The sequence below is a fragment of the Oncorhynchus masou genome, chromosome 12, assembly GCF_036934945.1.
Source record: "Oncorhynchus masou masou isolate Uvic2021 chromosome 12, UVic_Omas_1.1, whole genome shotgun sequence".
NCBI lineage: Eukaryota > Metazoa > Chordata > Actinopteri > Salmoniformes > Salmonidae > Oncorhynchus > Oncorhynchus masou.
This window is the reverse complement of record NC_088223.1, coordinates 80,511,554-80,655,732: the sequence shown is the minus strand read 5'-3', so window position 1 is coordinate 80,655,732 and position 144,179 is coordinate 80,511,554. Positions and strand designations below refer to the sequence as shown.

The following is a 144,179-nucleotide window of genomic DNA, read 5'->3' as shown; positions in this document are numbered from 1 at the left end:
AATGCTGCAGACACCTTGGGGAAACGACAGAAAGGGTTGACTCACTCCTCTTGCATTCACAGCCATATAAGGAGACAATGGAAAACAGAGCCTCAAAAATCCTGCTCATTTCCTGGATGCCGCCTCATCTTGGTTTTGCCTGAAGCTCACGTTCTAGGGCACGCACAGAAAATATCTTGGTAGTTCTGGACACGTCAGAGTGTTTTCTTTCGAAAGCTATCAATTATATGCATAGTCGAGCATCTTTTTGTGACAAAATATCTTGTTTAAAACGGGAACGTTTTTCATCCAAAAATGAAATAGCGCCCCCAGAGCATCAACAGGTTAACTGACTTGCCTAGTTAAATAAAAGGTTACATTTCCCAAACTGCCTCCTGTAATTCTTATTTTTTTCCCCCAATGAATTGACAGTTATGATGGAAGCCTGGAGTTTTTTTTCTATACTTCAGAAGTGAGGTAAACAGTGCACTTGGGATGCGTTTTCAGGCCATGCTTGCGAAAGTGAACTTATAATTTCCAAACGTTTAGGTCAGTTGTATGCTGTTTGCGATCTAGTACACAGGAAGGGTTAAGTTAAATAGGCGAAAAAAATACTAACAAAAAGGAAACCCAGCCACAAGCTGCCTAGTGACTCGAGCCACCCAGATGAGATAAATGCCTTTTGTGCTCGCTTTGAGGGAAGCAACACTGAAGCATGTATGAGAGCACCACCTGTTCCAGGCGCCTGTGTGATCACACTCTCCGTAGCCGATGTGAGCAAGACCTTTAAACAGATTAACATTCACAAGGCCGCGGGGCCTGACGGATTACCAGGATGTGTACTCAGAGCATGTGTGGACCAACTGGCAAGTGTCTTCACTGACATTTTCCACCTCTCTGTGACCAAGTCTGTAATACATACAAGTTTCAAGCAGACCACCATAGTCCCTGTGCCCAAGAATGCGAAGGTAACCTGCCTAAATGACTGCCACCCCGAAGCACTCATGTCAGTAGCCATGAAGTGCTTTGAAAGGCTAGTTATGGCTCAAATCACTATCATCCCATAAATGCTAGACCCACTCCAATTTGCATACCGCCCCAGCAGATCCACAGATGACGCAATCTCAATCACACTGACCTTTCCCACTTGGACAAAAGGAACACCTATGTGAGAATGCTGTTCATTGACTACAGCTTAGTGTTCAAAGCCATAGTGCCCACAAAGCTCATCACTAAGTTAAGGACCCTGGGACTAAACACCTCCCTCCTACAACTGGATCCTGGACTTCATGACGGGCCACATCCAGGTGTTAAGGGTAGGCAAAGCTACATCTGCCACGCTGATCCTCAACACGGTGGCCACTCAGGGGTGCATGCTTAGTTCCCTCTTGTAAGCACGACACCAACACCAGCGTTAGGTTTGCTGACGACACAACAGTGGTAGGCCTGATCAACAACAACAACGAGACAGCCTACGGGGAGGTCAGAGACCGTGTGGTGCAAGGACAACAACCTCTCCCTTAATGTGATCAAGACAAAGGAGATGATTGTGGACTACAGGAAAAAGGAGGACTGACTGAGTACACCCCCATTCTCACTGACGGGGCTGTAGTGGAGCAGGTTGAGAGCTTTAAGTTCCTTGGCGTCCACAACCCCAACAAACTAACATGGTCCAAGCACACCAAGACAGTCGTGAAGAGGGCACGACAAAACCTATTCCCCCTCAGGAGACTGAAAAGATTTTGCATGGGTCCTCAGATCCTCAAAAGGTTTTACAGCTGCACCATCGAGAGCATCCTGACAGGTTACATCACTGCCTGGTATGGCAACTGCTCGGCCTCCGACCACAAAGCACTACATAGGGTAGTGCGTACAGCCCAGTAAATCACCCGGGCCAAGCTTCCTGCCATCCAGGACCTCTATACCAGGCGGTGTCAGAGGAAGTCCCTAAAAATTGTCAAAGACTCCAGCCACCCTGGTTATAGACTGTTCTCTCTGCTACTGCACGGAAAGTGCTACCAATGCGTCAAGTCTAGGTCCAAGAGGCTTCGAAACAGCTTCTACCCCCAGACTATTTGCATTTGCGCCCCCCCACCCACCCATCTTCTACGCTGCTGCTACTCTATTTATGCATAGTCACTTTAAGAACTCTACCTACATGTACATATTACCTCAATTACCTTGACACCGGTACCCCCTGTATATATCCCTGCTATAGTTATTTTACTGCACTCTAATTATTTGACATTTCTCTCTTTTTTTAAAGTATTTTCTTAGCTGCATTGTTGGTTAAGGGCTTGTAAATTAATCATTTCAATTGTATATCTACACCTGTTGTATTCGGCGCATGTAACATAACAGATTTTAATAAGATATCAAATGTTCATATACATCCCCAGGAATATTGACACATTTTTTACATTTTCTGACAAGCGAGCACTTAGATATGGTCATTTTCACATTCATATGTTTGAGAATTACTTACAGTAAGGATTTGTGAAAACACTATAGCAATATAGAGTGGGAAAGCGGCCGTGCATTTGGACAATTAATAGACACTGCAGTAAATACGACATAATACATTTGTCATGTCCAGGCCCGGATTCTACACAGACCAGTGAGCCATAGCCAATCATAGGTACAGTAGGACCTATATGCAAATAAGCTCCCTCTCAAGGGAATCACAAATTTTCATATCATAACTGTTCATGTCATTTTGAAACAGATCTAGCCTATGTATCCTAGGGCATACCATTCAAATGAGCAGGGGGTTGGAGTTGATACGTGCTGTAGATATCATTTCTCATGTCCAACTTCAGTCTGGAGCCATTGAAAATCTCCAACAGGGTGTCTTCCCTGATAGGGGTCTTCTCCAGAATGATGACCGCATCCTGGTCGTTCAACTGATAGGGTATCAAGGAAATAATACATTGTTGTTTGAGATTCAATGGACTGTACACCTTGTTAACTAGCTACCTAGACAATCGAACGTTAACAAGGTTAAGTATTTAACTACATGTATATTGTTGTCATATAGTTGGACAGGACATGAATGATACAAATAAACAATTTTATTCAAACGACACCTCGCGGCCCTAGGCAGCCATCGCTAAATTGGTTCGTACACTGACGACTGGTCACTTTGACAACAGGCAAGCAAGACGAATTATGCGAATAGGAGCTTCTACCAAGCTACTAACATTTGCAGTTTAAGTGGCCGCAACCACAGATTTCCAACCTATAAAATATAACTATTTAACGTCACCACTTACAAACATCTATAAGCTTTTTGGTTTTAGTTTAGCTAGCTATTAGCATTGACTAACTAGCTAGATACCTAGATAGCAGTAACGTTAGCCACCTTTCCGTGTATGAAGATATTTTTCTCCCGTGCAGAGTCCCGCAGAACCGTTGTTGTTTTAAATCCGAACAAAGGATTTGCAGATGCTGATTCATTGTGATTATCTTGGTCACTATTCGGGTCATTCTTTAGTCGTTTGGCCTTAGCAGTATCAGTTTCATTTCTGTCCGCAAAATCAACTTCACGTTTACCAGTCTCCGCCATTTTTATTCTGAGGCACTTCTTCGGTGGGGGTTTACGGCTGACTGACTACATGCTTATTGCCTCGACCTACTGGTTGGGGTGAAAACTGAGAAACTTTAACATAGGAAATAAACGAAGGGTGAAAAAACACTCACATTACCCCAAAGTAATATATATTATAATATAAATAATAACCTCCTTCTTATTCATGTCTACTCAGGGGGGGATTTATTTGGACAATATTCCTTGCAATATTTCAGCTGATAAGTCATGTAGATCCAAAAGCCTTTTAGACCCTTTCACAATGATTTCCAATTTCTGCTAGTTTGGCCAGTACAATTTATCACCTGCTCAATGAATGTAACAAAATACACTTTCTTCACGATCATTAAGGCCTATATCAAGAACGCAACTGTTGAACAACATTCTCAGCACACTGTGGGGCATACACTGCCATGTCTTCCTCATCTTCATTTGGTCTAACTATGTCCACTGCCTCCTGATATTTGCTACTTCAATCCAGTAGCTGTGTGTGGGTAAAATCACTGAGGAAGCCAAGCCAGTAAAAAAGCCAAATTGCAACCTGTTGTGATAATTGCATTGTTTGCTCTATAACCCATTTGTTCATAAGCCATCATGATATACAATAAGGTTGTGACAACAAAAAGACGACAGCCACACAGTAGGGGAATAAATTAAACTACACATACATTTGTTTCATCACAAAATCAGAGAGCAACATCTGTCCAATAGCAAATATTGCATGTAATAAACAGGTATATCACCTGCAGCATGGTCAAACAAGTTCATGTTTTCGGCAGTTTACTAAACAGTGTCATGTCTTTGGCTATGCCGGATTAAGTGATATGACATGCTATTCTATAAAATAATTTCTCTGTCATTAATATCACCTGATTGAGCTAATCATGTAAATGTAATTAACTAGAGAGTCGGGCAACACAAAATAATATTTATAGAGCTGTTATCTTCCAAATAAACTCTTAAAGACCTAGTAATATTTTACATCAATAGCAGTCAATATTAATCGTCATCTTAATTCAGTCTCATCTGAAAGTTGTGAATTCTTAGTTATCTGCACAAACCCTGGCTCACAAGTTGAATCAGCAATACAAAATTGGGTTTAATTATATATTTACTAAATACCTAACTAATCACACAGAATTACACATACACATAATTAAATCATAACATGATTACAAATGATGTCATAAAGGAAAACGTCCCTAGCGGGCGGAACCGATGTGACAGCTTGTTACAGAAAAGAAAAGGGGCTGGGTTTGAGTGAAAGAGCGGGAGACTGGGGAACAAAGGGAAGAAGCTGTGCTATCGTAAATACAGTATCTTATGCATTCTAAATTACCGCCCATTTGGAAAAGGAAAATGCAATAAATATTTACTCTGAGCTGCGCTTCGGGTAGGTTGGTGGTAGATGGCAGGCCGTGTTGCCCAACCGAGTCCTTTGAAGAATGTCTCTGCTGGTAAATTGGATACGTTGTAGTAACGTCGTTATGTGGTAGACAGGAAACTCTGTCTGTTCCTTCCTAACCTGCGTTTGCAGCTGCGGTTGCTAACTCAACTGCTAAGAGGTATCACTTCTGTAGTGAATATGAGTTCAAAGTTCATACCATTCGCAACCAAAGCTCACGCTGATGTTGGCTTCGTTCTGTAGTTATTATCTGAACCATTCTGACATAGGACCGTCGTCCTCATGTCCTCGGAACAGCTATTATCTGAACCCTTCTGACATCGGACCGTCATCCTAATGTACCCGGAACAGGAGGTTACATTTGCGTCAAGGGCTTATATAGTGGAGGGAGAAGGGTGTAGTTTACAGCCCATGTCTCTTCACAGGGGCGGGCCACTAATTGAACAGAGCCCTAACCTCCATCCATGGCGTAGAAAGGGCCGATTTAGCAAGCTAGCTACTGCAGGACAATAACACAAGTAGACCAGAAACAGAAGTTTTTCTGGAAATGACATTTTGCTTAGGAAGTGATTTGATTGGTTTGAAGCTAAATCCAAACTGGTCTCCCTTGCTGGGTGTTTTGCTGCACCAGGACAACCCTAAGTTGAGCTCACCTGAATGCTTATTGGCTAATTATTTATATATTTTTTTTATCAAGGGAGGCCAAATGCTTGCTGGCATCAATCAATCAAATGCTACGACACCTACATGTTATGTACTGTACTCTTTTGGTCAGACAGCATCAGATACCTGGGCTACACATACTGAGACAGAAGAGGGGCGCTGTTTCCCTCATACAGATAATTTTCCTGAATCTCACCGGAGAAATCAAGAAAACAAAGAGAAAGAAGGTAAATTATTTTATTGGTAAAAAAATATGGGCAAGCCTGGCTTCCCTTGGCATCCATGAATACACGCCACTACTTCAATCTCCTTCATCCTAACCGGACACTCCTGGAACAATGATACTTTTGTAACATTGTTGATCCTTAGACTCTACTTAAGTGATAATGCCCGCGAAGCCAGTGTTTGTAGGATATATTGGCATGGGTGTTGTTAGGCTCGAGACAAAGTCGAGGGACGGTAAACCGTGCCACTATATCCTCCAAACACCGGCTTTGCGGGCATTATCACTTATTTTGATTAATTTATTCATACTATTTCATCCATCCACAAAATATAGTCCCGACACAAATTTAGGGTTTCTACCCACGCCGGCCGGTCATTTGTTCTATTGGTTCGGTTGTCAGAGATGCAAGCCAGTCGTTCAGTCTTTTTGTTCTGTATCTATAGACGCTATCCAGTCGTTCATTCTACATGTTCCATTGTCATACTGGCTGGCAACATTCTTATCCCTTGCTTGCTAGCTCGCCAACTACGGCTAACTTACAGTCACGTCAAACAGTGCAGCCAGAATAACAGCAAAGTAAACACTTGCCAGGAATCCAAACTTCCTACACTTGCAACATTGTAGTGGCTTTTGTACATATGCTCTCACCACATATTTTATAAATGAGCCATGACATGGAACTCTATTCCACAACAGGTAACTGATGCAAGCAGTAGAATCAGATTTTAAATAAAATAAATAAAAAAAAAATATATATATATATACACACACACACACCTTTTGGAACAGTGGGGACTGTGAAGCAACAAACATAGGCACAGACACATGCATACACAAACATGATAACATACGCACTATACACACACGTACACAGATTTTGTGTTGTAGATATGTGGTAGTGGAGTAGGGGCCTGAGGGTACACAGTGTGAGGGTACACAGTGTTCCGGTTGGAGCGAGCGGTCGCATCTACACTTCGGTCCGCAGGTAGTATAACTTTTCATTACATTTCGTTATAGTACAACGGTTTGATTTGTCTAATCTTAGCAATTTCTTCTTAGCCAGCTACATAGCCGTCTTTGTATCAACGACAATTGCATAATTATCGTATTTCGTCGTCCTAACGTATCTGCCCAGCAGCTAGCTAAGCAGCTAGCTAACATCCACTGTCCACTAGCACTGTAGAAACTATTACACTCAACTGAACGACTCGATTAGCGTAGTGTCAGCTAGCTACATAGTTGTCTTCGTATCCAAGATAATTGTGCAGTTTAGAGTGTGTAGACTTAGAGTGATTATCTTAATTTACCGAGGTTAGCTAGCCAGCTATTTGTCGTCCTTAACGTAGGAAATGCTGCTAGCTAGCTAGCCAACAGCTAGCCAACCTCTACCGAATTGAACTCCAACTACCCGGTCAACATTCCGCGTCGCTCCACAGGTAGTATCACATTTTCATTTCACTTCATTACAGTACAACGGTTTGATTTGTTTGATCGTAGCTAGCCAGCTACATAGCCGTCTTTGTATCTAAGACAATTGTGTAGTCTAGAGCGATTTTCTAGGTTAGCTGGCCAGCTATTGTCGTTCTTCTAACGTAGCTAGCCAGCTAGCCCCGAATAGCAGCACTGTAGTAACTATTACAGTACAACGGTTTGTTTTGTTTGATCGTAGCTAGCTAGCTACATAGCCGTCTTTGTATCTAAGACAATTGTGTAGCCTAGAGCGATTTTCTAGGTTAGCTGGCCAGCTATTGTCGTTCTTCTAACGTAGCTAGCCAGCTAGCCCCGAATAGCAGCACTGTAGTAACTATTACAGTACAACGGTTTGTTTTGTTTGATCGTAGCTAGCTAGCTACATAGCCGTCTTTGTATCTAAGACAATTGTGTAGCCTAGAGCGATTTTCTAGGTTAGCCAGCCAGCTATTGTCGTTCTTTTAAAGTAACGGAACGCAATCAACCTTGCTAGCTAGCCAGCTAGCCCCGAATAGCAGCACTGTAGAAACTATTACACTCGACGGAACGACTTGATTAGTGTAGTGTCAACATCGCACCCACTACCAGCTAGCCTACTCCAGCAGTACTGTATCATTTCAATCATTTTAGTCAATAAGATTCTTGCTACGTAAGCTTAACTTTCTGAACATTCGAGACGTGTAGTCCACTTGTCATTCCAATCTCCTTTGCATTAGCGTAGCCTCTTCTGTACCCTGTTAACTATGTGTCTATCTATCCCTGTTCTCTCCTCTCTGCACAGACCATACAAACGCTCCACACCGCGTGGCCGCGGCCACCCTAATCTGGTGGTCCCAGCGCGCACGACCCACGTGGAGTTCCTGGTCTCCGGTAGCCTCTGGAACTGCCGATCTGCGGCCAACAAGGCAGAGTTCATCTCAGCCTATGCCTCCCTCCAGTCCCTCGACTTCCTGGCACTGACGGAAACATGGATCACCACAGATAACACTGCTACTCCTACTGCTCTCTCTTCGTCCGCCCACGTGTTCTCGCACACCCCGAGAGCTTCTGGTCAGCGGGGTGGTGGCACCGGGATCCTCATCTCTCCCAAGTGGTCATTCTCTCTCTCTCCCCTTACCCATCTATCTATCGCCTCCTTTGAATTCCATGCTGTCACAGTTACCAGCCCTTTCAAGCTTAACATTCTTATCATTTATCGCCCTCCAGGTTCCCTCGGAGAGTTCATCAATGAGCTTGATGCCTTGATAAGCTCCTTTCCTGAGGACGGCTCACCTCTCACAGTCCTGGGCGACTTTAACCTCCCCACGTCTACCTTTGACTCATTCCTCTCTGCCTCCTTCTTTCCACTCCTCTCCTCTTTTGACCTCACCCTCTCACCTTCCCCCCCTACTCACAAGGCAGGCAATACGCTCGACCTCATCTTTACTAGATGCTGTTCTTCCACTAACCTCACTGCAACTCCCCTCCAAGTCTCCGACCTTGTATCCTTTTCCCTCTCGCTCTCATCCAACACTTCCCACACTGCCCCTACTCGGATGGTATCGCGCCGTCCCAACCTTCGCTCTCTCTCCCCCGCTACTCTTTCCTCTTCCATCCTATCATCTCTTCCCTCTGCTCATACCTTCTCCAACCTTTCTCCTGACTCTGCCTCCTCAACCCTCCTCTCTTCCCTTTCTGCATCCTTTGACTCTCTATGTCCCCTATCCTCCAGGCCGGCTCGGTCCTCCCCTCCCGCTCTGTGGCTCGATGACTCATTGCGAGCTCACAGAACAGAGCTCCGGGCAGCCGAGCGGAAATGGAGGAAAACTCGCCTCCCTGCGGACCTGGCATCCTTTCACTCCCTCCTCTCTACATTTTCCTCCTCTGTCTCTGCTGCTAAAGCCACTTTCTACCACTCTAAATTCCAAGCATCTGCCTCTAACCCTAGGAAGCTCTTTGCCACCTTCTCCTCCCTCCTGAATCCTCCTCTCCCCCCCCCCCCCCTCCTCCCTCTCTGCAGATGACTTCGTCAACCATTTTGAAAAGAAGGTCGACGACATCCGATCCTCGTTTGCTAAGTCAAACGACACCGCTGGTTCTGCTCACACTGCCCTACCCTGTGCTCTGACCTCTTTCTCCCTCTCTCTCCAGATGAAATCTCGCTTCTTGTGACGGCCGGCCGCCCAACAACCTGCCCGCTCGACCCTATCCCCTCCTCTCTCCTCCAGACCATTTCCGGGGACCTTCTCCCTTACCTCACCTCGCTCATCAACTCATCCCTGACCGCTGGCTACGTCCCTTCCGTCTTCAAGAGAGCGAGAGTTGCACCCCTTCTGAAAAAACCTACACTCGATCCCTCCGATGTCAACAACTACAGACCAGTATCCCTTCTTTCTTTTCTCTCCAAAACTCTTGAACGTGCCGTCCTTGGCCAGCTCTCCCGCTATCTCTCTCAGAATGACCTTCTTGATCCAAATCAGTCAGGTTTCAAGACTAGTCATTCAACTGAGACTGCTCTTCTCTGCATCACGGAGGCGCTCCGCACTGCTAAAGCTAACTCTCTCTCCTCTGCTCTCATCCTTCTAGACCTATCGGCTGCCTTCGATACTGTGAACCATCAGATCCTCCTCTCCACCCTCTCCGAGTTGGGCATCTCCGGCGCGGCCCACGCTTGGATTGCGTCCTACCTGACAGGTCGCTCCTACCAGGTGGCGTGGCGAGAATCTGTCTCCTCGCCACGCGCTCTCACCACTGGTGTCCCCCAGGGCTCTGTTCTAGGCCCTCTCCTATTCTCGCTATACACCAAGTCACTTGGCTCTGTCATAACCTCACATGGTCTCTCCTATCATTGCTATGCAGACGACACACAATTAATCTTCTCCTTTCCCCCTTCTGATGACCAGGTGGCGAATCGCATCTCTGCATGTCTGGCAGACATATCAGTGTGGATGACGGATCACCACCTCAAGCTGAACCTCGGCAAGACGGAGCTGCTCTTCCTCCCGGGGAAGGACTGCCCGTTCCATGATCTCGCCATCACGGTTGACAACTCCATTGTGTCCTCCTCCCAGAGCGCTAAGAACCTTGGCGTGATCCTGGACAACACCCTGTCGTTCTCAACCAACATCATGGCGGTGGCCCGTTCCTGTAGGTTCATGCTCTACAACATCCGCAGAGTACGACCCTGCCTCACACAGGAAGCGGCGCAGGTCCTAATCCAGGCACTTGTCATCTCCCGTCTGGATTACTGCAACTCGCTGTTGGCTGGGCTCCCTGCCTGTGCCATTAAACCCCTACAACTCATCCAGAACGCCGCAGCCCGTCTGGTGTTCAACCTTCCCAAGTTCTCTCACGTCACCCCGCTCCTCCGCTCTCTCCACTGGCTTCCAGTTGAAGCTCGCATCCGCTACAAGACCATGGTGCTTGCCTACGGAGCTGTGAGGGGAACGGCACCGCAGTACCTCCAGGCTCTGATCAGGCCCTACACCCAAGCAAGGGCACTGCGTTCATCCACCTCTGGCCTGCTCGCCTCCCTACCATTGAGGAAGTACAGTTCCCGCTCAGCCCAGTCAAAACTGTTCGCTGCTCTGGCCCCCAATGGTGGAACAAACTCCCTCACGACGCCAGGACAGCGGAGTCAATCACCACCTTCCGGAGACACCTGAAACCCCACCTCTTCAAGGAATACCTAGGATAGGATAAGTAATCCTTCTCACCACCCCCCCTTAATGATTTAGATGCACTATTGTAAAGTGGCTGTTCCACTGGATGTCAGAAGGTGAATTCACCAATTTGTAAGTCGCTCTGGATAAGAGCGTCTGCTAAATGACTTAAATGTAAATGTTGTGAAATCTGTTATGAACATATTGTAATGTTTTTACAATTGTATAACTGCCTTAATTTTGCCAAACCCCAGGAAGAGTAGCTGCTGCCTTGGCAGCAACTAATGGGGATCCATAATAACTACAAATATCTCCCGAAAACCCTTCTCTGTAGGGTTTTTGCTTGCCAAACATTTTTTTAGAAACATATGCCGATATGCCCCTTATCTTTCATATCAGCAAGAAATAACATTTTAAATAAAAATATACACTTACTGAAGCAGTTCTGCACAGATTAATACATTATGTGTGCCTCCAGTTGAAGAAACTACACTTCCTTCCTAGTTATGCTAACACACAGCCATGTGTCCAGAGAACTCTAGATCGCTAATCAGCACAAGTTGGCACCTTTGCCTTCCGTCTGTCTTCCATAAACAAACACTGTAACATGGAGATATGGCCGTGTGGGAACACTAATCCTAACCCTAGTTAGCTGGGTTAATATACCCCAGCATTACATCAGCAGGGAGAATGTCATCAAACATCACTAGACCCCTGGTCCTTGGAACCTTAGTGCCTTCTTCTTCTGCTCTTTGGGTAGCCAATCACTCGATTTCAAAAGCAGTACCTCTTATGGCAAAACTGCAGATTCTGCATTTTGTAATGCATTGCTAAGCTATTGTATTTTTTAATGGTGGCTGAACTTCCTGACTTTAAATTTAAAAAAATGTATCATCGACATTTGGAACTATGGACATTTTACAATATTGTCCCATTGTGTCATTTACTGATGGTCCATAACTAGCCCCATAGGGATTACAATTGGATCAAGTGCAGCTGCACTCTGAATTGATGATTACTTGGGTGTCTCCAGCTGTGGAAATGTGGCCAGAATTGAAATAAACCCAACCTAAAGAAAACTGTTACAGTACCTTTCATTCCGTAACAGATTTTTTTTGTCCTATCATTGCACAAATCTCAGTTTTTGGACGAGACTAACTTTATGACCAACGTTAACCTATTTCAGCTGAGTAGTCAATTTTTACACAATAATAAAGGTTTCTGGTTGATATTGATGACATATAGGTCATTTTCAAAATGAGAAGTTGTTTTTTTACGGGCAATCACTCATTAAATGCATAGCTGAGTGTTCTAAAATAAAATGTCATTTGTCAAATGCTTTGAAAACAATGTGTAGACTAACAGTGAAATACTTACTTACAGGCCCTTCCTAACAATGCTGAGAAAAAAATAATAGAAAGACAATAACACAAGGAATAAATATACAATGAGTTTCTACATTGTAGAATAATAGTGAAGACATCAAACCTATCAAATAACACATGGAATCATGTAGTAACCAAAAAAAGTGTTAAACAAATCAACATATATTTTATATTCTTCAAAGTAGACACCCTTTGCCTTGATGACAGCTTTGCACACTCTTGGCATTCTCTCAACCAGCTTCAACTGGAATGCTTTTTCAACCGTCTTGAAGGTTTTCCCACATACACCTTAGCCAAATACATATAAACTCAGTTTTTCACAATTCCTGACATTTAATCCTCATAAAAAAATTCCCTGCTTAGGTCAGATAGGATCAGCACTTTATTTTAAGAATGTGAAATGTCCGAATAATAGTAGAGAGAATGATTTATTTCAGCTTTTATTTCTTTCATCACACTCCCAGTAGGTCAGAGGTTTACATACACTCAATTAGTATTTGGTAGCATTGCCTTTAAATTGTATAACTTGGGTCAAACATTTCAGGTAGCCTTCCACAGGCTTCCCACAATAAGTTGGGTGAATTTTGGCCCATTCCTCCTGACAGAGCTGTTGTGACTGAGTCAGGTTTGTAGGCCTCCTTGCTCACACACACCTTTTCAGTTCTGCCCACAAATTTTCTATAGGATTGAGGTCAGGGCTTTGTGATGGCCACTCCAATACCTTGACTTTGTTGTCCTTAAGCCATTTTGCCACACCTTTGGAAGTATGCTTGTGGTCATTGTCCATTTGGAAGACCCATTTGCGACCAAGCTTTAACTTCCTGATTGATGTCTTGAGATGTTGCTTCACTATATCCACATCATTTTCCATTCTCATGATGCCATCTATTTTGTGAAGTGCACCAGTCCCTCCTGCAGCAAAGCACTCCAACAACATGATGCTGCCACCCCTGTCCTTCACAGTTGGGATGGTGTTCTTTGGCTTAACAAGCCTCCCCCTTTTTCTTCCAAACATAACGATGGTCATTATGGTCAAACAGTTCAATTTTTTTTCATCAGACCAGAGGACATTTCTCCAAAAAGTATGATCTTTTTGGAGAAATGTGTGCTTTTGCAAAACATAGTCTGTCTTTTTTCATGGTGGTTTTGGAGTACATAAGTGTATGTAAACTTCACACTTCAACGGTACAAATCATCCCAAACCATCTCAATTGGGTTGAGGTCGGGTGATTGTGGAGGACAGGTCATCTGATGCAGCACTCATCACTCTCCTTCTTGGTCAAATAGCCCTTACACAGCCTGGAGGTGTGTTTGGGTCATTGTCCTGTTGAAAAACAAATGATAGTCCCAACTAAGCGCAAAACAGACCATAATGACAAATTTCCACCGTTCTAATGCCCATTGCTTGTGTTTCTCGGCCCAGGCAAGTCTCTTCTTATGATTGGTGTCCTTTAGAAGTGGTTTCTTTGCAGCAATTTGACCATGAATGCCTGATTCACGCAGTCTCCTCTGAACAGTTGATGTTGAGATGTGTCTGTTACTTGAACTCCGTGAAGCATTTATTTGGGCTGCAATTTCTGAGTGGCAGTTAACTCTAATGAACTTATCCTCTGCAGCAGAGGTAATTATGGGTCTTCCTTTACCAGATTGACTGAACTTCATGTCTTAAAGTAATGGTGGACTGTCATTTCTCTTTGCTAATTTGAGCTGTTCTTGCCATAATATGGACTTGGTATTTTACCAAATAGGGTTATCTTCTGTATACCACCCCTACCTTGTCACACACAACTGATTGACTCAAACGCATTATGAAGGAAAGAAATTCCACAAATTAACTTAACAAAGCACACTGGTTCATTTAAATGCATCCCAGCTGACTACCTCATGAAGTTGGTTGAGAATATGCCAAGAATATGTTTTTATTTGTTTAACACTTTTCTGGTTATTCCATATGTGTTATTTCATAGTTTTGATGTCTTGATGTTTTCACTATTATTCTACAATGTAGAAAATAGTAAAAATAAAGAAAAACCCTGGAATGAGTAGGTGTGTCCAAACTTTTGACTGGTACTGTAGATATAGGTAGAGGTAAAGTTACTCGGCAACAGGATAGATAATAAGCAGTAGCAGCAGCGTATGTGATGAATCAAAAGAGTTACACCATGCCCAAACTGGATGCGCGTGTGCAAATTGATCTTGTCCCCCGACACCAAACGTGATCACGACACACAGGTAGAGATATCAAAACAAACTCTGAACAAATTATATTATTTTGGGGACAGGTCAGAAAGCATTAAACTTACATGGCAAATTAGCTAGCTTGCTGTTGCTAGCTAATTTGTTCTGGGATATGTACATTGAGTTGTTATTTTACCTGAAATGCACAAGGTCCTCTACTACGACAATTAATCCACACATAAAAAGGTACCCCGAAAAGTTTCTCGTCATTTCTCCTCCTTCCATGCTTTTTCTTCTTTGGACTTTATATGGCGATTGGCATCTAACATTCATAGTTACCACAACAACCGACCGAACTCAGTTCATCTTTCAATCACCCACGTGGGTATAACCAATGAGGAGATGGCACGTGAACATATGCTTCTAAAAGCCAAATGAGGAGATGGGAGAGGCAAGATTTGCAGCGCGTTCTACGTCCCAAGTTGAAGCAACTTCTATTTTAGTGCCTGGCAACGCAGACGTTTGTGTGCTCGAGCAGTGTGGGTGCGATGACTAAATAACATGTATGTGTAAATTTATTTTGCATCGTTCGCGCATGAGATGTGGCCGGTGTGGTCAGCATGTTAGTGCAAGGGGTAGTCAATGCAGATAGTCTGGTTAACTATTTAGGCTTGGGGTAGAAGGGGAGTAGAAGCTGTTCAGGGTCCTGTTGGTTCCAGACCTGGTGCATCGGAACCACTTGCCATGCGGTTGCAGAGAGCAAAGGCTATGACTTGGGTGACAGGAGTTTTTTTTAACCATTTTTAGGGCCTTCCTCTGACACCGCCTGGTATTGAGGTCCTGGCTGGCAGGGAGCTTGGCCTCAGTGATGTACACACGACCCTTTGTTGCACCTTGCGGTTGAATGCCAAGCAGTTGTCATACCATGCGTTGCTGCATGCAGTCAATATGCTGTCAATGGTGCATCAGTCAAACCTTTTGAGGATTCAAGGGCTAAATTATTTTCAGCTTCCTGAGGGGGAAGAGGTGTTGCTGTGCCTTCTTCCCGACTGTGTTGGTGTGTGTGGACCATGTTTATGACGTGGACACATAGAAACTTGAAGCTCTCGACACCACTACAGCCCTGTCTATTGTGGACACCAGGTTTTGTACTGTGTGTTGATCAGTGGTGGTCAGTTGAAAAAAAATGTTTTATGAGCATAGCCTAATATCTTTTACAGCATACTGGATGACCGTCATTCATATTCCATTCACCAAGTTCAATGTAACATCGATAGGTTTAGGCTACTACATGATACTCACATTTTCCCTATACCTATTATGAGGTTGCTACAACCTACACTATGAATTAAAGTTTACAACGTAGGTGCACACAGGCCGAGAGAACATTTTAGGGTGACAGTGACACATTGACAGACACAACATTTCTTAAACGGTCTAACACAAATCGGCGAAATAAATAAACCCCTGATCACACGTAAACACAGTTCACTTTCATAGCAGCCATGTTGTATTCCTTCTCGCATCAATGCTCTCTCCTCCTCTCCCCTTTTACCTTCGCTTATGGACTTCAATGGACAACACATCAGCTGTTTGTGACCAGGCGAAAAAAACTTTCCAAGCAGTGACGTTACAGCGTTCAGTTAGTAAGCAGTTTAGCAGTTACACCGGCGGGCCCCGGTGGCAAAAAATTGTAAAACCTAAAGCTTACCTTGACTTGGAAGAGTTCCAGTGTTGTGTTGGATAGTCATAGTCAGCTAGCTAGAAAGCATCCCTCTGTTTGAGCCAGATGTTTGAGTAGGTTAAACTTGCGAGCTGCATTTGCTAGCTAAGTAAGCGAAAGCAAAAAAAATGACAAAATATATCTCACTTCTCCTTCATTTTTGAAGAAATGAATTGCTTAAAATCTGTTCAACTATCATCTTTCTCTCTCTTTGAATCAACTACTCACCACATTTTATGCACTGTGCAGTGCTAGCTAGCTGTAGCTTATGCTTTCAGTACTAGATTCATTCTCTGAACATTTGATTGGATGGACAACATGTCAGTTCATGCTGCAAGAGCTCTGATAGGTTGGAAGACGTCCTCTGGAAGTTGTCATAATTAAATCACATACTGTTAAGTTTAAGGAAGGGGATGAGAACCATGAACATTCTAGGCTTTGTACTGAAGTTAATGAAGCTAGCTGTCCTCCGGCTACACTATGGTGCTACATTATAGAGTGCTGTTGAGGCTACGGTAGACTGTCATTGCAAAACAGTGTGTTTTAATCAATTATTTGGTGATAAGTGAATATATTTAGTATAGTTTTATCTAAAAAGGATACATTTGAAATGTTTGACTATTTTTATGAAATTCAATGAGGATGGTCCTCCCCTTCCTCCTCTAAGGAGCCTCCACTGGTGTTGATGTGTGCAAAGAAATACACAATATACACAGAAATGTGTTGTGTGAAGGTTTCTTGTTTAAATTGAATGGTAGAAAGTTCATTCTTGCACTAATAACTTTAGTGTAGGTTATTGTGAAACGAAATTAGGACCAGAAGATTAAATTGGGATCTGGGAAACAGAGTGTAAACAAAGTACATTTTTATAAAAAAAATTATAAAATGTTTGTTTTACAATTTACACAGTAATGTCTATCAGTAATGTTTGTCCCAGAACAGACTGTGAGATTGGAGATTCCCTAAAAACACGCCACTTCGATACATCTACGATGGCAAGTGAGTATTTCGTAGCAGGGTAGGAGAACTTACGCAGCAGGTTAGGAGAATTAACGTAGCAGGTTAAGAAAATTAGGTTAAGAAAAGGGTTAGGTAAAATGCTCTCCTAAACTGCTATGAAAAGTCCCTTCTGCTCGTAGCTGTATCGAAGTGGCATGTTTTTAGGCAATCCTGTGTGATTATTGGATACTGAACATAACATCCGCCTCACAACTTATAATGAATGGAGTTTGCATGAAGGAAACAGACACAAACTTATGATCAATTTTGATGGGAATTACTGGGACAGTGATTATCCCCAGATTTAAAATGGCAGATTCAATGGTAATTTTAACACACAGCAAAATATAATGTTCCCCAAATGCCATATTCTAGAATTCCGCGGTGGGGTAATGTATTTGACCGACACATTTCATTTCTCAATACAAATTACAACTTTGTCTACAAATTAAATTTAATGTAGAAAGTTGCTGGAGACTGCTTAGAAATCCTTAATATATCTTATAAACAACAAATGAGGCCTTCAGAAAATGTACATTCGTCACATAATACAGATTTGAACAATGGGCCGGAGACTAGAGTGGTATGTCCTTCCTATTCTCTGACATATTTCTCACAAATCACATTGTCATGCTTCCTCCCTCTGGACCAAAAAAGGGCTGAGCAATATGCTAAATTTAGTGTGCATGGAAAGGGTGAATGGGAAAATAAGTTTGAAGTTTCCTCAGCTGTCTGTGTCTTATGTAAAATAAAATAGAAATTCCATAACTTGAAAGCCCCCATTGCTAAAAATAATTTTGGGATGGCAAGCTTTAATATCAGTTTAGCCATCTTGGCACAGTGACTCACTACCCAAACCAGATGCAACTAGTTTCACGTAGCCATGAGAAGTCATGTGATCTTCTACTGCTATCTTGTGGATGAACTGGGAATCAGGAGTTATAGACTACATGATCAAATGTATGCGGACACCTACTCGTTGAACATCTCATACCAAAATCATTGGCATTAATAAGGAGTTCCCCCTTTGCAGCTATAACAGCCTCCACTCTTCTGGGAAGGCTTTCCACTAGATGTTGGAACATTGCTGCCCGGACTTGCTTCCATTCAGCCACGAGCATTAGTGAGGTTGGGCACTGATGTTGGGCAATTAGGCCTGGCTCGCAGTCGGCGTTCCAATTCATCCTAAAGGTGTTCGATGGGCTCTGTGTCAGGCAGTCAAGTTCTTCCTCACCGATCTCGACAAACCATTTCTACATGGACCTCGCTTTGTGCACAGGGGCATTGTCAGGCTGAAACTGGTAAGGGCCTTCCCCAAACTGTTGCCACAAAGTTGGAACAGAATCGTCTAAAATGTCATTGTATACTGTAGAGTTAAGATCTTCCTTCACTGGAATTAAGGTGTCTAGCCCAAACCATGAAAAATAGCCACAGACCATTATTCATCATCCACCAAACTTTACAGTTAGCACTATGCATTAGGGCAGGTAGCGTTCTCCTGGCATCCGCCAAACCCAGATTCGTCCGTTAGACTGCCCGATGGGGAAGCGTGATTTATCACTCCAGAGAACGTGTTTCCACTGCTCCAGAGTCCAATGGCGGCGAGCTATACACCACTCCAGCCGACGCTTGGCATTGCGCATGGTAATCTTAGGCTTGTGTATGGCTGCTCGGCCATGGAAACCCATTTCATGAAGCTCCCGACTAACAGTTCTTGTGCTGACATTGCTTCCAGAGGCAGTTTGGGACTCGGTAGTGAGTGTTCTAACTGAGAACAGAGAACAGATTTTTACCTTCAACACTCGGTAGAATCTTTCTGTGAGCTTGTGTGGTTTACCACTTCGCTGCCGATAACACAACAGCATTTACAGATGCCCGGGGAAGCTCTAGCAGGTCAGAAATTTGACAAACTGACTTGTTGGAAAGGTGGCATCCTATGACGGTGCCACGTTGAAAGTCACTGAGCTCTTCAGTAGGGCCATTCTACTGTCAATGTTTGTCTATGGAGATTGCATGGCTTTGTGCTGAAATAGTCGGATCCACTAATTTGAACTAGTGTCCACATACTATTGTATATATATACACTGCTCAAAAAAATAAAGGGAACACTTAGACAACACAATGTAACTCCAAGTCAATCACACTTCCGGTTCCGGGTTGGAGCGAGCGGTCGCATCTACACTTCGGTCCGCAGGTAGTATAACTTTTCATTACATTTCCATTACATTTCATTATAGTACAACGGTTTGATTTGTCTAATCTTAGCAATTTCTTCTTAGCTAGCTACATAGCCGTCTTTGTATCAAAGATAATTGCGTAATTATCTTATTTCGTCGTCCTAACGTAGTCTACACTGCTATCTGCCCAGCAGCTAGCTAACGTCTACCGTCTACTAGCACTGTAGAAACTATTACACTCAACTGAACGACTCGATTAGTGTAGTGTTAGCTAGCTACATAGTTGTCTTTGCTGTCTTCGTATCCAAGATAATTGTGTAGTTTAGAGTGTGTAGACTTAGAGTGATTATCTTAATTTACCGAGGTTAGCTAGCCAGCTATTTGTCGTCCTTAACGTAAGAGATACTGCTAGCTAGCTAGCCAACAGCTAGCCAACGTCTACCGAATTACTTCAACAACCCGGTCAACATTCCGCTTCGCTCCACAGGTAGTATCACATTTTCATTTCACTTCATTACAGTACAACGGTTTGATTTGTTTGATCGTAGCTAGCTAGCTACATAGCCGTCTTTGTTCTAAGACAATTGTGTAGTCTAGAGCGATTTTCTAGGTTAGCTAGCCAGCTATTGTCGTTCTTTTAACGTAACGTAATCAACACTGCTAGCTAGCCAGCTAGCCCCCGAATAGCAGCACTGTAGAAACTATTACACTCGACGGAACGACTTGATTAGTGTAGTGTCAACAACGCAGCCACTGCCAGCTAGCCTACTCCAGCAGTACTGTATCATTTCAATCATTTTAGTCAATAAGATTCTTGCTACGTAAGCTTAACTTTCTGAACATTCGAGACGTGTAGTCCACTTGTCATTCCAATCTCCTTTGCATTAGCGTAGCCTCTTCTGTAGCCTGTCAACTATGTGTCTATCTATCCCTGTTCTCTCCTCTCTGCACAGACCATACAAACGCTCCACACCGCGTGGCCGCGGCCACCCTAATCTGGTGGTCCCAGCGCGCACGACCCACGTGGAGTTCCAGGTCTCCGGTAGCCTCTGGAACTGCCGATCTGCGGCCAACAAGGCAGAGTTCATCTCAGCCTATGCCTCCCTCCAGTCCCTCGACTTCTTGGCACTGAGGGAAACATGGATCACCACAGATAACACTGCTACTCCCACTGCTCTCTCTTCGTCCGCCCACGTGTTCTCGCACACCCCGAGAGCTTCTGGTCAGCGGGGTGGTGGCACCGGGATCCTCATCTCTCCCAAGTGGTCATTCTCTCTTTCTCCCCTTACCCATCTGTCTATCGCCTCCTTTGAATTCCATGCTGTCACAGTTACCAGCCCTTTCAAGCTTAACATCCTTATCATTTATCGCCCTCCAGGTTCCCTCGGAGAGTTCATCAATGAGCTTGATGCCTTGATAAGCTCCTTTCCTGAGGACGGCTCACCTCTCACAGTCCTGGGCGACTTTAACCTCCCCACGTCTACCTTTGACTCATTCCTCTCTGCCTCCTTCTTTCCACTCCTCTCCTCTTTTGACCTCACCCTCTCACCTTCCCCCTACTCACAAGGCAGGCAATACGCTCGACCTCATCTTTACTAGATGCTGTTCTTCCACTAACCTCATTGCAACTCCCCTCCAAGTCTCTGACCACTACCTTGTATCCTTTTCCCTCTCGCTCTCATCCAACACTTCCCACACTGCCCCTACTCGGATGGTATCGCGCCGTCCCAACCTTCGCTCTCTCTCCCCCGCTACTCTCTCCTCTTCCATCCTATCATCTCTTCCCTCTGCTCATACCTTCTCCAACCTATCTCCTGATTCTGCCTCCTCAACCCTCCTCTCTTCCCTTTCTACATCCTTTGACTCTCTATGTCCCCTATCCTCCAGGCCGGCTCGGTCCTCCCCTCCCGCTCCGTGGCTCGACGACTCATTGCGAGCTCACAGAACAGTGCTCCGGGCAGCCGAGCGGAAATGGAGGAAAACTCGCCTCCCTGCGGACCTGGCATCCTTTCACTCCCTCCTCTCTACATTTTCCTCCTCTGTCTCTGCTGCTAAAGCCACTTTCTACCACTCTAAATTCCAAGCATCTGCCTCTAACCCTAGGAAGCTCTTTGCCACCTTCTCCTCCCTCCTGAATCCTCCTCCCCCCTCCTCCCTCTCTGCAGATGACTTCGTCAACCATTTTGAAAAGAAGGTCGACGACATCCGATCCTCGTTTGCTAAGTCAAACGACACCGCTGGTTCTGCTCACACTGCCCTACCCTGTGCTCTGACCTCTTTCTCCCCTCTCTCTCCAGATGAAATCTCGCTTCTTGTGACGGCCGGCCGCCCAACAACCTGCCCGCTTGACCCTATCCCCTCCTCTCTTCTCCAGACCATTTCCGGAGACCTTCTCCCTTACCTCACCTCGCTCATCAACTCATCCCTGACCGCTGGCTACGTCCCTTCCGTCTTCAAGAGAGCGAGAGTTGCACCCCTTCTGAAAAAACCTACACTCGACCCCTCCGATGTCAACAACTACAGACCAGTATCCCTTCTTTCTTTTCTCTCCAAAACTCTTGAACGTGCCGTCCTTGGCCAGCTCTCCCGCTATCTCTCTCAGAATGACCTTCTTGATCCAAATCAGTCAGGTTTCAAGACTAGTCATTCAACTGAGACTGCTCTTCTCTGTATCACGGAGGCGCTCCGCACTGCTAAAGCTAACTCTCTCCTCTGCTCTCATCCTTCTAGACCTATCGGCTGCCTTCGATACTGTGAACCATCAGATCCTCCTCTCCACCCTCTCCGAGTTGGGCATCTCCGGCGCGGCCCACGCTTGGATTGCGTCCTACCTGACAGGTTGCTCCTACCAGGTGGCGTGGTGAGAATCTGTCTCCTCGCCACGCGCTCTCACCACTGGTGTCCCCCAGGGCTCTGTTCTAGGCCCTCTCCTATTCTCGCTATACACCAAGTCACTTGGCTCTGTCATAACCTCACATGGTCTCTCCTATCATTGCTATGCAGACGACACACAATTAATCTTCTCCTTTCCCCCTTCTGATGACCAGGTGGCGAATCACATCTCTGCATGTCTGGCAGACATATCAGTGTGGATGACGGATCACCACCTCAAGCTGAACCTCGGCAAGACGGAGCTGCTCTTCCTCCCGGGGAAGGACTGCCCGTTCCATGATCTCGCCATCACGGTTGACAACTCCATTGTGTCCTCCTCCCAGAGCGCTAAGAACCTTGGCGTGATCCTGGACAACACCCTGTCGTTCTCAACTAACATCATGGCGGTGGCCCGTTCCTGTAGGTTCATGCTCTACAACATCCGCAGAGTACGACCCTGCCTCACACAGGAAGCGGCGCAGGTCCTAATCCAGGCACTTGTCATCTCCCGTCTGGATTACTGCAACTCGCTGTTGGCTGGGCTCCCTGCCTGTGCCATTAAACCCCTACAACTCATCCAGAACGCCGCAGCCCGTCTGGTGTTCAACCTTCCCAAGTTCTCTCACGTCACCCCGCTCCTCCGCTCTCTCCACTGGCTTCCAGTTGAAGCTCGCATCCGCTACAAGACCATGGTGCTTGCCTACGGAGCTGTGAGGGGAACGGCACCGCAGTACCTCCAGGCTCTGATCAGGCCCTACACCCAAACAAGGGCACTGCGTTCATCCACCTCTGGCCTGCTCGCCTCCCTACCACTGAGGAAGTACAGTTCCCGCTCAGCCCAGTCAAAACTGTTCGCTGCTCTGGCCCCCAATGGTGGAACAAACTCCCTCACGACGCCAGGACAGCGGAGTCAATCACCACCTTCCGGAGACACCTGAAACCCCACCTCTTCAAGGAATACCTAAGATAGGATAAAGTAATCCTTCTCACCCCCCCCCTTAAATGATTTAGATGCACTATTGTAAAGTGGCTGTTCCACTGGATGTCAGAAGGTGAATTCACCAATTTGTAAGTCGCTCTGGATAAGAGCGTCTGCTAAATGACTTAAATGTAAATGTAAATCAAACTGTCCACTTAGGAAGCAACACTGATTGAAAATAAATTTCACATGCTGTTGTGCAAATGGAATAGACAACAGGTGGAAATTATAGGCAATTAGCAAGACACCCCCAATAAAGGAGTGGTTCTGCAGGTGGTGACCACAGACACACTTCTCAGTTCCTGTGCTTCCTGGCTGATGTTTTGGTCACTTTTGAATGCTGGCGGTGCTTTCACTCTAGTGGTAGCATGAGAAGGAGTCTACAACCCACACAAGTGGCTCAGGTAGTGCAGCTCATCCAGGATGGCACATCAATGCGAGCTGTGGCAAGAAGGTTTGCTGTGTCTGTCAGCGTAATGTCCAGAGCATGGAGGCGCTACCAGGAGACAGGCCAGTACATCAGGAGACATGGAGGAGGCCGTAAGAGTGCAACAACCAAGCAGCAGGTTGGCCCTGGGTTCCTCCTAATGCAAGACAATGCTAGACCTCATGTGGCTGGAGTGTGTCAGCCGTTCCTGCAAGAGGAAGGCATTGATGCTATGGACTGGCCCGCCCGTTCCCCAGACCTGAATCCAATTGAGCACATCTGGGACATCATGTCTCGCTCCATCCACCAAAAGCGGATGCTTTAGTCCAGGTCTGGGAGGAGATCCCTCAGGAAACCATCCGCCACCTCATCAGGAGCATGCCCAGGCGTTGTAGGGAGGTTATACAGGCACGCGGAGGCCACACACACTACTAAGCCTCATTTTGACTTGTTTTAAGGATATTACATCAAAGTTGGATCAGCCTGTAATTTTGAGTGTGACTCCAAATCCAGACCTCCAAGGGTTGATAAATTTGATTTCCATTGATCATTTTTGTGTGATTTTGTTGCCAGCACATTCAACTATGTAAAGAAAAAAGTATTTAATAAGAATATTTCATTCATTCAGATCTAGGGTGTGTTATTTTAGTGTTCCCTTTATTTTTTTGAGCAGTGTATATACACATATGTATGTATACATGTGTATTTACATCAATGGATGATGGATGAGAAAAGAGACTTCCTTTTAATTCCTTTAAGACAAAAAATGAAGGCATGGCCCAAGCCCTCCACTTTTAAAATGGCTGTGTTCCTATGGGAATTTGCACATATCTAGAGAGCGCCATGATTCGGCAAAATATGTTTTTTTTGTCCTTTCAACCCGATATCATTAAAATCTCTTATTTCCCAACAATTGGAGGACAATTATGTTGTTTTAACTGGAATGATGTGGTAAAGCCTTTTTTGCAAAAAGAACATCTATATGGTCTTTCCCCTGTGTGATTCCTCATATGCACTCGCAGGTGTCCAATTTGACCGTAGCATTTCCCACATTCATTGCAGAAATAAGGTTTCTCCCCTGTATGGGTCCTCATATGCCTTTTCAGAAAAGATTCCCAATTGAACCTTTTGCCACAAACATGACACCTGTATGGTTTCTCCGTATTATGAGAAACCATAAGCACCTTTCTCATATGAATCTTGTTCTTCATATGCCTCTTAAGATCCCAGTTCCGTTTGAAACATTTGCCACAAATTTGACAAGTAAATGTTTTATTTGATACTCTGTAGCCGTCTCCATCAGGTTCTGTTTTCATCTCAGTCGTGTTGGTGGGCGAATCCACAATTCGGATTTGGAAAAGATGAGAGGGCTGAGGTGGTTCCTGATTTTTCCCAGAGGCAGGAGTAAATATGAACCCTTTGCTATCAGAATTCAGCCTTTCAAGCAGCTGTTCCCCTTGACTGGTCCAGAGTTCCTCCTGTTCCTCTTTAATCTGAGTGGGCTCTGGGTCCTCCTGCCCCAGACTGGAGTTCCACTCCTGCTCACAGTGCTGCTGCTCAGTTGGAAGCTCCTCTTCAGAGACAGGGAAAGAGAGCTGCTGGAGGTCTGGAGAGAAGGATAGGTCATTAAGAATCGTACAATTTGTTTGGGACATATTTTCAGAATTAATGGGACCCTACGGCCTATGGTTATACTAAGGCAACAAAATCTATACAGTGCATTTGAAAGTATTCAGACCCCTTGACTTTTTCCACATTTTGTTACATTACAGCCTTATTCTAAAATTGATTAAATCATTTTTCTCCCTCATCAATCTACACACAATACCCCATAATGACAAATTAAAAATCAGGTTAAGACATTGTTGCACATTAATAAAAAATAAAAAACAGAAATACCTTATTTACATAAGTACCCTTTGCTATGAGACTCGAAATTGAGTTTAGGTGTATCCTGTTTCCATTGATTATCCTTGAGATGTTTCTACAACTTGATTGGAGTCCACCTGTGGTAAATTCAATTGATTGGACATGATTTGGAAAGGCACACACCTGTCTATATAGGGTCCCATAGTTGACAGTGCATGTCAGAGCAAAAACCAAGCCATGAGGTTAAAGGAATTGTCCTTAGCGCCACGAGACAGGATTGTGTCGAGGCATAGATCTGGGGAAGGGTACCAAAACATTTCTGCAGCATTGAAGGTGCCCAAGAACACAGTGGCCTCCGCCATTCTTAAATGGAAGAAGTTTGGAACCAACAAGACTCTTTCTAGAGCTGGCCGCCCGGCCAAACTGAGCAATCGGGGGAGAAGGGCCTTAGTCAGGGAGGCGACCAAGAACGTGATGGTCACTCTGACAGAGCTCCAGAGTTCCTCTGTGGAGATGTCAAAACCTTCCAGAAGGACAACCATCTCTGCAGCACTCCACCAATCAGGCCTTTATGGTAGAGTGGCCAGACAGAAGCCATATGACAGCCCGCTTGGGGTTTGCCTCAGGGTATGAGAAACAGATTCTCAGATTCTCTGGTCTGATGAAACCAAGATTGAACTCTTTGATAATATGTTTATTATTTTACAATAAAAAATCAAATAAAAAAGACAGCAATACTAACAATGACATTCATTGTACTGTTGAATGGGATGGCCAATTTAGAGGACAAAACAAAACTTAACTCACACATACACAAAATAAAACAAAATCCTATTAGGTGGTACATGTGTAAGAAGACAGCATATAGTCATTACAAGCAGTGTAATTAAGCCAAAAATAAATATTGAGTGGAGTACAGCACAGAGTAGCAGCAGATCGTCAACCCAGTTATGAAGCGGGACTAGACCATTTATCCAGTATTGGCTGCCATATTTTGTAAAACATTGGACTTCTATTGGAGCTATTGTATCAAATCTTTTCCATATGTATTACATTCTCTAAATCCCGTAACCACATTTCAAAGGTAGGTACAGTCTCCACTTTCCAAAATTGCAATATGAGCCTTTTGGCTAATAGAGTACAAAGAGAGACAGCTTTCCCTTCGTGGTTATTCCCATCAACTGTACCAAACAGAGCGGTCAATGGGTCTGGGGCTAGAACTCTATCAAAGGCTCTAGATAAGTAATCAAAAATGAGAGCCCAGTAAACATGTAACTTAGGACATGTCCAGAATAAGTGGGTCAACGTCCCCTCATCCTGCTTGCACCTCTCACACAGTGGTGAGGTGTCCTGGAATATTTTATGCAGTTTTACTTTTGAGTAATGTAACCTGTGTATCACCTTAAACTGTACAAGGTTGTGTCTGGCATTCACTGAACTGTGGTTTATATTTATAGTTCATCTGAGATTTCTGACCCAAGTTCTTGTTCCCAAGCCCTTTTAATGGTGTCTGTGGATACCTCTATGTGGGTATGTAGCACATCATACAGTCTAGAGACCGACCCTTTTGAATGGGGTTTGACAAGGATCAAACTATCTAATGTAGGACTATTTGGCTTCATGCCAAACTGTGGGATATGTGTCCTTACGAAATTCCTGATTTGGAGGTATCTGAAAAAATTTGTTGTTGGCATGTTGAACTTTCCCTGTAATTGTTGAAATGAAGCTAACTGACCATCTATGTATAGATTACCAATTGTTGTGAGCCCTTTCTCCATCCACTGTGAAATCACCACATCATCCAATGCGGGGTGGAAAGCATGATTCAGGCAAATCGGGCTGTCAATGTATACAGTGGGTATGTTAAGAAAATACCTCATCTGTTTCCAGAACCTAAGCATATGACTGGGTTAGAGTCATAAGTGGATTTTTTCACATATGATGGGCTATTAACAAGTGCAGGGAGTGAGGAACGTTGACAGGAGGCCTGCTCAATCAAAAGCCATGCAGGCATATCCTTCTGTCTCATCACAGGTAAACTTTCCCTCCAGAAAGACACAATGTACAGATTAGCAGCCCAATAATACAGTTTAAAGTGAGGAAGGCCAAAGCCCCCCTCTATTTTGTACTTGCATAAATGCTTCTTTGAAATTCAGGCTGCCTTGTTATCCTATAAAAATGGAGTTACTATTGAATCCAGTATCTTAAAATAGCTTTGTGGTATGAAATTGGGTAGACATTGGAAGAGGTAAAGAAACCTGGGTAGGACAACCATTTTAATAGCGTTTATACGACCAACCAAGGAGATAGGCAGAGTTGTCCAAAAATCTATATTTTGTTTAAGCTGATATATTTTCATGTCCCAATTCGCTTTCAATAGCTGATCAAGGTCTCTTGTCACTACAATGCCAAGGCTTGTGAATTTGTCCATCACTGTTCTAAACAGGGTAGATTGCAGAAATGGCATATCCACAGGCCGTGATATTGGCATCAACTCACTTATTTTGTAGCCAGAGAAGGAGCCAAATGTGTTTATCAAGTTAAGTAAGGGTGGAATAGAAGTTTTAGGCTTGGACAAAAACAAAAGACCATCGTCTGCATATAGGGAAATTTTGTGCTGTGTGTCCTTTATTTTAACAGAAGCTATAATCGGCACATGCCCGAATGCGAGTAGCAAGGGGTTCCATGGCTATAGCGAAGAGAGCAGGCGAAAATGGGCACCCCTGTCGGCACCCCTTGAACAAGCGGAATGACTGCGACATTTCTTGATTGGTTACCACGGACGCCATTGGGTGTGCATAAATAATTTTTATCCAATTAATAAATTCCTTTCCGAACCCGAAGTGCTCCAGAACCGACATCATATACTTCCACTCAATCCGATCAAATGCCTTCTCTGCTTCAAGAGCTATTACCACTGACTCAACCTTATGATCGTGATACATTACGTTGAAAAGACGTCTCAAATTGTAGTATACATGTCGGCCGGCCTGGGATAAACCCTATCCCCTCCTCTCTTCTCCAGACCATTTCCGGAGACCTTCTCCCTTACCTCACCTCGCTCATCAACTCATCCCTGACCGCTGGCTACGTCCCTTCCGTCTTCAAGAGAGCGAGAGTTGCACCCCTTCTGAAAAAACCTACACTCGATCCCTCCGATGTCAACAACTACAGACCAGTATCCCTTCTTTCTTTTCTCTCCAAAACTCTTGAACGTGCCGTCCTTGGCCAGCTCTCCCGCTATCTCTCTCAGAATGACCTTCTTGATCCAAATCAGTCAGGTTTCAAGACTAGTCATTCAACTGAGACTGCTCTTCTCTGTATCACGGAGGCGCTCCGCACTGCTAAAGCTAACTCTCTCTCCTCTGCTCTCATCCTTCTAGACCTATTGGCTGCCTTCGATACTGTGAACCATCAGATCCTCCTCTCCACCCTCTCCGAGTTGGGCATCTCCGGCGCGGCCCACGCTTGGATTGCGTCCTACCTGACAGGTCGCTCCTAACCAGGTGGCGTGGCGAGAATCTGTCTCCTCGCCACGCGCTCTCACCACTGGTGTCCCCCAGGGCTCTGTTCTAGGCCCTCTCCTATTCTCGCTATACACCAAGTCACTTGGCTCTGTCATAACCTCACATGGTCTTTCCTATCATTGCTATGCAGACGACACACAATTAATCTTCTCCTTTCCCCTTCTGATGACCAGGTGGCGAATCGCATCTCTGCATGTCTGGCAGACATATCAGTGTGGATGACGGATCACCACCTCAAGCTGAACCTCGGCAAGACGGAGCTGCTCTTCCTCCCGGGGAAGGACTGCCCGTTCCATGATCTCGCCATCACGGTTGACAACTCCATTGTGTCCTCCTCCCAGAGCGCTAAGAACCTTGGCGTGATCCTGGACAACACCCTGTCGTTCTCAACCAACATCATGGCGGTGGCCCGTTCCTGTAGGTTCATGCTCTACAACATCCGCAGAGTACGACCCTGCCTCACACAGGAAGCGGCGCAGGTCCTAATCCAGGCACTTGTCATCTCCCGTCTGGATTACTGCAACTCGCTGTTGGCTGGGCTCCCTGCCTGTGCCATTAAACCCCTACAACTCATCCAGAACGCCGCAGCCCGTCTGGTGTTCAACCTTCCCAAGTTCTCTCACGTCACCCCGCTCCTCCGCTCTCTCCACTGGCTTCCAGTTGAAGCTCGCATCCGCTACAAGACCATGGTGCTTGCCTACGGAGCTGTGAGGGGAACGGCACCGCAGTACCTCCAGGCTCTGATCAGGCCCTACACCCAAACAAGGGCACTGCGTTCATCCACCTCTGGCCTGCTCGCCTCCCTACCACTGAGGAAGTACAGTTCCCGCTCAGCCCAGTCAAAACTGTTCGCTACTCTGGCCCCCCAATGGTGGAACAAACTCCCTCACGACGCCAGGACAGCGGAGTCAATCACCACCTTCCGGAGACACCTGAAACCCCACCTCTTCAAGGAATACCTAGGATAGGATAAGTAATCCTTCTCACCCCCCCTTAAATGATTTAGATGCACTATTGTAAAGTGGCTGTTCCACTGGATGTCAGAAAGTGAATTCACCAATTTGTAAGTCGCTCTGGATAAGAGCGTCTGCTAAATGACTTAAATGTAAATGTAAATGTAATAAAAACCTGTCTGGTCAGGGTGTATGATGTCGGAAATGTATGTTTTCAATCGGTTTGCCAATATCTTTGTCAACACCTTGTTTTCTATGGGGAGTAACGACACGGGGCGGTAAGACGACATCTCCATGGAATCTCTATATTTTTTCAAGATCAGTGCTATTGTAGCTTCATACAGTGTTTGTGGGAGTTTGGCATTTTCTTTGGATTGTTTAAACATTCGCAACATAAGTGGAGATCGACTGGCGCAGTACTTCTTATAGAATTCTTTTACATATCCATCGGGCCCAGGGGCGTTGCTGTTTGGAAATTGTGCTATCGCTGTGTTAATTTCCTCTAAAGTTATCCCTGCATCAAGTGCAGAAGCTGACCCCTGTCTAGTTTAGGAAGTTCACATTCAGCAAGAAAGCATTCCATAGTTTGTGGATCAGTAGCATCGCATTTGGATTGGTATAGCTCTGAGTAAAACTGCGCAAAGCATTTATTAATATCCTGCGGATCTGTTACTATTTTACCCTTCTTGTCTTTTATTTTGTGAATAGCTCTAGATGCCTGTACATGCCTTAGCTGTCTTGCTAATAATTTATGTGGTTTGTCACCCAGTTCAAAATAACTTTGTTGCGTTCTAGCAAGTAAAGAGCCCACCCGTTTCGAAAGGATGGTATATTGTATTCATATTTTAACTTTGTGATCTTCTCAAGGACTGTATACGAGGAATTCGTCCGAAAAACGTTCTCCTGTTCCCCTAACTCTCTTTCAATTTCTCTCAGCCTAGTATTGGCGCGTTTCTTCCCCTCTGATGTATAAGAAATAATGTAACCTCTAATCACAGCCTTTAGAGATTCCCAAAGGGTGGAGTCGTCAACATCCCCCGTGTCGTTAGTTCCGAGGAAAAAGGCAATCTGCTCCTTCAAATACTGACAAAAAGCCTCATCTTTCAGCAGGTATGCGTCTAAGCGCCACAGTCGCCGACCTGTCGACATATTGCCGAGTTTCTGCACCATGGACACAGGAGAGTGGTCCGTAATTAGAATAGGGTGATAGGTAACCGACTCAGCTGCTGAAATTAGTTTGGAGTCCAACAAAAAATAGTCAATTCTGGAATATGATTTATGAACTGATGAAAAGAAAGAGTAATCCCTGTCTGTTGAGTGCATCAGTCTCCAAATATTTGTTTGTCATCAATGTATTTAGACAGACACTGGCATTTGATTGTTGCAGTGACCTTGATAGCTGTTTATCTAAAAGAGGATCTAACGTACAGTTAAAGTCCCCTCCAACAATAACACTTGTATCCGAGATATTTGGTATGTCCTTAAATACCCTTTGAAAAAATAATGGATCATCGAAGTTGGGTCCATATAAATTGACCAAGGTTACTGGTTTCGAATTCAGTATACCAGCCACAATAATATACCGACCATTGGGATCTGAAATCGAGGATGAGTAAACAAACAGAATGTTTTTCCTTATCAGGATTGCTACCCCTCTCGCTTTTGCATCAAAGTTAGACTGGTATATCTGACCGATCCAGCCGACTCGTAGCTTGGCCTGAGTGGAGCGTTTAATATGAGTTTCTTGAAGAAACACTATGTCAGCACCCAGTGATTTAAAAGATGAGAAAAAACCTTAGCTCGTTTCACCACATGCCCTAAGCCATTACAGTTCCAGCTGACTATCTTTATTCCACCTGGTCTACTCTGTGCTCTGTCACTATGTGGCATTTCTTATTTTAGAGCAAATTGTTGCTGTCATACAAAACTCAGAAGAAAAACGTCCCGCCGTGCGGGAGCTTGTAATGCCACCTGTACTAATAATAAACGTGAACATAAAACACATAGCCCATCCCCCCTCCCGTCCCTTTACTGAGTGACTTCCCCAAACGAAGCACTCCTTGGCTAACACACAAACCTTAGGGTGTCTAGACATACAGCTTGAACTAACTCGTTGTCTATAGATGCTCCGCATATACGCTAATATTAAATTACACCTAACACTTAACTCTCACGTTAGGGGGTGAGTGGCGCTAAAACATGATGTGCCAAACAATGCTATATTAGCCACAACATCTCACCAATCATAAGTCCCAAATTCTGATCTTCTAATCGAAAAGACATAGTAGGCCGGAAATCCAAACACATTCCTGGCCTGTATTTGGTCATTTAGCCGGCTGACACAGCCGTTCTGTATCCTCAGCCAGGGAGCTTGCTTGTCAAGAACAGATCGGCCTATTTTGGGTTGTCAAACGTACGTGTTGATCCTCCGACTGTCACCTTAAACAGGGCTGGGAAGAGGAGTCCATATCGGATGTTGGCCGCCCTGCATTTGTTGCGTACCTCATCATACTCTTTCCGTTGGTTCCTCACCTCCAAGATAAGATCTGGGTAGAAAGACACCCTGGCTCCGTTGAAGTTAAGGGGGAACTTTTGACTAGCCGGCTTGAGGATGAGATCCCTGGTCTGGGGATAGTACAGCCGTACAATGAATGGCCTTGGTGGCCCGCCCTTGGCCGGCTTCGTTGCCTGAGATCTGTGCACGCGGTCGATCAGGGTGGCCGTTTTGAAGTGGTATCAGCTCCGAGACAAATTCAGTGGGTTTCCCTTTCTCAGTGTCCTCCTGGATGCCACATATTCAGATGTTCTGGCGTCTTGAATGCGACTCTAGCATTTCCAGTCGGGCTTTCAGGGTTTTGTTGTCATTTTTGAACGTTGCGCACTGTTTCTCTATGTCCTGTAGCCTGGCCTCGTGATCAACTGTCGTCTGCTCAACCTCATGCACCCTTCTCTGAGTTGCCTTCACAGTTTCGGCCAAAGTCCCAATACTCTTTGAGATATCAGCCAACCTTGTGTCCACCTTTTTGCATAGTGAGTTTATGGCAGCCAGTATGTCACTTTGCGTAGGCTCTGTTGGGAACTCTTGGAAGCTAGCCTCTTCAGCTAACTCCTCGTGGGTTGGCGACGTTGAAATTGGTTCGTTGTCTATCTCATCCAAATTATCTTGTTTAGCGCTCCCTTTTTTGGTGCCTTTTCCCTTTGTCATATTTGTTTGAAGTTATAGGTCGTGAAAGGTTAAGATAAATACTAATTTGTTTCAAAATGGAGCGGAGCTCTAGCAAAGCACGTCTACTTCATAGCACGCTCTCTAGTGCCCCAGATTGAACTCTTTGGCCTGAATACCAAGTGTCACATCTGGAGGAAACCTGGCACCATCCCTTCAGCAAAGCAAGGTGGTGGCAGCATCATGCTGTGGGGATGTTTTTCAGTGGCAGGGATTGGGAGACAAGTCAGGAGAGGGAAAGATTAATGGAGAAACGTACAGAGAGATCCTTGATGAAAATCTGCTCCAGAGCGCTCAGGACCTCAGACTGGGGCGAAGGGTCACCCTAAGCAAACAGACAAGACAACACAGGAGTGGTTTCGGGACAAGTCTCTGAATGTCCCTACGTGGCTCAGCCAGAGCCCGGACTCGATCAAACATCTCTGGAAAGACCTGAAAATAGCTGTGCAGTGACGCTCCCCATCCAATCTGACAGAGCTTGAGAGGATCTGGAGAGAACAATGGGAGAAACTCCCCAAATACAAGTATGCCAAGCTTGTGGCGTCATACCCAAGAAGACTTGAGGCTGTAATCGCTGCCAAAGGTGCTTCAACAAAGTACTGAGTATTTCTCTGTTTTTGCTTTGTCATTATGGGGTATTGTGTGTAGCTTGATGAGGGAAAAAGCTATTTAAATCAATTTTAGAATAAGGCAGTAAAGTAACGAAATTAGTATTTCATTCTGTAACAAAGCCCTTTTGTGGGGAAAAACTCATTCTAATTGGCTGGGCCTGGCTCCCTGGTAGGTGGGTCTGGGAGGGAATATGCCCACCCACTTGGGAGCCAGGCCCAGCCATTATTTATATAAACTCAGCAAAAAAAGAAACGTCCCTTTTTCAGGACTGTCTTTCAAATATAATTAGTAAAAATCCAAATGACTTCACAGATCTTCATTGCAAAGGGTTTAAAAACTGTTTCCCATGCTTGTTCAATGAACCATAAACAATTAATGAACAGGCACCTGTGGAACGCTCGTTAAGACACTAACAGACGGTAGGCAATTAAGGTCACAGTTATGAAAACTTAGGACACTAAAGAGGCTTTTCTAATGACTCTGAAAACCCAGAAAAGAAAGATGCCCAAGGTCCTTGTTCATCTGCATGAACGTGCCTTAGGCATGCTGCAAGGAGGCATGAGGACTGCAGATGTGGCCAGGGCAATAAATTGCAATGTCGGTACTGTGAGAGGCCTAAGACAGAGATACAGGGAGACAGGACGGACAGCTTATCGTCCTCGCAGTTGTAGACCACGTGTAACAACACCTGCACAGGATCGGTACATCCGAACATCACACCTGCGGGACAGGTACAGAATGGCAACAACAACTGCCCGAGTTACACCAGGAATGCACAATCCCTCCATCAGTGCTCAGATTGTCCACAATAGGCTGAGAGAGGCTGGACTGAGGGCTTGTAGGCCTGTTGTAAGGCAGGTCCTCACCAGACATCACCGGCAACAACGTCGCCTATGGGCACAAACCAACTGTCGTTGGACCAGACAGGACTGGCAAAAAGTGCTTTTCACTGACGAGTCGCGGTTTTGTCTCATCGGGGGTGATGGTCGGATTCGTGTTTATTGTCAAAGGAATGAGCGTTACACCGAGGTCTGTACTCTGGAGCAGGACCTCAACGCTATGCGTTACAGGGAAGACATCCTCCTCCCTCATGTGGTACCCTTCCTGCAGGCTCATCCTGACATGGCCCTCCAGCATGACAATGCCACCAGCCATACTGCTCGTTCTGTGCATGATCGGAGGGTGGATCGGAGGGTGAGGGCAAGGGCCATTCCCCCCAGAAATGTCCGGGAACTTTCAAGTGCATTGGTGGAAGAGTGGGGTAACATCTCACAGCAAGAACTGGCAAATCTGGTGCAGTCCATGAGGAGACGCACTGCAGTACTTAATGCAGCTGGTGGCCACACCAGAGACTGACTGTTACTTTTGACACCCCCTTTGTTCAGGGACACATTATTCAATTTCTGTTAGTCACGTCTGTGGAATTTGTTCAGATTATGTCTCAGTTGTTGAATCTTAAATTCATACAAATATTTACACATGTTAAGTTGGCTGAAAATAAACGCAGTTCACAGTGAGAGAATGTTTATTTTTTTGCTGAGTTTATATATATATATATATATATATATATATATATATATATATATATACAAACAAAATGGCCCCCAAAATTTTCCAAGAAGGATGTTAAACTTTTAAACATACATTTGTTTTACAATGTACACATTGTCTGTCCCAGAACACTAAGACAGTTGGATGCCGGTTATGTTTGAGGACATCTGTAAATACATCCACCTCGCAACCTCTATGTGAATCATAAAATGTCAGTTTTCCACGCAGGTTGTAGTTCTTGCAGCATTAACTGCTCCTGTGCGATTCCTCATATGCCATATCAGGCTACTCTTCTGCCTGAAGGATTTACCAAATTCCTTGCACTGATAGTTTTTCCCTAGTCTCTTGATTGTTACCAGAACACACACACACACACATTGTTTTCTCCTGCGAGTGAATGATCTTGGGATTTTTAATTGGGATGCCTTGATTAAGTATTTTCTACACAAAAAGCATCTGTATGGTCTCTCCCGTGTGTCCCTTCATACGCCTTTTCAGATCAGATTCCCAATCGAAACGTTTGCCTCAAACATGAACACTGAACTGTTGTTCACTTGTGTGTTCCCTCATATTTTGCGAGTTGTGACTGAAACATTTGCCACATTCACTGCATCAGTAAGGTTTCTCCCCAGTATGGGCCCTTGTAGGACTTGCAATAAGAGTTCAATTTGAAACATTTACCACACGAGGAGGGTCACAAATGTGACTATCCAGATTTCAGACAAGTCATTTCACACACACTGCTACATTCTGAAACACCATTGCAGTCTCCATCTGGGTCTGTTAAACTCTTCAGTTGTGTTGGTGGGATAAATATATTAACCAATTTGGATTTGGTTAATATCTGAGGGCTGAGGTTTCGATCCTCCTGATCACATTTACTTTTCACACAGGCAGGAGTGAATATGAACTCTTTGGTATGAGACTTCAGCCCTTCCAGCTGCTCTTCTGCCCGCCTCATTGGTCCAGAAATCTTCGTGTTCCTCTTTAATCTGTGTGGGGTCTGAGTCCTGCTTCATTCCTGCTCACAGTGCTGATGCTAAGGGGGAACATCCTCTGCAGAGACTGGGAGAGAGACCCACTTGAGGTCTGCAGAGGATAGGAAAATAATCTTTCACAAAAAATGTATTCCTTATTCAATGTTTAATATGGTACATTTATTGATTATAAATCACTCAGAAAATGTCCTTACACTTTCACAGCTTGAATATATTTCAGCATGGTCATTTGACACCGTCAGAGAGAATAAAGGAAATATGTATTTATTTCCTTAATGAAATAATGTCCACAGTTATCTGATTACAGCAAAGTGGTGAGCTTACTGTACAGCGTGCATACCATAAAAGAAACAGAAACCAAGAACCAACGTAAACAATGGAACGGCAGGTAACCTAGGTGTTAGAGAGGCAGGCCAGCATTTCAACCCCACATAACACAATCTGAAAAAGTCAAAAGGAGTGAATACTTTTTTATACCCACTGTATTTGTTCTCTCCAGTGTGAATAATCAAATTGTCAGTTTTCCACTCAGGTTGAAAAAGTTGCTGCATTATTTGCTCCGGTGTGTGATGCCTCATATGGTTGCTCAGAGTTCCCTTCTTCCTGAAGGATTTGCCACATTCCTTGCACTACTTTAATTTCTCCCCTGTGTGTGCACTCAAATGTTTAGTCAGACTTATTTTCTGGTTGAAGCATTTACCACAATATTGACAGCAATACCGTTTCTCCCCTGTATGACTTGCTGTATGTAATCTTAATTGAAATGCTGTGGTAAAACATTTTCTGCACAGAGGACACTTGTGTGGTTTCTCCCCTGAGTGTCGCCTCATATGCACTGTCAGATGTCCTATCTGACGGAAGCATTTGCCACATTCATTGCAGCCATAAGGTTTCTCCCCAGTATGGGTCCTCTTATGCCTTTTCAGATCAGATTCCCAATAAAACAGCTTGCCACAAATATTACACCTAAACGGTTTCTCCCCTGTGTGTCCCCTCATATGCACTGTCAGATGTCCGATCTGACTAAAGCATTTGCCACATTCACTGCAGCAATAAGGTTTCTCCCCAGTATGGGCCCTCATATGCCTTTCCAAAGCAGATTTACAGTTGAAACATTTGCCACAAACAAGACAAGGGTTTTCACCAATGTGACTTGGTTTCATCTTGATCTCTTTAGTTGTACTGGTAGGAGACTCCACAATTTGAATTTGGAAAAGATGTGAGGGCTGAGGTGGGCCCTGATTTTCGACAGAAGCAGGAGTAAATATGAATTCTTTGGTATCAGACTCTAGCTCTTTAAGCTGCTCTCCCCCCTGACTGGTCCAGAGTTCCTCATGTTCTTCTTTAACTTGTGTGGGCTCTGGATTCTCCTGCTTCAGACTGGGGCTCCACTGCTGCTGTTCAAGGGGGACCTCTTCTGGGAGACAGAGCTGATGGAGGTCTGGAGAAAAGGATAGGAAAGAAGAATCTTTCAAAAACTATTAATTCCTTAACCATTGTCTTACATGGTTAGTTGGTACACTTAAAGTCCATTTATACTGGATAGATGCATGGTTGCTTTGAGTTGGGAGCAGTCTGACCGCATGCCTTTTTATCGGATTCTCCCAGAGAACCTTGAAGCCTCTGTTGTCTGATCTTCCATCATTCTACACTCAAAACGACTAAGGCCTACAATTTAAATAACGGTAATACGTTAAACATTGTGAACACCACTTTTTATTGCTTTACTGTAATAAGCTTGGAAAAAAAACTCTTAAAAAAAGATTTGAAACTCTGTTGGCGCTCAAATCAATTACAAAATCCACAACCCAATGCTCTTTCTGGAAAATGCCATGGGCCAGCTGTTGCTAGCCTAGTCTGCGGCATGCTGATGGCTAGCTAAATGGTACTTTCAGTGTCCAAATGTTGACAAAATGACTAATATGCTGACCAAACCAGGCTCCGCACGTGCGTCTGTCTGCGCCATCGTGCGAGTGTTGATTTTGTCTATCCCCATCAAAATATCAAAACCAACTGTGAACCAACTACATTAATTTGGGGACAGGTTGAAAACAAACATGAAAAACCATTCAAGAACATTTAGCTAGCTTTGTTGTTTGTTTGATTTTTGCTGGATACTAGTAAAAATTGTGTGTACTCCAACAATTTATCCACTGTTAAAAAGCTAAACCTTGTTAGTTTTCTTTGAATAATTTCTTCAAATGTTTTATGGCAGTTGGCAACAAACTTTAAAGTGCATTACAGCCACCAATTGGACTGGAGTGTGGACCTTGTTCATCTTTTAAATCACCCACATGAGTATTTGCTAGAGGTCGACCGATTAATCGGAATGGCCGATTAATTAGGGGCAATATCAAGTTTTCATAACAATCGGTAATCAGCATTTTTGGACAAACTTTTACAGATGCACAATCGAGAGCATACTGTCGGGCTGTATCACCGCCTGGTACGGCAGCTGCTCCGCCTGGTACGGCAGCTGCTCCACCCATAACCGTAAGGCTCTCCAGAGGGTAGTGAGGTCTGCACAACGCATCACTGGGTGAAAACTACCTGACCTCTAGGACACCTACACCACCCGATTTCACAGGAAAGCCAAAAAGTTCATCAAGGACAACAACCACCCGAGCCACTGCCTGTTCACCCCGCTATTGAATGTTATGTCAAAATTACATAAAATTCTGGCAAATTATTTGGCAATGAGCCAGGCTGCCCAAACTGTTGCATATACCCTGACTCTGCGTGCAAGAGAAGTGACAATTTCACCTGGTTAATATTGCCTGTTAACCTGGATTTATTTTAGCTAAATATGCAGGTTTAAAAATATATACTTTTGTGTATTGATTTTAAGAAAGGCATTGGTGTTTGTGCTTTTTTTGCAAATTTTGCGCTTTTGTTAAATCATCCCCCAGTGTTGCATCGATTATATGCAACGCAGGACACGCTAGATAAACTAGCAATATCATCAACCATGTGTAGTTAACTAGTGATTATGATTGATTGATTGTTTTTTATAAGATAAGTTTAATGCTAGCTAGCACGTGGCTTACTACATTCGCGTAACATGCAGTCTCCTCATGGAGTGCAACGAGAGGCAGGTGGTTATAGCGTTGGACTAGTTAACTATAAGGTTGCAAGATTGAATCCCCCGACCTGACAAGGTGAAAATCTGTCGTTCTGCCCCTGAACAAGCCAGTTACTCCACTGTTCCTAGGCCGCCATTGAAAATAAGAATGTGTTCTTAACGGACTTGCCTAGTTAAATAAAGGCACCCAAAAATACAGATTTCCGATTGTTTTGAAAACTTGAAATCGGCCCTAATTAAATCGGCCATTCCGATTAATCGGTCAACCTTTAGTGTGTATAAGGTAGTTGTTGTGAAATTGTTAGGGTATATTACTTGTTAGATATAACTGCATGGTCGGAACTAGAAGCACAAGCATTTCGCTACACTCGCATTAACATCTGCTAACCAAGTGTGTGACAAATACATTTGATTTGATATTGCACTCCACAAGGAGACTGCATGGCAGGCTGACTACCTGTTATGCGAGTGTAGCAAGGAGCCAAGTTAAGGTGCTAGCTAACATTAAACGTCTCTTATAAAAAACAATCAATCTTAACATAATCACTAGTTAACTACACATGGTTGATGATATTACTAGTTTATCTAGATTGTCCTGCGTTGCATATAATCGATGCAATGCCTGTTAATTTATCATTGAATCATAGCATACTTCGCCAAACGGGTGATTTAACAACCGCATGTCGTTGCACCAATGTGTACCTAACCATAAACATCAATTCCTTTCTTAAAATCAATACACAAGTATATATTTTAAAAACCTGCATATTTAGTTAATATTGCCTGCTAACATGAATTTCTTTTAACTAGAGAAATTGTGTCACTTCTCTTGCGTTCCGTGCAAGCAGAGTCAGGGTATATGCAGCAGTTTGGGCCGCCTGGCTTGTTACGAACTGTGTGAAGATAATTTCTTCCTAACAAAGACCGTAATTAATTTGCCAGAATTGTACATAATTATGATATAACATTGAAGGTTGTGCAACGTAACAGCAATATTTAGACTTAGGGATGCCACCCGTTAGATAAAATAAGAAATGGAATCTGAATATTTTCTAGTAATATTTATGTGTGTTGCGTTACGCTAATTAGTGTCAGATGATGATTACGCTCACGGACCCGGGATGGGTAGTATCAAGATTAAACGTTAGCTTTTTTACATGGCACACATTGCACTTTTACTTTCTTCTCTTCTCCTGTTTTTGCATTATTTAAACCAAATTGAACATGTTTCATTATTTATTTGAGACTAAATTTATTTTATTGATATATTATATTAAGTTATAATAAGTGTTTCTTCAGTATTGTTGTAATTGTCCTTATTACAAATAAATAAATATATATATATATTTTAATATACAGTGGGGAGAACAAGTATTTGATACACTGCCGATTTTGCATGTTGTCCTACTTACAAAGCATGTAGAGGTCTGGAATTGTTATCATAGTTTAACTTCAACTGTGAGAGACGGAATCTAAAACAAAAATCCAGAAAATCACATTGTATGATTTTTAAGTAATTAATTTGCATTTTATTGCATGACATAAGTATTTGATCACCTACCAACCAGTAAGAATTCCGGCTCTCACAGACCTGTTAGTTTTTCTCTAAGAAGCCCTCCTGTTCTCCACTCATTACCTGCACCTGTTTGAACTCATTACCTATGTAAAAGACAACTGTCCACACACTCAAACAGACTCCAACCTCTCCACAATGGCCAAGACCAGAGAGCTGTATAAGGACATCAGGGGTTAAATTGTAGACCTGCACAAGGCTGGGATGGGCTACAGGACAATAGGCAAGCAGCTTGGTGAGAAGGCAACAACTATTGGTGCAATTATTAGAAAATGGAAGAAGTTCAAGATGACGGTCAATCACCCTCGGTCTGGGGCTCCAGGCAAGATCTTACCTCGTGGGACATCAATGATCATGAGGAAGGTGAGGGATCAGCCCAGAACTACACAGCAGGACCTGGTCAATGACCTGAAGAAGGCTGGGACCACAGTCTCAAAGAAAACCATTAGTAACACACTACGCCGTCATGGATTAAAATCCTGCAGCGCATGCAAGGTCCCCCTGCTCAAGCCAACGCATGTCCAGGCCCATTTGAAGTTTGCTAATGACCATTTGGATGATCCAGAGGAGGAATGGGAGAAGGTCATATGGTCCGATGATACAAAAATAGGGCTTTTTGGTCTAAACTCCACTCGCCGTGTTTGGAGGAAGAAGAAGGATGAGTACAACCCCAAGAACACCATCCCAACTGTGAAGCATGGAGGTGGAAACATCATTCATTGGGGATGCTTTTCTGCAAAGGGGACAGGACGACTGCACCGAAATTGAGGGGAGGATGGATGGGGCCATGTATAGCGGGATCTTGGCCAACAACCTCCTTCCCTCAGTAAGAGCATTGAAGATGGGTCATGGCTGGGTCCGAAACACCTAGCCAGGGCAACTAAGGAGTGGCTCCGTAAGAAGCATGCAACTTTTTTGATTAAAAAAATATATATACACATACATTTATTTTACAAAAACAACATTTGGCCTATTAATCGGTATCGGCATTGAAAAATCATAATCGGTAAACCTCTTGTATATGCTCTTAAAAATCTATAAGTAGGTGGGAGAGGTGGGATATTCAGCACGGCAAGCGTCTAAAATATACTGAATGAAAATTTAAAAGAAACAGTGTCAGGCCCATGTTTCATGAGCTGGAATAAAAGATCCCAGAAATGTTCCATACGCATGGGAAAAATGTTCTCAAATTTTGTGCACAAATGTATTTATGCTCACTAACAGGGATGTTTCTCCTTTACCAAGAGAAGTCATGAGTGAAGTGGTGGTCACACCAGATACTGACTGGTTTTCTGATCCATAACCCTACCTCCTTTTTAAGGTATCTGTGACCAACAGATGCATATGTTTATTCCCAGTCATGTGAAATCCATAGATTAGGGCTTAATGAATTTATTTAAATTGACTGATTTTCTTATATGAACTGTAACTCAGTAAAATCATTGAAATTGTTCCTTGCATTGCAGCATTTTATTTTTGTTCTGTGTCGAACCAAGTTATATTTTAGCGCCTGGCTACGTATGTGTAAATGTATTTTGCCATGTGGCGGGTTTGGTCAGCATAAGTCATGGCATTAGAAAAAAAAACTGCCGTTATCATGTTATGTTCCTAGATGCACACACACACAAAGTTATAGCTTATAATTAGTTAGCTGCAATGACTAGCTTGCTATATTACCTACAATTTCCATCTAGCTAAGCTAACTAGCCAGCCAAAGCAGGGTCATGGGTGGAAGGGATGCAACGTCTGTCAAAATCGATGTCATACTTACCAAAATCCCCTAGTATTTTTATCAGCAGCGGTGGAAAGGTTTGGGGGGTGCTGGGGTCACCACCATGTACAAATTAATAGGGGATATAACCTTAACCACCAGAGCTCGTTCACAGTGGTTAGCATGCAACAACAGCTGGGCGCTAGTTAGAAAGTTGTGTTTATTTTGACAGGCGAGTGAGAAATAACTTGTAATAATATATTACTCTAAAACAAAATTAATAATATATTACTCTAAAACAAAATTCTACGTTTTAAGTGTGAAGTACGCATTTGTCTAAAGAAAGAAAATTCACATGAGCACCACAATGCCTACTCCATTCATGCTCTACCAAGTTTTTCCCAACACCCTGCTTTGACCTACTACAGTAGCTGTTGGCCTATTGTACTTCAAACAATGTGTATGCAGGTTGCTTAGGATTTAAACCTTCTCAAATAGCTTAATTCATACTCAGAGGAGGTGCTCGCATAATAAATGTGATTTGTACTGCATACAAGTTAAAGTATTGGATTCTTCGCACACACACAACCCATTCCAAGCTTTTTTCTTTCTTTCTATGAAAGCAAGCTGCGCTTTTATACTTAAAAGACCATCATGCTTGATTGAGCAAGCAGCTTTGCACTGTAGTAATGTGGTGCCTGCCGGTATTTCCTTAAACCATTATATTAGCAATACATGTCATTGACAAAAATATATATCATAAAACATTTTCAGGTCAGTAGGTGTTCAACATAATAAATGATTATGGCATGATGGAAAGTCACTCTTCCTGATTTCTGTTTAGCTTACCTGTGTAATATTGACATACTCAGAAACACTTGTTTAGCAAACATGGTCCTGTGTAATCAATTGCTGTGCTGATCAGTTCATTCGAATGATCAATACATACAGCCTAATGATACAGATACACACAGAGAGACAGAGACAGAGCGAGCGAGCGAGACAGACAGAAATGACTAACAGAAATGAAATAATGTGTCCCTGAACAAAGGGGGGGAGGGGGGGGTCAAAATCAAAAGTAACAGTCAGAATGCAGCTTGTGGCCACACCAGATAAAGTACGGCAGTGCGTCTCCTCCTCATAGACTGCACCAGATTTGCCAGTTATTTCTGTGAGATGTTACCCACTCTTCCACCAAGGCACATGCAAGTCCCAGAGATTTCTGGTGGGGAATGGCCCTCGTCCCTCGATCCAACAGATCCCAGACTTGCCCAATGGGATTGAGATCCGGGCTCTTCACTGGCCATGGCAGAACACTGACATTCCTGTCTTGCAGGAAATCACACACAGAACAAGCAGTATGGCTGGTGGCACTGGTGGAGGGTCATGCCAGGATGAGCCTGCAGGAAGGATACCACATGAGTGAGGAGGATGTCTTCCCTATAACCGTGACTTGTCAGTGAAGAGCATTTTTTGACAGTCCTGTCTGGTCCAGCGACAGTGGGTTTGTGCCCATAGGCGATGCTGTTGCCGGTGATGTCTGGTGAGGACACCTGTATCTTTGTGGTGACTGGGTGTATTTGGTACAACAGCCAAAGTGTAATTAATGACTTCACCATGCTCAAAGGGATATTCTTCTTTGCGAGGCATTAGAAAAACTCCCTGAATCCGTGTTTGAAATTCACTGCTCGACTAGGGGACCTTACAGACAACTGTATGAGGTCATTCAAAAATCATGTTAAACTTATTTTTATTTTACCCCTTTTTCTCCCCAATTTCATGGTGTCCAATTGTTTAGTAGCTACAATAGTCTCATCGCTACAACTCCCGTACGGGCTTGGGAGAGACGAAGGTTGAAAGTCATGTGTCCTCCGATACACAACCCAACCAAGCCGCACTGCTTCTTTACACAGCGCGGCTTGCCATAACAAAGGGGTTGAATTCTTAATGACTCAAGACATTTCAGTTATTCTTTTTTTAATTAATTTGTAAACATATCCAAAAACATAATTCCACATTGACATTATGGAGCACTACAGGTTTGGGCAAAAAAAGTGGTAATGAACAACAATGGCCATAATCCATTGCGCATCTACTTGTCCAATATGTGTTTCTTTAACGCCAGCTACAGAAGAGAGAAGAATACGTGATGTGAGGGGATATAAAGAACAGCTGTTGCTTCGAAAGGTGCAGTTGAAGTCAGAAGTTTACATACACCATAGGTAAATACATTTAAACTCAGTTTTTCACAATTCCTGACATTTAATCCCTAGAAGAAATTCCCTGTTTTAGGTGAGTTAGGATCACCACTTTATTTTAAGAATGTGAAATGTCAGAATAATAGTAGAGAATTATTTATTTCAGATTTTATTTATTTCATCACATTCCCAGTGGGTCAGGAGTTTACATACACTCAATTAGTATTTGCTAGCATTGCCTTTCAATTGTTTCACTTGGGTCAAACGTTTCAGGTAGCCTTCCACACAAGAATTTTGGCCCATTCCTCCTGACAGAGCTGGTGGAACTGAGCGATTGATTTGCACTTTTCGCACCAAAGTAAGTTCATCTCTAGGAGACAGAACCCGTCTCTTTCCTGAGCGGTATGATGGTATCATGGTGTTTATACTTGCGTACAATTGTTTGTCCAGCTGAAAGTGGTAACTTCAGGCATTTGGAAATTGCTCCTAAGAATGAACCAGACTTGTGGAGGTCTACCATTTTTTTCTGGGATCTTAGCTGATTTCTTTTGATTTTCCCATTATGTCAAGCAAAGAGGCACTGAGTTTGAAGGTAGGCCTTGAAATACATCCACAGATACACCTCCAATTGACTCAAATGATGTCAATTAGCCTATCAGAAGCTTCCAAAGCTATGACATAATTGTCTGGAATTTTCCAAGCTGTTTAAAGACATAGTCAGCTTAGTGTATGTAAACTTCTGACCCACTGGAATTGTGATACAGTGAATAATACGTGAAATAATCTGTCTGGAAAACAATTGTTGGAAAAATTACTTGTGTCATGCACACAGTAGATGTCCTAACCGATTTGCCAAAACTATAGTTTGTTAACAAGACATTTGTGGAGTGGTTGCCTACTGACAAAGAAATGATCTGTCTACAATTTTAATGGTAGGTTTATTTGAATAGTGAGAGACAGAATAACAAAAAAATCCAGAAAAGCACATGTTAAAATGCAAATCAATTTAACAAGTAATAAGTATTTGACCCCTTCTCAATCAGAAAGATTTCTGGCTCCCAGGTGTCTTTTATACAGGTAACGAGCTGAGATTAGGGGCACACTCTTAATAACTTCTTGATGCACCCATCCCGTTAGTGGGATCATTTTCGTCAACATCCACTAAATTGCAGAGTGCCAAATTCAAATTACTAAAAATATTTAATTTTCATGAAATCACAAGTGCAATATAGCAAAACACAGCGTAGCATGTTGTTAATCCACCTGGCGTGTCAGATTTCAGAAAAGCTTTTCAGCGAAAGCATACCAAGCGTTTATGTAAGGACATCTCTCTCAGCAGACAAAACATTACAAACAGCTAGCAGCCAAGTAGACTGTCAGAAAAGCAACAAAATGGATCGCTTACTAAAACTTTGTAGCGAGGCAGGGGAAAAAAAGAGGGAGAGGCATCGGGGATAGTCGCATTAGAAGGGGTAGAGGACCTAAAATAAAAAGCACTAAATCGCTCAGCACTTCATCCACCAAACATCACTTGAAGAATATTGAAGAACGGTGCACACCATTGTGAGAAAACATGTTGTTCAGTACAAACAGTTTTTTAAAACTGAACACACCCCAGGTTAGAGATAACATTATAACTAGAAGGGATTCTCTCCTACTAATAACAAACAAAAGGTCAACACGTGCACCTCGATGAACTATGAGTCAAACAGGTATAAAAAGGGATGAAAGGTGTCGCTGTACCAGTTATCAATAAAAAGCATTATTTAAATAATGCTACTTTTTAATTAAACTGCTTTTTAGGGTTGAGTAGCCTAACTGACGTAACTGTTTTAGCATTGGCTACCTAGCTTGAGGACGAAAAGGACAGTTTAATTCAAAACAAGCAGTATTTCAATCTTAGAGATTTACCGTTGCCTGGGGTGTATTCATTAGTCGTAGTCCATCGCAATATATTTTGTCTGTTGCAAAATAACTTTTACTCTAGAAACCAAACGGAAGGAAGCAGAAGCAAACAGAATGACGAGAACGGACCTAAAGGAATTTGTCCAATAGAAACTGTTGTTTTCATTGTAACAGTTTCTGTTGCAAAACGTTTCACAAATGTCTTCGACGAATGAATACACCCCTGTGTTGAGGTACGTTTTCATAACCATTTGACTCGTAGTTCAGCCAGGTACACCTGTTGACCTATGTTCATTACGACTAGGAGAGAATCGGCAAGCCCCTGCTCAAATACGTTTCGAAGCAGCCTTATTCCAAGCTACAGAATTGTAACCATGATATGTGATGGTAGTTCCTGCAAAGATGTCTGGGAGCTAAAATGGCAAAGGAACTCCTCATTCGGTGCAACATGTGGATTTAATTTTAGGGGAAGTAATGAGCTCTACAGCAGAGTCTCTCAACTCAATCGCTGGTTGAAAACTGTTTTCTGCTCCTCCCAAAAAATAGAACTTGTAGATAATTGGCCCTCTTTCTGGGACTCACCCACAAACAGGACCAAGCCTGGCCTGCTGAGGAGTGACAGACTCCATCCTGGCTGGAGTGGTGCTCATCTTATCTACAAACTCAGACAGGGTTCTAACTCCCCAAGCTCCACAATGAGATAGCCAGACTGCCAGCTTATTGGAGTCACTAGCACAGTCAGTGTAGTCAGCTCAGCTATCCCCATTGAGACCATGTCTGTGCATCGATCTAGGTTTGGCAAAACTAAACACATATTCGCCTTAGCAATCTCATTGGAATAAAGACAATCTCCATTCCTGTCATCTCACATCTCAAAATAGGGCTACTTAATGTTATATCCCTCACATCCAAGGCAGTTATAGTCAATTAACTAATCACTGATCATAATCTTGATGTGATTGGCCTGACTGAAACATGGCTTAAGCCTGATGAATTTACTGTGTTAAATGAGGCCTCGCCTCCTGGTTACACTAGTGACCATATCCCCAGTGCATCCCGCAAAGGCAGAGGTGTTGCTAACATTTATGATTGAAATGTTCTATGTACAACAAGAAAGAAAAAAGACTGCATTTTCATCTCTTGAGCTTCTAGTCATGAAATCTATGCAGTCTACTCAATCATTTTTTATAGCTACTGTTTACAGGCCTCCTGGGTCATATACAGCGTTCCTCACTGAGTTCCCTGAATTCCTATTGGACCTTGTAGTCATGGCAGATAATATTGAAATTTTTGGGGACTTCAATAGTCACATGGAAAAGTCCACAGACCCACTCCAACAGAGACCCACTCACTGCCACAGTCATACTTGGAATAAATGTTGTGGAACTTAATGTTTTTCCTCATAATCCTGGACTATAGGACCACCATTTTATTACGTTTACATTCGCAACAAATAATCTGCTCAGACCCAAACCAAGGATCAAAAGCAGTGCTATAAATTCTCGGATAACCCAAAGATTCCTAAATGCCCATCCAGACTCCCTCCACCTACCCAAGGACGTCAGAGTACAAAAATCAGTTAACCACCTAACTGAGGAACTCAATTTAACCTTGCAGTCGCACCCCTAAAAACAAAAAACATTTGTCATAAGAAACTAGGTCCCTGGTATACAGAAAATACCCGAGCTCTGAAGCAAGCTACCAGAAAATTGTAACGGAAATGGAGCTTCACAAAACTGGAAGCCTTCTGACAAGCTTGGAAAGACTGTGCAGTAAAGGTTGACCGATTAATCGGAATGGCCGATTAATTAGGGCCGATTTCAAGTTTTCCTAACAATCTGATTATTATTTTTTTTTACACCTTTATTTAACTAGGCAAGTCAGTTAAGAACACGTTCTTATTTTCAATGACGGCCTAGGAACAGTGGGTTAACTGCCTTGTTCAAGTGCAGAATGACAGATTTTTACCTTGTCAGCTCGGGCATTCAATCTTGCAACCTTACAATTAACTAGTTCAACGCTCTAACTACATTGCACTCCACGAGGAGCCTGCCTGTTACGCGAATGCAGTAAGAAGCCAAGGTAAGTTGCTAGCTAGCATTAAACTTATCTTATAAAAAACAAATCAATCAATCATAAATCACTAGTTAACTACACATGGTTGATGATATTAATAGTTTATCTAGCGTGTTCTGCGTTGCATATAATCGATGCGGTGCTCATTTGCAAAAAAAGCACAATCGCTGCACGACAGTACCTAACCATAAACATCAATGCCTTTCTTAAAATCAATACACAGAAGTATATATTTTTAAACCTGCATATTTAGCTAAAAGAAATCCAGGTTAGCAGGCAATATTAACCAGGTGAAATTGTGTCACTGCTCTTGCGTTCATTGGACGTAGAGTCAGGGTATATGCAACCGTTTGGTCAGCCTGGCTCATTGCGAACTAATTTGCCAGAGTTTTACGTAATTATGACATAACATTGAAGGTTGTACAATGTAACAGGCATATTTAGACTCAGGGATTCCACCCGTTAGATAAAATACGGAATGGTTCCGTATTTCACTGAAAGAATAAATGTTTTAAATGATAGTTTCTGGATTTGACCATATTAAATGACCTGTGTGTTTATTATGTTAAAATTAAATCTATGATTTGATAGAGCAGTCTGACTGAGCAGCAGCAGGTTCATAAGCATTCATTCAAACAGCACTTTTGTGTGTTTTGCCAGCAGCTCTTCACAATGCTTCAAGCATGGCGCTGTTTATGACTTCAAGCCTATCAACTCCCGAGATTAGGCTGGTGTAACCGATGTTAAATGGCTAGCTAGTTAGCGTTTCACATCGTCACTCGCTCTGAGACTTGGAGTAGTTGTTCCCCTTGCTCTGCAAGGGCCGCGGCTTTTGTGGAGCGATGGGTAACGATGCTTCGAGGGTGGCTGTCGATGTGTTCCTGGTTCGAGCCCAGGTAGGGACAAGGAGAGGGACGGCAGCTATACTGTTACACTGGCAATACTAAAGTGCCTATAAGAGCATCCAATAGTCAAAGGTATATGAAATACAAATGGTATAGAGAGAAATAGTCCGATAAATACTATATTAACTACAACCTAAAACCCTTGGAATATTGAAGCCTCATGTTAAAAGGAACCACCAACTTTCATATGTTCTCATGTTCTGAGCAAGGAACTTAAAGGTTAGCTTTTTACATGGCACATATTGCACCTTTACTTCTCCAACACGTTGTTTTTGCATTATTTAAACCAAATTGAACATGTTTCATTATTTATGAGACTAAATTCATTTTTATTGATGTATTATATTAAGTTAAAATAAGTGTTAATTCAGTATTGTTGTAATTGTCATTATTACAAATAAATAAAAACAATTGGCCGATTAATCGGTATCGGCTTTTTTTCGTCCTCCAATAATCGGTATCGGCGATGAAAAATATCATAATCGGTGGACCTCTATCGTGCAGTATCAAAGAGCCCTCACTGCTGCTCGATCATCCTATTTTTCCAACTTAATTGGGGAAAATAAGAACAATCTCCCAAAAATGATACTGTCGCAAACCTAACTAACAAGAAGCATTCCCCAAGAAAGGATGGCTTTCACTTCAGCAGTGATAAATTCATGAAGTCCAATTATGGACTCATCTTTAAATCTTATGTATTCCACCTAACCTCAGTTGTCCTGAGTCTGCACAACACTGCCAGGACCTAGGATCAAGGGAGACACTCAAGTGTTTTAATACCATAGCTCGACACATTGATGAAAATAATCATGGCCTCTAAACCTTCAAGCTGCATTCTGGACCGTATTCCAACTAAACTACTGACAGAGCTGATTCCTGTGCTTGGCCCTCCTATGTTGAACATAATAAACGGCTCTCTATCCACCGGAGGTGTACCAACCTCACTAAAAGTGGCAGTAATAAAGCCTCTCTTGAAAAAGCCAAACCTTGACCCAGAAAATAAAAAGCTATCGGCCTATAATCAAATCTCCTCTCAATTTATTTTTAGAAAAAGCTGTTGCACAGCAACTCACTGCCTTCCTGAAGACAAACAGTGTATACAAAACACTTCAGTCTAGTTTTAAACCCCATCATAGCACTGAGACTGCACTTGTGAAGGTGGTAAATTACCTATTAATGGCATCAGACCGAGGCTCTGCATCGGTCCTCATGCTCCTAGACCTTAGTGCTGCTTTTGATACCATCGATTACCACATTCTTTTGAAGAGATTGGAAACCCAAATTGGTTTACACGGACAAGTTCTGGCCTGGTTGAGATCTTATGTGTCGGAAAAATATCAGTTTGTCTCTGTAGATGGTTTGTCCTTTGACAAATCAACTGTAAATATTGGTGTTCCTCAAGGCCCCGTTTAAGGACCACTATTGTTTTCACAATATAATTTTACCTCTTGGTGATGTCATTCGGAAACATAATGTTAGCTTTCACTGCTATGCGGACGACACACAGCTGTAGATTTCGATGAAATATGGTGAAGCCCCAAAATTGCCCTCCCTGGAAGCCTGTGTTTTTGACATAAGGCAGTGGATGGCTGCAAACCTTCTACTTTTAAAATCAGACAAAACAGAAATGCTTGATCTCGGTCTCAAGAAACAAAGATCTTCGGTTGAATCTGACAATTCATCTTGAAGGTTGTACAGTCGTGTCAAATAAAACTGAAGGACCTCTGGGTTACTCCGGACCCTGATCCTCTTTTGACGTATCAAGGAGAGCTTCCCCCCTCCCTCCCATCTACGTTACACTGCAAAAAATAAGAAACTTTCTGCCCAAAAACTATGCAGAAAAATGGATCCACACTTGTGTAACTTCAAAGTTAGACAACTGCAATGCTATAATTTTTGGCTACCCAGATAAAGCACTAAATAAACTTTAGTTAGAGCTAAACACGGCTGTTAGAATCTTGATTAGAACCAAACATTTGATCATTTTACTCCAGTGCTAGCCTCTCTACACTGGCTTCCTGTTAAGGCTAGGTCTGATTTCAAGGTTTTACTGCTAACCTACAAAGCATTACATGGGTTTGCTCCTACCCATCTTTCCGATTTGGTTCTGCCGTACTTACCTACATGTACGCTACGGTCACAAGACACAGGCCTCCTTACTGTCCCTAGAATTTTTAAGCAAACAGCTGGGAGGCAGGGCTTTCTCCCATAGAGCTCCATTTTTATGGAATGGTCTGCCTATCCATGTGAGAGATGCAAACTCAGTCTCAACCTTTCACCTGGCTTAAATGGCGCCTCTAGAGACAAAACCTCTCTCATCGTCACTCAATGCCTAGGTTTACCTCCACTGCACCCACGCCCTACCATACACGTCTGTACATTATGCCCTGAATCTACTCTACAACGCCCAGAAATCTGCTCCTTTTATTCTTTGCCCCCAACATCCTACTCCTCCTCTGTTCCTCGGGTGATGTGGGGGTTAACCCAGGCCCAGTGTGTCCCCAGGCACTCTCATTTGTTGACCACCGTAAGCGTAAAAGCCTTGGTTTCATGCATGTTAACATCAGAAGCACCTCCCTAAGTTTGTTTTACTCACTGCTATAGTACACTCCGCCAACCCTGATGTCCTTGCCGTGTCTGAATCCTGGCTTAGGAAGGCCACCAAAAATTTGGAGATTTCCCTACCCAACTACAACATTTTCTGTCAAGATAGAACTGCCAAAGGAGGAGAAGTTCCAATCTACTGCAGAGATAGTCTGCAAAGTTCTGTCATACTTTCCAGGTCTATGCCCAAACAGTTCGAGCTTCTAATTAAAAAAATGTATCTCTCAAAAAACAAGTCTCACTGTTGCCACCTATTATAGAGCCCCCAGCTGTGCCCTGGACACCATATGTGAATTGATTGCCCCCCATCTATCTTCAGAGTTTGTTCTGTTAGGTGACCTAAACTGGGATATGCTTAACACCCCGGCTGTCCTACAATCTAAGCTAGATGCCCTCAATCGCTCACAAATTATCAAGGAACCTACCAGGTACAACCCTAAATCTGTAAACATGGGCACCCTCATAGATATTATCCTGACCAAATTGCCATCCAAATACACCTCTGCTGTTTTCAATCAGGATCTCAGCGATCACTGCGTCATTGCCTGCATCCGTTATGGGACCATGGTCAAACGACCACCCCTCATCACCGTCAAACGCTCCCTAAAACAATTCTGCGAGCAGGTCTTTCTTATCGACCTGGCTCGGGTATCCTGGAAGGATATTGACCTCATCCCGTCAGTAGAGGATGCCTGGTTATTCTTTAAAAGTGCTTTCCTCACCATCTTAAATAAGCATGCCCCTTTCAAAAAATGTATAACTAAGAACAGCTATAGCCCTTGGTTCAATCCAGACTTGACTGTCCCCGACCAGCACAAAAACATCCTGTGGCGTACTGCACTAGCATTGACTAGTTCCTGCGATATGCAACTTTTCAGGGACGTCAGGAACCAATACACACAGTCAGTTAGGAAAGCAAAGGCTAGCTTTTTCAAACAGAAATTTGCATCCTGTAGCTCTAACTCTAAAAAGTTCAGGGACAGTGGAAAGTCCATGTAGAATAAGAGCACCTCCTCTCAGCTGCCCACTGCACTGAGGCTAGGAAACACTGTCACCACCGATAAATACACAATAATCAAGAATTTCAATAAGCATCTCTCTATGGCTGGCCGTGCTACCCCAATCCCGGCCAACAGCTCCGCACCACCCGCAGCTACATGCCCAAGCCTCCCCAGCTTCTCCTTCTCCCAAATCCAGATAGCAGTTCTTTCTACTATCTGAAAAAGCTGCAAAACCTGGACCGGTACAAATCAGCTGGGCTAGACAATCTGGACCCTCTCTAAAATTATCCGCCGCCACTGTTGCAACCCTTATTACCAGTATGTACAACCTCTCTTTTGTATCGTCTGAGATTGCTAAAGATTGGAAAGCTGCCGCGGTCATCCCCCTCTTCAAAAGGGGATGACACTCTGGACCCAAACTGTTACAGACCTATATCCATCCTGCACTGCCTTTCTACAGTCTTTCGAAAGCCAAGTTAACAAACAGATCACTGACCATCTCGAATCCCACTGTACCTTCTCCGCTGTGCAATCCAGTTTCCGAGGTGGTCACGGGGGCACATTAGCCACGCAAAAGGTACTAAACGATATCATAACCGCCATCGATAAAAGATAATACTGCGCAGCCATATTCGTCAACCTGGTCAAGGCTTTCGACTCTGTCAATCACTGTATTCTTATCGGCAGATTCAGCAGCCTTGGTTTCTCAAATGACTGACTCGCCTGGTTCACCAACTACTTCTCAGAGTTCAGTGTGTCAAATCGGAGGGCATGATGTACGGACCTCTGGCAGTATCAATGGGGGTGCCGCAAAGTTCAATTCTCGGGCCGACTCTTTTCTCTGAGTATATCAATGTCACCACTCTTGCTGCAGGTGATTCCTTGATCCACCTCTATGCAGATGACACCATTCTTCTTCTTTTTTTTTTTTTGTGACCCCCTTTTCGTGGTATCCAATTGTTAGTAGTTACTATCTCGTCTCATCGCTACAACTCCCATATGGGCTCGGGAGAGACGAAGGTCGAAAGCCATGCGTCCTCCGAAACACAACCCAACCAAGCCGCACTGCTTCTTAACCTCTCTGAGATATGTGGGATGCTCCCACCTTGCCAAAAGGCAGGGGAAATGCAGAGCACCAAATTCAAATAAATAACTCTAAAAATCAGAATTTCATTAAATCACACATGCAAGATAGCAAATTAAAGCTACACTTGTTGTGAATCCAGCCAACATGTCAGATTTCAAAAAGGTCTTTTCGGCAAAAGCAAACGACGCTATTATCTGAGGATAGCACCTCCGTAAACAAAGAGAGAAACCATATTTCAACACTGCAGGTGCGACACAAAACGCAGATATAAAAATATAAAATTCATGCCTTACCTTTGACGAGCTTCATTTGATGGCACTCCAATATGTCCCATTAATTTATTTGGCACGTTTGATCCAGAAATACACCGGTTCCAACTTACTCAACGTGACTACAAAATATCTCAAAAGTTACCTGTAAACTTTGCCAAAACATTTCAAAACTACTTATGAAATACAACTTTAGGTAATTCTTAACGTAACTAATTGATAAAATTGAAGACGGGATGATCTATGTTCAATACAGGAAGAAAACAAACTGAAGAATGCTTTCTGGTCACGCGCCTCTAGCCTTTCTCCAGATCGCAACCCCATAGAAAATCTTTGGAGGGAGTTGAAAGTCCGTGTTGCCCAGCAACAGCCCCAAAACATCACTGCTCTAGAGGAGATCTGCATGGAGGAATGGGCCAAAATACCAGCAACAGTGTGTGAAAACCTTGTGAAGACTTACAGAAAACGTTTGACCCCTGTCATTGCCAACACAGGGTATATAACAAAGTATTGAGAGAAACTTTTGTTATTGACCAAATACCTATTTTCCACCATAATTTGCAAATAAATTCATAAAAAATCCTACAATGTGATTTTCTGGATTTTTTTTTCTAATTGTCTGTCATAGTTGAAGTGTACCTATGAAAAGTACAGGCCTCTCATCTTTTTAAGTGGGAGAACTTGCACAATTGGTGGCTGACTAAATACTTTTTTGCCCCACTGTACCACCCACCACTGCGACCTGTATGATCTCGTCGGCTGGTCCTCGCGACATATTCATCACCAGACCCACTGGCTCCAGGTCATCTATAAGTTTTTGCCAGGTAAAGCTCTGCCTTAGCTCACTGCTCACCATAACAACACCCACCCGTAGCACGCGCTCCAGCAGGCATATCTCACTGGTCATCCCCAAAGCCAACATCGAATTTGACCGCCTTTCCTACCATTTCTCTGCTGCCAATGACTGGAACGAACTTTTTTTGCACACCAGTATTTCTACTTGCACATCAATCACTCGCTAAATTGTAATTACTTCGCTACTATTAGCGTATTTATTGCCTAACCTCCTTACTCCATTTGCATACACTGTATATAGATTTTTCTATTGTGTTATTGACTGTATATTTGTTTCTCCCATGTGTAACTCTTGTTGCTTTTTGTCGCACTGCTTTGCTTAATCTTGGCCAGGTCGCAGTTGTAAATGAGATCTTGTAAAAAAAAAAAAAAAAATGTATAGCACATTTGGAAAGTATTCAGACCCCTTGACTTCTTCCACATTTTGTTACGTTAATGCCTTATTCTAAAATTGATGAAATTGCCCCCCCCCTCAATATACACACAATACCCCATAATGACAAAGCAAAAACAGTTTTTTAGAAATGTTTGCAAATGTATTAACAATATAAAACAGAAATATCACATTTACATAAGTATTCAGACCCTTTACTCAGTACTTTGTTTAAGCACATTTGGCAGCGATTACAGCCCTTGTCTTCTTGAGTATGACACTACAAGCTTGGCACACCTGTACTTCGTGAGTTTCTCCCATTGTTCTCTGCAGAGCCTCTCAAGCTCTGTCAGATTGGATGGGGAGAATTGCTGCACAGCTGTTTTTAGGTCTCTCCAGAGATGTTTGTTCAGGTTCAAATCCAGGCTCTGGCTTGGCCACTCGAGATTAGGTGGTGTCTTGGCTGTGTGCTTGTCCTGTTGGAAGATGAATCTTCTCAGATTGGGCCGATCTCAAACAGATTTCATCAAGGACTTTGCTCCGTTCATCTTTCCCTCGATCCTGACTAGTCTCCCAGTCCCTGCCGCAGAAAAACATCCCCACAGCATGATGCTGCCACCACCATGCTTCACTGTAGGGATGGTGCCAGGTTTCCTCCAGACGTGATGCTTGACATTCAGGCCAAAGAGTTCAATCTTGGTTTTATCAGACCAGATAATCTTGTTTCTCATGGTCTGAGAGCCCTTTTGGCAAACTCCCTCTTCATTTCTTTACCAACAGATGTAGCCTATTGAATATCATTATAGTTGTTTCGGTATGTTGCATTGAAAGTGTCAAATATTGTTAATTCGATCACAACTCCCACAGTAAAAGGAAACGGTATTAACTAAGGGGGAGTTCAATTCAATCTCGTGCTTCTCTGTACAGGTTGATATTTCTTCTGTGCTGCAGTCCCAGCGGAACTGCGCACCCAGTTTCGAGAAAACATTGATCACCAGTGGGGCTTTATGCTAACACATCATTAGAAATGTATTTTCATAAACACAATGTGACTGCAAGCGACGAAATATCTGACTGAAAACAACAAAAAAATCTAAATTAGTTGCGTTTGAATTTGTTGATAAAATGCAAGACTGTCTCGCACAATCCAGTACATGTTTTGGTTGAAAATAAGTCTTGTCAATTTATTGTGCTAGCTTAATAAAATCCTCCCTTACATGAGGTAATCTGTAAATGAGTGGATATAGGTGAAAACATTGTTTTCATCAATCTTAAATTACGGTGTCAGATGAGCGATTTTCTGAAGGAAAGAATGGTATTTACAGGGAACCGAGGTAAAGACAGTTTCAAATTGGATATTCGATGGATATTTGCGCTTTGAGCCACAGATTCCCACAGATTCACTTGAGCGACAGATTCCAAATAAGTCTCATGATGTTGGAAAAATTACGCACAACATTGCACAGGTGTTTCACGATTTGGACATTCATTTGCTTTCCAAAGCTAATAAAGCTGTGGAAATGTGAGCTGCATTTTGTATTCCAAGTTTAAATACAGTGCCTTGCGAAAGTATTCGGCCCCCTTGAACTTTGCGACCTTTTGCCACATTTCAGGCTTCAAACATAAAGATATAAAACTGTATTTCTTTGTGAAGAATGAACAACAAGTGGGACACAATCATGAAGTGGAACGAAATTTATTGGATATTTCAAACTTTTTTAACAAATCAAAAACTGAAAAATTGGGTGTGCAAAATTATTCAGCCCCCTTAAGTTAATATTTTGTAGCGCCAACTTTTGCTGCAATTACAGCTGTAAGTCGCTTGGGGTATGTCTATCAGTTTTGCACATCGAGAGACTGAAATTTTTTCCCATTCCTCCTTGCAAAACAGCTCGAGCTCAGTGAGGTTGGATGGAGAGCATTTGTGAACAGCAGTTTTCAGTTCTTTCCACAGATTCTCGATTGGATTCAGGTCTGGACTTTGACTTGGCCATTCTAACACCTGGATATGTTTATTTTTGAACCATTCCATTGTAGATTTTGCTTTATGTTTTGGATCATTGTCTTGTTGGAAGACAAATCTCCGTCCCAGTCTCAGGTCTTTTGCAGACTCCATCAGGTTTTCTTCCAGAATGGTCCTGTATTTGGCTACATCCATCTTCCCATCAATTTTAACCATCTTCCCTGTCCCTGCTGAAGAAAAGCAGGCCCAAACCATGATGCTGCCACCACCATGTTTGACAGTGGGGATGATGTGGTAAGGGTGATGAGCTGTGTTGCTTTTACGCCAAACATAACGTTTTACATTGTTGCCAAAAAGTTCAATTTTGGTTTCATCTGACCAGAGCACCTTCTTCCACATGTTTGGTGTGTCTCCCAGGTGGCTTGTGGCTAACTTTAAACAACACTTTTTATGGATATCTTTAAGAAATGGCTTTCAGCTGTAGATCTCTGCAGTTCATCCAGAGTGATCATGGGCCACTTGGCTGCATCTCTGATCAGTCTTCTCCTTGTATGAGCTGAAAGTTTAGAGGGACGGCCAGGTCTTAGTAGATTTGCAGTGGTCTGATACTCCTTCCATTTCAATATTATCGCTTGCACAGTGCTCCTTGGGATGTTTAAAGCTTGGGAATTTTTTTTTGTATCCAAATCCGGCTTTAAAACTTCTTCACAACTGTATCTCGGACCTGCCTGGTGTGTTCCTTGTTCTTCATGATGCTCTCTGAGCTTTTAACGGACCTCTGAGACTATCACAGTGCAGGTGCATTTATACGGAGACTTGATCACACACAGGTGGATTGTATTTATCATCATTAGTCATTTAGGTCAACATTGGATCATTCAGAGATCCTCACTGAACTTCTGGAGAGAGTTTGCTGCACTGAAAGTAAAGGGGCTGAATAATTTTGCACGCCCAATTTTTCAGTTTTTGATTTGTTAAAAAAGTTTGAAATATCCAATAAATGTCGTTCCACTTCATGATTGTGTCCCACTTGTTTTTGATTCTTCACAAAAAAATACAGTTTTATATCTTTATGTTTGAAGCCTGAAATGTGGCAAAAGGTCGCAAAGTTCAAGGGGGCCGAATACTTTCGCAAGGCACTGTAGTTAGGGAGCGTAAACAAAGTACAAACTTTTTTTTTTACATTCAAATTTCTGACTGACTTCAAACAAGGTTCAGAATGTCCACTGACTACCCTTCTATATTACACACCCTTTAGCTTGTCAATTTTCATCTCACAAGATTTTTTTTACATTTAAAGTTTCAATAGCTCCTTGGTCATGTGTGACTTCAAACAAGGTGCAGAATGTCCACTCAGTGGGCCTACACATTGCACACCCTTTAGTTTGTCCATTTTCATCTGTGGTGTGTATTTATCAAAATGTAGAATTTCAATAACTCCTTGGTCATGTGACATACTGACCTCAAACAAGGTTCAGAATGTCCACTGACTATACCTTCATATCGCACGCTCTGATGTGTGTCTCCTTTCATATCATTGCTATTAGAATTAAATATGTAAGCTTTGCAGGCCTTCATTTTACATGGGTATTACAAAAGAATAATAACTAAGTCAACAAAATGTTCCATCCTCGCGATAACTATATTTCACATGGACACTGAAAAATTCTGCAAATGGCTGTATGTGGTATGGATCAAGGACAGAAGAGGTGTTCAAACAGAAGTGCTTAAAGGAAGGTGCACAGGTAGGCCTCATGAAAAACAGTGTTTCATATGCTATTTTTAATCACAGTAATAGGCAGTGATTTGAAGGTCACAGTGAGCTTGATAACATGAAAGAATCCTTTCATAGCATCACTTTCATATACTGTACATTAAGACAAATCCTTCTATGTTGAGTATTAGAACGCAGTTTACATAACCTGAAAATAACTTGATATTTGAGTGTATTCACAACAAGACACCTGCAGACAACTTACAGAATGCAATATTGCATTTGAGGGTATGCTTTTCTGATGAAAATAGTTATATGATGCATTGCCTACTATCTCTAGCTGGGAAAATAAATTCCTACGTCTTTTGTGAGTAAAATCCTTTTTCCAAAATTGATTTAGGTACATTTTTGTGAAGAGGTATGAGGGTTGTGATATAGGTCATTTAATATTAAAATCATTTAAGGGGTCAATACATTTCTATATTGCTTCCCCAGTATCTGCATGAACCATCAGCCAAGTGTTTTTGGTTGACCCTGCTGGACAGAAAGAGAAGGAGGAATCGGAACACGCTGCAATTCAATTCAGGTCTTAGTTATTCCATTGTACTGGATATAATACATATTAGCATTTTACATACATTCATAAGTGTAATACTTTATGACATACTGTGAAAAACTCTTGCCTGCAGGCTCTTACACTTTCAGACATGCACAGAGCAGGCTTGAACTACAGGGGTTCCCTGTAAAGAGAGAGTAATCCAAAAGGCACAGACACACCCCTTGACTTTCAATTGGCACCGTTGACCTGTATGTGTCCTCTCCTGATTGGCTCTGCGGTGCACAGTCTGGCAGTCTGACTAAAGTGCCAGAGGTATGAGGAGAGACATCCTCCTTTGTATTTATGGGAACAAATATTTCCTAACACTTTGGATCCTATTCTTGGACAGTTAGAAGACAATGCATCAATGCAAAAATATATATATATTACTAATTACTGTCCATGAGTAAACTCAACCTTGTGAGTCTATGGGTGTTTGGGCCAATAAAGTGCCAACTCAATTCTACCACTGACTAGTCTCTCATGCCCCTACGAACGGGGACACAGTTTTTAATCTAAACCAGACCTTTTTTTACTGGAGTACACTAACCCCTAATTGGGGCTCTTTTCTTGACACATAGTAGCATTTTACCAGATAAGAAGTCAAGAAGATCAAAAAGTAGATTGTTTCAAGGGTGTATTACATCCTATGCTGGCCTCATTGTCATTTCCATTCTGGATTCTGAGTGGTAAAATAATAGCTAAAAAATGCCCCTATGTATGTGTATATATTTTCCACCAAGACAGAACTGCCAAAGGGGGTGGAGTTGCAATCTACTGCAGAGGCAGCCTGCAGAGTTCAGTCATGCTATCCAGGTCTGTGCCCAAACAGCTTGAGCTTCTACTTTTAAAAATACACCTTTCCAGGAAAAAGTCTCTCACTGTTGCCGCTTGTTACATACCCCCTCCCTCAGCCCCCAGCTGCGCCCTGGACACCATATGTGAATTAATTGCCCCCCATTTATCTTCAGAGGTTGCACTGTTTGGTGACCCAAACTGGGATCTGCTTAACACCCTGGCCATCCTACAATCTAAGTTAGATGCCCTCAATCTCACAAATGATCAAGGAACCTATCAGGTACAACCCCAAATCTGTAAACTCGGCCACCCTCATAGATATCATCCTAACCAACCTGTCCTCGATCACTGCCTCATTGCCTGCGTCAGTAATGGGTCCGCAGTCAAACGACCACCCCTCATCACAGTCAAACGCTTCCTAAAACACTCCTGCGAGCAGGCCTTTCTAATCGACCTGGCCCGGGTATCCTGGAAAGATATTGACCTCATTCCGCCAGTAGAGGATGCCTGGTTGTTCTTTAAAAGTGCTTTCCTCACCATCTTAAATAAGCTCAGTGTGTCAAATGGGAGGGCCTGTTGTCCGGACCTCTGCCAGTCTCTATGGGGGTGCCACAGGGTTCAATTCTCGGGCCGACTCTTTTCTCTGTATACATCAATGACGTCGCTCTTGCGGCTGGTGATTCTCTGATCCACCTCTAAGCAGACCACACCATTCTGTATACATCTAGCCCTTCTTTGAACACTGTGTTAACTACTCTCCCGACGAGCTTCAATGCCATACAACTCTCCTTCCGTGACATCCAACTGCTCTTAAATGCAAGTAAAACTAAATGCATGCTCTTCAACCGATCGCTGCCCGCATCTGCCCACCCGCCTAGCATCACTACTCTGGATGGTTCTGACTTAGAATATGTGGACAACTACAAATACCTAGGTGTCTGGTTAGACTGTAAACTCTCCTTCCAGACTCATATTAAGCATCTCCAATCCAAAATTCAATCGAGAATCGGCTTCCGATTTGCAACAAAGCATCTTTCACTCATGCTGCCAAACATACCATGCTGCCAAACATACCCTCGTAAAACTGACTATCCTACCGATCCTTGACTTCGGCGATGTCATTTACAAAATAGCCTCCAACACTCTACTCAGCAAATTGGATGCAGTCTACCACAGTGCCATCAGTTGTCACCAAAGCCCCATATACTACCCACCACTGCGACCTGTATGCTCTTGTTGGCTGGCCCTCGCTTCATATTCGTCACGCCAAACCCACTGGTTCCAGGTCATCTAAGTCCTTGCTAGATAAAGCCCCGCCTTATCTCAGCTCACTGGTCACCATAGAAGCACCCACCCGTAGCACGCGCTCCAGCAGGTATCATTTCACTGGTCACCCCCCCAAGCCAATTCCTCCTTTGGCTGCCTTTCCTTCCATTTCTCTGCTGCCAATGACTGGAACGAATTGCAAAAATCACTGAAGCTGGAGACTTATATCTCCCTCACTATCTTTAAGCATCAATAGACAAACTAAAGGGTGTGCAATGTGTAGGGCCACTGAGTGGACATTCTGAAACGTGTTTGAAGTCACTAGGTCACATTACCAAGGAGCTATTTAAGTTTTACATTTTAAAAATTAATGTAAAATCATGTGAGATGAAAATGGAAAAACTAAAGGGTGTGCAATGTGTGCCTGTGCCATCGGGTCAGCTACAACCAGTTAGGAGTAATGGTTAAAGAGCTATTGAAATTTGACAAATTTGTTTTGACACTATGTTGATGGTCCCTAACTGCTGTTGGTGGACGTAAGGAAAACTACAGGCGAATATCCGTCGAATATCCAACCTGAAACTGTCTTTACCTCGGTTTACAGGGACAATGTTTGGGAAACCGTTATTCCCAATCCCACTTTCTCCCCATGGCTGCAACCATAGCACGATAAACGGTAATTTTGGCTATTAGGATCAACCATGACTCGACACAGTAGTTGCTACAAACCTGATCGATGTAATTTTATCTCCGGATTGAAAACCAAATCAAGCAGCCGTCGTAAACGCTTGATCTCCTCCTTTGAACTGGAAATTTCGTCCTGGTATTCTGTTATCGTTTTTTCTACTTCTACGTATATCTCCACAGCAACCGTGGTTAGTCGCTTGGTAAGAAACCCATTCAACAACTGTAGTTTGGACATTTTTGCAAGACCTAATGTAAAAGACTTGACCACTTCTTGCTCGTAGACTGGCTCCGTATGGAGAAAAAAAAAAACACTCAGACAAAATGTACCCAAGACCACGTGACCTCAACCACGAACATCGTCATGTGATCAAAATAGGAAGTGGCGTTAGTCTTTTCGTCTGATTCAAAGGTGCTAGGTTGGGTGGAAGCGCCCGATATATTTGATTGTTAACCTTCAAGGTTTCCCCATGAAAAGACGCAATCATTTGTGTTTAATAGTGACGACCATGGGGACACTTTTTCTGCTTATGGTGGTATTATATGGTTCAATAAATTCACAGGTACGTAGCTCCTTTCAATAGTTTTTATGGTATTGACTTACCTGTTTTGCTGACTGTCAGCATCATATCCTTCCTTGCCCTTGTTGAGTTAGCTAACAGTTGCCAGAATCAATAGTTACTTGTCATATGTGCCCTAATACATAGATTACACAATTATTTCTCACTTAAACCCCTGTTAAGAACAAACTGTCTGTTTTAAGTCAGGATCCTTCCTGCCTGTCCTGTTAATAAGATACCCTGTCAAAATAATGGGCTGCATTCAGTACGTCTTTGTACTGAACGACCAGTTGAACAACGGGATGGGTTGTGGTAAAGGCTCTATTTGAGGCCATCAAATCCATTATGTACTGTGGGTAAATGGTGACTGACTGATCTGTAAATAATAATGGGTAGTTCATTATTGTGCAAATTGATTTGGAGATGAATCAGTCGGCTGCAATGTAGAACAAGCCCAAAGACAGTACAGTATAAAACCCCACAATGGAGGTGTCATAATACCCATAAAACCTTGCGGCCAAACAGGGAAATGGTTCCAATCGTTTTCCAGCATTCATTTTACCCATAGAGGATTTTAGAAACACTTCAAGTAAGGGCTGTGTTTTGTGTAGACTGACCCTGGCATGACATTTTGATAACCATGTAAATCTCTCTCTCGGACAAGGTGACTTTTATCAATATATTCGGCTCTATTTAATCTCAAATTCGAAAATGCTAATTAGCATCAAAGTAGACATCATGCAAAACTACAAATCCTTACAAGCTCTTGCACGTCATCTCAAGCTGACACCTTTGCTAACAGGTATTATGTCAATTTAAAACTTTAGCAAGACAGTTAACAGAATTGTCAATTTAAAGAAATGTAGTTAATTTATTCATTACTATATTTAGATAGTTAATTCAGATATTCTTACCTTTGCCTCAATTCAGCGGTATCTTCCAAATCATGGTATTTATGGTTATTTATGATAGCCACATTAGCAGCTAATTAGTATTTCATTTTAGGGGGGTAAATTCAAGTGAATATATTGATAAATCACCTTGTACTAGAGAGATTTAAACATTTATCAAAAAGTCACGGCAGGGTGAAGGCAACCGCTTGCTTTCCAGCAGAAACAGTTTGGTAGAGTTTGTGCATATATTATGACAACATTTTGTGACGTTTTGGACTTCGGTGAGTTTTTTTCAGCTGTTTGGGCACCCATTTTTTTTATAGTGGCAAGCCGATGTACAGAGCCGAAGTCTACACCCCTTTGTCTGTGATTGGTCAACAGTAGGGATTCTTCAATTAAGACTGTTGTCATTCAATGAGAGACGGCTTGTTTTCATGCACATTTTTTAATTGAAAAATACTGCACCAAACATCTTAGTTAGATGTAAAATTGCACAACTAAGATCTCTTTTGAAAAAATGTCAAAATTAATGACAGATTTCTTGAGTTATCTTTGATGAATTCTGACTTTTGAGGAAGTGTATACTGAATACAGCATCTCAAAATGGACATTTTTTCTCATTTATGAAGCGAAGGTCTTTTATTAAGGGAGTATTGCGAACACACTTGTTTGATGGGAACCATTTCCCTGTTTGACCGCTAGGTTTTATGGGTATTATGACTGATGCTGTGGTACTCTGTGAAGATAGGCAGAAACTGCTTCTCCAATAGAAATCCCCGATCACACTTGTTGGCGATGTTATGGCGACATTGGCTAGCTAAGCCAAAGATAGTTAATCTGTGTCGTTTACAGTGGGAGCAAATTAAGCATAGTGGGCAGGTTTGAGCATGTATTTGTATATTTCCATTAGGGAACACCACCTGTGAAGTATGAAAACTGTGCACAAACTCAATTCGACCTTGCACTCCTAAACAACGGAATTCTTTTCAACTTTGGAAAAGCATTGACTCCATAAAACTTAGTACGCTGTGTTCTGAACAGAGTTTTTTTAGTTTAGGGAACAAAAATGGATTGAAATCAGATTTTTCATAATGAGAAAATATGCAGAATTTCGGCCCAGTTTAACCTAGTGCTATCCTCTCCCACTACCTGCAACTGGACTTCCTCTCACTACCACATTTGGTGGTGAGAACTTTGAAAACGGATGCTTCAGCTTGATAGCCTTGTGATGTGTCTGGGTTACCCTTTCTGTCTGTGATAAGCACCGAACTGCGAATGTGCAGGCCATCAAAAATCAAAGACACTCCTTCGTTATAAAATTGCTTTTGACGAAAATGAAAATGTGTCAATTTCACAAGGTTGGAGTAATAACTTATAATAACTTGTTCAGCTACTTAGGACATTGACTCGAATTTAGGTTGTTCCTTTAGATTTTTAGAGAATTAACAGCTAAGGAAGAATATTTCACTTCTGTCATTGACTTCTCAAATCCCAAATCCCGGCTTGTTCTGATCTCAAGCATTCCCCGGAAGTTTTGCTTTGTTGCGCCTCTGGGTTTAGAAATTTTCTTTGTGGGAACCATCATGAAACTGAATAAATGTTTTTTTATCTTGGAATGTGTAAAGTGGATTTTCAGGTGAATAAAAAAAGAAAGCAGTCGTTGATAATATCAATAAAAAATCGATCCGGTTTATTAGAAGATGCAACAAGGATACACCTCCAGAACAGTAGTAGAGAAAATGTCTGGCCCACACACTACAGAACGTTCTTTAAACACCAGCCTGAGAGGCTTGAGGAAAGTCACAACATCAACTGCTACAGAATCACACAGTGTCACAGATTCTTTATCTGTTATTCAACACTGGCAGACATTTGATACTGGCAGCTAAACAGGTCAAAGGTAGGAACATCACTTAGTTTCAACTGATAGAAAACAACTTAATTAAATATGGTACTTAAACACACAGTAAAACCTATTTTTCTACCCGCAATGGAATGCATCTGTCTGCGTCTCCCCACACATACAGTGCCTTCAGAAAGTATTCACACCTCTTGAATTTTTACAAATTTTGTTGTGTTACAGCCTGAATTTGAAATGGGTGAATTTTAGATAATTTTTTTTTGTCATTACACACAATTGCCCATAATGTCAAAGTGGAATCTTGTTTTTAGAAATTGTTACAAATTAATTTAAAATGGAAAGCTCAAATGTCTTGAGTCAATAAGTATTCAACCCCTTTGTTATGGCAAGCCTAGATAAGTTCAGAAGTAAAGATGTGCTTAACAAGGCACATAATAAGTTGCATGGACTCACTCTCTGTGCAATAATAGTGTTTAAGATGATTTTTAATGACTACCTCGTCTTTGTACCCCACACATACAATTATCTGGAAGTTCCCTCAGTCAAGCAGTGAATTTCAAGCAATTATTCAACCACAAAGATCAGGGAGGTTTCCAAATGCCTCACAAAGATGGGCACCTATTGGTAGATGGTTAAAAAAACATTGAATATCCCTTTGAACATGGTGAAGTTATTAATTACACTTTGGATGGTGTAGCAATGCATCCAGACACTGCAAAGATACAGGCGTCCTTCCTAAGGAGTTGCCAGAGAGGAAGGAAACCGCTCAGGGATTTCTCCATGAGGCAAATGGTGACTTTAAAACAGTTACATGAGTTTAATGACTGGTAAGAGAGAACTGAGGATTGTAGTTACTCCATACTAACCTAAATGACAGCTTGAAAAGAAGTAAGCCTGTACAGAATAAAAAATATTCCAAATCATGCATCCTATTTGCAATAATGCACTTAAGTAAAACTGCAAAAAAATGGACAAAGTAATGTCCTGAATACAAAGCGTTTTCTTTGGGGCAAATACAACACATCACTGAGTACCATTCTTCATATTTTCAAGCATGGTGGTGGCTGTATCATGTTATGGGTATGCTTGTCATCAGCAAGGACTAGGGAGTTATTGAGGATAAAAAGAAACGGAATAGAGCTAAGCACAGGAAAAATCCTAGTGGAAAACCTGGTTCAGTCTGCTTTCCAACAGACACTAGGAGACAAATTCACCTTCCAGCAGGACAATAAGCTAAAATCCAAGACCAAATATACACTGGAGTTGCTTACCAAGTCGACAATGAATTTTCCTAAGAGGTCTAGTTACAGTTTTGACTTAAATCGACTTGAAAATCTATGGCAAGACTTGGAAATGTCTGTCTAGCAATGATCAACAACCAACTTGACAGAGCTTGAAGAACTTAAAAAGAATAATGTACAAATATTGTACAATCCAGGTGTGCAAAGCTCTTAGAGACTTACGCAGAAAGACTCACAGCTGTAATTGCTGCCAAAGGTGATTATAACATATATTGACTTAACTTTTTTAATCAATATTAGTCTGTTATTTTTCATAAATTCTAACATGTATAAAAATATATATATTCTACTTTCACATGAGTATTTTGTGTAGATCATTGACAAACAAATTACAATTAAATCAATTCTAATTCCACCTTGTAACACAACAAAATGTGGAAAGAGTCAGAGTGAATGCTTTTTCTGAAGGCACTGTACCAGCAAGTTTATTACATATCAATCCATATCAACAGTAAATCAAATGCAGTAAAATAATTAGCCCTAATCAAATAATTTCCCATTAGAATGCATAAGGCAATGTTTTGTTTCTTTGGCAGCAATCGGAAACATCTGGCCTAAAACCAGATTACAGACTTCTTGGACGACCATTGTACAAATTGGATATCAACTGGCCCAAATATCCAGAGCTTTTCAGCGGCGAGGTATTTGGAGTGGCTGTCAACCAGTATGCCGGTGTGGTATATGTTGCACAGGTCAGTATGTTATCTTGAAGTCATGTATTTGATTTGAAACCAATGGTATTATGATACAGAACTTAAAGAGACAAAGGGAAAATAAAAAGCAAGGCTTAAAAAAACAGATTAGCATAACATTGTCATTGTAAAAACAGTGCTGAGTACAGATGTGCTGTACAAAATAGCTGACAATGTAGGCTATTAGGTATTAAATAACCAAACTTCTATGTCCCAGAGAGGTGAGACGGTTCCAAAGGTGCTGGTGTTTACAACAGACGGAGAGTTCCTACAGGCCTGGAACACGAGCACCCTGGAGATGCCCCATGGGATATTTTTGGCCGATGCCGCCACCAACCCCACCGTGTGGGTCACGGACGTAGGAAACGGTGAGGCCTCACAGCAGACCTAGGCCCGGTTTCCCGATAGAGATGGAACGTAAGATTTTGAGTGTAACGATACACCTTTCCTACAACGGCCGAAGATGTAGCATGCGTTTCCTAAAACACCATGCAGAGAGAACGGTTGCTAAGTGCGTCGTTGGAGTATGTGTCGATACCGATAGGATCGAAAGGAAGGGAGTGCTGCTTTCGGATCAGCTTCATTCAGCTCTTTCCTCAACATTGTAATTACAGTGCATTCGGAAAGTATTCAGACTCCTTCACTTTTTCCACATTTTGTTAGATTAAAGCCTTATTCTAAAATGGATTAAATAAAACATTTTCCTCATCAACCTACACACAATATCCCATAATGACAAAGCAAAACAGGTTTTTAGAAATGTCTGCAAATTTATAAATATATATAAAAAATAGCTTATGTACATAAGTATTCAGACCCTTTGTTATGATACTTGAATTTGAGCTCAGGTGCATCCTGTTTCCATTGATCATCCTTGAAATGTTTTTACAATTTGATTGGAATCCACCAGTGGTAAATTAAATTGATTGGACATGATTTGGAAAGGCACACACACCTGTCTGTATAAGGTACCACAGTTGACAGTGCATGTCAGAGCATAAACCAAGCCATGACGCCAAAGGAATTGTCCGTAGAGCTCCGAGACAGGATTCTGTCGAGGCACAGATCTGGGGAAGGGAACCACAACATTTCTGAGGCAATAAAAGTCCCTAAGAACACAGTGGCCTCCGTCATTCTTAAATGGAAGAAGTTTGGAACCGCCAAGACTCTTCCTAAACAAGAACCCGTTGTTCACTCTGAAAGAGCTCCAGAGTTCCTCTGTGGAGATGGTTGTCCTTATAGGCTGTCCCATCTCAAGATAGAACTCTTTGGCCTGAATGCCAAGCGTCACATCTGGAGAACGTGGCACCATCACTACAGTGAAGCGTGGTGGCAGCATCATGCTGTGGGGATGTTTGTCAGCTGCAGGGACTTGGAGACTAGTCAGGATTGATGGCAAGGATGGACGGAGCAACGTACAGAGACACTTGATGAAAACCTGCTCAGGACCTCAGACTGTGACGAAGGTTCACTTTCCAACAGGACAATGAACCTAAGCACACAGCCAAAACAACACTGGAGTGGCTTCGGGACAAGTCTCTGAATGTCTTTGAGTGGCCCAGCCATAGCCCGGACTTCAACCCGAACAAGCATGTCTGAAGAGAACCTAAAAATAGCTGTGCAGCGACGCTCCCCATCAAACCTGACAGAGCTTGAGATGATCTGCAGAGAAGAATTGGAGAAACTCCCCAAATATATGTGTGCCAAGCTTGTAGCGTCATACCCGAGAAGACTCGAGGCTGTAATCACTGCCAAGGGGCCTTTAACAAAGTACTGAGTGAAGGGTCTGAATACTTATGTAAGTGAGATATTTCCATTTTTTTATTTTTTTTCTAAAAACCTGTTTTTGCTTTTTTTAATGGGGTATTGTGTGTAGATTGATGAATACAGCTGTAATGTAACAAATTGTGGAAAAAGTAAAGTGGTCTGAATACTTTCCGAATACGCTGTATTTCACAATACTGATGCCGTATCAGCTCCTATAGAGATATTACCATCTACGGCTGCAAATATTCTAATGTTTACCCAGTAAAAATGCTCAATCACAGATTTTACACGTTGCGCACATGTTCGGCTGCGCCATTAATATGTTTTGACAAATTACAGATCGTAGCTTACAAGTAGCAAATAGAACTCCGTTGATTGAACATAATTTACTTGTTTCTTTTAATGCAGTCATCTCGGTTTTTATTTGAATCATATTTGTATATGTTGATTGTTTGTATCAATTACAAAGACATTGGCAACTTTGTATATGTAGTCAACTTTGTTCTGAAGTTATTGAGGTCACAGAGAGAAGGATAAACCATGCTATGTTTAGCAGAGATCTTCTGTGTATGTGACGCAGGAGGGCATAAAAACATCTAACAAAGCACTTAGCTGTTCTACAAGTGGGCTGATGTAGAGTTCAGATTACGAGTGTTTTCAAGTGCAACGTTAACGATAGTTTTGGGAAACCACTCAAGAGATTTAACGATGGTCATACAAAGGTTCTAACGATGAATTTAGCCATAAAGAGCCATTGAACAGACCGATTGGCACGTGTTTTTCTATTGCTCATTAGAAAACTAGATTTCAGTCTTAGAGGTGTGTTTCTTGACTGATTCCGCATTTGGTTAATGAAGTTTGTTCCCTATGAGACACTGTAGATGCAGATGCCGATTTCACTTCCTCAAATTCCCCAGAATTAATCTATGAACTCATGAAATCTGTAATACATTTTGGCCGAGGATGTTTTAGATGCAAAATTTTACATCTAACTAAGGTGTTTGGTGCATTATTTCTCAAGTAAAAACATTTACGAAGTGTTGTCTTATGTAAACAGTCGGAGCTGCTGGGCAGATCTGTCTCACTGACTATGCTATTGGATAGAGAGCAATCACCACAGATCTTCACCCTATGTTAGTGGGCAAATGGACATCGTCAAATCAAAACCTAACCTTCATTTTCCTAGTGTGACACGCAGATGTTCCAAACTCTGTTTTAGACCAGACTGACTTCATGACCAAAATCATCCTATTTACACTTTGTAGTCAATGTTGACTCTAAAATAACTGTTTCTGACTCATATCGATGCCACATAGGCCATTTTCAAAGGGATTTGTTGCTTTTTAAAGGCAGATGTTTTTTAAGATGCTTTTGGGTAACCGGGCCCTGGGTCGTATTCATTAGGACATGCAACGAACAACATTTTGCAACAGAACTGAAAAAAAGCCCTATTGTGAACGTATTCTATGTACTAAACACTTTAGTATTGACAAAATACGGTGTATTTACTTTGTTAGTCATATACACATCTGGCTGATAAACATTGGATCCAGCTAAAGTGCCTTGCCTAGTAGAAAAGTTTTTACACAACCTCATCACTCATCTATTTCCCAAAATATGAGCCTCCTTCACCTGTCTGCTGTCTCATTGCTTTAGAACGCTGCTGTAGTCTCAGTGTTTTGAGTGACTACTGTATTTTTCCTATCCAATCTGTTGTAGGCCCGTATGGTCACTCCATTAAGCAGTACTCTCCCTCGGGCAAGCTGCTCCAGGTCCTGGGCTCAATGGGGGAAGCCGGCTCTGGGGTCAACCCGCTCCAGTTTGACCAGCCTGCTGAAATCTTTGTCCACAGCTCTGGGGAGATCTACATAGTGGACGGGGACGGAGGGATTAACAACCGCCTCATCAAACTGTCCAAAGGTGATGGTGACATTATAACCACAGAGAGCTAATAAGTTTTATATGTCATTCTGTGGTTATAACATTATGTTCTATGCCAGAGCCACACTTCCAAAATGCCAAAATATAATTTCTAGAACGGACATTCCCATTAAAGTTCTGGTAATTCTATTTGTATGGCCATTCATAGAAAATGGTGATACTACCCATTGAAATAACATAATGCTATAGCCATGGTGTGATCCATGTTATAACCTCTATATGGTTTCTCTACAGACCTGGAGGTGCAATGGATGCACGGAGAGAAGGGCCAGGGCCTTGCACAGTTCTACATCCCCCATAGTGTGGCAGTAGATAACTATCAAAGGGTAGGTACATTGTGCAGGACTCTGCAGTACAAGCAGTGCTGTGTTGAAGACAACTTCAAGTTCAAAACCTTATTGTCCAATATTGTGAAGTGATGTCTAAGCAGGCATCTCGTGTTTGAAATGCGTCACAAGCTGAAATCCAAGTCTCATCTCACTCAACTTTATAGATCTGTACCTGATACAGATTGATGGTGACATTTTCGTAGTGCAAACTAAGTGCAAGAAGTACTGTTAAACCTCATTCTAATTTTGCAGTGTAATTTAATGTGAAACTTTTCTTCAATTATATGCATTATATGGGCTACCGAGTGGCGCAGCGGTCTAAGACACTGCATCTCAGTGCACGAGGTGTCACTGCAGTCCCTGGTTCTAATCCAGGCTGCATCACACCCGGCTGTGATTGGGAGTCCCATAGGGCGGCGCACAGTTGGCCCAACGTCATCCTGGTTTGGCCAGGGTAGGCCGTCATTGTAAATAAGAATTTGTTCTTAACTGACTTGCCTAGTGAAATAAAATAAATAAGGAGGCGATTAATTTAAGTAGAGTTTGTAAGCTGGGCATTACATAAATACACCGAGTGTACAAAACATTAGGAACACCTAACCTAACACCGACTGACCAGGTGAAAGCTATGATACCTTATAGATGTCATCTGTTAAATCCACTTCAATCCGTATAGATGAAGGGGAGGAGACAGGTTAAAGGAGGAGTTTTAAGCCTTGAGACATGGATGTGTGCCATTCAGAGGTTGAATCGGCAAGACAAAAGATTTAAGGTACCTTTGAACAAGGTATGGTAGTAGGTGCCAGGTGTAACAGTATAACTTTAGACCGTCCCCTCGCCCATACCCGGGCGCGAACCAGGAACCCTCTGCACACATCAACAACAGTCACCCACAAAGCATCGTTACCCATCGCTCCACAAAAGCCGAGGCCCTTGCAGAGCAAGGGGAACTACTACTTCAAGGTCTCAGAGCAAGTGACGTCACCGATTGAAACGCTATTTAGCGCGCACTGCTAACTAAGCTAGCCGTTTCACATCCGTTACACAGGCACACCGGTTTGTGTGTCAAGAACTGCAATGCTGCAGGGTTTTTCACACTCAACAGTTTCCTGTGTGTATCAAGAATGATCCACCACCCAAAGAACATCTGTCCAACTTGATACAACTGTGGGACGCATTGGAGTCAACATGGGCCAGCATCCCTGTGTAACGTTTTCGATGCCTCGACAAATTGAGGCTGTTCTAAGGGGAAAAGTGGGTGCAACTCAATGTCATTAGGAAGGTGTTTCTAATGTTTTATACACTCTGTGTCGTCTCCTCTTTATAATGCATATTATTTAAGAAAAGTTTCAAATTAAATCACACTGCTAGATTATGAGGTTTATGGTAAGCTTTGGATTTTGTGGTAAGTGCGTGCTGTGGTGTTGCGTAGGTGTGGGTTGCTGACAGAGGAAACAAGCGAATCCAGGTGTTTAATTCTGTGACTGGAGACTGGCTTGGAACATGGGGAAGCTGTTTCAATGAGGATGCACCCTACTCTGTCAGGTTGGTATTGATAGTCCCAATATTTACCTGTCAGTCTTATTTTGTTATCTTTCATGGACACACTGGTTTTGCTAACTGCAACTCAATATTAGGAAGGTTTCCTTAATGTTATGTACACTCAGTGTAATTAATTATCCCCATAGGTTGACACCAGACCAGAAGTACTTTGTGGTGGTGCAGCTGAACACCAATCAGATCTCTCTACTGGAGGCTCCACCTGTGGGTGTGATTGGTCAGTGCCAGGTGGTCAGTGTCATCCAATTGGCTGAAGACGTCAAGCCCCACCTAGTGGACCTGGACCTGAAGACGGGGGCTCTGTATGTGGCTGAGATTGGTGCACAGCAGGCTCAGAAGTTTACCCCATTCAGCCTGGGTACTGGCTTCCTGCAGGATGGTTGATGCACTCTATTATAGGCCGTGTTCCAGGCGGACAACATTGCAGACACATGACAGGTCTCAGAACGCCTGGATTGGTGTTTAACATATCAGTTAACCACATCATATGATAGCAATCTGATGCCCGACTGTGCAGTCTATGATCTGGGCACAGAACCACTGGCTGATGCAGTGCAACGTCTGCAATGCAGTTGGCCTGGACCACGACTATATTCTTTTGATGAGAAGTTAACATGTATATTTAAATAGATTCAAATGAGCCAGGTCACTTATTGGACAAATCAAAGATGCCATTTTCTCCCCATACTGCTCATTTGAATAATTATTTACCCCAGGCTCACTAAGGTATAAAGTCCTTTGTATGTAACGTGCTACGCCAATCAGGAACTCTTAGCCAGCTCTATGTTTACTGTTTAGTTCTTATGGAGGTATAGAAATGTATTGCATGTCCAACTAACCAATCTCACTGGTCACTTACGTTAGTGGCTTGATGTTAACCAAACCTCATGATCCTGCTACTTAATTGCATGAAAGAAATGGTTGTAAGAACCATAATTTGAAATTCTTTAAGGCAGCTATGTTTCAAAGGCATCAAAGTGACTTGTGCTGTATGAGGTACTACTACTATCAAGTGAGAAACTTGTTTTCTTACTTGCAGTATGTTTGATCACATATGACCAGTGCTATTCAGATTAGATTTGAAAGGGTTCGGTGTCATCCGCTAGCCTGTATATATTTTGCCAGGGGAAGTGTCGTGATATATGAAAAGCATAACATTATTATGCTTGTGTGTGTATATGGTTTCATTGGGATTACAAGTCCTGTATTGTGTTTTTACCCTGGGGAACAAATCTTATTTTATGGGGAAATGTTTACATTGCTTGCTCCTGAATATTGTTTATGGTCATATGCATATTTTGTTAAATTTGATTGTATGAATATACTGTGATTTGTTTCTGCTGCTTTTTATTAGTGCCATATTTTAGTCATGCTCTGCATCATTGAATGTTCATTGAATTTTCAATTTTTTTGTTGCTTGTTATTCTTTCATTTTCAAGGGTAAAGATTGACAGAAATAAGATCTAAATAAACTTTTTGAAAACCAATTTTGCCATAGTGATATAGCTTCCCCTGGCTTTAGTCTGTCATTATTTTGATGCATGAATACCAGGGGAGGACGGCTCATAATAATTTCTGGAGTGGAGTGTAATGGCTGCAATAGAGTGAATGGAATGGTATCCAAAACATTATTATGAGCTGTCCTCAGCAGTCTTCACTGATGAATCCACAACCCCAACAGCAAGGCAAAGAAAAACAGACCAAAAACAGGAATTACAGTCTGAGTGACAAATGTAATCAGATTATCAATCCACAGCAATTGCAAACAAACTGCTGTTAGAAATCACACCGGACCCAAACCAGCTGCGTGCGTGCGCTACCCCCACAATTCCAGTGGGTCAGAAGTTTACATACACTATGTTGACTGCTTTTTAAACAGCTTGGAAAATTCCAGAAAATGATGTCATGGCTTTAGAAGCTTCTGATAGGCTAATTGACATAATTTTTGTCAATTGGAGCTGTACCTGTGGATGTATTTCAAGGCCGACCTTCAAACTCAGTGCCTCTTTGCTTGACATCATGGGAAAATTAAAAGAAATCGCCAAGACCTCAGAAAGAAAATTTTCTCTACTATTATTCTGACATTTCACATTCTTAAAATAAAGTGGTGATCCTAACTGACCTAAGACAGGGAATTTTTGCTTGGCTTAAATGTCAGGAATTGTGAAAAACTGAGTTTAAATGTATTTGGCTAAGGTGTATGTTACTTCCAACTTCAACTGTAGGTGCTCATTTTGTCCAGGTGGGAAAGGGTAGTGTGGAGTGCAATAGAGATTGCATCATCTGTGGATCTGTTGGGGCGATATGCAAATTAGAGTGGGTCTAGGGTTTCTGGGATAATGGTGTTGATGTGAGCCATGACCAGCCTTTCAAAGCACTTCATGGCTATAGACGTGAGTGCTATGGGTCAGGAGTCGTTTAGGGCAGGTTACCTTAGTGTTCTTGGCACAGGGACTATGGTGGTCTGCTGAAAACATGTTGGTATTACAGACTCAGACAGGGAGAGGTTTAAAAGGTAATGGAAGACACTTGCCAGTTGGTCAGCGCATGCTCGCAGTACACGTCCTGGTAATCCATCTGGCCCTGCGGCTTTGTTAATGTTGACCTGTTTAAAGGTCTTAATCACATTGGATGCAGAGAGTGTGATCACACCGTGTTCCGGAACAGCTGGTGCTCTCATGCATTTTTCAGTGTTATTTGCCTCGACGCGAGCATAGAAGTAGTTTAGCTCTTGTCACTGGACAGCTCTCGGCTGTGCTTCTCTTTGTAGTCTGTAATGGTTTGCAAGCCCTGCCACATGCGACGAGCGTCAGAGCCGGTGTAATACGATTCGATCTTAGTCCTGTTTGATGGTTAGTCGGAGGTCATAGCGGGATTTCTTAGAAGCTTCCGGGTTAGAGTCCCGCTTCAATGCGCAAGCTCTAGCCTTTAGCTCTGTGCAGATGTTGCCTGTAATCCATGGCTTCTGGTGGGGTATGTATGAATAGCATTCTCATATATAAATACATTTGATTTGATTCATATAGGTGTTCCTTTTGTCCAGGTGGGAAAGGCCAGTGTGGAGTGCAATAGAGATTGCATCATCTGTTGATCTGTTGGGGCGGTATGCAAATTGGAGTGGGTCTAGGGTTTCTGGGAGAATGGTGTTGATGTGAGCCATGACCAGCCTTTCGAAGCACTTCATGGCTACAGACATGAGTGCTACCGGTTGGTAGTCGTTTAGGCAGGCTACCTTAGTGTTCTTAGGCACTATGATGGTCTGTGCCCATGTTGGTATTACAGACTCAGACAGGGAGAGGTTGAAAATGCCAGTTGGTCGGCGCATGCTCGCAGTACACGTCTTTGTAATTCATCTGGTTTGGGTACGTATATACTGATGAAGCCAATGACTGATGTGGTGTACTCCTCAATGCCGTAGTGTTAGGGTTGCGTCAATTCGAATCTGGTATCAGGATAAATATTACACTGAGTCACCGATTGTATGCTATGTATTTTTTATTAGCTAAGCAATAAGTGGTAAATGCAATTTTTGTATATACGGGCTCTCTGTCAGAGAACTGACTTGTTCCTGACAAAGATATTATAATATGCTCTGATGACAGAAGTAGTTCCTGCTTCCGAGCCGGCCTGTCAGAGTAGAGACTGGGCGTGGTTAAGTCTCACCCAGCCTATCATTGATTGTTGGCGCAGAGGCTGGTCCCAGCCCCCTAAGAGCTTCAGCTGTCAGTCGTTGTAGCTGTGTAGAATATACAGTTATCAGGCACCTGGCTCCTGTTATCTAACAAAAGACAGTTTGTTCTCACAACACTACGTTCTGAATGTGCCCTCCCCAACTCATTGCACAGGTCCTGTCTTCATGTTATTCTGTATTTTTCCATCATGAGAAAGGCCCATGGACCTGAAACTGTTAACAATGTCTCAAGTCAGCTATGTTGCATAACACATACATCCACACAAGCCAACAGCAGATAATATTCAATCACATATATGGTAACGGCTATAGTGCCTAACACAGAATCCTCATAGTAGGATTCCCGGAACATATTCCAGTCTGAGCTAGCAAAACAGCCCTGTAGTTTAGCATCTGCTTCATCTGACCACTTTTTTATTTATCTCGTCACTGGTGCTTCCTGCTTTAATTTTAAGCAGTTGTCACCAATCTCCTGTGATGAATATACTGACAATATACATGTCTCTCCACACAATGGGAGTCGTTGTCCACAAAGCAGCATGGTGGGCTGTCTAGCTCCCGCCTACCCTTTCTTTGGAGTGATTGATACATCTCGTTATTGTAATCTATTTTTTAATCTTCAATCAGGGTTGTTGACGTCAACTGCTTGATTTCAACGGAGAGACGCTATGCTACTAGCCTCATGGCATGAATATGTATAGCCATCTCTGATATATAAACGCGGATATTGACTCTGCCGCACGAGCATGATTTTGCGGCACAGTCGGTAGCGCGCTGGATTTCGGGCCTGAAGGTCGAGGGTTCGAGAGTGTTTCAATACACTGGTGTCAGAAATGGGATCGGACCTTGCATCCACGACAGTGCGTGTGCTTGACCGGTGAGCGCGTTCCCGTAAGACGTAGAGTCGCAAGCTTGCGCGAGGACGCGCTCTTTGAAAGGATTAGTGTAACGACCCTGTGTTTATAAACGCGGATATCGAGTCCGCCGCTCGAGCAAGCTTTTGCTGCGGGGTCGATATCCGCGCTTATAAACACAGGGTCGTTTCATTATATTAGTACACTCGTAACAATCCTATTTGATCGAATAAACCTCATGGAGCAAATAAGCCATTCATTTTTGTTGTTGACCAAATTCGATACTCATTGACTTTGACGCCAACTGCTGGAGGGAGACAGATTTTTCCGCCGAGTTGAGCATCTCCCTTCCTCCAACCCAACCACTGTTTAAAAATTAAATTTGAGAGAAATTGTATGAATTGGCGGGATTATAATTTGTGACTGTGGTAACTAGTGACGACCAATGCCAAAACCAGTGCACAAAGAATGTCAACAGTGACGTCATTGGGTCCTAAAAAAGTGTTAGAAAAACCGCCTATTTGGATTTATGTTTCTTGGTATACCTGTATGGGTTTATTTATTTTTTACCGCTTTTCATGATTATTCCATATGTGAAAAAATAAGGGGGTTAAGATCCCAAAATTATCAATATTAGATCTTAACTTTTCAAATTCATGTCAATCCAATCCAGGTTTATTTTTGGACAGCATTATCTCAGGCCCAAGTGTTTTGGCGTTGTTCAATCATGGCGGAATTGAAGGTCTCTGGAACTGAGGTGGATCCTTAGTAAAGAAACACATATTTTTCATATTTTGGTGTGTGCAACTTCCGTTGGATTAATATGTAATAATGCACCGATCTTTTCAATCAGGACTGTCATAACGACGTTGCAACACTGCTTGGTAAGTTGGCTGAAGGAAAGCTACCAGCTAGCTGAATAGCTACCTATCAAACGTCGTTAGCTTACTCCCTGGGGGATGCTTGCACAACTTGAAATGCTTGATAGTATCTAGAACTATGTAAACAGTTTATCTTAGTGTAAGATATTATACAAACATTTATGTATTTGCTGTAATGTTGTATTTTGAGTGTCATGCAACTCTCAATTTAGTAGTTAACGCGTTACCTCGCTAATGTTGTGCAGGCTAACGCTGGTTTTGCAAACCAGAGTATGTAATTTGGAACCCGTAGGCTTCTTCTAGCTATCTAGTGTCACTGTTTAGCCACCCAACTGAATGCGTTTTCTTCCTATGTCAATGATATTAGGACGGTAGAATTGAAGGAGTATATAAGCCTCTTACTGAAGGATGTCAACAGGTACCAACCAATGATATGTATTAGGGGGGCGCTATTTCGAAGCTACCGGGCAGCCATTCTGGTACGATAATCTCTTTTCACGCCAATTCCATTTCATATTAGGATAATTTATGCAGCAGGCGAGGAGACTGAGGTTAGGAAAAGGGTTAGTGGTCTCCTAACCTGCCACGAAAATCGCTTCTTAAAAGTGTGTCCTATTTGGTGCTCCTCTGTTGGGGGGGGATCATAATAATTAGACGAGGTACGATCATGAATATCCTACCAACGGGACATCAAAAACTTTAATATCCTGTATCACGGAATCGTGGCTGAATGGCGACATGTGTATATACGCTGCACCGGCAAGATAGAACAGCACACTCCGGTAAGACGAGGGGGGCAGTCTTTGCATATTTGTAAACATCAGCCGGTGCACGAAATCTAATTAATCTGACTTGCCTGGTTAAATAAAGGTAAAATTAAAAGTCACTGGTTCTATCAATATTGAGGACGTCGTACGTACATACCCCAACCAGAAGCCATGGATAATAGGCAATATTCGCACTGAGATAAAGGTGCCGATAGAGATAGAGCTGCCGCTTTCAAGGTGCGGGACTCTAATCTGGAAGCTTACAAGAAACCCTGCAATGCCCTGCGACGAACCATCAAACAGGCAAAGCGTCAATACAGGGCTAAGATTGAATCATACTACACCGGCTCCGACGCTCGTCTTTGTAGTCTGTAATAGACTACATAAGGGAAGCACAGCTGCAAGCTGCCCAGTGACACGAGCTAAATCACTTCTATGCTCGCTTCGAGGCAATCAACACCGAGGCATGCATGAGAGCATCAGCTGTTCCGGACGACTGTGTGATCACTCTCTCCGTAGCCGACGTGAGTACAACCTTTAAACATTCCCAAGGCTACGGGGCCAGACGGATTACCAGGACGTGTACTGACCAAACTGGCAGGCGTCTTCACTGACATTTTCAACATGTCCCTGATTGAGTTTGTAATACCAACATGTTTCAAGCAGACCACCATAGTCCCTGTGCCCAACAACACGAAGGAAACCTGCCTAAAGGACTACCGACCCATAGCAATGAAGGGCTTTGAAAGGCTGGTAATGGCTCACATCAACACCATTATCCCAGAAACTCTAGACCCACTCCAATTTGCATACTGCCCAAACAAATCCACAGATGATGCAATCTCTAATGCACTCCACACTGCCCTTTCCCACCTGAATAAAAGGAACACCTATGTGGGAATGCTATTCATTGACTACAGCTCAGCGTTCAACACCATAATACCCTCAAAGCTCATCACTAAGCTAAGGATCCTGGGACTAAACACTCTGCAACTGGATCCTGGACTTCCTGACGGGCTTCTCCCAGGTGGTGAGGGTAGGTAGCAAAACATTAGAATGGCCCAAACACACCAAGACAGTCGTGAAGAGGGCACAATAAAGCCTATTCCCCCTCAGGAAACTAAAAAGATTTAGCATGGGTCCTGAGATCCTCAAAAGGTTCTACAGCTGCAACATCACTGCCTGTTACTGCAATTGCTCGGCCTCTGACCGCCAGGCACTACAGAGGGTAGTGCGTACGGCACAGTACATCACTGGGGCTAAGCTGCCTGCCATCCAGGACCTCTACACCAGGCGGTGTCAGAGGACGGCCCTAAAACTTGTCAGACCCCAGTCATAGACTGGGGTCTGATTAAAAGCGCGAACCACTGCTTTTAATTAGGGCAAGGTGACTGGTAATATGACCGAATACAAACAGTGCAGCTATTCCCTCCGTAAGGCTAACAAACAAGCTAAGCGTCAGTATAGAGACAAAGTAGAATCTCAATTCAACGGCTCAGACACGAGGTATGTGGCAGGGTCTACAGTCAATCACGGACTATAAGAAGAAATCCAGCTCAGTCACGGACCAGGATGTCTTGCTCCCAGGCAGACTAAATAACTTTTTTGCCCGCTTTGAGGTCAATACAGTGCCACTGACACGGCCTGCAACGGAAACATGCGGTCTCTCCTTCACTGCAGCCGAGGTGAGTAAAACATTTAAACGTGTTAACCCTCGCAAGGCTGCAGGCCCAGACGGCATCCCCAGCCGCGCCCTCAGAGCATGCGCAGACCAGCTGGCTGGTGTGTTTACGGACATATTCAATCAATCCCTATACCAGTCTGCTGTTCCCACATGCTTCAAGAGGGCCACCATTGTTTCTGTTCCCAAGAAAGCTAAGGTAACTGAGCTAAACGACTACCGCCTCGTAGCACTCACTTCCGTCATCATGAAGTGCTTTGAGAGACTAGTCAAGGACCATATCACCTCCACCCTACCTGACACCCTAGACCCACTCCATTTTGTTTCCATCTGGACAAGAGTAATACCTATGTGAGAATGCTGTTCATCGACTACAGCTCGGCATTTAACACCATAGTACCCTCCAAGCTCGTCATCAAGCTCGAGACCCTGGGTCTCGACCCCGCCCTGTGCAACTGTTTACTGGACTTCCTGACGGGCCGCCCCCTGTTGGTGAGGGTAGGCAACAACATCTCCACCCCGCTGATCCTCAACACTGGGGCCCCACAAGGGTGCGTTCTGAGCCCTCTCCTGTACTCCCTGTTCACCCACGACTGCGCGGCAACGCACGCCTCCAACTCAATCATCAAGTTTGCGGACGACACAACAGTGGTAGGCTTGATTACCAACAACGACGAGACGGCCTACAGGGAGGAGGTGAGGGCCCTCGGAGTGTGGTGTCGGGGACAATAACCTCACACTCAACGTCAACAAAACTAAGGAGATGATTGTGGACTTCAGGAAACAGCAGAGGGAACACCCACCTATCCACATCGATGGAACAACAGTAGTGGAGAGGGTAGTAAGTTTTAAGTTCCTCGGCATACACATCACAGACAAACTGAATTGGTCCACTCACACAGACAAACTGAATTGGTCCACTCACACAGACAGCATCGTGAAGAAGGCGCAGCAGCGCCTCTTCAACCTCAGGAGGCTGAAGAAATTCTGCTTGTCACCAAAAGCACTCACAAACTTCTACAGATGCACAATCGAGAGCATCCTGGCGGGCTGTATCACCGTCTGGTACGGCAACTGCTCCGCCCACAACCGTAAGTCTCTCCAGAGGGTAGAGAGGTCTGCACAACGCACCACCGGGGGCAAACTACCTGCCCTCCAGGACACCTACACCACCCAATGTTACAGGAAGGCCATAAAAATCATCAAGGACAACACCCACCCGAGCCACTGCCTGTTCACCCCGCTATCATCCAGAAGGCGAGGTCAGTACAGGTGCATCAAAGCTGGGACCGAGAGACTGAAAAACAGCTTTTATCTCAAGGCCATCAGACTGTTAAACAGCAACCACTAACATTGAGTGGCTGCTGCCAACACACTGACTCAACTCCAGCCACTTTAATAATGGGAAAGGATGTAAAATATATCACTAGCCACTTTAACTATGCCACTTTGTTTACATACTCATCTTATATGTATATACTGTACTCGATACCATCTACTGTATCTTGCCTATGCTGCTCTGCACCATCACTCATTCATATCTTTATGTACATATTCTTTATCCCCTTCCACTGTGTATAAGAAATTAGTTTTGGAATTGTTAGTTAGATTACTTGTTGGTTATTACTGCATTGTCGGAACTGGAAGCACAAGCATTTCGCTACACTCGCATTAACATCTGCTAACCATGTGTATGTGACTAATAAAATTTGATTTGATTGATTTGATATGCATAGTCACTTTAGACATATGTACATGCTACCTCAATCAGCCCGACTACCCGGTGTCTGTATGTCGCCTCGCTACTTTTATAGCCTCGCTCTGTTATTTTTCAGTCTTTTTACTGTTGTTTTTATTTCTTTACTTACCTATTGTTCACCTAATACCATTTTTGCATTATTGGTTAGAGCCTTTAAGTAAGCATTTCACTGTAAGGTCAACACCTGTTGTATTCGGCGCACGTGACAAACTTTGATTTGAATAATAATAATAGTAATAATACAAAAATTAAGATTTTGGAAGCTATAGAAATGCTTTTATTATTCATTTGTTTTTGACAAGTATATTCCATTATAGACACCTTAATTAATGCATAATTCAAAATTATGTTAACTGAGAACATAAAAATGTATAAAAATATACTCCTTAAAGCAATTTGTTTTAGAGAATACTGTTACTGTCCCCACTCCAACAAATAAATACTTAAATACATGTAATTCTGTCCTCGAAACATTTGATTGAAGTACTGTAGAATTCCATTATGGAGGACTGCGCCTTTGGAGTACCAATATGGCCGACAGGTGGCTTCAAAGCCTCTCATTGGCCATTACATAAAATCCGTAATCTAGGTTTTATACACGTAATTGGTACCAACTCAGGGAATAAGCTTACTAATAACAATAGACCGGTGGCTTAGTTTAGTTAACTAGCTTGTATCAATCCTGATTTGGAAGCTGCTGGCAATGCTTGTTTATGGTTTAATAATATCCATATTCAGATATGGAACTTCTATTACTGACAACCATATTGCATTATCCAATTCTGATATATTATGACTTATTGGTACACAGTGCTACACCTTCTTCTACCATTACTTTGTACATGAAAGGTACCCTGACACTAAGAGTTGTAGAAACGTATTCATATTTCAAATAAAATAAATGTAGTGCATGGATAATCTAGATGATTACATATTTGACATGTACTCTCTTCTGCTCACTGTCAATGTAGTTGATGATTCAGCAGGAGAAACCACAGCTGGCCTGCACCATGCCTGTGGTGTGGCCCACTCTCCTTGACTTGGGCAGGGATGAGTGTAAGAGAATCCTCCGTAAACTTGGTAAGTGCCTTTTAACTTATCCGGCCTCTCTGGTTTGCCTTATGCATGAAGTGATTTGTCACTTTCAAAGAACCCCAAATGTTACTACTATTTCAGAGTGAAAGTTGTTTTTAATGATAAGCCATATTGTTTCAACAGAGCTGGAGGCGTATGCCGGTGTTATCAGTGCTTTGCGAGCCCAAGGCGACCTCACCAAGGATAAGAAGGATCTCCTTGGAGAACTCACTAAAGTCCTCAGGTAAACCAGCAAAGTCACTGTATATTGTTCTCATAGCTAGAGGAACCTATGAAATATGGGACCCTTTTCTTAATAAAAACAAACTTGGCCTGTGACTTAATTGCTCATACTTTCTTTGCTAATACTGTATGGTTGTCTCCCACAGCATTTCAACAGAGCGTCATCGTGCAGAGGTCCGTAGGGCAGTCAATGATGAGCGCCTTACCACCATTGCCTATCAGTAAGTCAAGTTACCCTCTTAAGGTGGTCAGTACTAAAACTACATGCACATTATGACCAACTACTACATACTAGTACACGCTTCAGCCCCTCAATTTATCATATTTTTACCATAATGAGTACACCATCAGTCACTGACTTTATCAATAAGTGCATCGAGGACGTCGTCCCCACAGTGACTGTACGTACATACCCCAACCAGAAGCCATGGATTACAGGCAACATTCGCACTGAGCTAAAGGGTAGAGCTGCCGCTTTCAAGTTGCGGGACTCTAACCCGGAAGTTTACAAGAAATCCTGCTATTCCCTGCGACGAACCATCAAACAAGCAAAGCGTCAATACAGGGCTAAGATTGAATCATACTTCACCGGCTCCGACGCTCATCTTATGTGGCATCGCTTGCAAACTATTACAGACTACAAAGGGAAGCACAGCTGAGAGCTGCCCAGTGTCACGAGCCTACCAGACAAGCTAAATCACTTCTATGCTCGTTTCGAGGCAAGCAACACTGAGGCATGCATGAGCGCATCAGCTGTTCCGGACGACTGTGTGATCACTTTCTCTGAAATTTTCAACATGTCCCTGATTGAGTTTGTAATACCAACATATTTCAAACAGACCACCATAGTCCCTGTGCCCAAGAACACGAAGGCAGCCTGCCTAAATGACTACAGACCTGTAGCACTCAAGTCTGTAGTCATGAAGTGCTTTGAAAGGTTGGTAATGGCTCACATCAACACCATTATCCCAGAAACCCTAGACCCACTCCAATTTGCATACCGCCTAAACAAATCCACAGATGATGCAATCTCTATTTCACTCCACACTGCCCTTTCCCACCTGGACAAAAGGAACACTTATGTGAGAATGCTATTCATTGACTACAGCTCAGCGTTCAACACCATAGTACCCTGAAAGCTCATGACTAAGCTAAGGATCCTGGGACAAAACACCTCCCTCTGCAACTGGATCCTGGAATTCCTGACTGGCCACCCCCAGGTGGTGAGGGTAGGTAGCAACACATCTGCCACTCTGATCCTCAACACTAGAGCTCCCTAGGGGTGCTTGCTCAGTCCCCTCCTGTACTCCCTGTTTACCACGACTGCATGGCCAGGAACGACTCCAACACCATCATTAAGTTTGCAGATTACACACAACAGTGTAGGCCTGATCACCGACAACGACGAGACAGCCTATAGGGAGGAGGTCAGAGACCTGGCCGGGTGGTGCCAGAATAACAACCTATCCCTCAACGTAACCAAGACTAAGGAGATGATTGTGGACTACAGGAAAAGGAGGACAGAGCACATCCCCATTCCCTGTGTCCACATCACCAACAAACTAAAATGGTTCAACCACGCCAAGACAGTCATGAAGAGGGCACGACAAAGCCTATTCCCCCTCAGGAAACTAAAATGATTTGGCATGGGTCCTGAGATCCTCAAAAGGTTCTACAGCTGCAACATCGAGAGCATCCTGACTGGTTGCATCACTGCCTGTTACGGCAATTGCTCAGCCTCTTACCGCAAGGCACTACAGAGGGTAGTGCGTACGGCCCAGTACATCACTGGGGCTAAGCTGCCTGCCATCCAGGACCTCTACACCAGGCGGTGACAGAGGACGGCCCTAAAAATTGTCAGACCCCAGCCACCCCAGTCATAGGCTGTTCTTTCTACTACCGCATGGCAAGAGGTACCGGAGTGCCAAGTCTAGGACAAAAAGGCTTCTCAACAGTTTTTACTCCCAAACCATAAGATTCCTGAACAGGTTGTCAAATGGCTACCCAGACTATTTGCATTGTGTGTCCCCTCCCAACCCATTTTTTTTAAGCTGCTGCTGCTCTCTGTTTATCCTATATGCATAGTCACTTTAACTATACATTCATGTACATACTACCTCAATTGGGCTGACCGACCAGTGCTCCCGCACATTGGCTAACCGGGCTATCTGCATTGTGTCCGACCTACCAACCCCTCTTTTATGCTACTGCTACTCTCTGTTTATCATATATGCATAGACAATTTAACCATATGTACATACTACCTCAATCAGCCTGACTAACCAGTGACTGTATGTAGCCTCGCTACTGTATATAGCCTGTCTTTTTACTGTTGTTTTTTTTTCTTTACTTACCTATTGTTCACCTAATACCTTTTTTGTACTATTGGTTAGAGCCTGTAAGTAAGCATTTCACTGTAAGGTCCACACCTGTTGTATTCGGCTCACGTGACAAATACAATTGTCATCAAACCAAAGTTTATTTGTCTTGTCAAGCATGTCAGGTCCCAACAGCTCCTCAGAGTGGTCCATCGAGGGGCGTCGGCTGGTCCCGCTGATGCCCAGGCTGGTCCCCCAGACCGCCTTCACTGTGACGGCCAATGCAGTGGCCAGCGCCACAGCCAATCAGAACGCTTCGCTTCTGCTGCCTGCCGAAACAGGAAATAAAGAAGGTAAGATCAGACAGCTCAAGGTGGAAATTGCTCTTAACCACAGATCTAGGATCACATTACCTTGCTCCTAATCTTAGCCTGAGGGTTAATCCATTTGAATTCACTTTTTGACAGCACCTCTTTTGATTCGAACTGAACCTTCCATATGTATTTGCCCATTTAAATGGACTTTTTGAACCTGAATGCCAAAATATTCAAGAGATGAAAGTGCTCAAACTTTACCTATTTTACATGCCCCCACCATACCATGAGACATACATGTATTCATCACTGGAAAATATCAACTATTGAGATTTATCATTTAAAAGCTTACAAACTGGGTTGTCAAACTAATTTATAATTTCTAGATTTTTTTTAACTTAAATTTTTACCTTAAGTCAATTGTGTAAAATCAGACATTTCAAAATATTAGCACATGTTGTAGCTTAGACCCTTTTTTACGTCATCTGGCCCTGTCAGTAGTTAGGAGTAACTTTCTACCTGCAACATTAACTGAAGGAAGACATTAAATGATTATTCACTTATGTCTTCTTGTAGTGTCTTTTTATATGAATTATGGTTGTTATTTGTTTGCAGTGGTTGTTTGCTACTCCTACACAAGCACCACGTCCACCAGTGCCACGGCGCCCAGCGGCAGTGCAGCAGCCATGGTGAAATCCCCCCGTCCGGCCAGCCCCGCCTCAAACATGGTGGTGCTGCCCAGCGGGAGCACCGTCTATGTGAAAAGTGAGTGTCAGAACAGAGATTCCATGTTGGTTTATAGAGTTTATTTAAGAATTTTGCATTGGTGAAGGAGTCTCCGGGGCGACACTCACTAAACAGAACCTGAAGTCTGTCAATGTATTGCTGCATTCTTTGTCTCCGTCTGTATGTTTCTCTCGCTCCCCCAGGCGTGAGCTGCTCGGATGAGGATGAGAAGCCGCGTAAGCGGAGGCGGACTAACTCCTCAAGCTCCTCCCCTGTGGTGCTGAAGGAAGTGGCCAAGGTGACCCCGCCCATGTCCAAGACCATCACTGTGCCGGTGAGCGGCAGCCCCAAGATGAGCAACATCATGCAGAGCATCGCCAACTCCCTGCCACCGCACATGTCCCCCGTCAAGATCACCTTTACAAAGCCCACCACCCAGACCACTAACACCACCACGCAGAAGGTGAGCAGGACAGAACTGACCATTGTTCAGTATAAATCCTCTTGTTCTGTAGGCAAAGAGTTAATATAGTGAGGTGTGAGCCAGATAATATAGGAATGTATGGATATGTTTGAATGATCGTAAGTGATTGCACACTGTTTGCAAACTCGATTGTAAGTGATTGTGTATAAGAACTTGATTGTAAGTGGCTGTGTAATTTATGTTTTGTCAGGTGATCATTGTGACGACCTCTCCAAGCTCCAACTTCGTTCCCAACATCCTGTCCAAGTCTCACTCACACAACTACGCGGCGGCCATGTCCAAGTTGGTGTCCACCTCCATGCTGACCTCGGCCAACCAGAAGCAGACGGTGTTAATCCCGGCCAGCTCCAGTCCCTCCTCGGCCCCAAACACAGTCGCTGTGACCACCATGGTTTCTTCCAGCCCGTCTGTGGTCATGTCGACAATAGCGCAGGGTAGGTTTGAATGTCCCACTTCCTGCAGTGTTTTCAAATAGTTTGTTTACTCAGGATTTATTACCGGCCTTCGCCCAATTTAGACAAAGATTGTCTTGTTCTAGCAACTAAGACCTTTCATGTATACAACATTTTATTGAAACAGGAATTGTACTGAATTGTGTGTATCTGATTGGTCTTTGAAACTGACCACTATTGCTTGTCCTCTCCCTGTGCCAGGTGGCTCGTCAACGGGCATGAAAGTGGCCTCCGCCAGGCTCCCCTCTCCTAAGACCATGGTGGGCTCTCCAACCCAGATTCTGGCCCAGTTCCCCAAGCAGCACCAACAGTCACCCAAGCAGCTGCAGCAGGGCTCCCCCATGGGGGCCGGCGTCATGGGCCAGGCCCAGTCCTCTACCACTCTCCCCGGCTCCAAACCCACCATACAGATTAAGCAGGAGTCAGGTGAGTACAGGGCGTGATACCCAACTCTACTGGTGTTAGTACTCTACCCTGAGTATGCAAGTGTACAGAAAGTCTTAATCATGTATTTAACTAATGATTTGTCTAATTGTACCTGTAGGTGTCAAAATCATCACCCAGCAGATGCAGCCCAGTAAGATCCTACCCAAGCCCCCCTCTGTAGGCATGTCCAGCAGCAGTTCTTCCCCGATCATGGTTGTCAGTAGCAACGGGGCCATCATGACCACCAAGTTGGTGTCCCAGCCCACAGGTGTGCCTTCTCACATACTGCTTTTCGACTGTAACACAAGTGTTACACTAGTGTATACACACTGATGTTTTACTAGGTAACTGGTGTATCCAAAGCTAGGGCTGACAGTGAGGACTTGTGAAGAACAAAATCAACAACTTCTGCGTAATCAAAACAGTTGCTTTGTGAGGATATCTTAACCATTGATGGCGTAAACCCATGTTCAGTTAGCCATTATGTAAATGCTGCCAGAAAAGCCCCAGTGGCTTTCTTGGTCCCAGGTTAGTGCAGGTCCACCGAGGCCATGGCCCAGTGAGTCCCAGAAGCCAGGTTGTGGGGGTGGAAACACAAAAGTCTGAGGCTGTTTGGTAAAATACCAAGGTAAATCCTCAGTGTAAATGCACCAACAGTAAACTCACAAAACAGACAACTGTCGTCCAAACATGTAAATAATACACAAGGACACAAGATGTCTGCACTGGTTTGGATAATCTGTGTTTTAATCCTTTATTCTATTTTACTTACTTAGTGTATTTCTTATTTCTCGTTTGCTTTTTTTTTAGTAATACATTGTTATAGATTTATTGCATTGTTGGGTTTTGAGTTTGCAAGAAAGGAATTTCACTGTACTTGTGCATGTGACATGAAACTAGATATTGATATGAAGAAATACTTAGCAAAGCCCCGTCATTTTATTTTCTTTAAGTTGAGGAAAAACATTGATTTTGTGCAGGCACCCAGGCCACATACTCAAGGCCCACTGTGAGTCCCTCCATTGGCGCCAGGATGGCGACGTCAACCAGTGGTGCCACCTACGTCAAGACCACCAGCGGCAGCATCATCACGGTGGTCCCCAAGTCTCTGGCCACACTCGGCGGCAAGATCATCAGCAGCAACATTGTGTCTGGTGAGTTTGAAAGTTCTGTAGTGTTACTAGGGTTTCGGGGGGGTATTTACCAGTGATGTTTACATTTACCAGTTAACTACTGGAATTTTGGATACTTTAAAGGATTTTAAATAATTGACGTAACATGTAAAATATATATTGCTGATAATAAAATGTTTTTTTTCATGTGAAAAATAGAATCACAAAGCTGTCAAACATCCTCAGTATAACCTATCAACTTAGTGCTGTTGCTGTTTAATATGAAGGTTTCTGTCTGGATTAAATTTGTTGTAAATACTTTGGGGCTGAACTAGTGGAAGTTGTGAAATATGTCAATAGTTGGAAGCGTTGCAGAGTAAATTGTAGATTTCATTCTTTTTGTCTTTTTTTTTTTTTTTTTTAATGTTACCCCCTTTTCTCCTCAATTTCGTGGTATCCAATTGTTAGTAGTTACTATCTTGTCTCATCTCTACAACTCCCGTACGGGCTCGGGAGAGAAGAAGGTCGAAAGCCATGCGTCCTCCGAAACCCAACCCAACCAAGCCACACTGCTTCTTAGCACAGCGCGCATCCAACCTGGAAGCCAGCCGCACCAATGTGTCGGAGGAAACACTGTGCACCTGGCGACCTGGTTCGCGTGCACTGCGCCCGGCCCGCCACAGAAGTCGCTAGTGTGCGATGAGACAAGGATATCCCTACTGGCCTAACCCGGACAACGCGAGACCAATTATGCGTCGCCCCACGGACCTCCCGGTCACGCCGGCTGCGACAGAGCCTGGGCGCGAACCCAGAGTATCTGGTGCCCTAGACCAATGCGCCACCCGGGAGGCCAGATGATTTCATTCTTGATTCAATGTTGTTCTTTTGTTTTTATTATTAGGCTATTTTCTCCTAAACCATATTGTCCTTCTACTAGAAACTCATAGACGACATGAATATATACAATGGTGTAAAGTACTAAAGTGTTTTTTTGGGGTATCTGTACTTTACTATTTATATTTTTTTACTTTTACTAAACTACATTCCTAAAGAAAATAATGTACTTTTTACTCCAAACATTTTCCCTCACACCCAAAATTACTAATTATATTTTGAATGATTAGCAGGACAGGAAAATGGTCCAATTCACACACTTCTCAAGAGAACATCCTGGTCATCCCGACTGCCTCTGATGTGGCGGACTAAATAAACACACATGCTTCATTTGTAAATGATGCCTGAGTGTGCCCCTGGCCATTCATTTATTTATTTTTAAGAAAATGGTGCCATCTGGTTTGCTTAATATAACAATGTGAAATAATTTATACTTTTACTTTTCATACTTAATAAGTATATTATAGAAATTACATTTACTTTTGATACTTAAGTACAGTACCAGTCAATAGTTTAGACACATTAATTCCAGGGTTTTCTTTATTTTTACTATTTTATACATTGTAGAATAATAGTTAAGACATCAAAACTATGAAATAACTCATGTAATCATGTAGTAACCAAAAAAGTGTTAAACAAATCAAAATATATTTTAGTTTCTTCAAAGTAGCCACCCTTTGCCCTGATGACACTTTAGCACGCTCTTGACATTCTCTCAACCAGCTTCACGAGGAATGCTTTTCCAACAGTCTTGAAGGAGTTCCCACGTATGCTTAGCACTTGTTGGCTGCTTTTCCTTCACTCTGCGGTCCAAGTAATCCCAAACCATCTCAATTGGGTTGAGATCGGGTGATTGTGGAGGCCAGGTCATCTGATGCAGCACTCCATCACGCTCCTTCTTGGTCAAATAGCCCTTACACAGCCTGGAGGTGTGTTTTCGGTCATTGTCCTGTTGAAAAACAAATGATAGTCCCACTAAGCGCAAACCAGATGGGATGGTGTAGCCATGTTGGATAAGTGTGACTTGAATTCTAAATAAATCAAAGACAATGTCACCAGCAAAACACCTCCACACCACCACCTCCATGCTTCACAGTGGGAACCACACATGTGGAGATCATCCGTTCACCTACTCTGCATCTTACAAAGGCACTGCAGTTGGAACCAAAAATAGAATTTGGACTCATCAGACCAAAGGACAGATTTCCACCAGTCAAATGTCTGTTGCTCGTGTTTCTTGACCCAAGCAAGTATCTTTTTCTTATTGGTGTCCTTTAGTAGTGGTTTCTTTGCAGCAATTCAACCATGAAGGCCTGACTCACGAAGTCTCCTCTGAACAGTTGATGCTGAGATGTCTGTTACTTGAACTCTGTGAAGCATTTTTTTGGGCTGAAATTTCTGAGACTGATAACTCTAATGAACTTATCCTCTGCAGCAGACGTAACTCTGGGTCTTCCTTTCCTGTGGCGGTCATCATGAGGGCCAGTTACACCATAGCGCTTGATGTTTTTTGCAACTGCACTTGAAGAAACTTTCAAAGTTCTTAATGTTCTGTATTGACTGAGCTTCATGTCTTAAATTAAAGTAATGATGGACTGTCCTTTTCTTTGCTTATTTGAGCTGTTCTTGCCATAATATGGACGGTCTTTTACCAAATAGTCCTATCTTCTGTATACCACCCCTACCTTGTCACAATTTTTTAACCCTTTTTTGGGCGGTTTATGACATGATTCCATGTGTTATTTCATAGTTTTGATGTCTTTACTATTATTCTTCAATGTAGAATAGTAAAAATAAAAACAAACCCTTGAATGAATAGGTGTGTCCAAATGTTTGACTGGTGTGTGTGTGTGTGTGTGTGTGTGTGTGTGTGTATACTCTGCTTAAAAAAATTAAAGGGAATACTAAAATAACACATCCTAGCTCTGAATGAATGAAATATTCTTATTAAATACTTTTTTCTTTACATAGTTGAATGTGCTGGCAACAAAATCACACAAATTATCAATGGAAATCAAATTTATCAACCCATGGAGGTCTGGATTTGGAGTCACACTCAAAATTAAAGTGATAAACCACACTACAGGCTGATCCAACTTTGATGTAATGTCCTTAAAACAAGTCAAAATGAGGCTCAATAGTGTGTGTGGCCTCCACTTGCCTGTATGACCTCCCTACAACGCCTGGGCATGCTCCTGATGAGGTGGCGGATGGTCTCCTGAGGGATCTCCTCCCAGACCTGAACTAAAGCATCCGCCAACTCCTGGACAGTCTGGTGCAACGTGGCGTTGGTGGAACGAGCGAGACATGATGTCCCAGATGTGCTCAATTGGATTCAGGTCTGGGGAACGGGCGGGCCAGTCCATAGCATCAATGCCTTCCACTTGCAGGAACTGCTGACACTCCAGCCACATGATGTCAAGCATTGCCTTGCATTAGGAGGAACCCAAGGCCAACCGCACCAGCATATGGTCTCACAAGGGGTTTGAGGATCTCATCTCGGTACCTAATGGCAGTCAGGCTACCTCTGGCGAGCACATGGAGGGCTGTGCGCCCCCCAAAGAAATGCTACCCCACACCATGACTGACCGACCGCCAAACCGGTCATGCTGGAGGATGTTGCAGGCAGCAGACCGTTCTCCACGGCGTCTCCAGACTCTGTCACGTCTGTCACATGTGCTCAGTGTGAACCTGCTTTCATCTGTGAAGAGCACAGGGCGCCAGTGGCAAATTTGCCAATCTTGGTGTTCTCTGACAAATGCCAAACGTCCTGCACGGTGTTGGGCTATAAGCACAACCCCCACCTGTGGATGTCGGGCCCTCATACCACCCTCACGGAGTCTGTTTCTGACTGTTTGAGCAGACACATGCACATTTGTGGCCTGCTGGAGGTCATTTTGCAGTGCTCCTCCTGCTCCTCCTTGCACAAAGGCGGAGGTAGCGGCCCTGCTGGGTTGTTGCCCTCCTACGGCCTCCTCCACGTCTCCTGATGTACTGGCCTGTCTCCTGGTAGCGCCTCCATGCTCTGGACACTACGCTGACAGACAACCTTCTTCCCACAGTTCGCATTGATGTGCCATCCTGGATGAGCTGCACTACCTGAGCCACTTGTGTGGGTTGTAGACTCCGTCTCATGCTACCACTAGAGTGAAAGCACCGCCAACATTCAAAAGTGACCAAAACATCAGCCAGGAAGCATAGGAACTGAGAAGTGGTCTGTGGTCACCACCTGCAGAACCACTCCTTTATTGGGGGTGTCTTGCTAATTGCCTATAATTTCCACCTGTTTTCTATTCCATTTGCACAACAGCATGTGAAATTTATTGTCAATCAGTGTTGCTTCCGAAGTGGACAGTTTGATTTCACAGAAGTGTGATTGACTTGGAGTTACATTGTGTTGTTTAAGTGTTCCCTTTATTTTTTCTCACACTCCACATGGCCATAGGTTTGCGGACATGTGCTTGTTGAACATCTCATTCTAAAATCATGGGCATTAAATGGAGTTGGTACCCCCCCCTTTGCTGCTATAACAGCCTCTACTCTTCTGGGAAGGCGTTCCACTAGATGTTGGAACATGACTGCAGGGACTTGCTTCCATTCAGCCACGAGCATTACTGAGGTCAGGCATTTCGGCCTGGCTCGCAGTCGGCCTTCCAATTCATGCCAGAGGGGTTGAGGTCAGGGCTCTGCAGGCCAATAAAGTGCTACCACACCAATCTGAATTGTCATGCTGAAATAGGAAAGGGCCTTCTCCAAACTGTTGCTACAAAGTTGGAAGCACAGAATCGTCTAGAATGTCATTGTATGCTGTAGTTTTAAGACTTCCCTTCACTGGAACGAACAGGTCTACTCCATTGCATGAAAACAGCCCAGGACCGTTATTCATCCTCGCATTCGGGCAGGTAGCGTTCTCTTGGCATACCTCAAACCCAGGTTAGTTTGTCGCAGTTCCAGATGGTGAAGTGTGAATCATCACTCCAGAGAACGCCTTTCCACTGATCCAGAGTCCAATGGAGGCAAACTTTACACCACTCTGGCCGATGCTTGGCAATGTGCATGGTGATCTTAGGCTTGTGTGCGGCTGCTCGGCCATGGAAAACCATTTTGTCAAGCACCTGACAATCAGTTATTGTGCTGAAGTTGCTTCTAGAGGCCGTTTGGAACTCGGTAGTGAGTGTTGCAACCGAGGACAGACTATTTTTACGCACTACTCTCTTCTGCACTTAGCGGCCCCGTTCTGTGAGCTTGTGTGGCCTGCCACTTCACGGCTGGGCCGTTGTTGCTCCTAGACATTTCCACTTCACAGTAACAGCACTTACAGTTGACCGGGGCAGCTCTAGCAGGGCAGAAATTTGACAAAAATAAAATTTGTTGGAAAGGGGGCATCCAATGATGGGGCCACGTTGAAAGTCACTGAGCTAATTCAGTACGGGCCATTTTACTGCCGCTGTTTGTCTATGGCGATTGCATGGCTGTGTGGCTGAAATAGCAGAATCCACTAATTTGAAGGGGTGTCCACAAACTTTTGGCTATGTAGTTACTCCAGTATACATTTATTAAAGTTTACATAGATTATCAAAATTAACTAACTTTTGCAACCCTAATGTTACCAATTTTGACTGAACATCTAGTTGTCCAATTATAGTGACTTCAAATGTTGTGTTTTGGCAAACCTTTAGATGTTCTTTCCCCCTCCATTGCAGGTACAACAACTAAGATAACTACCATTCCTATGACGTCCAAGCCCAATGTTATTGTGGTGCAAAAGACCACTGGCAAAGCAACGACCATCCAGGGCCTGCCTGGCAAGAATGTGGTCACCACACTGTTGAATGCAGGGGTCAGTTCAACATGATTGTTATTATAAATGAAACCATTTTAATTAAGACAGATTTTATTTAACATAAAAAAAAATATCTAGATTCTAAGTAATTATTTCAGAAGTGTTCAAATGTATTGACCCCAAAACTTATTTTTAAGTTTTTTGATAGTTATAGTTTAGCCTTTCTGTCTGATCAGTCTATTGCTTTCAGCTCCATATTATGCATTTACATGTTTATGTTTTCAGTTGTCATTTAGCAGACGCTCTTAATTCATAGTGACTTACAATTAGTACATTAATCTTAAACCCTGGTCAAAAGTAGTGCACTATATAGGGAATAGGGTGCCATTGGTTACAGAACCAAAATATGAATGCCTCTGTGCCATAGGGCGAAAAGACCCTGCAGGGTGTGCCGGGGTCCAAGCCAGCCATCATCACAGCCTCCAGACCCATCACCAAGATGATCGTGACCCAGCCGAAAGGCATGGGCTCAGGGGTGCAGCCCAACACCACCACCAAGATCATCCCCACCAAAATAGTGTACGGCCAGCAGGGCAAGACCCAGGTCAGTAACAGTCCAACGCTGTCTATGTAGGGTGAAGTTGCCTCTAGACGCTGGCTCTTGGGTCAGTTTTGCCTTTACCCCTCTAATGCTTAGGTTTGGGGAAGCTGATCCGAGAGCTGTCTGTACTCTGGGGAAACTTCACCCCGGAGCGTCTCAGCCACTCAACGAGTAGTGTGAACGAGATAATTTCGTACTAAATGCTCTTTGTCTTGGATACAGTTCTTTTGGAAAGTATTCAGACCCCTTGACATTTTGTTATGTAACAGCCTTAACTTAAAACAAAAACAGATTTTTAGAAAAATGTTGAAATGTATACATTTAATTTACCACAGGTGGACTCCAAACAAGTTGTAGAAACACATCAAGCATGAGCAATGGATACAAGATGCACATGAGCTCAATTTCGAGACTCATAGCAAAGGGTCTGAATATTTATGTACCTAAAGGTGTTTCTGTTTTTATTTAGCACATTTGCTAAAATCTCTCAACCTGTTTTCGTGGCCTCCGGAGTGTCGTCAGTTGAACGGTGTTTCCTCCGACACATTAGTGCGTCTGGTTTCCGGGTTAAGCGAGCAGGTGTTAAGAGGTAGCGCGGCTTGGCAGGCCATATTCGGAGGATGCATGACTTGACCTTCGCCTCTCTCTCTCGAGCCCATTGGGGGAGTTGCAGTGATGAGACAAGATCATAACTACCAATTGGATATCACAAAATTGGGGAGGAAAAGAGAGGTAAATTTACAATAAAAAAATATATATATAAAAAAAAAACATATATATATATATATTAAATAAATATATATTAAATAAATAAATAAATACATTTTTAGGATAGGGCTGTAATGTAACAATGTGGAATAAAATAAGGTTTCTGAATGCACTGTATATTTTAACTTCTGTCCTGAATTACCAATGCATCAGGTCGGTGTAACTTATATGTATGATGTAAAAAAGGAACACCAGGACACTTGACATTGTTCTCAGCTGTGCTGTACTTTATGGAGCAACAAAAACTATTTCTCTGGTGCCATTCACTGAGCTCTTCTAGGTGTGTAAACATTGATTCGTGTCCAGGTGCTGATCAAGCCCAAGCCCATCTTCCAGACTGCAGTGTTGAGCGAGCAGACCAGGCAGCTGGTGAGCGAAACACTGCAGCAGGCGTCCAGGGTGGCTGACGCACAGGAGGGGGCGCTGAAGGATGAGTCAGGTGGCATCACCGAGGGCTGCTTTCAGCCCGCCGATGGCTCCAACAGCAGCAGTCACGGTACGTTGTTGCACTCCACATAACAGCAAAAAGTACATGATATAGCCTGCAGCCTAACTACGAGAACAAAAAAGACACTCAAGTTAAAACTGTGTATTGTAGTCTCACACAGCTATTGACTACCTCATCTATAGTATGAAAGTGTATCTATTCTCACAAGTATCCAGCTAAGTTCAATTCCCTTCACTTTCAAATGGTAAATGGCTCCACTCGCATAATATAATTATTTCAATTCCCTTTTACTTGAATGCATGTCCAATTTAATTCCCACATCGACTGGAATCTAAAGGGAATCCGCACAATTCCATATGACTTGTTTTGGTTGTTGTCACCGGTCAGACTCCCAGCCCGTAGTGCACATCATCTCCTCCAGAGGGCAGGAGTGGGCTGAGCAGCATGAAGTGTCGGTGGAGTCCGGCCCCACCATCATCTACCAGGACGTGTCTACGGGGAACGTGACCCAGTCGGCCACCTCAACCATTAAGGCCCTGCTGGAGCTGCAGCAAACCACAGGTGACTAACAGACTGACCACCGTCACCATGACAACTACCATACCACTTACCAGGGTTGGGGTCAATTCCATTTTAATTCAGAAACGGAGTAATCTTCCTGGCAACAAGGCTAGTCACCTGTTAATAGTGCTTGTTATTATGGCTGGGATTCTATCCCAGAAGTCAGTGGATGAACTCTGGGGGGTTTCCAAACCACTTCCCCTTTTGTAATCTTTACTGCTGTGGACCTTTCACTGACTTCTTGTAAAAGGCTGTTTGTTGCTTGATATTGAGCGTGACTGTGTTGAGTGTGACTGATGCCTGACATACAAAAACATCCCCCTTTTAGTGCTTGCAGATAGAAACGAGATGGAGCCATCGCCATATTGCACCTATCTAGTCCTTGCTATAGTGGTAGGGTTGGCTAATCTTTGCAGGGTTTTCTACCAGACCTGACTCAAATAATAAAGATATTAAATTTGTACACCACGATTATTTGAATTAGGTGTGTCAGGTGCTGTGCGAATATCCTGACACTGCAGCCCCTAAAACGATGTTTAATACAAACGACTTGAGAAGAAAGCCCCAGCTTCTGACACCTCAGTTTTTCCACACATACAAACACACAATTTCTTAACGGTGCAATTAATGGGCCTGTGGCGCACTCAAACACAGCCTGATCACAGGTCAAGTGACTGGACTCTCTGGGACCTGATTCTGGGAGAATCGGATGTAAAAGTGTTCGTCGTTGGGGTCAGACTGCTCTGAACTCTAATTCTCATGTAAGTGACGGTACTTTGTCGTCCCGCGTCTTTCCAAATATAAATGGAGTAGTTGTTTATTAGATGACTGATAGTGACAGTCTCTGTTGCATTTACAGTGAAGGACAAGGGTGAGGCGAAGCCCAGGCAGCACACCATAGACCTGAGCCAGATGGCTGTGCCCTTTCAGATGGCCCAGGACAAGAAGCAGCAGGATCCAGTCTCCCCTGGGACATCCACTGTAGAGACTGAACCGTCCACTGAATACACCACTGCTGGTACATGAACTGACCACTCGGGTTGCCTCCCACATGGCACCCTATTCTCTATATAATGCACTACTTTTCACTGAGGTCCAACCCTGTTCAAAGGTAGTGCACTATATAAGGGATAGGGTGCTATTTGGGAAGCGAGCTCACTGAAACATTTCTCCTTGGGCATTACACACAGCCAAGACACTATAATCTGTCTTACTTTTTAGTTTCTCAGATTTGATCAATTGTCATATTACACTGTATTGTCATCACTTTTGGGGATCATTTTAGGCGTCCTCCTAAGTGATATGATGTTCACTTTCTTTTCATACTGTTTCATTGTGAAATACATTGATGTACAGTACCAGTCAAAAGTTTGGACACACCTGGGCATTCTTTCAACCAGCTTCATGAGGTAGTCACCTGGAATGCATTTCAGTTAACAGGTGTGCCTTGTTACATTGGTGGAATTTCTTTCATCCTCAATGCGTTTTGAGTTGATAAGGTAGGGCTGGTTTATAGAGGATAGCCCTAAAAGACCAAGTCCATATAGCAAGAACAGCTCAAATAAGCAAAGAGAAATGACACTCCATCATTACTTTAAGACATGAAGAACTTTGACATTTTCTTCAAGTGCAGTCGCAAAAACCATCAAGCGCTATGATGAAACTGACTCTCATGGGGACCACCACAGGAAAGGAAGACCCAGAGTTACCTCTGCTTCAGAGGATACGTTCATTAGTTACCAGCCTCAGATATTGCTTCAGAGTTCAAGTAACAGACACATCTCAACATCAACTGTTCAGAGGAGACTGCGTGAATCAGGCCTTCGTGAATCAGGCCTTCGTGGTTGAATTGCTGCAAAGAAACCACTACTAAAGGACACCAATAGAAGAAGAGACTTGCTTGGGCCAAGAAACATGAGCAATGGACATTAGACCAGTGGAAATCTGTCGTTTGGCCGCAGCATTCTGCAGCAATACACCATCCAATCTGGTTTGGGCTTAGTGGGACTATCATTTGTTTTTCAACAGGACAATGACCCAACCCACCTCCAGGCTGTGTAAGGGCTATTTGACAAAGAAGGAAAGTGATTGAGTGCTGCATCAGATGACTTGACCTCCACAATCCCTCGACCTTAACCCAATTGAGATGGTTTGGGATGAGTTGGACCGCAGAGTGAAGGACAAGCAGCCAACAAGTGCTCAGAATATGTGGGAACTCCTTCAAAACTGTTGGAAAAGCATTCCAGTTGAAGCTAGTTGAGAGAATGCAAAGCTCTCATCAAGGCAAAGGGTGGCTACTTCGAAGAACACTTTTTGGTTGCTACTTAATTCCATATGTGTTATTTCATAGTTTTGATGCCTTCACTATTATTTTACAATGTAGAACATATTAAAAATAAAGAAAAACCCTTTAATGGGTAGGTGTGTCCAAACATTTGACTGGTAGTGTATATCATATTTTGTCACCCCTTAATGATATTACACCTTGGATGGAAAATTATACACTTTCCTACTCATGTATTCAGGGGTTTACACACAATTGTAGCCCTTAACCACGCAGAAATAAGCAAAGTGAAAAACAGCAGGCTGTTCACTAAAGAATGTCTCGAAATAATGCCGTTCCGAGTAATTGAGAGCAATTCCATGTTAAAAACAAGGTTTCCATCCAACCTTTTTATGCGAGTAAAGTATGTCAGATAAAACATTTTAATTACAGGCAAAACAAAATACAATAGATAAGGTGGGATATTTTTGTGTCAGGAAAATTAATTATGCAATAAATGGTGGAAACAATTTTTTTATCCACAAATATTGATAAAATAACCCTTATATTGAGTCACCCGATGACATGTGTGGTCCTCCCAGCTCGTTGGGAAAACATGCAGTTTATTAGGCTACAGATTAAATAAGTTATGATGAACTTTAGGGGCGGTGAAAGTGCAAGGTGATGAGCTTGATTCTCCTTTCCAATAAATATTGAGGGTCTTATTCTGGTGACATGATTGATGCTTGGCTGCTGTTTGACAAATAAAAATAATTTTGTCCATAATGATCTCATCATGTGTAGGCTATATGTGCGCTCTAGCCAACAGTGCTATCTGTGAACACTGTACTGTATCTGTTGGCTGGAGTGCATGTGCCTTTTATCTGCAACAAGTCAATTTAATGGAATAACCACCCTGGTGGGAAAATGTGCACATTGTTATTAAGTGGATTTTAGAATATTCACATGCAAACTCTGTTGCCAATTGGATGGTAACCTAACTTATGATGATCTCTCTTTGTGCAGTTAAAGCCAGCCGGGCCGGACCATCCTCTGGAGGCGACATGGTCATGTCCGCTAGCCAGCAACTGGCGGCGTCCTCACAGAGCACAGGTCACACCCCCATGGTGGTCAAGTCCATCCCAACTTCCTCTGCGGTCACCGTCACACGCATTGTCCAACTGGTGAGACAAACGCCTACCTAGTATATGAACTTAAAAATCACATACATGAGGCCTCCCGGGTGGCGCAGTGGTTAAGGGCGCTGTACTGCAGCGGCAGTTGTGCCACCAGAAACTGTGGGTTCGCGCCCAGGCTCTGTCGTAACCGGACGGGACCGGGAGGTACGTGGGGCGACGTACAATTGGCCTAGCGTTGTCCGGGTTAGGGAGGGTTTGGCCGGTAGGGATATTCTTGTCTCATCGCGCACCAGCGACTCCTGTGGGGGGCCGGGCGCAGTGCACGACGTTGCTAACCAACGTTGCACGGTGTTGAGACAAGATAGTAGCTACTAACAATTGGATACCACTAAAATTGGGGAGAAAAAGGGGTAAAATTCAACAAAAACTAAAAAAATCACAAATACATGTTCATCTTTGTATTCTTCTTTTCCAATGTTTTATTAAATCATATAGTTATACTGCATTCTCTCACTGGCATAGGATCTCACTGTTCATTAGGTAAGTGGTGATCCTAACTGACCTAAGTTGAATGTGAAATATCAGAATAATAGTAGAGAGAATGATTTTATTTCAGCTTTTATTTCTTTCATGCTAGCATTGCCTTTAAATTGTTTAACTTGGGTCAAACGTTTCGGGTAGCCTTCCACACAAGCTTCCCACAATAAGTTGGGTGAATTTTGGCCCATTCCTCCTGACAGAGCTTGTGTAACTGGGTCAGATTTGTCGGCCTCCTTGCTCGCACACGCTTTTTCAGTTCTGCCCACAAATTGTCTATAGGATTGAGGTCAGTGCTTTGTGATGGCCACTCTTGAGATATTGCTTCAATATATCCACATCATTTTCCCCCTCATGATGCCATCTATTTTGTGAAGTGCACCAGACCCTCCTGCAGCAAAGCACCCCCACAACATGATGCTGCCACCCCGGTGCTTCACGGTTGGGATGGTGTTCTTCAGCTTGCAATCCTCCCCGTTTTTCCTCCAAACATAGCGATGGTCATTATGGCCAAACAGTTCTATTTTTGTTTCATCAGACCAGAGGACATTTCCCCCAAAAGTACCATCTTTGTCCCCATGTGCAGTTGCAAACCTTTATCTGGCTTTTTTATGGTGGTTTTGGACCAGTGGCTTCTTCCTTGCTGAGCGGCCTTTCAAGTTATGTCAATATAGGACTCATTTTACTGTGGATATAGATACCTTTGTACCTGTTTCCTCCAGCATCTTCACAAGATCTTTTGCTGTTGTTCTGGGATTGATTTGCACTTTTCGCACCAAAGTATATTCATCTCTAGGAGACAGAAGGCGTCTCCTTCCTGAGCGGTATGATGGCTGCGCGGTCCCATGGTGTTTATAATTGCGTACTATTGTTTGTGTAGATGAACATGATACCTTCAGGCATTTGGAAATTGCTCCCAAGGATGAACCAGAGTTGTGGAGGTCTACAATTTCTTTTCCGGGGTCTTGGCTGATTTCTTTTGATTTTCCCATGATGTCAAGCAAAGAGGCACTGAGTTTGAAGGTAGGCCTTGAAATACATCCACAGGTACGCCTCCAATTGACTCAAATGATGTCAATTAGCCTATCGCTTCTAAAGCCATGGCATCATTTTCTGGTATGTTCCAAGCTGTTTAAGGCACAGTCAACTTAGTGTATGTAAACTTCCAACTTCAACTGTATCAATATGCACCAATATTCAGGTAACTGCCAAAATAATGGAAACACGAGGGATACAAATAGTGTTGAATGCAGGTGCTTCCACACAGGTATAGTGTGAGTTAATTAAGCAATTAATATGCCATCATGCTTAGGGCTATGTATTAAAATGCTGGGCAGGCCATTATTTTGGCTGCCATGGCTATGTCTCCATAGGATGACAATACCCCCATCCACAGGGCACTAGTGGTCACTGAATTGTTTGATGAGCATGAAATCGGTATAAACCGTATGCCATGGCCGTCTGTCACCAGATATCAACCCAATTGAACACTTATAGGAGATTCTGGAGTGGCGCCTGAGATAACGTTTTCCACCACCATCAACAAAACATGAAATTGCAGAAGAATGGTGTTGCGTAGAGTTCCAGACACTTGTAGAATCTATGCCAAGGTGCATAGAAGCTGTTCTGGATCATGGAGCTGTGTTTTTTGTGGGGAGTCGGCGGCAGGTGGGACACGGTCATGAGGTGGAACGGCATTTATTGGATATATATCCACCTCTGGCCTGCTCGCCTCCCTACCACTGAGGAAGTACAGTTCCCGCTCAGCCCAGTCAAAACTGTTCGCTGCTCTGGCCCCCCAATGGTGGAACAAACTCCCTCACGACGCCAGGACAGCGGAGTCAATCACCACCTTCCGGAGACACCTGAAACCCCACCTCTTCAAGGAATACCTAGGATAGGATAAGTAATCCTTCTCACCCCCCCCCCCCTTAAATGATTTAGATGCACTATTGTAAAGTGGCTGTTCCACTGGATGTCAGAAGGTGAATTCACCAATTTGTAAGTCGCTCTGGATAAGAGCGTCTGCTAAATAACTTAAATGTAAATGTAATGGTCGCCCAACACCCTATTAAGGTACTTTGTTGGTGTTTCTTTTATTTTTTAGCAGTTACCTGTATTTCCATATATACCACTATTGTTAATGATCGTATAATGTCATTCCAGGCGTCGGAGGGCCAGCTTATCCATAGTAAGCAGGCGGAGGAGATGGTGATGGAGGAGGGTGAACTAGAAGGGGACACCCTGGACCCCCAGACGGGCCTGTTCTACCGTTCCATCCAACTCGCGGCAGCCCCTGCCCCTCAGCACCACACACTCCCCCAACCCCAAAGCCAGTCACACTCTGAGCCCCAGTCGGAGCAGGGCAGACACATGCCCCACTCCACCCAGCCCCCACAGCTACACAGCAAGCCCCAGATGAGCCAGCTTTCCTCCACCTTGGTGAAGAAGCCACCCCAGCTCCAAGAGCAGTACCAGCCCAAGCCCCAGGCTCCAGGGCAGAGCCTGAAGGAGAGGCCCTCCTCTGCCTCGGGATCCCCCCAGCTGGTGGGCCTGGGCACCCCTACAAAGCCACCCTCCCTCACCCCCCAGCTCCCCAAGCTGCAGCAGGCACCCACCTCCCACCACAGGCCCATCCACACACAGCTGTCCCAGCCGCCACCCCTGCAGGCCCACCACCCGGTGGGTACAGACAAGACCCCTTCCACAAGCCTGGTGAGCACCATCCCTCTCTGATGGACCTCCAGGCCCCAGTGACTATTTTATTTATTATTTTATTTATCAGGTTGACACTGAATCGTCAAATGCATTCTGCCATAATGCTTTAGAATAGAACTTCATTTAAACTTTCTTTGCCCTCTAGATGGATTTTGACTTAAACATTTAAAAGCATTTACACCGAGTGCACATTCCATACATGTAAATCTTGTCCTGATTCACAGCACTTGTCCCTTGATGGGCCTTTTAAGATCAATAAGATAAGACAAAGCTCTGGGCACCATGCCACAAATTCCCTTCCCATCAGATCAGTGTTGTTTGTACAGTAGCGCAGGAAGCCTGACAAAACCTTCACGTATGACAACCTGAAAATAAATTACCATTGTTTTTCATTCAAAAGGGGCCATGAGTTTCCACCTGGCCCTACACTAGTTCCAACCATATAAATGGAAGGGGAAGCCCTTTCAGACCATGGCAATTTGACTAACACTCATGGGTACATTCAATATGGCCGCTGGTCTACATATTACAGAACATCGACTTGAATTGCATTGTCTGTTCTATTAATTTCTATAGTTCCAACCAAATCCATTTTTCCCCTCTCTCCCCCGACATAGCCGCCAATCATCACCCAGGGCGCCAGCATCACCAAGATCACCTTCGGCGGCAGCAGCAGCCACCAGTCCCCGCCAGTGTCCAGCAGTGGCGAGGCCACAGCAAAGCTGGTCCCTGCCGAGCCCAGCAGCTCGGGCCCGTCCGGCGGCGAGAAGCCCTCCGTTTCGGACATTCTCAAGATTTCCATGATGGAAGCGGAGATCGACCCTAGCGCCGAGCCAATGGTGGTGGACTCGTCCAGCGACTGCAGCCCCTACGGGAAGGGTGTGGGGGCAGGGGGAGATTTAGGTGTGTTGGGGGGCTCAGGCCCGGTCATCAGCAGCTCGGGGACCTCCCTGCACCACTCATCCCACTCCAAGCCCCAGCACAGCCAGTTTAGCCGCATCCAGGGCCTAGTGGCCAAGGGCAAAGAAGACCTGGACGTCATTGAGGTACATTTCTGTGATTTCAAAGATGTATGTTATAGCATAGCAAAGCCTTACTAATTACATATTCTGAGCCATATGATTAACATCTCTTAAACATTGCTTATTATAGGACAACAGTCATCTAAGCTTTTAACATCTATAGACAATAAAAGCTAAATAACATCCGTTTACTCCCCTCCCCAGGTGATCCCTCGGTACTCTATCATGCCAGACTCCAGCCAGTCCAACGTGGTGGTGGAGCCCAGCGGCTTCCTGGAGATCAGCAACTACACCAGCCAACGGCTGGATGAGGAGAGCGTCATGGAGCAAGAGGTGGACAGCAGCAATGACGAGGCCACCACTGTCATCCCCATGGAGGGCTGTGCCGACCAGTCCCAGTGACCACTACACATGTCAACTCCGTCACACACGATGTGTGGCAGAGATGAGGGTGATTACGGTCATCACAGTGACTTGTGGTTATCTCCCGACTTAGTTAGAACCCTAATCACGTTACGGCAAACTAATAAATGAGGTATTTGCATAACGGTATTTGATTCAACAATGTAAATTTGAATACATGATAGTACAGTTTGAGTTTCTGACTTGTAATAAATAAAGTTTGATGGCCTTCAGATTACTTCAGTTTGTTTTAAAGTGGGCACATGCAGTGATTCAAGATTTGTCACAGACAATAACGGCTGACCATAAAGGGATTGAAGTAACCCTTGAGGAATTAACACTTTGAAGTTGAAACAGTTGGTAAGAACAATTGTTGGAAGAAAAAAGAAATACAAACAAATAAATACACATTCAACCTTGTTAGTTTGAGTTTTTCTGTTTTGTGTTCTCTGTGTAACTTTTTAGAAGTTTAACTAAACTTTTATACAACAGCTTAAAACTGTTTTTCTGTTACAGGACTGCACACAATTTGGCATTCCCTTGGTGAATGTTGTTTTGTATATGACCCATCAGTCCATCTTAATGAATTGACCTTTCAACATAAGGAAATCACCAATGTTTCCACCAAATGTTTATTTGCATTAAATCATAGGGGTAAAAAGAATTGCTTAATGTGAGGGCTAGATGTAAGCTAGGCTAGTGTGTGTGTTGGGAAGTTTCTGTGAATACCAGCACCCTTTTGTTAGTGCCGTAAGTCTGGGTTGTATAATTTACATTTTTGTCATTTAGCAGACGCTCTTATCCAGAGCAATTTACTGTTGTGAGTGCATAGATTATTTTTTTTTGTACTGGTCCCCCATGGGAATCGAACCCACAGCCCTGGCTTTGCAAGCACCATGCTCTACCAACTGAGGCTATACAGATTTTATGAGTGTGTTTACACTGTGGTTGGTCTAACTGCAGTGTAGTCAACGATGGAGATGGAGGCTAGCCATTGTGCTTACTAGCCTACAGAGCATCCGCGTACTGGACTGGCTGAAAGGGGAATCTGTCATTCATTAGAGGGTGCTTTTGCTCTCTCGTCGGTCTTTGGCAAATCTTCTCATGTTATCCACACAGAGGGACTTTGTGTCCGGATATTGCTAAAGCCAGGAGTATGCCCAAGCCCAAGGGAGGATGATGTAGACCTACAACTAGCTCTCCCCTCATTTACTCCTTTGAGTGGTTAGCATTGTGTGCTAACAAACCACATTAGTAGCCAAAAGATGATCCAACGGTTCATTTCTGGTTACAGAAATGGACATTTGGGGGATTGCTTTGAGGTTGTTTCTGGCTGAACTTGTGACAAGCATCTGTTTTGCTAATTGAAATTGTAAATGATGCTTCAACTCACATGGATTCTAAATCATGTCTTTGTAAAACTGAAAATATGTAAGCATTGGCTGCACATACCATATTAAATCAGGTGTGTTTTGTAAGAATGGGGGACCACAGACAATCATTGTCCTTTTATTTAGCCTTTGGTTGTTTTGTATTTTGCCCTAATTACATGCACAAGGTGTTTATAACCCATTATCAGTCACTATTTACAAATGTACTTCATAATATTATTCCACAAATTTCCATTTGAAAATCCCTTTGTATAAAAATCATTGACACCATGCGCAAACTGTCCGTCTTGTTTGCTGCACCTGTTTTATAACTATCTACCCATTACTGCTAATGGGGAAACTGCACTCTGACGACAATCGATTTACAGGGGTGTATTCACTAGGAACCACCCGGTTCGAAACAGGACGGACTAACCTGAACTTGTCCAACAAACACTCATTTTGGTTGCAAAATGTTTCCAGTTGCAAAACGTTTTGCTACCGGGTGCATTAATAAATGCACCCCCGAATTTCTCTTTCTATTTTAGTACAATTAGAGAGATAAGGAAGTGAGGTCACACGGGAAGCCCCTTGTGGGATACCATAGCAAAAACTGTCGTAACCTCTACGCTAGAATTTCCATGAATAATAGATTCAGTTTAAATTCTAAATAGACCTTAAAAACCCCTTGACGTTGTCCGCGCCCCGCGGAAATGTAATTAGCGTAATAAAAAAATCCCCATAAAAATCTGTTTTAACTAGAGACATCTGTTTTTTTTTGCATGGGCTGCAAACCACCGCATCCATGGTTATCGGCCATGCGCAGCTGTGGTGAAAATTTGCAGAGCTGTAGTGTGTTTGTCAGACGATGAAATATCCCGAAAATTGGTATTCTCACGAAAACGTCTGTAGCATCCAAACTGATATGACCCCTGTGTGGATAGATGAGACTCTCACGAACACGTCCTCTGTTTTGCTATACGATCCCCGACTCGTCTAGTCGGTTCTCCCAACTTCTATCTGTAGCGTCTGAAAAGTACGAACACGTACATGTCAGTGTTTTTGACGTAGACGCCCCACAAGACTGAAGGTAGCCTGGTTCCAGTTTAAAAAATGAATGGGAGCATATATGGAAGTAGTTTAGTGCGTAAAACCAAAAAATGGGTTTTATTATATTGTCCCCTGAAATAAAAATAATACCCTGATCGTTCTTATATCTTTCAAATATAGAACAGACACTTCCAAACAAAAGTTTTTCCATGTATGAATCTGTAATTCAATGTGTTTCTATTGGCTATAGCAGAAAGGTCAAATTCAATGTTTCATCAAATATTTTTTTATGCCTAAAGGGGTCTTAAAATTCTACATCAAATCTCTAAATGAGCATTGTTATGACCATTTAAAAAAATGTCATACGTTAGCTTAGTAGACCCCATTTTGAATGGGGTCTACTGTATCTGAAACCTGTGCTAGTTGATTCCATTGAATACAACCTTTTTCAAATGCAATCCCCAACAAAAATATGCTTAGTGGTACTTGAGAAGTCTCAATTGCTGAATGTAACTTCATAAAAGAGGAACTGAGAGAAGTTTCACTGCCAGGCTTGTGGTTCAGGCTCCCAAGCATCTGTGTGTGTTTAGACCTTGCAACCACAGATCGACCAGCGCAACCACAACTAGAACACAACCACTCAACTCCGCTACCCTCCTCAGCATGGGAGCAAGCAAGTCTGAGCCTCAATATAGGAATACTCTTTTTACCCAACCGTGCTGACCCGAACCGTACTATACTGGCTCAGATCATTTCCTTTCACTATGTCCTTTCCATTACTATTCCAGCTACTCTGGTGGATGCATACCCAGCCCAGTCCAAATGGTTTGGCTTAGCTAAGTAGAGTGAAATCACAACTTGTGCATTTATTTCAGTCACACAGATCATTTTTCTTAAGTTCAGATCATTTAATTTAGGTTCCCTATAAGGTAGACTGTATCTCTGCATGCATATGTTAATTAAAATGGGATACATTCCTGTTGTTGGACACGTCCTTCCTTCTAAGACGTCTACTGGCATCACTAGAAGAAGAATCTTTAATATACACACTCGGGTTGTACATCTATCTGCATTTAATTTTCACACAATGGTTGTGCTATTTTTTTGTGATAAAACCATTGTCCAACCAATGTTTGTGACATTGTTTTTGTACAGAAACATTCCACTTAATCACAACCATTGTGCCAAAAGCATTGTATATCAGTTCAGTGTGTGCGGAGTGGAATCCAGCCAGAATCTGGTTTGTGGTAATACTCCTGGTTAACCTGATCCCTCACTTTAATACTCACTGTGGTGTCCATGGAGGGAGTTGAATGGGCATTTGGGGCCATATGTATTAAGTGTCTCTAAGTGTCTCAGAAAAAGAGGGCTGATTTAGGGTCAGGTTTTCCTTTTAGATTATAATGAATAAGACTACATGGACAGGGTGGATCTGATCCTAGATCAGTACAGACTGAATATGTTTCTAGATTATTATGCTGTAGCTCCCTCGCTGGTAGATTCGTGGGTGTCATCTGTTTTTCTACCCTCCTATCGATGTCTGACCGGGCTTAGTTGAGGTGGTAGGGTCACTCCGACTCCTTTTTCAGTGACTGGTCCTCTATTCCTGTATTCATCAACCTGGCCTGCTTTTGGTCTGCCTTTCTCCTGCTTTGGAATTGATATACTGGGTTGAGGTTTGAGTGTGCTCAGGCTGAGATCTGTCCGGCAGCCCAGACATATTTGGACGTGGCCCTAGGATATGTGACTTTATATAGTGGCGAAGTAATTACAATTTAGCAATTGACACTGGAGTGATAGATGTGCAGATGAGGATGTGTAAGTAGAAATACTGGTGTGCAAAAGAGCAGAAAAAAACATATGGGGATGAGGTTGGTTGGTTGGATGGATGGGCTATTTACAGATGGGCTGTGTACAGCTGCAGCGATCGGTAAGCTTCTCTGGCACCCAATGCTTGAAGTTAGTGAGGGAGATACAGTGGGGCAAAAAAGTATTTAGTCAGCCACCAATTGTGCAAGTTCTCCCACTTAAAAAGATGAGAGGCCTGTAATTTTCATCGTATGTACACTTCAACTATGAATTTATTTGCAAATTATGGTGGAAAACCTTTGTTATTGACCAAATACTTATTTTCCACCATAATTTGCAAATAAATTCATAAAAAATCCTACAATGTGATTTTCTGGATTTTTTTCTCATTTTGCCTGTCATAGTTGAAGTGTACCTATGATGAAAATTACAGGCCTCTCTCATATTTTTAAGTGGGAGAACTTGCACAATTGGTGGCTGACTAAATATTATTTTGCCCTACTGTGTAAGTCTCCAACTTCAGTGATTTATTTCTTCTTCTTCTATTCGTTCCAGTCATTGGCAGCAGAGAACTGGAAGGAAAGGCGCCAAAGCAGGTGTTGGCTTTGGGGATGACCAGTGAAATATACCTGCTGGAGCTCGTGCTACAGGTGGGTGTTGTTATCGTGACCAGTGAGCTGAGATAAGGCGGAGCTTTACCTAGCAAAGACTTATAGATGACCCCCCACACACACACACACTTCGAGGAGACGTGCAGGTGTGTGTGTGTGTGTGTGTGCGTCTGTGTGTGTGTATTTCCATATTTATGTATTTCTGTGTGTATGCTGCTACATGACAACTCCCATCTTTTCTTGTATAACATCAGAAAACGGTAGAACACCACAGAGGTTCTTGTCAACATGTGAAGTGTGTGTCAACATCTGTCACCAATATGGACTGCGCTGGTGAGGTAGGCATACTGCATCTGGTAGGGCATTTTTTAAATCAGTGCCCTTTCTGGATTTTACTGCACTTTACTGCTGCAACTGAAATAACAATGTATTGTTAGAATTTCTGATTGATGTCGATTTACAAGTGAATGAGACACGTGCCGGACAGAGCAGCCAAAGCCATCAAAGCCATGTGCTAGGCATCTGTTGAGATAAAGTTAAACATTTTACACCTCATCAGCGAAGACAGTTATTATAGTGCCCATTTATACCACAATCTATCAACGGCTAAGCATTGTCAGACAGTTTGTCAATGCTTCTGATGTTTAAAGGCCTCAAATCCACATCAGTCCAACATTGAGCCTCTCTGTAGCCCGCTCGACTACACTACTGTTCAAAAGTTTGGGGTCACATAGAAAGGTCCTTGTTTTTGAAAGAAGAGCACATTTGTTCTCCATTAAAATGACATAAAATTGATCAGAAATACAGTGTAGACACCGTTAATGTTGTAAATTACTATTGAAGCTGGAAACGGCTGATTTTGTATGGAATATCTACATAGGCGTACAGAGGCCCATTATCAGCAACCATCACTCCTGTGTTCCAATGGCACGTTGTGTTAGCTAATCCATGTTTATCATTTTAAAAGACCAATTTGATCATTATCAAACCCTTTTGCATTTATGTTAGCACAGCTTAAAACTGTTGTGTTGATTAAAGAAGCAATAAAACTGGCCTTTAGACTAGATGAGTATCTGGAGCATCAGCATTTGTGGGTTTGATTACAGGCTGAAAATGGCAAGAAACAAAGACCTTTCTTCTGAAACTCGTCAGTCTATTCTTGTTCTGAGAAATGAAGGCTATTCCATGTGAGAAACTGCCAAGAAACTGATGATCTCGTACAACGCTGTGTACTACTCCCCTCACAGAACTATGCAAACGGGCTCTAACCAGAATAGACAGAGGAGTGGGAGGCCCCAGTGCACAACTGAGCAAGAGGACAAGTACATTAGACTGTCTAGTTTGAGAAACGGAGCCTCACAAGTCCTCAACTGGCAGCATCATTAAATAGTACCTGCAAAACACTAGTCTCAACGTCAACAGTGAAGAGGCGACTCCGGGATGTTGGCCTTCTAGTCACAGCTCCTCTGTCCAGTGTCTGTTCTTTTGTCCATCTTAATATTTTCTTTTTATTGGCCAGTCTCAGATATGTTTTTTTTCTTTGCAACTCTGCCTAGAATGCCAGCACCCCAGAGTCGCCGGGATGCTGTAGATATTCCATAAAAAATCAACCGTTTCCACAATAGTCATTTTCAACATTAATAATGTCTATACTATATTTCTGATCAATTTGATGTTATTTTAATGGGCAAAAAATTGGCATTTCTTTCAAGAACTTGGACATTTCTAAGTGATCCCAAACTTTTGAACGGTAGTGTATATAAATCATTGGTTTTGTCCAGCTGAATACAGCCCTGGATTGGTCAGAGAGAGCGCATGCTGGTAGGCCAGGAAAGAGGCTGTGCTATGCTGTACTCCCACAGTGAAATCCTTGGTTTATGTTCAGGGCCAGCTCCAGGCATAAGCGACGTAAGAGGTCGCTTATGGCCCACGGCCGCTAGTGGGCCCCTGCCAAAGAAAAAACATTTGGGGTCTAAAATTACTGTTGAGAGTTAGAATAGTAGAATACACAAGGTGCACTTTCGAAATTTGGTTGTGCAGCAGCAGTTCTTTTCCTGTTATATCAGTCACTGACAGTCACTAAATCCGCAATGTCAGCTAACCATTTTTTGATTGGTAAATTAGTCTAGCCAGCTACTGTATCTAAACTTGTAGATGTCCAGTAGAGTTGCATGAATTTTGTTATTAAATTGCTAAACTTCTGCCTGCCCCATGGCAAGATGTGTAGAATTGCAGAAAGCTTGCTTTAAAACTCCAAAACTTTCTCTACTCCCCATGGCAAGAAGTATAGAATTGCAGAAACTGCAACACTTTATCTATTCCCCATGGCAAAATGTGTGGAATTGCAGAAAGCTTGCTTTAAAACAGCAACACTTTCTCTAAACCCCATGTCAAAATGTGTAGAATTGCAGGAAACTTTCAAACTTAAAGGGATACTTCTGGATTATGGCACTTTATCTACTTAATCTACATCCCCAACAACAGTATTATGCTAGCAGATACCCATAGACTTCCAGTCAATGCACTGGCTAGTATTGGCTTGCGAAACTACCTCTAACTTCCTTCATAATGGACACAGAGACATAACAATGGCATCCACTAATTAATCAGACTCTGGTGAAGTAGATAAAGGGCCTCATTGCCAAAATGCCGAAGTACCCCTTTATTTTTTTCACTCCGCTGTCAAGAGGGGGGGCACTTAAATGTTTCGCCAGCGAGGTGGTTTTGCTCGCTTAAAGACTGTTTATTTTGATTCTCATGGAGAGACAGATAGCTTAGCTCTGTGCTCATCCCTATGGTAGATGTCTTAGCTGGACTTTGAACTTCTGACCACAACCACCAGTTGGTTAGGGGCATAGGGGAGGATGACGTTTAGGAGGGAGAGAAGAGGAGGGGGAGATGAGGAAGATGGGAAAGGGGAAGCAGGAAGGGGATAGGAGGACGGAGAGGAGGACAAGCAGGAAGGGGAGAGGAATAAATGGAGGAGAAGTAAGGGGGAGGAGGAGAGGATAGGGTAAGAGAAAGGAAGTGCAAGATGAAAGGAGGAGCAGGGGTAAGGAGGATGAGGAGGATAAGGATGTACTGTAGATAGAAGAACCCCCCCCCCCAAAAAAAGTGAGTCTGCCTGGGAATGTTAGGAGCAGAGGACATAAATAATGTTGGCTGAAGGTCACCTTTGATCTCTCGGTTTCTCATGTTCCCTCTCAGAGACAGACTGTGTGCAAAACCCCTGACCGGAGTATCAGTTCTGGGTTGTGTTCATTGGGACACACTATAGCAAAACAGTTTGCAATGGAAAATGGAATTAAGCGTTTTAATTAAGCGTACCTAAACTCCATTTCAGAGCGTCTTCTTTCCATTTAGTGCCTACTGAACACAGCCTTCCTCACAGAGATTATCAGAGTTTGAACATGACTCATCTTCATTGGAAACATCCAGGAAGCAATGAAGAAATGAAATAACCTATGGTGTCAGTATATGATTAATTGCTAAAGTTTCCTAATTATTGTTATCGTTTCCTAATTTCATACACATTATTGTTCGCCAATGTTGCCTCGTGTCATATTCACTAGGAACCGAACTGTAGCAAACAGACCTAAACATGGAGGGATTACCTTCATTTGTCAAATTACCTATTGAATTTGACCATGGGTTCCATCTGACCAATGAGGTTGGACATACACAGACCATAAGTGTAACGACGTTCTTCGTTTGTCGCAAGAAAGTCGGACCGAAATGCAGCGTGTAGGTTACTCATGTTTATTAGTGAAACAAACAAACGATCTATACATGAAGAACTAATAAATACAAAACAACAAACGGAACGTGAAACCTATTACAGCCTGACTGGTGAAACTAACACAGAGACAGGAACAATCACCCACGAAATGCAAAGCGAAACCCAGGCTACCTAAATACGGTTCCCAATCAGAGACAACGAGAATCACCTGACTCTGATTGAGAACCGCCTCAGGCAGCCAAACCTATTTAACACACACACCCCTAATCAGCTACAATCCCAAATACTACAAACCCCAATACGAAAATACAATACAAAAATCCATGTCACACCCTGGCCTAACCAAATATATAACGAAAACACAAAATACAAAGACCAAGGCGTGACAATAAGAGGTCAGACAGTCAGCAGTGTTTGATGAATGTCAGTGTATAATTTCAATGTTTTTGTCATAATAATGCTGCCATCATACTGTGAAAATGTGTTCAAAATGCCGTAGTCTGTAATTTCAGGTCTTTGGTAGAATTTAACCTTGAATTTTTGAGAAACAGAACGTATTGAATGATTTCCTCCCTCTCTAGTAATGTGCGTTTTGTGTTATTTGCTAACTGGCAGAACGATCATACTGGAATAACTTCCTCAACTCTCTCAAGTGTCCCATCATTGTTTTGAGGGAAGGTGGCAGATCTCTGCCAAAGAGGTAGCAATTGTCAGAAAAGTCAGTTAATTGAGATTAGTCCACCAAGAAAGCATACCTTATTTGTGTCCCAAATGGCACACTATTCCCTACATAGTGGACTACTTTTAAAAAGTAGTAGGGAATAGGGTGTAGGGAATAGGGTGTCATTTGGGACATTGCACCCACTGTTAACAATGAGGAAGTCCCCTTATAGCATCTGTAGTCCATCCCTATGTGAGAAGTACCCTTCACGCACTGCTATCAGGTTCCCCTCTCCCACACACTCAATAAAGGCCACAGACAGAGGGGCGGTACACTCTACTTAGACAGATAGTGGGTGTACATTTCACTTCGAGTGAATAGCCTAGTGGAACAAAGTCAGGGGCAGTACGAGCGAAAGATAAGCAAAATGTCAGTGACGCAGCACTTCTGTAAACTATGACAGAGCAAAAAGAGTGTTTGTTCTATATCGGTTTTTACCACATCTCCATCTGCCGATGAGTATTGATGTCATGTTATTTCCACGTTGTCTCTGTATGCCTCAACACTGGTATCAAAAACATTAGGGACCCAGTTTAAATGTTAACAACATAAAAAATAGTTTTATGCAGCATTCATAGTCTTCATAAACACTACGTAGAAAGATGCTTCACAAATCAAGCAAAATGTTGCCAAAGGTGGCATAAACCTTTTGCCAAGTATTTATTTAAGAGCAAGTTAAATTTACCAAACCATCCAGTTTCTAGTACTTTCCCACCAGTCCAACCATTGCTGTCATGTGTAATTGTTTGAGTATTTGTATATGTATTTATTATGAATTCCCATTAGCTGCTGCCACTCTTCCTGGGGTCTGGACAAATTATGTCAGTTATACAATTTTAAAAACATTACAATACATTCATTACAGAATTCACAACACACTAAGTGTGTGCCCTCGGGCCCATGTTCCACTACCACATATCTACAACACAAAATGTGTGTGTGTATAGTGCATATGTTATCATGTGTGTGTATGCATGTGTCTGCCTAGCTTTGTGTTGCTTCACAGTCCCCGCTGTTCCATAAGGTGTATTTTTATCTGTTTTTTTTAAATCTGATTCTACTGCTTGTATCAGTTACCTGATGTGGAATAGAGTTCCATGTAGTCATGGCTCTATGTCGTACTGTGAGCCTCCCATAGTCTTTTCTGGACTTGGGGACTGTGAAGACACCTCTGGTGGCATGTCTTGTGGGGTATGCATGGGTGTCTGAGCTGTGTGCTAGTCATTTAAATAGACAGCTCGGTGCTTTCAACATGTCAATACCTCTCACAAATACAAGTGGCGAGGAAGTCAATCTCTCCTCTACTTTGAGCCAGGAGTGATTGACATGGATATTATTAATGTTTTCTCTCTGTGTACATCCAAGGGTCGTGCTGCTCTGTTCTGAGCCAATTGCAATTTTTCCTAAGTCCCTCTTTGTGGCACCTGACCACAAGACTGAACAGTAGTCCAGATGCCACAAAACTAGAGCCTGTAGGACCTGACTTGTTGATAGGGCTGTTAAGAGCAATGCTTTATTATGGACAGACTTCTCCCATTCTTACCTACTGTTGTAACAATATGTTTTGACCATGCCAGTTTACAATCCAGGGTTACTCCAAGCAGTTTAGTCACCTCAACTTGCTCAATTTCCATATGATTTATTACAAGATTTAGTTGAGGTGTAGGTGAATGATTTGTCCAAATACAATGCTTTTAGTTTTTTTTATATATATTTAAGAAATATTTAAATATATCTAACTTATTTCTTTCCACCCATTCTGAAACTAACTGCAGGTCTTTGTTAAATGTTACAGGCATTTCAGTTTATGTAGTAGCTGTAGTTGCTGACGTGTATAGGTAACTAACATGTATAGTCATTCACATACATCGACACACTGACTTTACTCAAAACAAGTGGCATGTCGTTAGTAAAGATTGAAAAAAGTATGGGGCCTAGACAGCTGCCCTGGGGAATTCCTGATTCTACCTGAATTAAATGTAACCTTTATTTAACAAGGCAAGTCGGTTAAGAACAAATTTTTATTTACAGTGACGGCCTACCGGGGAACAGTGGGTTTCGGGGCAGAATGACAGATTTTTATCTTGTCAGCTCGGGATTCAATCCAGCAACCTTTCGGTTACTGGCCCAATGCTCTAACCACTAGGCTACCTGCCACCCCATGTTGGAGAGGCTTCCATTAAAGAACACCCTCTGTGTTCTGTTAGACAGGTAAAACATTATCCACAATATAGCAGCAGACTAAGACCAATAATGTCAAAAGCCACACTGAAGTCTAACAAAACAGCCCCCACAATCTTTTATCATCAATTTCTCTCAGGCAATCATCAGTCATTTGTGTAAGTGCTGTGCTTGTTGAATATCCTTACCTGTAAACGTGCTGAAAGTCTGTTGTCAGTTGGTTTACTGTTGCATTGTATCTGGTCAAACATTATTTTTTCCAACATTTTTCTAAGGGTTGGTAACCGGCTGATTGGTCAGCTATTTGAGCCTATAAACGGGGCTTTACTATTCTTAGGTAGCAGAATTACTTTTGCTTCCCTCCAGGCCTGAGGGCGTACACTTTCTCGTAGGCTTAAATTTAAGATATGGCAAATAGGAGTGGCAATATCGTCCGCTATTATCCTCAGTAATTTTCCATCCAAGTTGTCAGACCCCGGTGGCTTGTCATTGTTGATAGACAAATATAATATTTTCACCTCTCCCACGCTCACTTTATGGAATTAAAAATGACAATTCTTGTCTTTCATAATTTGGTCAGATATGTGTCGTGTCAGCGTTTGTTGCTGAATGATGGAGCTGAGTTTGCCTTTTTTCCACAAAATTAATTTAAGGTGCTCGCTCCAAAGCTTTTTACTATCATTCTTTGTCATTTATATTTGTTTCATAGTATAGTTGTTTCTTCTTTTTATTCAGTTTAGTCACATAAATTCTCAATTTGCAGTACGTTTGCCAATCGGTTGTGCAACCAGACTTATTTGCCATTCCTTTTGCCTCATCCCTTTCAACCATACAATTGTTCAATTCCTCATTAATCCACAATGATTTAACCATTTTTAGTAATTTTCTTAATGGGTGCATGCTTATTAGTAACTGGGATAAGCAATTTCATAAATGTGTCAAGTGTTTGCTCCTCATTACACACCACTGACCAACACATATTCTTTACATCAACAACATAGGAATCACAACAAAAATGATTGTATGACCTCTTATACACTATATTAGGCATAGCCTTTGGAACTTTGGTTTTCCTAGATATGGCTACGATATTGTGATCACTGTAGCATATAACTTCAGCAGTATTTAACATGAGATCCTCTCTAATTTTCACAGGAATGTGGTTCTGAATATAAATATCTACACCTCCACCACTGGCATTTCTGTATTTTCTGTACATTTTATAAGCCTGTATTGCTACCACTGTATCATCAACAGTATTGTCTAAGTGAGTTTAACAGAGAGAATATGAATATCGTCTGTTACTGGCAAGATACTAATTTCATGAACCTTGTTTAAGCTACATATGTTAACGTGGGCTATTTTTTGTTCACTTTTCTGGCATGGTTGCTTGATTTCATTGCTTTACTAGGAGGCTTTGCGTAAGTAGATAAGGTTGAAGTCAGAAGTTTACATACACTTAGGTTGGAGTCATTAAAACTTTTTCAACCACTCCACAAATTCCTTGTTAACAAACTATAGTTTTGGAAAGTCAGTTAGGACATCTACTTTGTGCATGACACAAGTAATTGTTCCAACAGTTGTTTACAAACAGAATATTTCACTTATAATTCACTGTATCACAATTCCAGTGGGTCAGATGTTTACATACACTAAGTTGACTGTGCCTTTAAACAGCTTGGAAAATTCCAGAAAATGTCATGGCTTTAGAAACTTCTGATTGGCTAAATTACATAATTTGAGTCAATTGGAGGCGTACCTGTGGATGTATTCAAGGCCTACCTTCAAACTCAGTGCCTCTCTGCTTGACATCATGGGAAAATCAAAAGAAATCAGCCAAGACAACAATTGTAGACCTCCACAAGTCTGGTTCATGCTTGGGAGCAATTTCCAAATTGCCAACAGCAAAGGACCTTGTGAAGATGCTGGAGGAAACAGGTACAAAAGTATCTATATGCACAGTAAAACGAGTCCTATATCGACGTAACTTGAAAGGCCGCTCAGCAAGGAAGAAGCCACTGGTCCAAAACCGCCATAAAAAAGCCAGACTATGGTTTGCAACTGCACATGCACAATATATTTCACAGCGGTTTACATAGTACAATGATTGTCTATACTATACTTGCTTGTTTTGTTACATAAAGGGAAATGAGGCAAACTATTGCCTAATTTTAGCAACCAGGAAATGCCGGACGGATTTCTGCATAGTGCATCTTTACATTTTTTGTTTATTTTCAAATTAGACTGGCACTAGTCGTGAAACCCAGAACACACCAACATCCGGTGGGAACCCTGACTGTATGTGAAAAAGAGTTAACCACGTGTCTTTGGTTTTTAATGTTACATTTCTCTCTCCCTTATGTCCAAGGACTTATGGACACCTGCTAAATAGAGGATACAGTAGAGCCCCAACTATTTGGTCTCTTACTGCTACTCACCCTATCTGAGCTGCCTAACCAATTTACCACGATCCTGCACCTTATCTAGGCAGATCCAAGATGGCTGATTCCAAGGTGGGATTTAAACCTTGTTCTGTCAGCTGCCAATGTTAACACTATCCAGCTAACTAGCAGCCGGCTTCTCACAGAATGTTGTAAATATATATATATTTAGTACCCTTCATCGCTGTTTTATAAGTATGTCACAGTGCTGCTCACAAACTTTCTCTAAATCGCTAAATCTGGCTATCGTTAGCTACGCTACTCTCCATGACTTGTCCACATCCATTTAGATTCACACACACATTGTTTGCACGTGGGTGATTAGCCTACAGCCAAATAAACATTCATGCACTTGTGAACTTTGCTGGAGTTTCTCGCTGGCTAGTTGTTTTGTCTTAAATATGGAATTTACTATTGCAACCTTTTGACGGCAAATGTATTCAATTCTATAGTTGCTGAGGGTATACTTTTCCAGGCAGGTGTTTCCACTGCAAGAGCACAAGCCGATAAGGGCGTTACCGTTGCACAGCAGTAGATTACCTATATTGTTGAACTTGTCTATGTAAATGATATCGAATTACATTTTAATTCTGTAACGTTCATAGCTGACTCCACTTGTACATTTTGGGTTTGTTTACGTTATGTCTTGCCTGGGTTTGTTTTGTCGCCCTGACAGGTTGATATTTCATAATCACAAATGACGTAAATGAGACTTACTGAGTCTGGTTTTAAACAGGCAGCGTAATCCTCATGTACATTCTCAGGATCATTGACACTCTTGCCAGAATGAGTTAATGGTGCACACTAACCAGCAATGGCTGGCTCAAGATATGTAGCTACCGCACATGAAACCAGTTAAAACTCTCAAAAGGATTTCATGGGAAACTTCTGTAACATTCTTCAGAACAGGAAATGTATTGGTCATCCTGGAGAGAAAACAAGGCTCTGTCTCCATCCCAAATAGCACCCTATTACCTAGATAGTGCACTACTTTTGATCAGAGCCCTATCGTAGGTTTAATTTGCGTTATGGGCCCTGGTCAATAGGAAATAGGGTGTCATTTGGGACACAGCCTCTGTCTGACATATGCAAACTTTTGAAATTCTGCCCTCCATAAACTCTCATCTCTGACCAGGGGCCCTCCTAGATCACTAAAGAGCAGCTCTGAGGGCCATTTTTTAAGACTGTAATTATGTTTTTTCCTGGCTCGAATGACTGTGAAACAAAAGTATGTCTACCTCAATTTGTTGAGACACGGTCTAGTTCTCTAGTAAATGTAATCAGCCAGTGCAGCAATGTAAAGGTTCATGGTCTCAAGCAGACCAAATGTAGTTTTCACCTGTAACCGCAAAGCAATTTTTGGCGTTGCAGAACTCCATGGATTACAAGCTTAATTTGCAGCATTAACTGACAGACACTGGGCTACCTTCAGAAAGGTGATGATGCACTTTTACATGCTGTCACCCGCTGAGATCCCCATCGCAAAATGAAAAAAACAAAAAATGAAGGGAAAACAAGCTCCCTGTTGCTGTACCTTTGTTTTCGTAACCATGTTAGGCAACATTTTGCTATGGACCTACTTATCTTCAGTAGGTCAGTTGTCCGCCCTATTTGGTATTAATTGTCCTTGCCAAATTGTTTCATGGAGCAGGACAGCATCTGTTTCCCGTTTACAGCTCCAAGTCATCATAATACAGTAAAGGAGATAGAATACGAGTTCTGGTGAAAAGTTAATAGGCATCTATAGGGGGAGATAATGTCTGCATCTCAAATGGCACCCTATTCCCTATATGGCGCACTTCTTTTGACATGAGCCCTATGAGCCCAAAAGAAGTGCACTACATAGGGAATTGGGTGCCATTTGGGAAGCAGCCGATGATAATGAAATGGAAAGTAGTACCCCTTTTCACAGCCTATCTGGGTGGTTGGGTTCTGTTACTGTAGGTCTGTTTTCCTGGGAGGTCTGGTCTCCAGACCTGGGGGAGGACTAGGAAGAAACACACACATCACAGCTCTGTGAGCTAGGCAACCATAGAGGACAACATGGTCCTGATCGTGTGTGTGTGTGTGTGGTGTGTGCGTGTGCGTGCATATGAGTATACTTACGAGTGCGTGACTGGGAGAAGGTTCTGAGTCCATGACTGATGATGACTCGGTCCACCACCAGTCTTATTTCACTTCAGGAAAGTGTGTGTGCTAAGCTTTGGCTGTGTCTGGCTCTCTGCTCTCCAGCCCCCTAACCCTGATTCCCTCCCTCATAAGGTTGGCTTGGCATATACAGATTCACATTATTCTCACAGCGCAATCCTAGTTCTCCTCATAGCATTCTATCACACTGCTCCCATACTCACCCCTTATTCAACTGCTTCTTACCCCATCCTCACCCCATTTATCTCTGAGGAGCATGGGAGAGGTCAAGGGTGACTAGTATGGTGTAAACTCTATCCCCGCTCACTGAAAACACTATTTTACTTGTATAACTAAGATTAAGTGTTTTATTCTAAACTCCATCTGAAAAAATGAAATCCCTGCATCTTTGAGACTATAGTTACTAGGGGACAGCTGTTGTGTCTCATGTCCATATCCAAACATCGGGATGGGAGGGTGGACATGAGAACAGAACACAAACAAAAAGACTCAGGACAATGGAATCAAACCATATGCTGCTCAGTTTCCTTGGTAAATCAGATGTTTGCATGAAAAACACAACACCATTACAAACATTTGGCTTTTTCACTTTGAGGTGTTATGAAAACCAGAGTGGGTCGGTCTTTTCATTGTTTGCAGTTCGTTTTATAGTCATTTACCAGGGTTAGGAAAGTGATGGCTCCTAAATAAACAAAATATTTTCCAAATCACACAGCCTATGAGGATTTCATTTAATAGTCGCATTTTGGAAGAAACGGGAATAATCAAAATAACTTTTGCCTCTGTATTGTGGGTGCTCTTGCACCAAAAGTGGTCCCATAAAATGGAAAAAATATTGTCTAGAAATTACCTCTATGTACAGAAAGGGGCACGTCCTAAGACTAAGTGGGGTTGGAGTTTATTTGCCGGGTGGGAGATAGAATGATGGTCGAAGATAAAAGTATAAAAATGGTTGAGGGGCAGCTATTGGGGAACTGTGGGGGGGATCTTGGAGGGTTTGGGTCCCCATTTTTGGCCTTGTGGGAGATCTGTCGACATGCCCTTGAGCAGGGCATTGATCCTGGATACTTCTGTGTGTCGTTCTGAATGGGAGTCTGTTGACTGGTGTGGTGTAGTTGTGTGTTTCATTAATTGATTCATTTTATATTATACATGTATATGAACCATTCAGGTAAGATTCAAGACTAAATTTAAGGTAAACAATTTGCAACTAAACTTCGTAAAGCGTCTCTTAACAGAGTTACCTTGGGTTGTTTAACCTTGTACAGGTTTTATGGCTAAATAGGCTGTTGGGGATAATGAAACAAATACCACTTTGAGGAGTGAGTCACCAACATATTGCTGCTCTAAATCTAAACAGATGCAAAGTATGATCATAATTCAAGTTTCATACCCAAACTGACTTCGGTGAACAGTTTCAGGGGGGAAAGCTGGAAAGGAGTGTCTATGTCTCTATAACATGGGATTGTTGAATTTTCAATAGCAAAATCAAACAATCTGGTATTTTTGTATTCATAAATCACATCATTATTTATTTACTCTATGTGAGTGGTTAGCTACAGTCCGTATGCCAGGTTTCCTCAACTGGCAGCCCACGGCCGAACTTGGTGGTTTTATTTGGCCCCCAAAGTTTTCTGAGCAAAATATGTTTTATTTTTATTTGTTTTTGGACATAAAAGACTGTAAAGACACCAGGAAATAAGCTCCAAGTGATATTAATTTAAGGAATCTGTTTCCAAGTATTCCTTTGCATATTAGAGAGACGTGACTGTATGCAAATGTAAGCAAGGTTTGAAATGATTGTTTTAGTCAAACATTATCTGTTTGGGCTTCTTGCGGTCAATTTCCAGTCTACAAATTATTTGTAATTATGTTCCGGCCCCCCGACCATCCGCGACTGAATCTAGTTGATGATCCCTGACGTATAGTCTTGATATTTCATTCTTCCCTTTTGTAAATACAGTTGGCTACAAAAAGATCAACTTTGACGTGGTTTTGGAATTTCAATTGCGAAACCAGGTCCCCTCTTCAGGGAATAGTATATTACTTGTCTGGACAGTTTGTTAACGGGTCATTACAAAGTCTAAAACTCATTTATATAAAGGACTTTTATAAGGAGGTGGAGGTCACTATTTTAAAGTAACTTGTATCATTATGACACAGTATTATTAGAAACAAGTTTTGTTCAGTGGGCCGCTCATCCTTAAGTTGGGTATAGAGGCAGAGACAGACTGGCCATAGAACAATTATGTCAAATGCCAGGGGGACTGGTCCATCTTTAGTGCAGAAATATTATTATTTGGCTAATAATCGGGTCTTGAGGGGAGAGAAAAAATGGTCCGGTGTGTTAGAACTGCCCGGGATGATTTCTTGTCCCAGTCCGTCCCTGTATAGAGGGGTGGTGCAGTTTGACATAAACACGGCTCTCTCCCGTGACTCAGTGGTGACCAGTGTTCAGTGATTCAACACTACTTGAGTAACGGCCAAAGAGGAAAGTGACTGAGGTCTGCTTCCAATTAAGAAACTGTAAGCATCTCCTGTACTCCGCTCTTATCTCTGACTGTGTCATAAACAAGTCAAAATAGTGCAGGAGGGGTCAAAAAAGCAAGACAGGAAATCTGCGTCAAAGGAAATTATGCCTTTAGGCGGGGTGGCATGGAATTGCCAACAACATCTGTCTGGTAAAGGAACAGAAAAACAAGGTGTGAGTGTTGTGCACTTGGTACACGTGTGAGCCTCAAAGAGAGTTTTTGGTACTTACTTTTACAGCCCATGAGGAGAATTTCAATAGATAGCCCTAAGCTATTTAACTCACTTCAACAAAAATGTATTTGAGTTACGTAGATATAACATAATAACCATAGATGATGTATTGATTCAATATTTTTGTCTATCTTAAGCACTCAATCAGAGTCAATCATATTGTGAAAGGGAAACCCTCACTTTATTCATAGGTCCAGTACCAGTGTGAAAAGAGCAGTGGAGGGCCTTTTAAATAATGCTCAGAACCCTCCCACTCCCAAGATGTCTCAGACAGATGGAAAAGGAATCTGAGCCATGGGTTGTTTGTTGAGTTTGCTCTCCCCTTATGCAACAGCTGACCACTCCACGTGCAGTTACAGTAATGGATCCCCTGCGACGGGGCTATGCCTGTTCCATATGAGGGATGAGAAACAATTCTTCTGCTCTGGCCTTGGACCTTTAATACTCCATCCATGATAATGCTCTCCTGTAGTATTTAATTAAACATTGCTTAATTCTGCTGAGCTGGGGTGTCATCTGGTCTTCTGTCCTACTCTCTTTCTCCAAAGCTAGCAAAGAGAATGACATTCAAGAGTGCAAACCCTGAGAGACACCAAAATGAATCGAAATTGTGGGGAATATTTCAATTGGCAAGCCAACAGTCGAGCATAGATTGTTGGCTGTACTTACTGTAAGACAGTCAAAACAAGGGACTGAGTTCTGCAGATACCAAAATGCCTTTTAAGAATGGTGGTAGCGAGTGTGCGAAAAGTCTATGTGTGTGTGACATCCCCTTTATATTAGCCGTGAACAGAAGAACAAGATTACGTTTTAGCACAGGCTTTAGCGCTGGACACCTGTCAAAACAGAGGGTCCTGAGGAATTTGTGTTCATCTTAAGGGGAGGCTAGGAGAAAGGGCCCTCTATTGTCTGTCTGTCTGTCTGAGCACAGCCCTGGGGAGGTCATGTCATGGAAGAAAAATAAATCAGGCTGCTGTGGCAAGTCTCTAATTGATTCCACTTGTGCTTGTTATCCAGCTAACGGCACTCTTTTGCATGAGACCTTACTGTAGTGTAGGGGGAGATGGGAGCACAGAAGAACTGGTTCATCTATAACATTTTTACAGGACAAAGGAAATACAAATAACAGAAGCCTAAGACTGAGATTTGGAAAGTGTCCACTGAAATGTTGGTTCAATGGAGTCCCTTATCGACTCTAGCCGTAGACTTGAACAATGTAATTTTGATGGTTATGTAGGGTTTCCTTTATCTACTAAGAACATTGGAATTGAGCTTGTTTTTGTTTCAAAACATACAACAGTTAAAAATAACTGAAGTTCTCCAGCAATTTTCAGTGCCTATTAACATGTAGAATTGATGAATATGCCGAATCTGCCTTCACTTTCAGTTTAAGCCAGTAATTCAAAAATAGACCTCATTCCTAAAACCTATCAAAAGTAGGCAATATTAGTTTTCAAATGGTTAGATCATTTAAAATCTGTTGTGAAAATTAAATGTAATTAGTTAAAATTAAATGTAATTCAAGGTACTTTTCGAACTGTGATCTGAAAGCTATCCACAATAAGATGTATGTTTAAAAAAAATGCATTTGATAAAGTACATACCTTAAAATAAATACTGTTCCAGACGAATTAGTGTGGGTTGGCTGTGGCATGAGGACACATAGGACATCTGTTTGGGATGAAAGAGGAGTAAAACAAATGTTAAGGAGTGATAAACCTCTTTGCTTTCCACAGAAAGTAGCCACAAACCACAATGTCTATCCAGCCTCTGTTCTCTAGCACTAAAGTTGTTTGAGGATGCAGACAGAGTTTTCACAGTCACATGACAGCGGTTTTGAGGGATAAACAACAAATGTAGGGTAATTAATTCACACGCATGGAGGTCTTGGGGACCAGTAATGAACAACCCTTGGCCATGTAAATACCTCCGTATGAAGCAACAAACAGAAAGATGACCTTGCCGCCTTGGCTTTGATGTTCTTTCAGCTTCCCAAGATTCACCCAGTAAACAAAAACAATATCCTGGGGCCCCATGTTGTTTTGTCTGGAGAGGAGTTTTGCTTTAGGGTCAAACATGGAATGGGGTCAACTCGTCTGGGGCACGAGAAGGGGTTGCTATCTTTGAGAGAGGCGTTAGAGGGGGAGCTCACACTGCTACAGAGCCTCTGCCTCACTGTGTATTTGAACTGGCAAACATAGAGCGGGCCAGAGTGGACCCACTTTTAAATCCAGAAAAACAAGTGAGAGAACTTGAGCCTGAGGGGAGTTTTGTACTGTGAGTTTTAGTCTGGCTGATTGATTTCCTTTCCCTCAGTTATCAAGGGAAATGTTGAATTCATGGAATTGCAAAACACAAGACATTCTCTCTGCTTTATTAAATATCAACTAATATGAGTTTTGAGTTCAGGAAAACAATGAGGCGGCTTACATCCTGACCTGCGGGGGACCTTTTGTGTAACACAGTGTCATTTGAATAGAATTTAGACAGTCAACCATATAGGGGCCTATTTTTCCTCAAACTCTCACAGTTTATCAAACGCCTCTGGGAGAAAAACAGAACAGGCACTGTAAATTAATAGGGATCAAGCCATGATCATGAATGGCTAATACTTTCATCTGCCAGGGAACGCATTTGTTAGCTGTTGGTTTGCTGCCAAAATGAACAGTTAAAAAAACTTGACTGATGTTCTTCTACGGGGAGGAGGTGAGGGCTCTCTGAGTGTGGTGTCAGGAAAATAACCTCTCACTCAACATCAACAAAACAAAGGAGATGATTGTGGAGTTCAGGAAACAGCAGAGGGAGCACCCCCCTATCCACATCGATGGGACAGCATTGGAGAAGGTGGAAAGTTGGTGGAAAGTTCCTCGGCGAACACATCACTGACAAACTGAAATGGTCCACCCACACAGACAGTGTGGTGAAGAAGGCGCAACAGCACCTCTTCAACCTCAGGAGGCTGAAGAAATTTGCCTTGTCAACTAAAAAACTCACAAACTTTTACAGATGCACAGTTGAGAGCATCCTGTCGGTCTGTATCACCGCCTGGTACGGCAACTGCACCACCCTCAACCACAAGGCTCTCCAGAGGGTGGTGCGGTCTGCACAACGCATCACCGGGGGCAAACTACTTGCCCTCCAGGACAACCTACATCACCCGATGTTACAGGAAGGCCAAAAAGATAATCGAGGACAACAACCACCCGAGCCACTGCCTGTTCACCCCACTACCATCCAGAAGAGGCGAGGTCAGTACAGGTGCATCAAAGCTGGGACCGAAAAACAGCTCCTATCTCAAGGCCATCAGACTGTTGTACAGCCATCACTAGCACAGAGAGGCTGCTGCCTACACACAGACTTGAAATCATTGGCCACTTTAATAAATGGAACACTAGTCACTTTAATAATGTTTACTCAACTCATATGTATATACTGTATTCTATACTATTTATTGCATCTTAGCCTATGCACTCTGACATTGCTCATTCATATATTTATATATTCTTATTCCATTCCTTTACTTAGATTTGTGTGTTTTAGGTATTTGTTGTGGAATTGTTAGATATTACTTGTTAGATATTGCTGCACTGTCAGAACAAGAAGCACAAGCATTTCACTACAATCGCAATAACATCTGCTAACCATGTGTATATTACCATTACATTTGATTTGATTCATGTCTTTTGACCACACATCTTAATAATTTGTCTGTAAAAAAATTGCTCTGTGGACTGTGGGTCTTTAAACGATAAGAGACCTTTGCAGGGTCGTAAATAATATCAGCTGGATGAGCTCAACCATGAGGGACATATTGGCCCAGGCCTCAACCCCACTCTCACTCCCTCACCGGACACATAAAAGCCTTAATTTGACACTGTGTACAAGGAAGTAAACCTACATTTACACAAGCCAAATACAATACAATGGCTATCTGATAGTATGAGAGTTCACTGTACTCTGAATTGGCTGACAAGAATAACATCCATCTGACATTATTGTCTGGACTAGCTCTTGAATGGGTGTGATTTAGCTTTGGGCTACTCGGAGGAAGTTCACAATGTCAGCCTTTTACGTTAGTTCCAGCATTGGAGGAGCACAAGCCTTTGTAGGTACAAGCTGCAACAATAGTACAGGTTTTGATTTAAGGCACTTGTCAAATGTCTCTCTGGTCTTTATCCTTTCAGGGTTTTGAATATTATTAAAATATAAAAAAGCTATGGAGTGTGGCAGCGATTTGTATTGGTGCCAGGAACATGGCTAACATCTGAGGAGCAGTCCAATTCCACCACCAATTCCAGAGAGTAGTAAGAACTTCAACTCTACGACAGACCTCCAATGGTCCTCAAGCAAAGGGGTGAAATTCAAGTCTTTCCTCGATTCCTGTTTTGGATTCATTGACTCTTCAACCTTCTCCTCAAAATGCAATGTAGGAGATGTGTTTTAATAAGGAAGCCAAGGAATCATGGACGTAAGGAATTGAGAAAGGACTTTTAAGATTCACCCGAGGTCTTTCTGATGAAGGGTTGGAGTGTGAGATGCACGTACAGACTGGTGATTGTTGGCTACATAACAGAGTTAAGTCCCCATGGTGGGACAGCTACACAGCAGAGGGAATTGGGAATGTCACATTGGGTGAACGGAAGACACAATTTTCCCATATACCAATAAATAGAGTCAGGAATGGTTGTTTGGATTTTCCTGCCTATCAGATTTTGGATTCTGAAGCAGGCTAGGATGTAGATTGTCTATTTGTAAGAAACATAGAAGTCCACCAATATGCCATCAAATCCCCTTGTGTTGACATGTCACTGGCATTCCTCACATTGTTTAGGTTGGATAGGAAAAACCACAGAATCCTGGTATTTGCTGGGCAGATATTGACATGGCATTTACTAGAGCAGCATAGATGTAAAATGAGCTATTGTGTTTGAGAAATTAATTGTCTGCTTTGCAGCATAGCATTATCCACCCACCTCTCTCTGCTGTTCTTGAAACAGTACAGTACTGTTAAAAACTTCTTATGGCTGGGGGCAGTATTGAGTAGCTTGGATGAATAAGGTGCCCAGAGTAAACTGCCTGCTACTCAGTCCCAGTTGCTAATATATGCATAAAAAACACTGAAGTTTCTAAAACTGTTTGAATGATGTCTGTGAGTATAACAGAACTCATAAGGCAGGGAAAAACCTGAGAAAAAATCCAACCAGGAAGTGGGAAATCTGAGGTTGGTCATTTTTTTAACTCATTCCCTATTGAAGATACAGTGGGATATTGGTCATGTTGGGATATTGGTCAGGCTTCCACTAGATTTCAACAGTCTTTAGAACCTTGTTTGATGCTTCTACTGTGAAGTGGGAGAGAATGAGAGGGGAATGAGTCAGAGGTCTGCCAGAATGCCTTGAGCTCGTGACGCTCGTTCACGTGAGAGCGAGCTCTGTTCCATCGCAATTCTACAAAGGAATTCTCCTGTTGGAACATTATTGAAGATTTATGTTATAAACATCCTAAAGATTGATTCTATACATCGTTTGACATGTTTCTACGGACTGTAACAGAACCTTATGACATTTCGTATTCTCCTAGTGAACGCGCTTCGTGAGTTTGGATTTGTTTACAAAAAGCGCTAACAAAAGTAGCAATTTGGACATAAATGATGGACATTATCGAACAAAACAAACATTTGTTGTGGAACTGGGATTCCTGGGAGTGCATTCTGATGAAGATCATCAAAGGTAAGTAAATATTTATAATGTTATTTCTGACCTTTATTTTACTAGGCAAGTCAGTTAAGAACAAATTCTTAATTTCAATGACGGCCTAGGAACAGTGGGTTAACTGCCTGTTCAGGGGCAGAAAGACAGATTTTGTACCTTGTCAGCTCGGGGATTTGATCATGCAACCTTTCGGTTACTAGTCCAATGCTCTAACCACTAGGCTACCCTGTTGACTGCACAATATGGCGGTGTCGTGTCTTTACTATCATTAAATTGAAGATTTATAGTTTTTATCAAAGATTCTCTGTAATTAGTTTTACGCGATCAACTGATTAATCATGTAACTGTAATTAACTAGGAAGTCGGGGCACCAAGGAAAAATATTCAGATTACAAAATTATCATTTCCTAAAATAACTTTTCAGATGTTTTATCTGATCAATTAGTCTTCAAATTAATTAATTATTTACTTTACCTCACGTTAGTCTCATTCCAAACGTCGTAAATTCTTGGTTATATGCACGAACCCAGTCTTCACTATGAGTCATTCATACATCAATTGTCTTAAATCATTTATTTATTACTAACTAAGTAATTCACAGAAATGCATAAACAAACAGTAAATATGGTTAAAAGAAATGATAGGATAATGTGCCCTAGTGGGCTAAACCGGCATGGCGGCTTGTTCGGCCAAAGGGGAATTGGGGGTCGACTAAGAAGTCACTACAGAGTGATAATTATAACAATTGAAATGCTAATCCTTTGCACACGAATGCTCACTCATTCGGGAACAATTGCTATCAATATATAAATTTACGCTCAGTGTGTCGTCTTGATCGCTGGTGAAAAGTTTGTTTCTATTGGAGAGTTTCGTCCTCTCTCTCTCTCTCTGTCTTGGTTAGCAGGGATAGTTCAGAGTGACATTCATTCATTTGTTATAGAATGGATGTTTCGGCGGTTGTCGTTCTTTGCGTTCAATGATACCGAATTCCTAGCTGTAGACTAGTAATTAATATCAAAGACTTGTTCTTATTCTGTCTGTATCGATAGTCTAAGAGTTTAACCACGTGGTATGGTTAAAAGATTCAGCAATGTTCTACAACCTTTGTCCTCTCCTAATGGAGAAAAACATGGTCTGGTGATAATTTCTCAAAGTTGGGTTTTATTCGGAATTGCAGAAAAGGGGCTGTCCCAGGATGCCTGACCCTAACTGGGCTCAGGGGCGGTCCTCTGACTTAGTTAAAATCAAAAGGGAATTGTATTTTCCTTCATTAAACAGTCCAAAATCATATTACACAATTTTACAAACAGTATCATACTCACTCATTCATCTTATACAACAATTAGATGTAAACCTCATATCTGAGGCTATTATATAAACAGCGTTATGGTAATGTGGCCACACCATCTCCCATGAGCTTCCCCAAGTTGTAACAAACGGACCAGTTCGTAGCTGGATACTTCACCGATCTTTTGTACTTTCTCCGGAACATGAAATTTGTTCGTACCTCAAGTTCTGTGAGGTGGAAGAAATTCCTTTGTGCTCTATGAAAATGGACTCTCTCTATACTGTGTTTCCATGTGGAGATCCTTAGGAATTTACTATGTCTCTCTGACCACAGCAGCCAAGTTGAAGGAGGAAAGGGGGAGGCAGGGAAAGGGGGATGGGCTTTCTGTACCCAAAGAGGGCAACGTCATGACATACCACCCCTGGTGGTTTGGATCTTGTTTGTCCTGCAAGTTACAAATCAACATAAAATCATGAACACATGATGTCCTGTTTGTAGATCATCATTGCAGTCCCCTCTGGTGGTTGAGCTTGGTAGGCTTCTCTGAAAGCGGAGCAGTCCACCACAAGGATGGCAGTTGATGTCCGGTTGGTGTGATGTACCTTGGTAGGCTCTCTGACAGCGGGGCATGCCGCCACAAGGATGGGCCATGGGTGTCTGGATTTGGGGTCGCCGTTCCGGACCCGTAGTCTGGTCGTCGTCCAGACTGGAAGATCTGGGCAGTAAATTAGGCAGATGTTAACAACGCACACACACTCATGAAATATATGTAATTACATTCATTCCCCAATGAGCGGCGTTGTGGCACTAAGTGATGGTTGTATGGGTACTTTGTTTATGGCTCTATCACTTCCTAAGTGTCAAAGGAACTCTACCGAAAAGGAATGAAAGCATAAACAAAAGATATACAAATATAGTTCTCACACAAAAATCAACTGATTGGACTGTATTCTATATACGTCCAATGTTCTGGCAAAATGACTATCATGGCATTGTCTCTAATGCCATATCTAGGGTTTTCCTACTTGGTGTGTTGCTTAGGCACTATCCTAAGTTGATAACTAAATGATAAGTTTACAGCTGTAAGGCACTAGTTTTGCGCAGTCTACAGGGATGACCTGGTGAGTGCTGTAGAGTCAAAGACCTAGATGTAAATGTTCAACTTTACTAAGGCTGGTATTTTGCTTGGACCCTTAAGTGATCCTAGCATAAATCCTAATTGGATGTTCTGTTGTGCATGTGCGTTTATGCTTACTTGTTAAGGGAAGAAAACCAAGTATCCTGGCAGATTACAACTTGTTCAGAATGAGAATGAGAATGTGTCTGACGTAGTCAGGTAATTTTCAGGTCAATGCCTGGAGGTCAGTCAGAATTGGTGTCGAGGGAGTCTAGTAGTCTTTTCTACAAGTCACTGTATCACTGTGTCTTCCACTATCGTAGTGGTGATAGGTATGAAGTCTATTTCATAGCTATGTTATCCACGGAGGAGCTAACCTCACGACGGAAGTACTCTTTAAGTATTGGACCAGTCGTACGTGGTGTGATCATGCTTAATGACTTCTAATAAGTTTCCTCCTGAATGAAGGATTCTATTTATTAGAGACATGTGTGTTAACCATTGGAAGAGTGCACTGGAGATTCCCTTCCACGCGCTGCACTCTGAGTGACTCCTATGTCGCTGTTGTCAAGGGTAATTTGATTGGTTAGGTCTCTAACCTTCTTACTGATTGTAGCTGCACTGACTGTTGCTGGTATTGGTACTGGTGCTCAAAGGGACCAGTTATCCTACCAATTTATTCTGAAATATTATACTACCGGAACACATGATTGGAGCCTTTTACTAGTTGTATGGTAGTTGAACCTACACATGGCAAGGAATGATTATTGTTGCCATTTGTTTTGGAGGTGGACAAGTCCACTGGACTTCCTTTATGACCAGTGTGGTACACCTCAGTACTATCTTAGACGTGTTCTAAGATAATCCCCGTCTAGGGGCCTGTCTGCTCCTCACTGTTCTCATAGGGGAGTTTACAACTAGATTTGTTTTATGGTCTGGCGGCAACGTACGGTGTTGTCCGTAGTCTCGACCCCCCCCCCCCCCTCCCCACTGGCCTCGATGAGGCTCATCATGGGTCTGGGCTACTATTCCCCCCCTTTGTGTCTTGGGACCCCCCCACCAGTGTGTTGTGCTGGTGTCCGAGGCGCAAACGAAAAGGTCGGACCCTATATACGGGTTGTCAGCGGCCGCATTATGAGAATGGATGTAACCTTTCAACCAAATCTCCTGGTGTTTGTGCTGCAAAACGCTCAGTGGCATGTCAGTCACCACCACGTCCGCGTGTGGCAACCTCTTCAGTACCTGCGAACTGAGACGAGGATATCGGTCTGTGATATCGGTTTTCCAATCCATCAATGGGAGTAACCGATCCATCAAGTCTGCGCCAAGTAGCAGGGTTACAGTTTCGAAGCTGGTGACATACACAGGGTGAACAAGCGATATGTCCTTGAAGTGTAGTTTCAGCATGACTCTCAATGTGAGAGGCGAGGTAGTCTGAGTGACCCTTCGAAGTGTAGTGTCGCATCGTTCCACTTTTAACCAACATTTAGTTGACTTCAAAGCCCGTTTGAGATCATTGAACAAGGTTTGAGAGATGAGTGATATTGTCGCACCGGAATCAATTAGCGCATGAGAAGTTAAGCAGTACTCTAGGACTGTTTCCAGGTATGGCCGTTTAGATTGATGGTTAGTGGACATATTCCCCACAAAGTGGAGTGGTCGTCCGCAACGACGTGATGTGCCATTTCTGTTCAAGGTGGAAGCAGATTGACATTTCCGATTTTGAGTGGGCTTGGCTTTAACGAGGCGTTTGACCTTTTTCTTCACTACCTTTGTATCAGAGTCCATAGACAAAGCCCGGGGGCTTGTTTCTTTATCAAGCGGGCCCTGGATAGGGTCTTGAATGAGAGCGGGAGAAATTTGAACTTTAATGTCCTTACTATGGGTGTTAATTCCTGTGGACCTGGTGTCCGGTAATTCCTCGTCTCGTCCTTGTGATGTATCCTTTTGGCTTGTTTGGGCTCTGAGCGCCGTACTCAGATTATTGCATGGTTTGCTTTATCCGTAAAGCTTTTTGAAATCTGATACAGCGGTTGCATTAAGGAGAAGTGTATCTAAAGTTTCATGTACAACACTTGTATTTTCATCAACATTTATTATGAGTATTTCTGTAAATTGATGTGGCTCTCTGCAAAACCACCGGATGTTTTTGGAACTACTGAACATAACGCAACAATGTATACTGAGATTTTTTTATATAAATATGAACTTTATCGAACAAAACATACATGTATTGTGTAACATGAAGTCATATGAGTGTCATCTGATGAAGATCATCAAAGGTTAGTGATGAATTTGATCTATATTTCTGCTTTTTGTGACACCTCTCTTTGGCTGGAAAAATGGCTGCGTTTTTCTGTGACTTGGCTCTGACCGAACATAATCATTTGTGGTGCTTTCGCCGTATTTGAAATTGGACACTGTGGTGGGATTAACAAGAAGTGTATCTTTAAAATGGTGTGAAATACTTGTATGTCTGAGGAATTTAAATTTTGAGATTTCTGTTGTTTTGAATTTGGCGCCCTGCACTTTCACTGGCTGTTGTCATATCGATCCCGTTAGTGGGATCTCAGCCCTAAGAAGTTAAGGAAAGCATTATTCAAGACCACAAAACTGGAACTATCGTAAGACATTACATCTGACTTATGAGTAACATCTGAATCAAGGCACTATTTACATCTGTTAAATACACACTCACCATTACTTATACATTTGGGGTCACTTGGCAGAAAGTAAAAGCTTTAGTGTGGCTTCAATAATTTTAACACCCTCACTAATATGTGAATCATTTTGGTCATCGACTGCGGGGTCCTAACTCCCAGTTGTGGAAAAAGTATACAAATGTCATAGTTAAATAAAAGTAAAGATACCTCAATAGAAAATGTTGCAAGTAAGAGTGAAAGTCCCCCAGTAAAGTACTACTTCAGTAAAAGTCTAAAAGTATTTGGTTTTAAATATACTTAAGTATCAAAAGTAAATGTAATTGCTAAAATATACTTAAGTATCACAAATATAAACCATTTCAAATTCCTTATATTATGCAAACCAGATGGTACCATTTTCTTGTTTTTTACATTTACGGATAGCCAGGGGCACACTCCAACACTCAGATATCATTTACAAATGAAGCATTTGTGTTTAGTGAGTCCGCCAGATCAGTGGCAGTCGGGATGACCAGGAATGTTCTCTTGATAAGTGTGTGAATTGGACCATTTTCCTGTTCTGCTAAGCATTTAAAATGTAACGAGTACTTTTGGGTGTCAGGGAAAATGTATGGGGTAAAAAGTACATTATTTTCTTTAGGAATGTAGTGGAGTAAAAGTAAGAGTTGTCAAAAATATAAATAGTAAAGTACAGATACTCCAAAAACAACTTAATTAGAACTTTAAAGTATTTTTACTTGAGAACTTTACACCACTAACTCCATCCGTGACACAGATGCACTAGCATTTTCCTTCCAAAATCAAATACTGCTCCCTCTGATAGCTTCCTGTACCAAATGCTTGCTCAGACAGTAAATTACCTAATTGCCTGTCCTACTCATGGGGGGCCTATAAGTCACAGGGCCCGAGGGCCGAGAGGGAGGAGGCCCTCATTAGTCTGATGGTGAGCCTACTTAGGCCTCACACACAAACAAACACACACACACATACACATGTATCTATGGCACCAGTCTATAAAAGTGGCCCTGCAGTGCAATCCACAGGGGCCCTTTGGATCGGGGCCAGTGTGAATAATAACATAGAAAACTTACCCTGCTTTCTACTCTAGTGGTAAGTAGTTGCTCCATTAACTTATTTTGGGACTCCGGGACTTCAACAGTTTGTGTTTACCTAAACACACTACTTAGCCCCAATCAGACATAGAGCTGTCAAGCCCTTGTAGTGCTCATGTTGGAAGAAAGGTGTAGTTTCAATAAATCATCAAATGGTTATTGGTGAGGTAATGGTAGAGTACATGTAACCCAATAATTAAGGTAACAATTTATTTAGGTAGTCAATTGGTAGATGCTCTACAGACTAACAGTAACATTTCAATTATCTCCTAACCCTAACCCTTATTCTAAACCTAACCCTAACTGTTACCTTAGCAAGCAGTTGCTTATCAACAGATAGTTTGTTGATTGTATGAGAAAAATCTACAGATGGAAAATCTAGACTATCCAAATAAAGTATGACCATATATAACCACTTTTGTTTCTTTGTACCTTTCACTGGCCCAGAGTTTGGAATTTACCTCCAAAATCTAACATAGGAGTTGGTTGAATTTATTTTAATTAAAAGTGTAGTCTAAAGTTCAACATTCACCCTAGGCTTTGAGAGAATGCACAAAATAAGTTGTGCACAGTGCTCATTTGTGGTTTAGGATAAAAGAGGATAATGTTACTGGGATGATCCCTGTGCATGCCACATCCATGAACACTTGCATTGTTTCACAAATACCCCAGAGACAGTGGTGCATCTTTAACACACACACCACTGGTGTTGCTGGGTAATCATGATCACTTTTGATCACGACAGACTCTAAACACACTATTAGAAATGGAATCTTGCACCACATCTTTTCACCAGGCTTAAAACCACAGTGAGAGTTTAATAAGAACACATCAAAAGAATGAAGCAACCCAAAACAAAACAGCACAACAGATCTATAGTGGTCGGTCCATTTGGAAATGTTGGTCTTTCCAGGCAGACCTGCATGCGTCAGCCTGCATCCAATAAGTTGTCAGTTTATATATCTGTGTCCTGAGGTATTTCCTGTGAGCCTGCATCCTGTTATGAGGGGTCAGAGGGGGCTGCTGTATGGCTGCTATCTCAGAAAATCTCAGTCCCTTAAGTTAAAAAGAAAGAGATGATAGAGCAGTGTTCTTGGTGGAGAATAGTAATACACTGTGCTATCTGTGCCCAAGGAAACCAATCAGAGAGAATTTGACTTGCAAGAGCATATGTTCTATTATTAAGCATCTTCCCAGAACCATGGCAGGATTACAATTAATGCCCCAATCTTATCTGCTTCAGGAAAATGAATTATCTGGGTCATGTTCATTAGGGCATGCAACAGACAATGTTTAATAACTGGGATTTTTTTTGTTGTTTCTGGGGGTTTTTTCCATTTAGTGTCAAATTAACATGATCCCGGTTAGTTGAATAGCTCCTGAAGCTCACAATGAAAACAAAGACAACAGATTCTGATTCACAGATCATTTACTTAAGAAAATACAAAACAATATAAATATATATATTTTACCGTAGTTCAAAATAGATCCATTGTAATATCCTTCATATGCTGTACATGTAAAAGTGGATAGATAAAACAGAAGTAAGGGTGCAACTTCAATTTAACATTGCATTAAACTGTATGTAACATTGTCAGTAACATTTCAGTACGTATGAAAGTGACATAACACCATCATAACCATTCTCCATTTATGCTAATATCCTTTCTTTATTAAGCGAAACATACACAGCCGTATCTTTGATTAGCCTGTATAAGCATAGCATCCAAACTGAACCGCCAGTCTAGCGTTTTGCTACACACACGTGTGGCTTAAGATATTCATGACCATGACATTATATTATATTATTGTCAATTTATGTAAAATGTTGATCACTGACTGTTGTATGTGGTGGATGTCACTTCAAGCAGCAGATTACTTATTTTGTCATATACATTAGTTTGACCTTTGACGGTTTCACTTGAAGTTCAGTCATGTGAGCGGGCAAAAGCAGCAAGAGGGTTACCCCAAATGCAGTACTGTGACTCTGCATGAACAGTGAAAAACAGGATATAACTTTGCTTGTCGTGCTATCTCTGGAACAAATATCTATAAATATGGTTCAGGTCATATTTCCCTTGGCTTGTTTTTCTTGTTTAAAATAGTCCTACCATTAACAAGAAGATAAGTAAGGAACCATATCCTTCCTTCTATCACATCCAACTTAGAAATACACTATAATAATGATTTCAGTACGTATGCAAAAATGCCCTATGTAAAAGGCAGAAAGCAAACACATCATGCAATGAACTCTCTACACAGTTTGGTCTGTCTTTGGTTGTCACTTTGTCACTTCTTTGTTACTTTGCTTTGTTACATCACTGACCTGTTGGGGCAAGTGTTCCATTTGCGTAAGGCTTAGGACAATTCTAGTCTGGGGAATCTCTAGTGTTCATGATTGGTCTTGTGGGCTAGGCCTACGCAGATAAAGAGGCCAAGATCTCTGTGAGAACAAATGCAACATGGATAGCTTCCCTGTGAATAACAAAGCAATCTTTCTTCAAAATGACATTGATTGTCTCAAATCCATGCATTTACGTGATTTTGATTGATCATGGAGATGCTGGTGGAAAAAACCTGAATGTTACGCAGTCAAGGATTTCAGTCTGGCATGAGTTCACTGCAACGATGATTAAGGGACCAAGCCTATCCAAATTCCCTGTGAAGAAAGCGTGGGGTTGATGTTTGCTCCTCTCACTCTGCTCTGTCATTCAACCGACATAGGGAGAAAACCTCGAGCCAAAGGCCAGATTAGAATGCATTAAACAAGGCTTTTGTTTCAGTAAAACAAAACAAGTCCTCCTATCTGTTAAAGCCTCACTAATCTACTATATCATTTAACTTATCAAACCGGTAATTTGACTTGACAGCCTCACTCTGTATGGTAGAAACCAGAGAGGATTTCTGGGGAAAAAATGTTTTTGACTAATGCCCGTAGCAAGGTAAACCCAGCATTGTGAAATTGCAAATTATTATTTAGTATGGGCTTTTGCAAGAGTGAGTTTATCAATAACAGGAAAGGTATCTGCGGTGCCCTACAAGCTGTGAAAACAAGCTACATTATTTTCTGTCGGTGTTCCGACAGTACTGCTTCCTTTGGAGTTATTGCTTTAATCCTGTTTTGGTTCCCCCATAACACCCCTGTCTCTACCAGTGAAAAATACAAAAATACAGCAACGAAATTAATATTCACTGCAACTCCTCCTATAGGAATTACCCACAGGAGGAGAAATGATTCATGTCTATACAGTACATCCTATTCATGTCCCACAAATAGAATCTGTAAATTCTACAAAACACTGATTGAATACTAAAGTAGTGTCACATTAATCTATTCTAAAGAACTGCAGCCATGACCTTCACACCCTGTGGTTTCATAATGATTTGCTGATATATTGAGATTAATTGAAGAGAGCTCTCCACTCTGCCATTACATGGCACTGATGGGCATGTTTGCATTATGCGCTCCCCACTTAGTGTCATTTAGTCTATATAACAAAAATACCTTAGTCAAAAGCAGGTTAATAATAATAAAATAAATCTACAAATACAATACAATTAAAGTGCAAACTACTGCATTGAGAAAAAGAGGTGTTGGTGTATGGCCATAGGTTTGAACCAGCAAATCTAATGCATATCAGCTGACCCTGTGCAGTCATTAAATAATGGCTACATTTCTATATACTGTATGTGCATATGATAATGATATAAAAAGTGACCACATTCACCCTCGTGTTTCACATAACTGTATGTTATTAACGAGAAGAAGAAAAGAAGAGAACAACACTTTCTATTTATGCAACTTCTATAAGCCACAACGTGTCACCAATCTGACCCCAAATGAGTCACTGTGCTTCGGTTGATCAAATCTGTACTGTCATTGACGTAGTTTCCCTCTCTCCAATAAAGTCCTATTGTTGTGGTAATTGTTTTTGTGTATTTTTCTTTAACTTCACAGGTGAGCTGAAATATCTAATGGAGCCATTTCCTTCAAGACTTGGCTCCCATGTTCCAGAACTTAGCACATTCCCTCCAAAATTAAGAACATTTGGAAATGGTGCACACTTCACATTGAAAGGCACCAACAGGCTCTGGTTTTCTCAGCCTAGTAGTCTCTGCGAGGAGACATGTCCAGCATCTCTTTGTCCTCACAGGACACTTTCTTTAGGCCCTGAAGCTGATGTTGAGCTTGCGCCTTTTGGGGTGGCACACCTTGGAGAGCACCACCAGCACTGCTATCAGCACCAAAGCTGTCACCACGATGACGATAATGCTCACGCTCTTACTGTCCAGCTTCTGACACTGCTCTTGCGTCACACTCCCAACATTCACCTCAACTGGCTCCGAGTTCTCTGTGTACTGGCAGGTTACTGTCGCAATGTCCGGGATGACCACATCGGAGTGCTGGAGCATGTTGAGGAAGCGGGGGTTGCTGCAGCAACTTAGAGGGTTCGAGCCCATATAGAGGGTTTTGAGCGTCCGCTCCAGGACCAGGACTGTGTTGTACTCCAGGGTCACCAGGTTGTTGTTCTGCAGGTTCAGGGACTCGATGGAGGACTCCTTGTTCCAAAGGGGGAGAGTGGTCAGCTTGTTGGTGGACAGGTCCACAAATTTGAGACTACTTAGCAGGGAAAGGTCCGTGTTCAATTCTGGGATGTGGTTTTCTCTCAGGGAGAGATTAGTTAGGGAGGTCTCCAAACTAGAGAAAGCATTCTGGTGAATGTCCAAGCCTGGGTTTAGGGACAGGTCCAGCAACCTGAGTGGGGTGCCATTGAAGGCATATGGTGGCAGAACCTCAAGATTGTTTCCAGAAAGGTACAACAAGTGCAGGCTTGGTATTGATGTAAAGGAGACACAGCCTGGAGGATCCTGGGAGTTGTGGTCTGTCTGGGGTGATTTTTGCTGTGAAGGGCAGACTTTCAGGTAGTTCTGCTGGAGGTGAAGGCCTCTGATGCTAGGCAATCTTTGGAACGTTCCAGAGTCCATTATGGTGAGGAAGTTCCCTTGTAAGAAGAGTTCCTGCAGTGACCGTAGGGTGTTCTCCCCAAATGAGAGGTTTTGTAGGGCATTGTAACTCAGGTCCAGGGTCTTCAGAGAGTTCAGAGGGCTCTCCTGGTCTATAGAAAAGGCCCCAATACAGTTATTACTGACGTTAAGATGCACAAGGGACACCATGCTGCAGAAGAAAGACATCGGTATGCTCTTTATCTGGTTGTAGCTCATGTTGAGGTACATGAGCCTAGAGAAGTCCTGGTGTCTGCTCATTCCACTTGACTGCGTGTGAGGTACAAACATGTCTCTGAAGTGCTCGAGCTCATCGGCAGTTCCTGTGGTATTGACACTCATCAGGTGGTTCCTAGACAAATCCAGGTACATGAGCTTGTTCCTTCTGGGGAGAACGGGGAAGTAATGGATATTGTTTTCCCTCAGGTCGAGGTAGAGGAGCTCATACTCTAGGTCTGAATCTGTGGTTTGGAAGCACTCCATGCTGTTCTTACTGAGGTTCAGCACCTTGAGTTTGGAAAGGTTAAAGTCAGTGATGCAAGTGATGGAGTTAATGGACAAATCAAGCTCAGACAGATGGAGCAACGAGTCAAATGCTCCATCCTCAATCTCTAAGATGACGTTGTTGTGAAGATCAATGTTTTTTAAGGCCAATGCTCCGCAAAAGGTCTCCTTGCCCACTTTGGTGATACTGTTGCCATTCAGAGAAAGGTTCATTAGTGCTGGGGCTTCACTGAGAAAAAAGTCGGTCATCCCCGTGTACAGGCCATTGCCTGAGAGGTCAAGCCTCTCCACAGCCGTAAGAGGCCCAATGCTGGTTTTCGAAACAGCAAAAACATCCAAGTAATTACTGGAGAGGTCTAGCACTTGCAGATTGGTCATGTCTTTGAACAGACCTGGCTGGATGAACTGGATCTTGTTGGAGTGGAGGTTCAGATGATGAACAGTGGTGTAGATTGCTAGAACTTCTTGAGTAATGTTTTGTAGAAGGTTACGAGACAGGTCGAGCTTTTGAATGCCATGAGGAAGCTTGGCTGGAACGGTCCTCAGGTTCAGATCGTTGCAGTACACGTCATTCTGGACCTGTGAACAGAACAAGGAAAGATAACTACATGAGCTTTGACCTTCACAGCACCACTGCACATTCCCAGAAGACCACAAGTCACCTTGACACTTTACACTATCACAGACCAAACAGACCAGAGTTGTTTTACTGACCATTGTATCTGTGTTCTTGGCAGTCAGGAAGACTGTGAGGCTTGTGGGGATTTCACCTCATAAAACAAGCTCTTATTACCTCGGGATTTTCAGAACGCCTGGTGGACAAAGTATTTTTCCATATTTATTTTAAACATTCAACTATTCACTTATCAGTGTGGCTGGTAATTGAAACCATATGGCATGAGCCCTCTCTAAATACAACATATAAAAAACACACACGCACACACACTCACATAAAACAAAGTGGATTTAGGTTTTTGGCATACTTGTGGTTTTGACGTCACCAGTAAGCATTCCTTAGTTA

General features: G+C 42.7%; 5 protein-coding genes across 10 annotated transcripts in view; 2 read left to right on the top strand and 3 right to left on the bottom strand.

The window, feature by feature from the left end:
- Positions 1-3,576, bottom strand: part of dcps (decapping enzyme, scavenger) — a 10,332-nt gene extending 6,756 nt beyond the window's left edge. Inside the window, exons 1-2 of the mRNA XM_064982147.1 lie at positions 3,341-3,576; positions 2,732-2,882 (exon numbers count right to left, since the gene is read on the bottom strand). Of these exons, the coding sequence (XP_064838219.1) occupies positions 2,732-2,882; positions 3,341-3,544 (355 nt within the window). The 5' untranslated portion in view covers positions 3,545-3,576. The remainder of the gene's footprint in view (positions 1-2,731; positions 2,883-3,340) is intronic.
- Positions 3,577-36,579: 33,003 nt separating this feature from the next.
- Positions 36,580-63,420, bottom strand: LOC135550917 (oocyte zinc finger protein XlCOF6.1-like). Its single transcript, XM_064982146.1, has 2 exons — positions 63,150-63,420; positions 36,580-37,883 (listed from the first exon to the last, which is right to left on the bottom strand). The coding sequence occupies exons 1-2, from the start codon at positions 63,340-63,342 to the stop codon at positions 37,072-37,074; spliced, it is 1,005 nt and encodes a 334-aa protein (XP_064838218.1). The 5' UTR covers positions 63,343-63,420; the 3' UTR covers positions 36,580-37,071.
- Positions 63,421-63,481: 61 nt separating this feature from the next.
- Positions 63,482-75,518, top strand: LOC135550916 (NHL repeat-containing protein 3-like). Its single transcript, XM_064982145.1, has 7 exons — positions 63,482-63,667; positions 68,256-68,411; positions 68,629-68,779; positions 71,898-72,098; positions 72,354-72,445; positions 73,881-73,993; positions 74,137-75,518. The coding sequence occupies exons 1-7, from the start codon at positions 63,575-63,577 to the stop codon at positions 74,390-74,392; spliced, it is 1,062 nt and encodes a 353-aa protein (XP_064838217.1). The 5' UTR covers positions 63,482-63,574; the 3' UTR covers positions 74,393-75,518.
- Positions 75,519-79,231: 3,713 nt separating this feature from the next.
- Positions 79,232-107,345, top strand: emsy (EMSY transcriptional repressor, BRCA2 interacting). Of its 2 annotated transcripts, XM_064982143.1 has the most exons (21): positions 79,242-79,310; positions 79,407-79,437; positions 84,613-84,721; positions 84,860-84,959; positions 85,105-85,179; positions 87,454-87,629; positions 88,206-88,355; positions 88,520-88,779; positions 88,991-89,234; positions 89,454-89,678; positions 89,797-89,946; positions 90,659-90,832; positions 96,388-96,524; positions 96,895-97,071; positions 98,143-98,332; positions 98,672-98,845; positions 99,705-99,863; positions 102,135-102,292; positions 104,951-105,499; positions 106,120-106,548; positions 106,729-107,345. In XM_064982143.1, the coding sequence occupies exons 3-21, from the start codon at positions 84,616-84,618 to the stop codon at positions 106,924-106,926; spliced, it is 3,831 nt and encodes a 1,276-aa protein (XP_064838215.1). In that variant the 5' UTR covers positions 79,242-79,310; positions 79,407-79,437; positions 84,613-84,615; the 3' UTR covers positions 106,927-107,345. The 2 variants fall into 2 exon arrangements, with proteins under 2 accessions (XP_064838216.1, XP_064838215.1); XM_064982144.1 differs by having other exon boundaries at positions 79,232-79,437; positions 104,951-105,466.
- A 31,716-nt stretch (positions 107,346-139,061) lies between these two features.
- lrrc32 (leucine rich repeat containing 32) overlaps positions 139,062-144,179 on the bottom strand; it is a 10,931-nt gene continuing 5,813 nt past the window's right edge. For all 5 annotated transcript variants that reach the window (XM_064982137.1, XM_064982140.1, XM_064982141.1 and 2 more), the window contains exon 3: positions 139,062-143,737. In XM_064982137.1, coding sequence (XP_064838209.1) covers positions 141,815-143,737 — 1,923 coding nt within the window. In that variant the 3' untranslated portion in view covers positions 139,062-141,814. The remainder of the gene's footprint in view (positions 143,738-144,179) is intronic.

What these genes read in the sequence shown, in the direction of transcription:
- LOC135550917 (XM_064982146.1), bottom strand. Translation starts at nt 63,342, where the DNA reads ATGTCCAAACTACAGTTGTTGAATGGGTTTCTTACCAAGCGACTAACC. An exon ending in GATAAAATTACATCGATCAG is followed by an intron (nt 37,884 to 63,149) that starts GTTTGTAGCAAC and finishes CCTTTTCTCCAG; the next exon opens with ACCTCCATCAGCTCTGTCTC.
- LOC135550916 (XM_064982145.1), top strand. Translation starts at nt 63,575, where the DNA reads ATGAAAAGACGCAATCATTTGTGTTTAATAGTGACGACCATGGGGACA. An exon ending in GTGTGGTATATGTTGCACAG is followed by an intron (nt 68,412 to 68,628) that starts GTCAGTATGTTA and finishes TCTATGTCCCAG; the next exon opens with AGAGGTGAGACGGTTCCAAA. An exon ending in CCTCATCAAACTGTCCAAAG is followed by an intron (nt 72,099 to 72,353) that starts GTGATGGTGACA and finishes GTTTCTCTACAG; the next exon opens with ACCTGGAGGTGCAATGGATG.
- emsy (XM_064982143.1), top strand. Translation starts at nt 84,616, where the DNA reads ATGATTCAGCAGGAGAAACCACAGCTGGCCTGCACCATGCCTGTGGTG. An exon ending in GTTGGTGTCCCAGCCCACAG is followed by an intron (nt 89,947 to 90,658) that starts GTGTGCCTTCTC and finishes GATTTTGTGCAG; the next exon opens with GCACCCAGGCCACATACTCA. An exon ending in GGAGCTGCAGCAAACCACAG is followed by an intron (nt 98,846 to 99,704) that starts GTGACTAACAGA and finishes TTGCATTTACAG; the next exon opens with TGAAGGACAAGGGTGAGGCG.